The following is a 144,179-nucleotide window of genomic DNA, read 5'->3' as shown; positions in this document are numbered from 1 at the left end:
AGGAGACCATCCGCCACCTCATCAGGAGCATGCCCAGGCGTTGTAGGGAGGTCATACAGGCACGTGGAGGCCACACACACTACTGAGCCTCATTTTGACTTGTTTTAAGGACATTACATCAAAGTTGGATCAGCCTGTAGTGTGGTTTTCCACTTTAATTTTGAGTGTGACTCCAAATCCAGACCTCCATGGGTTGATAAATTGGATTTCCATTGATTATTTTTGTGTGATTTTGTTGTCAGCACATTCAACTATGTAAAGAAAAAAGTATTTAATAAGATTATTTCTTTCATTCAGATCTAGGATGTGTTGTTTAAGTGTTCCCTTTATTTTTTTGAGCAGTATATTTATAAAGCCCTTCTTACATCAGCCGATATCACAAAGTGCTATACAGAAACCCATCCTAAAACCCCAAACAGTAAGCAATGCAGATGTAGAAGCACGGTGGCTAGGAAAAACTCCCTAGAAAGGCAGGAACCTAGGAAGAAACCTAGAGAGGAACCAGGCTCTTTGTTATCGACTAAGGTTCCAGAAAGGTTACTCACAACAACAACAAAAAAACACACCGATCAAAAACATGTTCCACAGAGAATGACCGTGCACTTCTGGAAAGATCTGTTGTCGGGCATTAACAGGGTTTATAACAAGGAATTCACTTTGAAACTTATGATGGGTTCAACCATTCTACATGTAAGAGGATTAATTCTCTTAAAGTACTTTCATCTATCAACTTTGAGAAATTGCTCAATTTCAATGGGTATTACAAACTACATTTACAAACCACAAAGCATCTGCTTAATCTCTTGTGGTATGTCCACAATGTTCCACTGAAGTGAAAAATGACCGTTGAGAGCACTGATAACCTTGGTTTTATGTAGGCTAACTTCACATTGACTTAAAAAAAAGTACATTCCCTCTATATTTACAGAGCACAGAAAGCCCTGCTGCTGAATCCTCCTGTGATTGGTGGATGTGTCTGTGGACAGGGACAGGGAGAGGGAGGGAGCCAGGGTTTGCTCCCTGTGGTGAGCCCTGTGGTGGGCCCTGTGGTGTGCTCTGTGGTGTGCCCTGTGCATGGTGTTCTCTCTGTGCTGTCTGCTGCCTCGGAGGACCCTGAAGGAATCACCCTCATCAATCTGGCCACACATTCCACAATGACTGACAATGGGACTCCACTCTTTCCATGGCAGATGGCTTGCCTTGGGCTGTCCACGCCAAGCTCCCATTGTTAACCCCTGGGTTTAAAGCTGCTGGCCGGGGCCTTCACTCCTCCCACTTCTGCGCCAAAGAAGGGACATTTAAATGTAGAAGAGGAAATATAGGAGTTTGGTTTTTCTCGAACAACCGGTTGCGTGTTTAGGGATATGACTTACTTTTTTAGATGAGAAATACTTTTTCAAGTGAAGTAAAAGATTGACACAACACAGGGAGTGTTGCTTTGTGTGGTTGGATTTACATTATGGCTGCATTCCCACATGGATAGTGCTAAACCTTTATTCCCACAGGAGTCTCTGACACAGTAGGAGCCAGGCTAGGCCCCAGCACCAACATGGCTTCAGGCTGTACGTAGCACCGTAGCAAAACATGTGATCCTGACTACACAATGTGTCTGTCCCCAGACTACAACAGCTCAATATAATGCTACCTGTTAAAATAAGGATAACAATCTATTGATTTTAAGATTCTATACTAGGTTTATAGCTTTAATAGATGGAAAAACAGGACAGTATGGTGTGTACTACATTTAGTGAATGAAATGTATACTAAAAAATCTATTCCCCCCTCAAACTAGGGTTGTGATGTTGGGATCATGCGGCATCCTTGCATTTCACTGAATGGAAGAAGCTCATGCTAAGCCTTTTCTCCAACAACCTCACTTACACTCACAACCTGAAAATGGAGGGAAGAGACAGCTACTCTTTGCTTTGTGACATGGGCGTCCTCGGACGTGCTCACCAAAGGCATCAGAGATGAACCAGCGTTGAGCAACTCTATTCAGCAATTAGCATAAAGCTGCCCCTCTTAAAGGACGCAGAAGTCCCCCTTCTAAACTTTTGTCAGAGGGTTCACTGTGTTTAACACATCTGTTGTGTCCCATGTCTGTGCAGCCCATGGACAGGTCTGTCTAAAGCGCACCCTTTATTCTGCTGTGAAAAGAGCTATACGGCCCCTGATAGATTGCCTTCATTTCAATGAAAATGACAGCCCCCAGTGAAAGAGAATAATGGAGAACCACCACTTCAGCCCCCCCCCAGCTTAAGGCCCTAAAGCTCCCTTTAAAACGCTCCTCTTAAACAGTCTGATACGGAGCATAATCACGTAGAGAAAAGAAACCATGTCTGACCAAGTCTTATGTTCTCCCTTTAAAAGCTGTTCCCCTTTTTTTTTTGGCGTTAACATGTCAGCAACCTCAAAGACAACCGTTGGCGTAGGACATGGGCATCTACACCTAAACTATGCAATAAACAGCGAGAACATTAAAAGAGAAAAACATGTCAATGATAAGTGTAAACAAAGCATGAAGATATACATTTAGAGCCAGAGTTGGTCGTTCGGAGGCTGGGGTTTATTTGTAAAACACAAAAACACAACAAGCGATGAGGTTTGACAGGATGATGCTATGTTTATTTCATTTAACTGACCACATGATGAAAAGGGATGTCACGCAACTGAGGTTCTGGGACATTGTTTTCATAAGTGCCAGTTGGAATCAGTTGCTTCGAGTTGTCCCAGCAGGAAAGTGACCAACCAAAACAAAAATGAAACAGTCCAGCACTGTAAACTTTTCTTGAAGTTTTCCCAAACACTTCTGATCATGTGGACTACTGTCGTCCATGGTTACACTCAAACATATGAACAAATATTGTTATTTATATTTCACTACACATCAGATAGAAATAGCTCTGGTCATAATCCCAGCTACAACTTTCAGATTTATTTTCATACGACGAAGAAGACACTTAGTTTGACAGTTCATTTGACCGTATCTTCATGATGAAATCCCCATTGAGACAAAAGGACTCTCATCATCCATGTTAGATCGGTTCGCAAGATGTTTACCGGAGAATGGCAGAGACGTGAGCATTAATGGTGAGGACAGTACCAGGATGGGAACACAATGGACAAAACATTTTTGTTGTTGTGTGTGTGTGTGTGTGATGTGGGTTAGTGCTATTAATAAACCAACTGAAGTTATGGGTCAAACATGACACAAGGCTTTAGCAGAACAGTTGAAAGTTAATATTTATATTCAATTGATTTTAAGGTATGGCTCCCACGTTCTGTAAGCATGTCTTTGCCAGTCTGGATTAAAGACTAATTCAGAAGAGTGTTTTACTGTGAGCGTTTCTTGTCTTCTTTTGTTGTAGGGTAACCTGAGCGTTCTACTCTTGCTAGAGTAGACCTACTGTTATCAGAGAGGAAACCCAGGCCGGAATCCTGTCCTGTCTCTCCCCACATCCATTTGTCACAGTTAGCCCTTGTTGTGACATTCACTTGAGCCCGTTACATCAGTTCTAGTAGAATCCATCTTGTCCCAACAACAACACACTGAATAAAGGACCTTCTTTATTAAGATAAGACACCAGTCAGTAATTTGCTGATATCTTTACTTTATTACAGTAAGCTTCGGAGAGCATCGTGTATGCATCATAGACAAGTATAACTTTTGTTCTTCTGAGTGACCATTTTTTCCAGAAAAAAAGGCTGTCATTCATAATGTTTCCTATGCAAACATTAGAAAAGAAGGATATGAGTAATTCGACATAACAAATAAAAACGTTAAAACAGAGAGCTCTTTTGATTTTCTCATGTTGTGAAGTTCTGTCCCAATAGTGTACTGGTGTATTGGGGACAAATATAGCCCCTCTGTGTTGTCTGTCTGCTGGAAGGAGCCCCTCTAAATCAAAATGGACAGTTCTGCACCAAGACAATGGGTGCCATTGTTTCCTGCTGAAAGGAGAGCATGTGCTTTGCTAATGCCGCACTTGCAGCAGCCAACCTCCGGGACAACTTCTACATTCAGTCTTTGATTAAGGAGCACAGTTAGCCATGGATGACTTCCTCCAAGGTGCCCGGAGGTTGTGGGAAAGGCCCAGTGAGTGAGTGTGGCCTCGACTGGGGCTGGCACTGGTCACAGTGAATGGCTCTGTGGAGGTTAACGGTATAGGGGGGTGTCCAACAGAACCAATGGGTTCAGTGTGGGGAGATCACATGATCGCAGTCTCGGTCACAACTTGTCTTGGGGACAAAAGTGATGGTGTGTGTGGGTTACTGTGTTTGCGTGTGTGTTTACTAATGAGTCCTTAGTGGGGGAGCTTTAGCGATCAAGCCCTCCCCACCACATCATCAGGTCATATGAGCACAGATGCTCCATGATCTCTTGCTCTCTCCTTGGTCCCCAGACAAGAGCTGCCTTGAAAAAATATGCATTGAGGGGAAAATGACAGTGTTTGGTGGGATATTTTACTTTGACAAACTTAAGCTGATATAGTTAAATGTTCTGTCAAAAAGGAAGAACCAAAACGTGAGGAGATGACACTTGAAGATACAGAGGTATGCATGCAGTAGGCTGATATCCCAGTGAAGGCAAATCCTGCTCCCCATGATCCATGCTAAGGGGGTGTTAGCTAAACACAAGCTAACCCAGGCTTTACAGCCTAGCCCATACCCAGACTTCTGGGCTGGCCTGGGCCGGGGTGTTTATGTTCAGTCTGATCTCAGGCACATCTGTGTTGGGCCGTGTGGCTGGCAGGCAGGGCTGTGACTGTGATTAGCATGGCATCCATATGGAGCAGTCTGAGGGGTGAGAGGGTCGCTGCCTTGTGAAGGAGATTATTACACAAGCATAGGCAGGGAGGAGCACCTGCTGCTCTTCTACTCTAAGGACTAGTCTACCAGAGACACAGACTCTCCTACAAACACCCGGCATCTCCATAAACTAACAGTATCTAATCTGGTTTTGGGACTGTTGTCACCCCATGCAATGCTGCAAGTCTGGCTCACATACTATTTCATCACAATATATTGCATTTAATTACCGCGAGGAATTCTTAGTTGACATTTGTGCAATATCATAGTATAACAAACTGATATATTATAACATATTATAACATTGTTGGGATGGTAGTCTGCGGCTGTTAGTGTTTATTCTAGAGAAATTATTCGACTCATTTTTCTCATTTGACTGACCTGCTCCATGGGATCTTTGCCTATAGGTAATTTGATCCGTTCTGTCCAGTCATATACTGGACCATATAGTTGCAACAGGATCTTAACCTAACCTGGTCCCCATTGATGCTCCCTGAGGGAAATCAAAATGCTTGTAACTTGCAATAATCCTGGAGTTTCCCACGGTTACTATGAGGGCTAAGCAGAAGTCTGATTCCCCACAGGGGTCAGATATGCAGTATGCTTTCCTAATACCACGTAGGTAATAAGTTGTAACCATAGCCAAATGTAAAAGCGCAAAATACAAAACAATACAACAATTCATAATCTATTTACTACTTTCAATTAATAAAAGGAATTTTGCATATAATATTAATCATATACATTCATTTCATATTTTTCTTTATGTTATTTATATCAGGTAAACTTAGATAAGCCCCTGTTGCATTCAGTAAAGGCTGACAGTTAAACAACATTTTACATTTCAGTCATTTAGAAGACGCTCTCGTCCAGAGCGACTTACAGTTAGATCATTTATCTTAATATAACTAGGTGGGACAATCACACATCACAGTCATAGTAAGTTGATTTTTCTTCAATAAAGTAGTCATCAGCAAAGTCAGTAAACATAGACATGCCCCTGTTGTATTCATTAAAGGCTGACAGTTAAACAAGGCCTAGGATAATCCACTTATTACGAGAGGATCAGCTCTGTTAGACCCTCCACAAGGGGTAGGCTGCTGCCTTGTGTGATGGCGACATGGAGGTGCTATTGTTTTCCCTCAATGGAGCTGTGCCAGGAATGAACCTCCCTCAGCAGCAAATAGAGCAGAAGATTCCCTCAGCTGACTAGGATGAACAGTCTGGGGAGCAGAAGGCTGTGCGTGTGTGTCTGTCTCTCTGTGTTTGTGTGTTTTTTGGGGTTTTACTATCCTTGTGGGGACCAGAAATCCTCACTAGGATAGTAAAACATGGTCCCCACGAGGACAAAGGCTATTTTAGGCTTAGGGGTTAGGTTTAGGTTTTGGGTTACAATTAGGGGTTATTGTTAGAATTAGGATTAGGGGTTAGGTTAGGATTAGGTTTAGGGTTAGGGATAAAGGAAAATATAATTTTGAATGGAAATAAATTGTAGGTCCCCACAAGGATAGTAAAACATATGCGTGTGTATGTGTTTGTGTGTATGTGTTTGTGTGTGTGGGGGGGACACCTCATTATCATTCTGCTCTGCTGATATTCCAGACTGAGAGACAGACTGGCATTTCTGCCGAGCAGGTTGTATCCTCAGCATGTAGCATGTGGCCATGCCTGCTCTACCCCAGTCATACAGATGGCCAAGCATGACTGCAGTAAGCCTTGTTTACGTGTGGTCCTTGGTAGTTGAATTATTAATGGAGAATGGCTAATCAGTATTGAGCCATATGCATGTCTTGCATTAAATTATGCATCACAAGATGGCAGTGGAATAAAAAGAGTTTAGCATAACAACAACCACAAATATTTATGTGATTATGTTGGACTCAATTTGCTAATGGAGGAGCCAAGAAGTGGTTTGTGTCATTTATCACAAAAGGAGAAATGGGAGTAACTTGACATAAATGATATGTGGGTTCCAACAGGAAATGCAGTCTTAGTATCCCATGTCAGTTCAATTACCAGTTAGTCCTTAGTAATTAGCTAGTCCTCTTTGTGTCATCTCTCACTGGTTTTCACAAGGCAGTAAAGTCATTTAACAACCTTACAATCACATCTGCTTTACATTGTTGGCTGGTAATTCCCCTGGCCTCCCATGGTGCTATCCATTAAACCCTGCTCTCTGCTCAGCGTCACTGCTTTTATTTACCCTGGCTAAAGGCTAGGACATGATAGAGGGATGCTACTCTCCAGATTGGGCACCCGAGTGGCGCAGCAGTCTAAGGCACTGCATCTCAGTGCTAGAGGCGTCACTACAGACCCTGGTTCTGATTCCAGGCTGTATCACATCCGGCCGTGATTGGGAGTCCCATAGGGCGGCGCACAATATGCCCGGCGTTGTCTGGGTTAGGGTTTGGCCGGAGTAGGCCGTCATTGTAAATAAGAATTTGTTGTTATTAACTGACTTGCATAGTAAAATAAAATAAAAATACCTTACAAGACACAAGCCAGAAGGTTATCAATCAGGAACTGCTTGATAAACAACATCAGTGAAATAATATGAATCTTGACATTTTAGTCATTTAGCAGATGCTCTTATCCATAGCGACTTACCATTTAGTGCATTCATCTTAAGATAGCTAGGTGAGACAACCACATATCACAGTCAAGTACATTTGTCCTCGATAAAGTAGTTATCAGCAAAGACAGTGCTAGTAGGAAAAGACAAGTGCGAGTGTTGTTTTTTGTATGAAATTAACAATACTTTTTTTAAGCCTGAGTATAATGAAAAAATTAAGTAGACTCCCAAAATGATGAGTGTGTAACTGACACCGTGGAGAAGTTTTAAAAGTAGCTGTGAAGCTCTAAATAGAGTATAGATGTAGTATAATATCACTACTGATTGTGGTGATTGACCCAGAGAGCCTGGCCCATCCGTCATTGTTCTCTGTGGCGTATTATGAAGGACACAATGATAGAGCTCTGGTAGGGCGAAGGCCCTCGGCATCACACACATGTTACAGACAGGGCCTCTGTTGATGTAGACAGTGTCTCCCCTCAGCCTGTTGGGAGCCCCCGGGCCCCTGAGGGTAGGGAAGTTAGGGGTTCACACAGAGTTTGTCATTTCCAAACAGATCATGTATCAGTCCCTTCTGAAGTGTGAGACTCAAGGGAAGATTATTTTTACCTGTGGTCAGAAGGAGATTGGTAGGAAGACAAGTTACACGATTCAACGAAGAGAAACTGTTGATGAGGGAAGTCAAGGGAGGGGGGGGGGGGGGGGGGGGCGCGATAGCCCAACAACCGACACCACCTCCGATAAGCTGTTAATACTAATCCAACATGTAATTGTTCCCATTTCATTTAACATTTACATGTTAGTCATTTAGCAGACACTCATATCCAGAGTGACTTACAGTTAGTACATTCATCTTAAGGTAGATGTAGTCATAGTAAGCAAATGTTTCCTCAATAAAGCAGCTAATAACAAAGTCAGTGAGTGCAAGAAAGGCAAGGGTGGTAGTATTTTTATCGATTTTTTTCAAGGGGGGTGCTATGGAATGAAATCTAATTTAAATCTAATCTAAATCTAATTTCCATTTGAGATGAAGTAATTCACACAATATACATATCACCCACACCTAACCTCAGCAGTTTCCCGTCTGAATCTCTCCCAGGCCAGCTCAGCATTCAGTCCTGTGAGATTCTCACACATTGGCATGCCTTGTCATTTATACTGTATCAGTTCCCAGAGCTCCATTCTTCCACCATAATACACAGGCAGACCGGGTCCCCAGCCTGCATCTCTTCAGATTGCACACCATACAAAACACAAAGCCCTCCCAGGAACATGGGTGACATTTGAAAACAATCAAAACAAATTCAAAACTTGACACTCAATGTCCCCTCCAGCATCCATAATTAGAACTGTTCAACTAAAGACAGTTGAAGTTCTCACTATTTTCCTATGTCCCTCCCCCTCCCCCAGAGCCCTATAGTCTTATGAAGGGTAGACTAGATCTCTCCCAGTGTAACCTGTCAATCAGCAGTGGTTTTCAGGACAACATGGGGTTAGACAAAGGGGAAGTTATTGGAAGCGTTAGTTAGGTTGAAAGAGTGGAAGTAGCGCAGGGACGGGGAGGAGAACAGTGGGAGTCTGAACAGCTATGCAAATGGCCTGCGCACCTCTATAGTTGTGGAAGAGAAGAGGAGGGTTGAGGAGAGAAGCGGAGAGGAGAGGCACAACGCTCACTCTATATAATACACCGGGGACAGGAAGCTAGACTTGCTCTGCGGCTGCTGTGATATTAGCACCAGCTGGGGCTTCTGGGTGGACACAGCTCCTGATTTCACCCCTTGAAAAGATGTGGATTCTGACTTCAGAGCATCGATACAGTGCTTTTCATCTTGCTGACGTTTTTTACACAAGTATTAGTAGACCACCACTAGGACAATCACCAGAGACAACCTAGGATGGTCATAATGTAGTGGGAAGCTGTTGCATGGTTCTGTAACAGCTACCCACTTCAAGAGAATAGCACACAAGTATAATTCACTCTAAGATTATTCCTTATAGAAGCGACACAGTACGTGTATTCAGTATGGGGTTTCAGGTTTTTAAGTTCAATGTCCTCATTCTGAATTTTGAGGTTAAAGCTGTTATTGTAGAGAACCAGGCTGTACATCTTCTTGAAGGGATGGGGGATCTGAACAGTGATGGTGGCGCTTGTTTTAAAGACTTGCTTCAGCTTCATACTGGGCCAATCAAGGAGTCTGGACTCTGGTGGGAAGGTGGTGGTCTCAGGAGGCACAGGTATGTCACATAGTAGTCCGTACACACAGTGGAGAGCATATGGAGAGGTGGACGCGGCAGTGGAGCCATTGTCCTGGTGGCATTTGTGGAAGGCCACCGCCAAGCCCGTAAGCTCTGCAAACAGAGATAGCTGGAGCTTGGCAGCATCATCGCTGTCGGGCTTGGTGGTGGCCTCGGTGGTTAGATGCTGTTGCTCTCCTTCTCCTTTGTTTTGGAACTTTGACGAAGCCAATTTCTGAAATCCATTGTGACAGATTAGCTGGTTCGAGCTAGCTAAATAGGCTAAGGGTAATAACAGTAATGCTTTTTACAGCCTGCTAGCTAAGAGTGAAGCAGCTTCAATGGTAAACTTGACCCCGCCCTTAAAAATCTAAATCAAATATTACAGGCGGAGGTGTATCACGTTACTCACATAGCCTACCACAAAGATGAGAGAGGAGAAGCGTTTTCCCACTCTTTTTATGGATAGGTGATACACACACCACAGCGCACCCTGTCCATTATATAGAGACATAACTAAAAGTGAGGTTGCTAAAGTTTGAACTGAAGGGGCTAAGCCCCCTTTAGCCCCCTCGTTGAGCTGGACCGGTCATAATAGATTGTAGCTCAAACCGTTAGACTTTTATCTGTGCACGTGCCTGGCCTACTGGTATGACCTAAGATGGCTGCCGATATTGGAGATTTGACTGCCAGTGCCATATCCGACTTTTAGCTCTAACTTTCAACTCAGTTTCAATTGCTTCATCTGAGTTTCATCTGAGTGATGACATTCTCAACTTGGTATAGAGCAATTGATAAAATGTTGTATTTATAAGGGTAAATATGTGTTTGTATTTTTCAGTTATAGTGGCAAACTATGGGTACTATAATTGACAAAGAAAGTGCCCAATTATTTTTTTTTAACTAGACAAGTCAGTTAAGAAAAAAATTCTTATTTTCAATGACGGCCTAGGAACAGTGGGTTAACTGCCTTGTTCAGGGGCAGAACAACAGATTTGTACCTTGTCAGCTCAGGGATTTGAACTTGCCACCTTTTGGTTACTAGTCCAATGCTCTAACCACTAAGCTACCCTGCCACCCCATATAGGGTACAACTTGAAGTATTTTAATCGAGGTATCTCTTGAGAAATACACTCTATCCTCTAGGGCAGGAGAATTAAAATCTGACCCTATGAAGTCCAGACTACTGATGGTTTTCTGTTCTACCTGATAATTGTGTCCCAGTTATAAATCAGTCCCTGATTAGAGGGAGAGAATGAAAAAAAGCAGTGGAACTGGCTTCGGAGTCCATATTTAAATTTGAGGGCTTAAATTTGAGGGGTTTAGTGGGACCACTACTACATAGACATCTCCTTTAGAAGGGGTGCCAGAGGACTGTTGGTGCCTGAGGGATATTGAATGCAATGACAGTGGGCTACGACAATGTAACAAAAATCTAGCTATCAGAGTCAGATTTACTCTATAGCTAGATTTCGTTCTCACCATAAATCTATCTCTGTGACATATTTGGTGCCTTTCTCTCAAAATAGTCCTCCTGAATTGTCCGACAATGTTACCATAGAAAAATGGCTGCCCAGGTCCCCAGGGGCCAAATCTGGGGTGGCTCTTTCTTTTTTCAGGTTACATACATCTACCTCTGTGACAAATTTGCTGTGTTTATCACAAATTGCACGAATGACTGAAATTGTTCAGCTTATTTTTCATTCCTCCATATTTACAGAGAAATCATAGGAAATTGTGTGGGGTTTGTTGGTAACTACTTGCTTGACAAAGTCCTAACATTTTAGAAGGATCAAATAAAAGGCTTTTAAAATTATGACGTTTTTAAGTTGGCACTTTTATGGTTAAAGAGATAGTTCACCCAAATGACAAAATTACACGCTGGTTTCCTTACCCTGTAAGCAGTGTATGGACAAGGTTTGACATCAAAATGACATATTGGTTTCCTTACCCTGTAAGCAGTCTATGGACAAGGTTTGACAGCAATGCAACTTTTTACACATACTTTACAGCGCGGATCAGAGTACCAAATGCTCCAGGATCCAGATCATACAGGGTATATGTGAAAGCGCCCTGGGCCTCCAGAGTGGCACAGTGGTCTAAGGCACTGCATTGCAGTGCTAGATGTGCCACTAGAGATCCTTGTTCGAGTCCAGGCTTTGCCTCAACCGGGAGACCCATGGGGCGGCGCACAATCGTCCGGGTTAGGGGAGGGTTTGGCCGGCAGGGATGTTCTTGTCCCATCGTGCACTAGCGACTCCTGTGGTGGGGTGGGCACAGTGCATGCTGACATGGTCGCCAGGTGTACGGTGTTTCCTCTGACACATTGGTGCAACTGGCTTCTGGGTTAAGCGTGCATTGTCTCAAGAAGCAGTGTGGCTTGGGGGGGGTTGTGTAGCTCTCTCCCGTACGGGAGTTGGGAGTTGAAGCGATGGGACAAGACTGTAACTACCAATTGGAGAGTAAAAAAATTAAATACATATATTTTTAAAAAGCACCCTAAGTGGGTCACCGTGTCCGTCCATGAAGTTCAGTACTGAATGTCATGATGTTTTGATAAACCACTGTTTCTTACAACAAAGTCTTTCCAGTGGCATGGAGAGTGGTCGAAAAGCTTCCAAATAGAGCTCCCCGACAGTGAGAATGATTATAAAGTAGTCTAATGTTAGATCATCAATGTAAATAGTTTTGATAATCTATTTAATGTTTGAAGACATAAAGCACCCAAGGATTACAACATACCTTACTTGATGGCTGTAATAGATCAGACTGGGAAAACCATCCACCCAAAAAAGATAAATATACATATTTTTTCAACTATAAAATCTAAACACACCTTTCAACTGCTATACAGTAGCTGGCTCTGGTTTTCACATAGGCATGCAGCATTGGGCCATTTGAATGAGAATAGGCCTGATGAGAGCACTGGGCAGTAACGCTTGAGTACTTAATGGAATCCAGTCATCACAGTGACATGTTGCATTATCCTCTGGATCTCCCATTGTGAAGACCCAGCAAGGTAGCTAGTGGCCGGCTGGGGACAAAACGACACTGTACAGGTTGAAGAAAAGCAATTCATTCCAACAGAGACCACTTGTCTTCAGGCCCTAGCTGCCACAGCCAGCACCCACACAGTACAAATGAATAATTTCCAACTTTCTCATCACGTATAGTTCCATGAACATAAAATATAAATTACATTTGTCAACAGGTATTAGAAGTTCTGACGATTACAGAACAATTAAAACTATGGATGCTGTAATAAATCTCTTTATTCTCACTTTTCTCCCTCTTTCTAACTCTTTCCAAATATCACAATAATTGTAGCATTACTGCTATTTGTAGCAGTAATGCAGCAGTAACTTCGGGAAGAAAGGCTGTTTGGGGTGTAGTCAACAAAATGTTTTCACTCTGCCCAACATGGGTACCATAGCAATATGTTAGTGTTGCAAGCCGAATAGAAGAGTTTCACCCAGGCCTTTTTGGCAGAACAAGATGGAGTCAGTTGAACATGCCTGGACATGTCAGAGTGTAACCTGACCTGGAGCTGTAGTAGATTGGACATCTAATCCACTGTCATAGTACTGTAATCAATTAGATTAGCTGGAAATAAAGCACAAGCCGCACACAACAACTGCAACTGGCAACCACACAAGGCACCCACTGCCAACGCTGAAGAAAATGACTTCCAAAAATCTAGAAATATTCTGTCATGTCCAAAGAATTTAATGTATAAGTCAAACTTGTTTTAAAACAAAAATAATTCACCTCTGCCTAATAGTCTGCATGCAAGTTTAAGTGTTGAACATTGAGAAAGTGGAAGATACACAATATATACAAAAGTATGTGGACACACATTCAAATTAGTGGATTCGGCTATTTCAGCCACACCGGTTGCTGACAAGGATATAAGATCAAGCACACCACCATGCAATCTCCATAGACAAACATTGGCAGTAGAATGGCCTCACTGAAGAGCTCAGAGACTTTCAACGTGGCACCGTCATTGGATGCCACCTTTCAAACCAGTCAGTTAGAGCCGCCCCGGGCAACTGTAAGTGCTGTTATTGGGGGGAAAGGGGGATACCTAGTCAGTTGTTCAACTGAATGCATTCAACTGAAACCCAACCCTTTTGAATCCGAGAGGTGCGGGGGGCTGCCATAATCAACATCCACGTCTTCGGCACCTGGGGAACAGTGGGTTAACTGCCTTGCTCAGGGGCAGAAAGACAGATTTTTACCTTGTCAGCTCTGAGATTCGATCCAGCAACCTGCCCGAATGCATAGTGCCAACAGTAATGGTCTGGGGCTGTTTTTCATGGTTCGGGCTCGGCCCCTTACTTCCAGTGAAGGGAAATCTTAACTCTACAGCATACAATGACATTCTAGACAATTCTGTGCTTTCAACTTTGTGGCAAAAGTTTGGGGAAGGCCCTTTACTGTTTCAGCATGACAATGCCCCAGTGCACAAAGCAAGGTCCATGCAGAAATGGTTTGTTGAGATCAGTGTGAAAGAACTTGACTGGCCTGCACAGAGTCCTGACCTCAACCGCATTGAACACCTTTGGGATGAATTGGAATGCCGACAGCGAGCCAGGCCTAATCGCCCAACATCAATGCCCGACCTCACTAATGCTCTTGTGGCTGAATGGAAGCAAGTCCCCACAGCAATGTTCCAGCATCTTGTGGAAAGCTTTCCCAGAAGAGTGGAGACTGTTATAGCAGCAAAGGGGGGACCAACTCCATATTAATGTCCATGATTTTTGAATGACATGATCAACGAGCAAGTTTACACATACTTTTAGTCATGTAGTGTATCTTAGACTTATAACTGCAAAAAAGTAAATATGCTATCTTTTAGAATAGTAGTTATACACTGAGTATACAAAACATTAGGAACATCTTCTCTTTCCATGACATAGACTGACCAGGTGAATCCAGGTGAAAGCTATGATCTCTTATTGATGTTAAATCCACTTCAATCAGTGTAGATAAAAGGGGAGAAGACAGGTTAAAGAAAGATTTTTATGCCTTGAAACAATTGAGACATGGATTATGTATGTGTGCCATTCAGAGGGTGTATGGGCAAGACAAAAGATTTGAGTGCCTTTGAACGGGGTATGGTAGTAGATGCCAGGCACACCGATTTGAGTGTGTCAGATCTGCAACGCTGCTTGGTCTTTCATGCTTAACAGTTTCCCAGGTGTCTCAAGAATGGTCCACCACCCAAAGGACATCCAGCCAACTTGACACAACTGTGGGAAGCATTGAGTCAACATGTCCCAGCATCCCTGTGGAACACTTTTGACACCTTGTAGAGTCCATGCCCCAACGAACTGAAGCTGTTCTGAGGGCAAAAGGGCAACTCAATATTAATGATTAGTACATTCAATCTAGTATGCCTATAAAATATGTGACAGTGAACGTTTATATCTCTCTCTCAGAGAAGGCATGTGGGCCTGGGCCAGAGAACCAGTCAATGACAAACGGGCAGCAGGAGAAGCCCCTGCCTCTGCTTATTCTCCCAGCATGGACACACTAGCAGTGATAGGATTACAGGTCACACTAGAAGTGAGAGCCAGGGGACTGGTCGGCCCCTCAGAAAAGGGTTTCAATTTCCTTACCCCCATGAAACATTAGAGGATGCTCTCCGCAGGATCATAAGAGGCAGAATGTCTCGCTGCTTGACAGACAAATAAATAGAGCCTGTTTTTCTATATCGGTCCACAATACACAGATAGAGTTTCCGTTAAGTTGAATGGAACCGCTCCAAAGAGACATACACGGGTTGATTTCTCTGTAAAGTAGGCCATAAGTCAGGTCTGGGTCTGGGACACTCCCTCAGTGGGATATTAGTGTTTTCCTGCTCACCCAGCAGAGAACAGAAATACACTCTATCAGCAGGGTGTATGAGCAGGTCTGTGTCAAGAAACAATGAATCAAAGGCAGGAAAAGATGGCTTTTATCACTGTGGCTACTTGCAAAATATGTCCACGAATCCATTTTTCAAAGAGAGAAGATGACAAGAAGACAGAGGAGTGGTTTGAGAAGGTCTTCCTGTCAGACTCAGAGCTGTGTTCATTTCCGCTTATTGGTACCATATTCAGGAACAATATGCCTCAAGGCTTACAGGAGGCTCAACATTTTCCAGCGCTCACAGAGAAGCCAGAGGTACAGAGAGCTCATAAAATACTTAAATACAGCACACAGTTCATTCAACAAAAGGCAAGGATGCATTCAATTGTGGTCAACTAGAACACTGGTATAGTTATATTCACACAAGACATATTCCCCTTTCAGTTGTTTTCGAAGTGTGCAATCTCTTTGACTAATAAGTTGAAGTCTATGGCCAAGTCTAAGCATGTGATTGATAGATGATCTCCTCAGAGAAACATTATCATTACCGTATGTTTCCGTTACTGTACAGAGCTTTCGGAAAGTATTCAGACCCCATTTTGTTATGTTACAGCTTTAATCCAAAATAGATTAAATAAAATCCTCAGCAATCTACACACAATACCCCATAAAGACAAAGCAAAAACAGGTTGTTAGAATGTTTTGCAAATTTAAAAACAGAAATACATTATTTATGTAAGTAGTCAGACCCTTTGCTATGAGACTCGAAATTGAGCTCAGGTGCATCCTGTTTCCATTGATCATCCTTGAGATGTTTCTACAACTTTATTGGAGTCCACCAATCATTGATTGTCCGTAGAGCTCTGAGACAGGATTGTCGAGGCACAGATCTGGAGAAGGGTACCTAAAAATGTATGCAGCATTGAAGGTCCCCAAGAACACAGTGGCCTCCATCATTCTTTAATGTAAGAACTTTGGAACCACCAAGACTCTTCCTAGACCTGGCCGCCCGGCCAAACTGAGCAATCGGGGGAGAAGGACCTTGGTCAGGGAGGTGACCAAGAACCGGATGGTCACTCTGACAGAGCTCTAGAGTTCCTCTGTGGAGATGGGAGAACTTTCCAGAAGGACAACCATCTCTGCACCACTCCACCAATCAGGCTTTTATGTTAGAGTGGCCAGACAGAAGCTACTCCTCAGTAAAAGGCACATGACAGCCCGCTTGGAGTTTGCCAAAAGGCTCCTAAAGACTCTCAGACCATGAAAAAGAAGATTTGATGGTCTTATGAAACCAAGATTGAACTCTTTAGCCTGAATGCTAAGCATCACCTCTGGAGGAACCCTGGCACCATCCCTACAGTGAAGCATGGTGGTTGCAGCATCATGCTGTGGGGATGTTTTTCAGCGGCAGGGACTGGGAGACTAGTCAGGATCGAGAGAAAGATGAACAGAGCAAAGTACAGAGAGATCCTTGATGAAAACCTGCTCCAGAGCGCTCAGGACCTCAGACTGGGGCGAAGAATCACCTTCCAACAGGACAACGACCCTAAGCACACAGCCAAGACAAGGCAGGAGTGGCTTCGGGACAAGTCTCTGTAATCAATTTTAGAATAAGGCTGTAACGTAACAACATGTGTACAAATCAAGGGGTCTGAATACTTCCCGAAGGCACTGTATGTGTCTGTTCATAGTCAAGAGCAGCACATTTTGTCAAATGCTGAAGGGGATGTGAAGCGAAGATGTAAATTAAATAAATAGAAAACATATGAGTCCAGGATTTGCCCAGAGCGATATGCAACATCTTTACCATGTACAGATGCTTCCTATGGACGCACAGAGCAAGGTGAACCTGTATGTAGTCAGTTTCAACAGTGAGTGTGCAATCTTTCAGCGCTGAGTGCATGTGTTTTGTAAGTTTCCGTGGTGAGAACAAGGCCTTAACAATAAGTGGTCTGACAGAGACATTTTTGTGGCTAGACACAAACATAAAAAACAAGAGTAATATTTCTCAAACTGACCTCAGAACTGACAGGAATGCTTTACCTCCCCTTTGTGCATCCATCCTACAGTAAATGAGGAATATAAATAGCACCCTTCTAATCATAACCACCCCACTCAGGCCCCCCAGGCCCTCTCTATTCAGATCCCCAGAGATGTTCAGAGAAAGATCAAGCGCTGTTGTGTTTATTGGTGGGTCTGTGGGCACTCTCTGGTGGAAGTGGGATACTCTTTACAAAGGGGATTTCATTTCATTGTAATTCAGCGGTAACATCGTTAGAAGGGCTCGGGGATGGGATGGGGTGCTGTTTAATGTGGTGGGTAGTTTAAGGGGAAAAGAAGGTTTTATGTTTCTGTTGTTGCTGTCAGTGGAGGGAAGATAGGAGCAAAAAGGGGGATGGCTGGCATAAAGCTGGTATAGAAGAAGGACTTTCACTTAGTACATTTCACCCGCCATTTTAACAACTGTCATTGTCCCAGGAGTCCAAGGAGCTGTCTGACCAAAAGCCTTTTTAGAGGTGGGACGAATCTCCTGCAGAACCAGGAGAAAGAGCCTGTTGATCCAAGAAGAATGAGGGCCAGGGAGACAACCCCCTATCCCTGGTTTCTTATACTTGTTTTTTAGCTGCCTTTTTGTGAGCTGTTTTAAAAGATGCACAAAAGGACTTGTCCGTAGGAACAAATCGAAGTGAAAGGATTACTTCTCAGCGACGTTTTGTGATTTTTGTTTGATAAAAAGCCTACCTTTCAGTTTGTTTAAAAGGGTCATTTAAGGAGAAAGGCTTATTGGTTCTTCTCCTCCATCTCACAGTGTGTTCTCTAACTGGTTATTCTCCTCCATCTCACAGTGTGTTCTCTAACTGGTTATTCTCCTCCATTTTACAGTGTGTTCTCTAACTGGTTCTTCTCCTCCATCTCACAGTGTGTTCTCTAACTGGTTCTTCTCCTCCATTTTACAGTGTGTTCTCTAACTGGTTCTTCTCCTCCATCTCACAGTGTGTTCTCTAACTGGTTCTTCTTCTCCATCTCACAGTGTGTTCTCTAACTGGTTCTTCTCCTCCATCTCACAGTGTGTTCTCTAACTGGTTCTTCTCCTCCATCTCACAGTGTGTTCTCTAACTGGTTCTTCTCCTCCATCTCACAGTGTGTTCTCTAACTGGTTCTTCTCCTCCATCTCACAGTGTGTTCTCTAACTGGTTCTTCTTCTCCATCTCACAGTGTGTTCTCTTTTGGCTCAACCAGTCCTTGTGATGTCAGGTAAAAAAAGAGGACTAGAAGTATAAAGGTTGTATCCATACCAATTTACTCTGGTTTACTTAGCTCAACAACAGAAGTGGTGGGGTAGGGCTTTAGCTAGATGACTTTGCAAATAAGGATAGTCACCGTTAGACTATTCTCCATATGACTTTAAAGCTAACCCCTCTAACCAAAAGATGATTTCACATGATTCACATGCTTCTTCACATCAAACTATTTTTTTTTTTTTTTTGAGAAACATGAGATTATAATTCTCATCCAATAGTTTGATTGGTCCATTTGCCATTCTCTGGTCTGAGACTGAGACTGGTGGGAATGAGTGTAGATATTCAGACCTGTCACTGCCAGCTGCAGGGCAGTCGGTCTGCTGGAACTCATGTCACGTCCAGGGGTCAGCCACCCCACTGGCTGAGAGACAGAATTTAAATAACAGGGGCTGAGGAATTGCCAACTGTTTAAAGCCCTTACAAGGTCAATGCAGAATAATTGCATTTGCTTGGCTGGTGAACAAGCTGTCCACACTTGGCAGAATTTGAATAAATTCACAATGAATTTCAATGAGGAGTCCAACTTTTTATATCTGAGGGACATTTGTAAGACGTGAAACGTAGCCAAATGTTACAGAATCCACCGGCTCTAAATGGAAGTTTCCAATGGCAGGCCTAATCAATCATTGTAAACTCAGAAGCCTGCTCTGTAACCAAACAAACCAAAAATCACAAGGATGTATGTATAAGTATAAGTAGCCTAAATATAATCAAGATTTATTAAATTAGGCATCATCTCTTGTAGATTGTGAGGCTCTGATGACAATCACAAACAGGCCAACTAAAACCAGATAGGCTTCTTAATTATTCAAACCTATTTGAAAAATGCTACTTTTCACCACCACCAGCTGCAGACAAGGTGCTAACTGAAAACATTAACAATGTCCACCTGCTGCTTTCTTAGAATAAATCTTTCCCTCTTATCTGTAACTGCCATGGGACTTCCCTGATAAGGAAAACCATAGGATTTGATCCCCTCCTTAATCTCCTCCTGCTAATATTATTTCTTTATTCAAACTTATACGTCACATGCTCACACAGCAACATATTTTTATGTTATATTTACCAAATGACTATAAAGGCCTACCTATAGTAGATTCAAGAACAAGCAAAGTGCCTATAGAAAATAGTTGTAGGTTATTAAGGCAGAATGTGAAAACTTTGGCGGGCAAGGAATTCAAAAGTAACAATGGGCTTAAAAAATGTATTTCACACACACACACACACACACACACACACACACACACACACACACACACACACACACACACGCCCTCCAATCGTGGGCGTGTCTACGATGTAGATCCCGCCTGGGGGGAGAGTCTTTCCTCAGCGTCCCCACAATAGATCGCAATGGCACATTACAGACCGCCCATGAGGCGTGGCTAGCTTGGCGGGTAGGTTATAAAGTTGGGCTAGAACAAAATTGCGTTGTATTACAATAATGCAGACGCACGGGAAGGTTGTTTGATTTCTTTGTTCATTCTGGAGAGAATTACTGTATGGACTTTCAATATACGTGATTCTCAGTATACAACTACATGTTGTAGTTTTCAAATATATCAGCATGTCGAAAAGTTATGGTAAGAAAACGGTTATCTCTATAACCAGTGCAGGATTCACCTGCCTTCTGTTGCTCTTGGTGGTCGCGCAGCATCAAAGAGTTCAGGTAGACGAGGTTCCAAACCAGAGAGAGATGGGGACACGCTCACTCCAGAGCATGGACACCTTGGCTACGGACGGAGTGAAGGCTGTTCAGCAACAGGTCAACTCTGAGGCGCAGGCAAAAAAAGGATTCTCTGCGTATTTTTCCAAGTTGACCCGGGGACGGCGAGAGGCGGACAAGCCTGCGGGGTCCGCTCAGTCAGCGACAGATGCCTCCCCCGCAGAGGACATAAGTGCAGATGACATCTTCATCGCTGTCAAGACCACAAAGAAGTTCCATCAGTCTCGACTGAATCTCCTTCTGGATACCTGGATCTCTAGAAACACGCAGCAGGTAAGCCAACAATACTACATTATTATCAGAAGAATATGGTTCATTTTAAATCCTCCATGGACATAGCCTAGAATAAAACAATCACATATTTTCACTAGGTTTCCTTTTAGTAGGCGTAGTCTAGGCAATTTACCATAGCACACAATGCTTTTACAAAAATGGGCAAAAGGCCTAATTTTCTCCCATAAAAGATGCTTTACAACAAGCCACCAAAGAGTTAAGTGTTACTGCTGACCCACTGAAACATCAGTCCCACTCATGTCAGGTGAGAACTGTTTGTTCCTGAACTGTCCATATTACCCTCTTAATTATTCAGTTCCTTAGGCTCTGTCACTTTGTATTCTGCCTTGAGTGATGCCCCCGAGAACATAGGGAGCAGTTTCAGGACTCTGCAACCCCTCCTTTTTCCCCTCTCTCTATTATCCCACTCTTTTGGGTGTCCCTGTGAATGCCCTGGTGCAATGTATGTCTCACAGCAGCAGCTCCAGTGCTGTCCCCTTTCCAGGGCTAACAAAGCGTCTTTCTGAAGGGTGAAGAAAAGCTTTCCCAGCCCCCTTGTCTCAGCCGCTCCATGGGAACGTGGGAGCTGAGTCTGGGTCAAGCAGCCAAGGGATGGGGAAAAACGGGGGCTTCGTTAAGGGGATGCTTGGGACAAAGGGGTGCATCTATAGGGAAGTTTGTGCTGGGAGTAGCACGCTGAGTTTGAAAATGCTGCCCTGAGAACCAAGCTCTTTTAGACTAGTGCACAAAGGCACTCACAGCCGTAGTCGAGAGGATACAGAGGCTAGTCAAAGTGATTTTATCCACTACCCAGAGTTGTCACGCATATTTTTCAGAAGTCAATGAAATTCTCCTCGGGCACAATCACACATTCTTTATCCACCTTCTTGTAAGAACTCTTCTCTCCATCCCAAGCCAAACCCCACTCGGTGTTGGGTGTTTTGAATATGGCAAGGTTAGTCATGGCAACACTGTCTCTCTTTGTATACAGAGGAAGTGGGGTGAGTGGAGTCTGTTGCCATTAAAATGGAACTTTGAACACAAGTTGCATCACATTATCAAATACAGTAGCCCATTCAAAAAAAACTCCCTCCATTTCATAATGGTCTGTGGTGAGTTTACTACAGCCGATACAGGGAAAGTCTATCTGACATCTGTCCTAGTTCTTAAACTTTTATGCTCAGGAAGATGGGCTGTCAATAGAGTTTGGGGAGTAGCAGTTTACATGGCCATTAAGTGTGTTGCGCTTACTGTAGTGGATGATGTAAGTTAACTCTCTCTCTGAGCTGGGTTAACAGCAGGGTTTAATCAGGCAGCTGGTGGGAGCCAGTGCAGGCATAAAGGACAGCCTGGGCCCACAATACAAATGGGAGTTCCTGGAGGAAGGCTGACAGGTGGCCAGAAGTTAGAGAACAAAGGATGGTTCTAATGCCAGTCATAGGAATCAGGTCATTCCCAGCACATATGGACACCTGCACCCAGGTTATATGATAATGCTCACCTGTGGAGCTCAGCTGACTGCATCCAGTTGGTCATGTCTGTAGCTGCTATCTGAAGCTGGTAGAGATATCATGGCATTCTGCCAGCAGGTGAAGCCTGACTAGAACTGTGCACTGGTTCACTGGGCAGATCAGAGCCATGATTAGTATTTCCAGCACAAGATATACACTTTCTGTTTCCTTAAGCCAACGGACTTGCTATCAGATAATGTTTACATGTAAATAGAGAGGGTTGATCCAATCTGTGATTACCATGATATAATTGTGCCTGTGGCTTACTGTGTCTGGCAGAATCATTTATCTGATTTTGTATTATGGTCAGAAGTTTGTTTTTTATTACATGAAATTAAAGTTATTGGGGGGAAAAAATTATTTGGTTCAGAGAATAGTTGTAGTGAAAGGCCCAATAGATTTTATTTTTTTGTGAGTCATAAGTTAGTGAGTAAGCAAAAGTACTGTGACATAACATGATAAATATGATGGTTTTTTTTACAACTTGTTATTATGCATGGGTTGTTCAAATAGTAGGCCCTTGTTTCCGGTGTTTCAGCAGATTTCCCCCCTGGAACAATGCAGCTTCCCTAGTGAGTGAGCCTCAAAACAATGAGAACAAACTGTGCAGCAACAGCATTCTCTGGCTTGTAGTACTCTGGGCTCTGCAGTACATAACTAGCAACAAAACACAGGTTGAAATCTAGCTCTAAACTACACATCAATGGGCATTAGAAAGGTATTGACTCTGGTTGTCTGGACAGGACAGCTGATAGCCTGGCAGTGACATAGTGGTTTGATATGCATTCCATTTTTAATTGAGATTATATTAATTTGCCAGCCCTCCCAAAACGAGCGTCTGTACGTCTGGCAGTTTGGAAGAAGACTTGGCTCCATTGTTGAGTTAATCAAATAGCCCTTCACAGTATGAAGGAATGAGTGTATGGATATCCAGCTGGCCAGAGAGTGGGAAAGTGTCATTCTGTGTCTGTAGGTGGCCTGTTCTCTGTCCTGTACTGTAGTCCACACTCCAGTGACTTTAGTGCTGTGCTAAAGGGAAGGGAGAAAGCGGCATTGGGGTGGGGGGGGGGGTATTGATGGAGGGAGATGAGTGGAGGGGGGTGTAGTCCGTGCCCTTCCTTCCTGGGGATCTTGAGACAGCCAGCCAGGCACCATGCTCTACTCAGACTGGGCCGTGCCAGGCCTTTCTTTAGTGGGGAGGAGTGCAGTCCAGCCCTCATCTCATCTGTGGTTCAGACAGTCATCATAAAAAAAAATACAGTTCATTCTCCTCACAGGACAGGATTTATCAAACTACGGGGGTAAATGAATTAGTATTCTGTTTGAGTGACTACTTTTCTTTAATGTTTCAGTTAAGACAAAAGCCATTTAGCCCTTTGGAGACTTCTCTTTTAGTTAACTGCTGCAGCTGTATGCAAATACCAGCAAACATAGTTAGAATTTACCCAGTGGAGGACTTTAACCAGCATGAAAACACCCGGCATTGTTCTATTGAAGAGGGACAGCGTATGGGGTGGTGAGAGAGGGGGGGAACGGGGGATGGGTAGGGGCTTGAAGTGAGGGTGAATGACCACACACAGATTTCGATTTTACTAATCAGCAGTGAGACCCCCCCCATCAGCCCCATTCGACCCCTTTCTGTCTGTACCCGGGCCGCTCTGGCAGCTGCCTCAGTGATTAGGCTGTCCATTCAGCGGGACTTAAAGCAAACAGCGCCAGCCTCTGATCCCTTTACCAGTGAAACCACCACCCTTCCTTAAACAAACACAGGCCCAGGGCCTTGCAGCATCCATCGCACAACATCTGCTCCCAGTTTGTTGTGCAAACCAATCAGATAAAGCTTTGGCACCGATGGCAGATAGTACTGAAGTATAGAAATGGGAGGGGAGTTATTAGAAAAGTGAATGTCTTATCGCCCTCTGGCATGAACTCAGCCAGCCCCACTGTTAAGATGCAGATCTCAGATGGCTGTTGCTGCTCAACAGTCAGAGGCAGCAATCAATTAGTGGGAATGTGGGGTTGGTTCAGTTGTCATTAGCTGTTGGGAGGTCGCGAGCAGCGAGAAAGGGTGGGAGGGTGTGGGGTTGAGTGGGAGCTGCTACCTGGCGTGTTGGGGCATGCGGCGGAGATAAGGCAGGTGCTGTCTCACAAGAGAGGGGAAAAGTAAACGGGCAACGGCAGACACGCACACAAACAGGCAACGGCAGACACAAACAGGCCATGGGGGCCCTTTCATCAGCCTAGCACCTGCTAAGCCCTACCCACCATAAAACAACTCCTAATCTCTACCTGCTCTTTTAAGTGTGCCACTGAGGCTGCCTTTTGTTGTTAACTAAACACCAGCCTGCAGTATTCTAACCTTTACAGCTTTATTCTTTGGCTGCTAAGACCTTACTGTGTCACACAGGTGGTGCTGAAATTATCATTGGGGATGTCCCTATTGATATCTGTATGATGGCCATCGATTTGTATTTCTAGTCAACATGCTGGAGCTAGGGAGTGGGTACAGATCCAGAATGGAATTGGGTCTTTAGTGTGTTTGGGGGTCAGTGGGTGGTGGGGGTTGGTTGCTTCCCTCTTTGTTCTATGTCTGGGATACTTTTGGGGGCCTGCACAGTTGCTATGGAGAGAGGGGGACATTGCATAAGAGGCCTTTATTAGAGTGGGGCTTGTTTAACTCCATGTGTATAACTCCACATGCATAAGACTGCTGATAGCTGGTCATCACAGTGAATTTGATGTATGGTGAAGAAGGACATCAGACATACTGTAGTTTGGAATCCAGCTGATTCTTGTGCCACCACTTGTTCTGTGAGGGGCTTTGATTTCATGGATGTTCCACTCCCACAACGTGATCTGATGTATTTTTCCTCCTTTTCAGACCTACATCTTCACAGATGGAGAAGATGAGGAGCTGAAGAAGAAAATTGGTGAGTTTTGGATTTTTTTTTAGAAACATTTTAGTTCTCATTTTATATTTATCTTAACCTGAACAGTAGCTGGGATTAGTTCAACATTAAAGGTCCAGATTTGATAGTGAGAAACCAAGCCCCTATTTTAATCCCCATGGAATTTGTTGCTTTGAGCTCCTGGGGCATGTAGTCTTAGTCTCAGATGGTGTTAAACTGTGTGGAAAAGGCTCTAACAGCGCTATAGTTACAATTACTTGCATTAGCTAGCTTGTAAGGTACTAGTTTGTAACTCACTATCTCCTCCCTCATTGTTCCTACAGGGAGTCATGCCATCAACACCAACTGTTCAGCAGCACACAGCCGCCAAGCTCTATCCTGCAAGATGGCTGTGGAGTATGACAAGTTCATTGAGTCTGGGAAAAAGTAAGTGTCTATTTAAAGTGATGAATTTACCCAGGCTGTATGTCATTGTAGATTTGATAGTGACTATTGTTCCAATTGAAATATTAGAACGCTTTAACAATGTTTTCCCCTCTTAGGTGGTTTTGTCACGTGGATGATGATAACTACGTTAACATGAGGACTCTGGTGAAGCTGCTGTCCCACTACCCCCACACCCAGGACATGTACATTGGCAAGCCCAGCCTGGACCGGCCCATCGAGGCCACAGAGAGGCTAGGAGACAAGATGGTAGGTGGACTTAGCCCTCCTGGCTTATAACAACTTTTCAATTGGTTATAAAAAGTTTGACATGCTTCAGAAGGGTTGCATAACAACCTAACATGCTCGTGGTCTCTCTCTCTCTCCCCCCCAGAGACCAGTAAACTTCTGGTTTGCTACTGGGGGAGCCGGCTTCTGTGTGAGCCGAGGCCTGGCTTTGAAGATGAGCCCATGGGCCAGTGGCGGCCATTTTATGAACACGGCAGAGAAGATTCGTCTGCCTGACGACTGCACCATCGGCTACATCATCGAGTCGGTGCTGGGGGTGCCTCTGACCCGCAGCAACTTCTTCCACTCCCATCTGGAGAACCTCCAACAGGTGTCCAGATCTGAACTTCACAAACAGGTGAGATGTGCACGTGTGTCCGTCCGTCGTTTCACTGAGAATAGAGTTTCAGCATTTATCAGAATTTATTGGGTAGGGGTGCTAATTTCTTTCCTGTCTTTGCTTATTCCAGATCACATTGAGTTATGGAATGTTTGAGAACAAGAGGAACATCATCAATATGAAAGGGGCTTTCCCAGTGGAGGAAGACCCATCAAGGTGAGACATTGCCCTCTGCATGACTACTAATACACAAATGGCGATCCTACTCTACTTGAACTATTTTGACTGTAAAGAGGGTATCTTTTTTTCTCTGTTAATCTAACCTCCATGTCTCTTTCTCTCTCTCCTTGTGTTCCAGGTTTAAGTCTGTGCACTGTTTGCTGTACCCAGACACCCCTTGGTGCCCGCTTCAGGTTGCCTACTAGGTGACCGGCTCCTTTGGTATCCTCGTCCCCGCCGTGCCTCGGTATCTGAAAGGCTGGTGGGGACCCGTGTTTGGTATCGGACTGTGATGTCACTGTATTTTTGTTTGTGGCACACGTACTCCGATAGTTTTACTGGGCTGCTGTGCGGCCCGCCTTTGGACATTTCCTTCCTGTGTGGTGTCTTGGCTTCCTCCCCTGGCATAGGGGAAGAGGAGCCAGGCAGGCACTTAGTGGGAAGGAGCTTTCAGCATTATGGCTTTGCAGGCAATCAGTGCTTTGTTTTAAATGTTGCTTGTAAATGTATTTGCAATTCTTATAGAATATACTACTTATATATCCAAGCCTTTTGCCAGCTTTACATGATTAATTTGTTGAATTTCCGTTGAGTTGTTTGCCTTATTGTTCGATTTCTTTTTGTTTCTTCTGGGTTTTGGAAGCCATTCAAGGCGATCCTTTTAGGTTCTATAGAAATAATCAGACGGTCAGAATTTGTGAGATTGTGGAGGAAATGGTTTTCATTTTGGGATTTTTGATTGTAGTTTATTTTTGTTCATTTCAGAAGACTCCGGACAAAAACAATAATATGAAGATATTTTGGCGCTTTTTGTTAATGATTTGTCAGTGTTATTACTAATATGATTTGAGCTGGCAGAAGGCAGTTTTCTGAATGTGCCGTCAGGTTATAAAATTTGAGGTGTATCAGGAATAAGCACTTTTCCCCTTATTTGATAGTTTTAAATGAATGAATTGACATTCTTAGACATGTTTCACAGCTGTGTCAAAACCAACAATGTAATGACATAACCCCCAAAATATCAATATCTCTAGATTTGATTGCATTTAAGAACATTCCTTGCATTTGATAGAATCAGGGAAAATAATATAGCAAAGATATTGATATTTTTTTCTGTTACAATCAACTGTTGATTTGTTTGAAGATGTTCTTGTTTAAAAATTGCACGGCTGGGTTTCAAATGAACTTTTGCTTGCTCTTGTGAAGTAGCTAAATTACCTCCAACTCTTCCACTGAGAGTTTATATTTACCTTATAGATTACCATCAACACATGTAATACTCTCTGATCATTTTTGCACAAAATGGATTGATGGAGAGCCATGCACACTAGTCTAACTTATTCCTCAGTGAGTATGCGGGTTGGTTTTGTATTGAGCTTTGCAAGAGCAACACCAGTGTTTACACACACAGAGGTGTTGTTCCTCTGTAAATGACCCATATTGGGTAGGCTTGTATATGTTGATTATAAAGCAGTACTTGTGTACTGTGCTTTTTTGTTGAAACGCTAAATGTGTATATTGAGGATTAGAATGTAAATGACTTTGATGACCTGGACATGTTTTTTTACTGCTTGTTGTAACTGCGCTAAATGGCTGTTATTTATCCTCCAGTATCTGGATGGTTCTAATGTTTGCTTCTCAGGGATTACAATCAAATCCTGATGTTATTACCATAGGAACCACTGTGGTGCCTGAACATGACACTTTGAAATAAAGTTGGATAACCGCTGAGAAACAATTGTTTTGTATTTTGTCTTCTATTACATACCATTCATAGCATGAGATTACAGATCTACTTCTACAGAAAGGTTAGAATGGAATAATCCTTGTATTTTACAGATAGTGTGTGAACAAAATATCAGCCTATTCAATCACATCCTTATTATTTAGAAGGGATGAAAGTGTCATAACTTGCCATGATTTTTAATGTAACCGTCTGTTAGAAGGCACACCCAGGCATGACCTTTAAAAACTAGCATTGTAAACTGTCATCTCTCACAACCATGCCAAAGAAAAGGGCTGACTAGAAATGGCAATGCCCAAATTCTTATGTACTGTCTAAGGCTCTGTGCTTGTCTCACTAAAGCATTTAGGCAAACAACCTCTGTGAGTCATTGTTGGCCAAGGCCCAGCTTGTAAATTATAATGCTAACGGGACACACATAAAAGCCACAACTCAGACTTTATTTATTAGTCTTCAACACTGGGTATGGGAAAGGACATTGTTCCGATCGAAAAGGATTGCGAGGAAATAAACAGGCCCACAGTTCTCCATGTGTCACAATCCTAATTCCACTGAAGTTGTGATCAGATGTGACATTTGTGTCTGACAGACGGAGCCACTGCTTTTCTTCAGACATTAGAATTCTATGCAAAAGACGGAGGAAATCATTCATCATACAGTGTGACACCGAGCCTTGGGAAAACAGTTTGGCAATGATGAATTGTGGGTAACGCATTGTACCCCTCTTACTGTACATACAGTACCCTGCCTGATCTGAAAGATGGACCCAACAACATCCATCACTCAACCAATGCAGTCTCATAACATTGTGCAGAAAAGCTTCTCAGAATTTCTTTTCCCTCAAGGTTTTGAAATGACTGACCAAGGTAATGTTTCTGTAACTGAGTCAGACCAGAGTTCAGAGCCAAAGCTGTAGGAGATCACATTACTCTTCACTTACGGATTTGTTATTCATATAAAACCTTTGTTTTTCTAAGTGAAAGATCAAACCGCTCTCGGTGCCGAAGACAACGTTATGACACATCGGCGACTTAACCACTTAATTGTACAAGAGTTTATATACTTTAGCCATTTTGATGCTGTTCACATGGGTCCAGTGCCAGTAAAGAACCCCTTCCTTCCTCTACAGTTTTACCCAACCAATAGCCACTGGTTATATGGATACGGTTACTAGAGTGATGGTTTTAACATGCTTGTGTCATATAATACATTTCACCCTTATTTCAAACCTCCATAAAGATGGGGGGGGGGGGGGCAGTTATCATTTCATGTGTCACTGGAGAGGAGAGAACAGAGAGAGAGAGCCTGATGACAGATGTCTGTTTGAAACAGCTTCAGACACATTAAGGGCCTGTAACTTTTCCCACTACATATCACCAAGCCAAGCTATAATTATGGCTTTGTGGTCTGGATGTTTTCTCTGGTAATTTGTCTCACATGCTCAGCTTCACTGACGAGTCCTTCATCCCTTCACGTGAAACGTTTTCTAAATGGACAAATGACTGTAAATGTAAAGTGGGTGAGTCAAAAAATTAAAATATGCTTTGAGAGATAGGACTTCCATTCAGTGGGACTGTAGCCTGAGTATATGAGACAGACAACCATAGACGTGTAGTTACAGACACAACAGAAGGTGACAGATGACAAACAGAAAGACATGTAACTGGTGAGAGGGTTATCAGAGAGCAACAACAGGATGCTACAGACCTGTAACCTCATCTCTTCTGGCGACTAGACATAATGTTGAAATCGAACCGGGGGTATTGTTGTGCCACATCCTGTTATCACTGATAAAGATTTTAGGAACCAAACCAGTCCACTATCCAAATTCCGTTTTTAAATGATGAACTGTCCTCATAGTTGTTGTTTCTCCACACACTGATGCCAGTCGACACTCAATCTCCAGTCTTCCTTGTGTTAGCTTCTCCAGAACCGTGTCAGTCAAACTGTCTGCTCTCACCCTAGCCGTACTTGTGGCTTTAACCCTGGGCGTCAGTCATCATGAATAGCTGATGTATCTAGTCTCTGTCTGTCTGCTCTGCCACCCTTTAAATGATAGTTAGTTCTGAGAATTCCCATGTGGCAGTTGACATGAATTCATAAGTACTTTAAACACACATGGACTTAAGGTTTTCTATTTGTTTTGACTGGTTCCCCTCCACTTCAGACGCTACAGACTGTCTGAGTTCCGCCTTTTCCCAGACAGTCCATTTAATGGGTGCTTCCTGTCTAAAAAAGCTCACAACCTACTTGAGAACGTGTAGGCCAATAATAGAGCGAGTAGGATTCCAAACATTACAACTATATGTAAATCATGAAATCCCCAACCAAAAATGTACAATGTAAAGGCCAGAACAACTGGTGCCTTGATAATGAAATGTGAAAGCGAACCTGTTAAACACTCTTGAGGTAAGTTGCATGTTGACTCACTCTGACACATTTGGTGGACACATTCAACAGTTAATCCAACAATCATTTTATCTACAGAGAAGTGTCAGAGATGGCTATAGATGGTGATGACCTGTATCCTGCTGATAAGAAACTTTAACACCTCGGAGATTCTATAGCCTCATAGGTGTTACATCTCGCACCTCCCTGCTTGCTGTTGGTTCAGATGTGTCAAAGTACACACAAAAAGTATGTTTTATTAGGAAGGTCTGCCTTGATTTTATTCATACCCACTGGGCACACACTGGTTGAATCAACGCTGTTTCCACATCATTTCAATTCCATTTTTTTAATATATTTTTTTTATTTAACCTTTATTTCACTAGGCAAGACAGTTAAGAACAAATTCTTATTTACAATGACGGCCTACACTGGCCAAACCCGGACGACGCTGGGCCAATGGTGGGGCAGTGGTGGTGTGGAGTAGGAAACTCATGCAGTGATGTTCATGGTGAGTCCTGGCACAAGGCTAAAATCTGGCGAGGTATGGAAGGCATCCAACATTGGAACAACTGCCAGGAGACAAACATTCCACAGTGCGCCGGGGATTGCGGAGACGCTGGTGACTGGAACGCTGTCACCATGGCTTTCCCCTGCAGATCACCCACCCAGCCAGTCTCCAATTAACAGCCCACGGTGTCTGTAGGATTAGGAGCGGCTGGAGTGGCAGGAAGGTTCTGTATAGCCCCACTGGGAGGGAGCACTCACAGCAACTGGCTGAGGGCTTAATCCGCTTTCTCAACATATACTCAAGAGCTGGGAAGGCTGTCTTTACCATAATCCAGGTATCACATATCTCTAGAAGTGAGGGCTCGCTTGAACTTCAGAGTGGCTATTATTTGTGAAGACAGTGTCCTTGAACAGACTATAGTGAAGATCCAGCCTTAGAGGAGGGCTGCAGGCTCCTCCCAGACCGATCCATCCATATACCATAGCCTCTTGAAAGGTCCATTGGGTAAGGTAATACATCAGCGACCTTCTACAGTGTCCCACAGCAGGCGAAACAGTTCCTGTGTGTTCAGCCAATAGCTTGATCTCACCCATCCATTCCACACTGACTCAGAATGGCTGTGCCTGTAACTCATGATTATTGAATTATTTGATCTGAGTGCTGGGCAATTAATTCCTGTTGGCACAAGCTGTAATTGAATTATCCATCAACAGTCTTATAGTGACAATGATAATGTACTCAAACACTTTCCATTACATTGTCCTAATTGAACCATTTGAATTATCTGAAAACATCCACTTATTTCATCAAAGACATGAAAGGCTGTCCCGCCCATTCCTCACTCATATACCATTGCTGCCCTAGGCCCAAAGTACTTTCCTACACTTAAAGAAACATACTGACTATACAAAACATTAGGAACTGCTCTTTCCATGACAAAGACTGACCAGGTGAATCCAGGTGAAGGCTACGATCCCTTATTGATGTCACTTGTTAAATCCACTTCAATCAGTGTAGATGAATGGGAGGATGTAATAAATGTATCACTAGTCACTTTAAACAATGCCACTTTATATAATGTTTACATACCCTACATTACTCATCTCATATGTATATACTGTACTATATACCATCTACTGCATCTTGCCTATGCCGTTCGGCCATCGCTCATCCATATATTTATAGGTACACATTCTTATTCATTCCTTTACACCTGTGTGTATAAGGTAGTTGTTGTGAAATTGTTAGATTACTTGTTAGATATTACGGCATGGTCGGAACTAGAAAGCACAAGCATTTCGCTACACTCGCATTAACATCTGCTAACCATGTGTATGTGACCAATAAAATTTGATTTGATAGGTTAAAGAAGGATTGCACCATTCAGAGGGTGAACGGGCAAGACAAAAGATTTAAGTGCCTTAGAACGGGGTATGGTAGTAGGTGCCAGGCGCATCAGTTTGTGTCAAGAACTGCAACGCTGCTGGGTTTTTACCACACTCAACAGTTTCTTACGTGTATCATGAATGGCCCACCGCCCCAAAGGACATCCAGCAAACTTGACACAACTGTGGGAAGCATTGGAGTCTACATGGGCCAGCATCCCTGTGGAACACTTGACACCTTGTAGAGTCCATTCACCGACGAATTGAGGCTGTTCTGAGGGCAAAGGGAGAGGGGTACAACTCAAGGTGTTCCTAATGTCTGGTATATTCAGTGTACAAGGGAGCTCCACTGAGAAGGAGGAACGCTAACTCCATTATACTTGGGGAACAAGGATTATCTCGTGAAGTCAGTACCGTATGCCCTGGGGTTTAATACTCTTCCCACTCCAGTGTTCCAGTGACAACATTGGCACCTGCAGGGCTGTTGAGTGACGCTTGGGCCCACACCCTCTGCGTTAACATCGTAACAGTACCACCAGAGGAGGTCAGTATTTCAATCTTGATGCAGATATGCAAATATCCCCGTCAGCTCTTACACCCCAGGTTGTGTCGCGTAAAGACATGCTGGATGTTGGGGAGATGAAGACTGATCATCTTTACCAGTTGAACACTAGGTTGGCACGCCTATAGTAATTTGACCCCCATTACAACACATTCTGAAATGTACACAAGGAAGAAGGCCTCATCTTACGGTAGAACACCAAAGAGATCTTCACCAGAGATATGCAGGAAAGGTTGATTTGATAGTGGATGCAACAAAATAGAACATTCGTCCCAACAGAGGAAGACCAGTTCTTTGTAGCGATATACATGTCAGGCTGCCTTCTAACACAATAGCTCGTTCTGTAAATGCCATTTCCAGCCATTGTTGCTTCTACAGGAGGAATGTGGCCACATTCACGGCTAGTGTGGCAAACTAATGTGAAAATGTACCTTGTTAAACCTGCTAAACCGGAGGTGGTGGAAAAATATTGGTTCAAGACATTAGTTTTGTCCAGCAGCCAAGACGCCCCTCAAAGCCCAGGAACGAAAAGGGATACGGTTTAGATCAATGTAAAAAGTAGGACAGTGAGGAGGGGATTTGCTTGAGAAGATAACTACCCTGCACCAATACCAATGCGTGCTTTTAAAAATGACTGGCTTTCCACACAGCCATGAAATAAAAGGTTAGGGAGGGGGCAACAGGGTAGCTCTAGCGATCCCTCATTCCCCCTCCTGCTGTGTGGGAGATGTGTGTAAAAGAGCTTCTGGGATGTGAGTAACACAGACACACCCCCCAGGATACAGCTGCCTCTCTCTTTTGAGTCCAGCCACAAAGGAGGGACAAGCAACCCGCCCTGTCTCCTTGACTCCCGGGCCCTCCCATGACTCCAACTACAATGTGCCTGGTAGGACGTCCCTCCAGTCAAAGATGCCTGGGACCTACATTCACTGCTCTTTGCCTGGCTCAGTCCCACAGGACACTACCGTACAGTGTGTTAAAAAAGGGTGAATCAGAATACACTGAGACATCCTCTAGAATTAGACTTTTCTAAATCTAGCTAAAATAGATGACAACTTAGAGAGGCATCTACACTAATAGGCTTCTTCCGTCTGGTCTGTCATGCAGCTGCTCTGAGTCCTGGAGAGATAGCTGGGGTTAGAATCCTCCAGAGGAGAGTTAGCTGTGCTAGTGTAGGAGCATCTGGCTACGCGCCCAGGCCCGACTCAGGAAGTATCTGCTGGGGGTCAGAGGGCTCTGGCACCATCTCGCCCCGCTCCGCTATTCAGCCCTCCACCTCAATGCATTAGCAATGCATTCCTCCAATCCAACAATGGGGAGTAATTCAATTTCCTCAAGAGTAAGACTGTGAAATTTCATTAGCGCGCTCCTTCTCGCTGAATATATTTCCGGTGCATTTGCGAAGAACTTGGCTGCCTCTTCAGGAGAAACAAGACTATTTAAACACCGTTCTGCTTTGTTTCTTTACTTCTCAGTCAAACTTCTTCTCAAACTGAAACGTTTGAGAAGCAGGGAAGGAAGGGGATAGATGTGATTGCTATATGTTCAGACAAAGAATATTGAATTAGAAAAAGTAACAAAAAAATTGGATATCGTAAGCATCATTAACCATTTACATGTAAGACCAAAATAATATACTGCTCAAAAAAATAAAGGGAACACTTAAACAACACATCCTAGATCTGAATGAAAGAAATAATCTTATTAAATACTTTTTTCTTTACATAGTTGAATGTGCTGACAACAAAATCACACAAAAATAATCAATGGAAATCCAATTTATCAACCCATGGAGGTCTGGATTTGGAGTCACACTCAAAATTAAAGTGGAAAACCACACTACAGGCTGATCCAACTTTGATGTAATGTCCTTAAAACAAGTCAAAATGAGGCTCAGTAGTGTGTGTGGCCTCCACGTGCCTGTATGACCTCTCTACAACGCCTGGGCATGCTCCTGATGAGGTGGCGGATGGTCTCCTGAGGGATCTCCTCCCAGACCTGGACTAAAGCATCCGCCAACTCCTGGACGGTCTGTGGTGCAACGTGGCGTTGGTGGATGGAGCGAGACATGATGTCCCAGATGTGCTCAATTGGATTCAGGTCTGGGGAACGGGCGGGCCAGTCCATAGCATCAATGCCTTCCTCTTGCAGGAACTGCTGACACACTCCAGCCACATGAGGTCTAGCATTGTCTTGCATTAGGAGGAACCCAGGGCCAACCGCACCAGCATATGGTCTCACAAGGGGTCTGAGGATCTCATCTCGGTACCTAATGGCAGTCAGGCTACCTCTGGCGAGCACATGGAGGGCTGTGCGGCCCCCCAAAGAAATGCCACCCCACACTATGACTGACCCACCGCCAAACCGGTCATGCTGGAGGATGTTGCAGGCAGCAGAACGTTCTCCACGGCGTCTCCAGACTCTGTCACGTCTGTCATGCGCTCAGTGTAAACCTGCTTTCATCTGTGAAGAGCATAGGGCGCCAGTGGCGAATTTGCCAATCTTGGTGTTCTCTGGAAAATGCCAAACGTCCTGCACGGTCCCTCATGGAGTCTGTTTCTGACCGTTTGAGCAGACACATGCACATTTGTGGCCTGCTGGAGGTCATTTTGCAGGGCTCTGGCAGTGCTTCTCCTGCTCCTCCTTGCACAAAGGCGGAGGTAGCGGTCCTGCTGCTGGGTTGTTGCCCTCCTACGGCCTCCTCCACGTCTCCTGATGTACTGGCCTGTCTCCTGGTAGCGCCTCCATGCTCTGGACACTACGCTGACAGACACAGCAAACCTTGCCACAGCTCGCACTGATGTGCCATCCTGGATGAGCTGCACTACCTGAGCCACTTGTGTGGGTTGTAGACTCCGTCTCATGCTACCACTAGAGTGAAAACACCGCCAGCATTCAAAAGTGACCAAAACATCAGCCAGGAAGCATAGGAACTGAGAAGTGGTCTGTGGTCCCCACCTGCAGAACCACTCCTTTATTGGGGGTGTCTTGCTAATTGCCTATAATTTCCACCTGTTGTCTATTCCATTTGCACAACAGCATGTGAAATTTATTGTCAATCAGTGTTGCTTCCTTAGTGGACAGTTTGATTTCACAGAAGTGTGATTGACTTGGAGTTACATTGTGTTGTTTAAGTGTTCCCTTTATTTTTTTGAGCAGTGTATAATCTGATAGGCATTGTTGTCTCCATGCATCCTTAACGTATACCCTAAAGAGTTATCAAAAAGTTCACATCTGGTGTGAGATACTAAATGTACCTTCCAAACTGATGACAGTGCAGTGAGTGGCCTGAAGGAATGGATAGCTGCTGAGTTCTTCTACTTCTCCAGCTGTTCACTTACCATCATCCTATGATCCAGGAAGAAGTGTTGACCAGTTTTCTTTGTTCATACTATGTTGGAAGAACACGTGACAAAAACCGATTTGATTTAAAAGGATTTGTTGGACATTTCTGTCATGTTTGTTAAATGAATGTATCGTAAAGGCTGAGTTCCTAACATTACATTTGTAATAAAATGGGATGAACAAAATACTAGGATTAAAGTTCTTTGGCTCATGATCTTTCAGGATCGAGGGACCATTCACTCCTCCATCCACGTTCCCATCCCTCCAACCCCCCTTAGACTAGACAGGACGCCAGTCTTGGAGACAGCAGCTGCCTGACGTTCTGCCCTAGAGGAAGGACACAATGCTGGACATCTGTCCTGTTTGTGACACTGGCCTCTCGCCTGCCGTCGGCCCAGTGAGGTTACACAGACAACACAGCCTTTCTCCTCCAGTCGACAGGACATCCAGGCCTATAGCCTTTCAATCCGCACACTACAGAGAACAATAGCACATCCCAGAAATACATTTGAGCTATATTAGTGCCTGTAACAAAGCCTGCTGTGTTGAATATCAAAATACTTGTATCAACAAACAACCATCACCTCAGTACTATAGCGCAGATATATTTACTGAGACACTGTGCAGTTCTGCTGCTACCTAGTGCTACTAGTCACAATGTCAGCCAAGTGGAGCAAGAAATCGGTTATCTTTGTTCACCATTGATAGCTGCACATAGGCTATATTATTTTACAGTGGAAGCCTAAGTTAAAATCAAACTCTCATATAAATCATGCATTTCTGTCCATTTGAAAACAGTTATGATCAACATTGTCTATTCTTCACTACAGGTAAGGTTGGTTTCATCTCAAAACAATGAGTTCAAGCTCAATAAAACCACAGGTTTAACATGTACAATATTTTAGTAATTGCTTTAAAATAATATGAAAACAATGAGTAAATCTACAGGGAAATGTTATCAACACAAAGCAATGAAAGACAAAAACTATGTCGTATTCACGTAAAAGCAACAAAAATGTTCTGCTTGCTACACATCGTAATATATGCAATGAACACTAAAAAGAATCAAATGGTAAATTACTTTTTTTTAATGAAGCAAAAAAGATTATCACAATGACAAGGGAAATGTCAACTTCACCAGCTCATTTAGCAAACATGTTTTAAAGGGATACTTCAGGATTTTGGTAATTAAGCCGTTTATCTACTTCCCCAGAGTCAGATGCACTGGTGGATTCCATTTTTTGTCTCTGCGTGCAGTTTGAAGGAAGTTTCTAACTAGCGTTAGCGCATTTGCTAGTAGATACCATACACTTCCACTCATTCAGCTATCGCTAGTTAGCATTGGCTCGCAGATCTACCTCTAACTCATACTGGATGCAGAAACGGTGGTCTATTAGTTAATCTTACTCTGGAGAAGTAGAGAAAGGGCTTAATAGCCAAAATCCCGAAGCATCCCTTTAAAGTCTGTACATTGGTCTAGCATTACAATATTAACAAAGAGAATATGACTACGCTAAAAAAAGTAAAAATCCATCATTACTATAATAAATGGTCTTTCACACAGAGAATAAAAGAACAAGACATTTTCAGTTCAAAATGTAGGGCTCATTTTCCTCGTTTGGTTGCTCAGGCAACCACAGTGCTGTGAACTGTACAAACAGGCCCAAGTGAGACATTTAAAAAGATCATAGTAAAGGTAAGGTGTTGCGTTTGGTTATTGGCACAGTCTGAAGAAAGAACCACATCTCTCATATTGATTACAACGCAGAACGAAGAGGCGCCAAGAGAAGCGTCGGTAGCAACAACGTACAACAATATTTCACTCTACGTTTGAAGGGGCACCATGCTTTAGGAGTCCACAGGAAAGTAGGATGCTCTTGCTGAAAAGGTAAATGGTACAAGTGAACCCGTGTCACCACAGCATTTCTTCAATTTACCCATTGTTAAACAACTACCGCAATTTCATTTTTTTTCTCTCCAAAATCATTCTTTATGCTAAAACACATCTTTGTGACAATGAAATGCTGGTACATTAGGACGTCCATTTTGCAGTTGTCTTGGCTGTTGTAACATGCATAATTGTATACTAGAGTACATGTATTCTACACCTCTTTAGAAGAAATACATAGTAATGAATGTACACAGCCTCCAGACATTGGATGTGATGTTACAGTCTGTGACTATGTCCATAGGGTTCAGCAGAGGAGAACGTCACGAGGCGGTCAGAGATCTGTTGGGAGGACAGGAGACTGGCAAGCAAAAACACCGACCACTGTACGCAGAGGAACACCAACACTAGCACAAGATACCTGGCTAATAGAAGAGCACTGCAAATGATATTTTAAATGAGAGTCTTATAATGGTGGAGGAAAACTCCTCTTTTGTTTCGTCTCTCAGCAATCAGGAACCAGTCCTCATGTCCGTCTGTTGAAACAAAGCTTGCGCTTCTGTTAGTTTCGAAATGTTTCCTTTCCTGGTCTGAATATTCTTCCGGTTTGGGAACAAAACCTTACCATAGAAGTGTGAACATTTTGTTAAGCATATTCTCAATTGATCAAACTCTTCAATGTAATTGGAATTACAGTTCTGATAACAGCAGTCTGTGGTATTGATGAGAGGACAGCGGGTCCGACCGTTCACAGCTCCTCTTCTTTCGTGAGCTTCGACCGTCTTTTCAGTTCACATCATCCATGAGCAGACGCGGGAATCGCAAATAAACTTGTTTTTCCACAGCAAAACTCTCCAGTTCAAAACCCATGTAGCTTCAGTCATTTTTCAGGAATAGTGGCATACTGTACCACGCCAATGAAAAACCTCCCTCTGGAGGGGGACAACAGCCACAAACATGCAGGTCAGGACTAATGTAAGAGTTAAGAGGTCCCAGTCATAGACCTACTACTGTAAGACATTAGGAAATAAGATAACTGGTCCCACTCGCAGTCTGAGACAAATGCAATAACAAGCTAATGTCTACGTAGATAAGAAATCAGTCGTCTCTCAGCTTGTTAGACGGTAGTAATGATATATCAACGTGATCTCGTCAGACACATGGATTGAGAGACCGGATAATACAACTGAGGTCAATGCCCTTTCCTCGATCAGGCGTTCTACTGGTCGTGTTGCAAGTCCTCCAGATAACAGGATTACATGAGGAACTGAGATGTTTCACTATTATGAAGAACACTCACACGGAATGCTTGAGAAACACTGGTCTTTGTCTTTCAGACATATCATTGCCATAGTATTGTTGAGGTACTTCCAGCCATTGAGGAACCGTGCCTGGATCCCAACTTGCTATGACAGAGGCCTAGTTCTGTAAAAGGGTGTGAGAGTAGTTTCTAGGCAGTAGTTTCTAGGCCTTTCCACAGCTCTCTGTGTAAGGCATTGCTCAACATCTCCTACAGCAATGAGAGAGAGAGAGTACAGTACATAGCAACATATTGAACAAAATCGCTATCAATAGTAATCAGTGCTAGCCTAGATCGTCCCATAACTGTCTCAGTCCTCACCAAAGCAATGGCAGTTCAGTTTCATTATCTAGTCAGGTGTTCTCTCCTTCACAGCACCATAACTAGTGGTTTTTGCTGTGGTTAACATGGAGACCATTTGATGGTGGATGTCTCCTTCATACAATGTCAAATACAGGAAGACCCCAAAAGTGGCAGTCAAATAAAACCAAAAGATGTTGTTTGAGCAACATATCCTCACGTAAGACATTATCACTCCGTTCAGGATGATATTTGGTGGAATGTTCAGACAGAGGAGAGGAAAAGGAGCAGAGATCGTTCATGAAGAGCTGGAGGCCAGTTGCCTCATTAGTATGTATTGTCCCTGGGCCACGAGGATGGCCCAGCACTGAGGCGAGGCGGTGGTAGGGGGTAGCAGGGGAACAAGGGCCACCACTCAGTCAGTCCACGAGCAGCCCATGAAGCAGATGACAGAGATCACACGATGCTGGAAATACCCTCCCACTGGTCCTCACCCTGCACTGGCTAGCTGCTCCGCTCTGCAGCCCAGCCCGGCCATGTGGAAACATCACGAAAGGGCCTACGGAAAACATTGTAATGACGACAGAACTATTTACACGATGCGTCTGCCTTTCTTAGCTCTGCCATCAAGCACACTTCAAAAGACATATTTGGCTCAGATGTTTGAAGTTGTTGCTGGGGGAGAGGGCTAGTAGGAGCGAAGAGGAAAGGAGATTGGGACTGTAGCCTGGATGAGGATGGAGATGACGTCACAGAGATGTTGAGGGGCATTGGAGAAGAGGTTCCAGAGGCTAGGTGGTTCCACACTGGTGTGTCTGTTGGTGGGTCACGCCCCCGGTGTTGTCTAGAGCTGTGCCGCTGGGTGATGTGGTGGGCGGTGTGGAGTGTGCTGTCGTGAGTGGTGTGCCGATTCGTGTTCTTGGTGCTGTGATGGGTGCTGTGGAGGAACGGGGGTGGAGGTACTGGGACCCGGTCCGCTGTTGGCCAGGTACTTGGCCCTCATGCTGGAGGTGTACTGTTGAGAGAAAGAGACAAGTAGGCGTAACAAAACAGCATGGGATGACCCGTGTATTCACAGATAAAACATTTTCATCGAAAAGAGAACTATAAAAAAATGGAAAAGTCATGAAAGGGCCTCCGGAAAACATTGTAATGAAGACAGAAGTCTTTATATGATGCCTCTGCCTTAGTGGTGTATATTTGATATTTTCTATGTTTGAAAGTGCAGGTCTTTGCCCTGACATCAAAAACACATCACTAATGTAACAAGCTGAGAACAACAGGTCACCTTAACAAATCAATAGAGAGGGTTTGGCTGTGAGGGCTGGAGAATGAACAAGCTCCACACATCACAGATGACAACACCAACAGAGAAAACATTCAGGGTCCCATTCTGACGATGGGGAAAAAATGCAGCACTAGTGTGGAAAAAGAAGATGAACCGGACCATTCCTTTTTAATTGAGTAACTGCGCAGAGTCCATGCGGAATACAGCACTGGGGTTTTGCATTGTGGGAATGTCACCCTGGGAGTCATTTGGACAGCCTATTGTGGACACCTAGGATCAACAATATGTTCAGAATATCTCAGATTCCCCTACACTCAGATTTGGCTGTGAACGGTCTGTGTGTGAGATCAGAAATCTACCTACAGTATCTACCACTAGTATCTACCTACAGTGTCTACATACAGTATCTACCTACCTACAGTATCTACCTACCTATAGAATCTACCTACCTATAGAATCTACCTACCTATAGAATCTACCTACCTATAGAATCTACCTACCTATAGTATCTACCTACCTATAGTATCTACCTACCTACAGTATCTACCTACCTACAGTATCTACCTACCTACAGTATCTACCTACCTACAGTATCTACCTATAGTATCTACAGTATCTGCCTATAGTACCTACCTACAGTACCTACCTACAGTATCTACAGTATCTACCACTAGTATCGACCTACAGTATCTATCACTAGTATCTACCTACAGTATCTACCTACAGTATCTACCACTAGCATCTACCTACAGTATCTACCACTAGCATCTACCTACAGTATCTACCACTAGCATCTACCTACAGTATCTACCACTAGCATCTACCTACAGTATCTATAGTATCTACATATAGTAACTGACTATAGTATCTACCTACAGTGTCTACAGTATCTACCTATAGTATCTACCTACAGTATCTACCTACAGTATCTACCTACAGTATCTACCACTAGTATCTACCTACAGTATCTACCACTAGTATCTACCACTAGTATCTACCTACAGTATCTACCTATAGTACCTACCACTAGTATCTACCTACAGTATCTACCTACAGTATCTACCTACCTACAGTGTCTACCTACAGTGTCTACCTACAGTGTCTACCTACAGTATCTGCCTACCTACAGTATCCGCCTACCTACAGTATCCGCCTACCTACAGTATCCGCCTACCTACAGTATCCGCCTACCTACAGTGTCTGCCTACCTACAGTGTCTGCCTACCTACAGTGTCTGCCTACCTACAGTGTCTGCCTACCTACAGTGTCTGCCTACCTACAGTGTCTGTCTACCTACAGTGTCTGTCTACCTACAGTGTCTGTCTACCTACAGTATCTACCTACTACAGTGTCTACCTACAGTGTCTACCTACAGTGTCTACCTACAGTGTCTACCTACAGTGTCTACCTACCTACAGTATCCACCAACAGTATCTACCTACCTACAGTGTCTACCTACCTACAGTATCCACCTACAGTATCCACCTACAGTATCCACCTACACTATCTACATATAGTATCTACATACAGTATTTACCTACCTACAGTATCTACCTACCTACAGTATCTACCTACCTACCGTATCTACCTACCATATCTACCTACCATATCTACCTACCATATCTACCTACAGTATCTATAGTATCTACATATAGTAACTGCCTATAGTATCTACCTACAGTGTCTACAGTATCTACCTATAGTATCTACCTATAGTATCTACAATTAGTATCTACCTACAGTATCTACCAGTAGTATCTACCTACAGTATCTACATTTAGTATCTACCACTAGTATCTACCTACAGTATCTACCTACAGTATCTACCACTAGTATCTACCACTAGTATCTACCTACAGTACCTACTACCACTAGTATCTACCACTAGTATCTACCTACAGTATCTATCTACAGTACCTACCTACAGTATCTACCACTAGTATCCACCTACAGTATCCACCACTAGTATCCACCACTAGTATCTACCTACAGTATCTACATACAGTACCTACCACTAGTATCTACCACTAGTATCTACCGACAGTATCCACCTACAGTATCCACCATACAGTACCTACATACAGTACCTACATACAGTACCTACATACAGTACCTACATACAGTACCTACATATAGTATCTATAGCATCTACCACTAGTATCTACCTACACTATCTACATATAGTATCTACCTACACTATCTACCTAGACCATCTACCTACAGTATCTACCTACAGTATCTACAGTGTCTACCTACAGTACCTACCAACAGTATCTACCTACCATATCTACCGATCGTAACTTTCTACCGTATCTATCCATCGTATTTACCGTATCTACCTACAGTATCTACCTATCGTAACTATCTCCCGTATCTACCTACAGTATCTACCTATCGTAACTATCTACCGTATTTACCGTATCTATCCATCGTATCTACCTACCGTATCTATCCATCGTATCTACCTACCGTATCTATCCATCGTATCTACCTACCGTATCTATCCATCGTATCTACCTACCGTATCTATCCATCGTATCTACCTACCGTATCTATCCATCGTATCTACCTACAGTGTCTACCTACAGTATCTACCTACCTACAGTATCTACCTACACTATCTACCATTAGTATCTACCATTAGTATCTACCTACAGTATCTACATATAGTACCTACCACTAGTATCTACCTAGAGTGTCTACCTACAGTGTCTACCTACAGTGTCTACCTACCTACAGTATCTACCTACACTATCTACCTACACTATTTACCTACAGTATTTACCTACCTACAGTATCTACCTACCATATCTACCTACCATATCTACCTACCATATCTACCTACCATATCTATAGTATCTACATATAGTAACTGCCTATAGTATCTACCTACAGTGTCTACAGTATCTACCTATAGTATCTACCACTAGTATCTACCTACAGTATCTACATATAGTACATACCACTAGTATCTACCTACAGTATCTACCTACAGTATCTACCAACAGTACCTACCAATAGTATCTACCACTAGTATCTACCTACAGTACCTACCTACAGTATCTACCACTAGTATCTACCTACAGTATCTACCACTAGTATCTACCTACAGTATCTACATACAGTACCTACCACTAGTATCTACCACTAGTATCGACCTACAGTATCTACCACTAGTATCTACCTACAGTATCTACATATAGTATCTATAGCATCTACCACTAGTATCTACCACTAGTATCTACCTACACTATCTACATATAGTATCTACCTACACTATCTACCTACAGTATCTACCTACAGTATCTACCTACAGTATCTACCACTAGTATCTACCTACAGTATCTACATACAGTACCTACCACTAGTATCTACCACTAGTATCGACCTACAGTATCTACATACAGTATCTACCACTAGTATCTACCTACAGTATCTACATATAGTATCTATAGCATCTACCACTAGTATCTACCACTAGTATCTACCTACACTATCTACCTACAGTATCTACCTACAGTATCTACCTACAGTATCTACCTACAGTATCTACAGTGTCTACCTACAGTACCTCCTACAGTACCTACCAACCAGTATCTACCTACCATATCTACCTACCGTATCTACCGATCGTAACTATCTACCGTATCTATCCATCTTATTTACAGTATCTACCGTATCTACCGTAACTATCTACCGTATCTACCTACAGTATCTACCTACAGTACCTACCACTAGTATCTACCACTAGTATCTACCTACAGTACCTACCTACAGTATCTACCACTAGTATCTACCTACAGTATCTACCACTAGTATCTACCTACAGTATCTACCACTAGTATCTACCACTAGTATCTACATACAGTACCTACCACTAGTATCTACCACTAGTATCGACCTACAGTATCTACATACAGTATCTACCACTAGTATCTACCTACAGTATCTACATATAGTATCTATAGCATCTACCACTAGTATCTACCACTAGTATCTACCTACACTATCTACATATAGTATCTACCTACACTATCTACCTACACTATCTACCTACAGTATCTACCTACAGTATCTAGTGTCTACCTACAGTATCTACAGTACCTACCAACAGTATCTACCTACCATATCTACCTACCATATCTACCGATCGTAACTATCTACCGTATCTATCCATCTTATTTACAGTATCTACCGTATCTACCTTAACTATCTACCGTATCTACCGTAACTATCTACCGTATCTACCTACAGTATCTACCTATCGTAACTATCTACCGTATCTATCCATCGTATTTACCGTATCTACCTATCGTAACTATCTACCGTAACTATCCCGATCCCCGTGTCTACCTACCGTATCTATCCATCGTGTCTACCTACCGTATCTATCCATCGTGTCTACCTACCGTATCTATCCATCGTAACTACCTACCGTATCTACCTACCGTATCTATCCATCGTATCTACCTACCGTATCTATCCATCGTATTTACAGTATCTACCGTAACTATCTACCGTATCTACCGTATCTACCTACAGTATCTACCTATCGTAACTATCTACCGTATCTATCCATCGTATTTACCGTATCTACCTATAGTATCTACCTATCGTAACTATCTACCGTAACTATCTACCGTATCTACCTACCGTATCTATCCATCGTGTCTACCTACCGTATCTATCCATCGTATCTACCTACCGTATCTATCCATCGTATCTACCTACCGTATCTATCCACCGTATCTACCTACCGTAACTATCCACCGTAACTGTCCATCGTGTCCGTCTACCATCGTATCTGTCCATCGTGTCCGTCTACCATCGTATCTGTCCATCGTGTCCGTCTACCATCGTATCTGTCCATCGTGTCCGTCTACCATCGTATCTGTCCATCGTGTCCGTCTACCATCGTATCTGTCCATCGTGTCCGTCTACCATCGTATCTGTCCATCGTGTCCGTCTACCATCGTATCTGTCCATCGTGTCCGTCTACCATCGTATCTGTCCATCGTGTCCGTCTACCATCGTATCTGTCCATCGTGTCCGTCTACCATCGTATCTGTCCATCGTGTCCGTCTACCGTATCTGTCCATCGTGTCCGTCTACCGTATCTATCCATCGTGTCCGTCTACCGTATCTGTCCATCGTGTCTGTCCATCGTATCCACCATATCCTATCCATCGTGTCTACCGTATAATATCTAATCTATCTAATCTACCGTATCTATCCATCGTGTCTACCGTATCTATCCATCGTGTCTACCGTATCTATCCATCGTGTCTACCGTATCTATCCATCGTGTCTACCGTATCTATCCATCGTGTCTACCGTATCTATCCATCGTGTCTACCGTATCTATCCATCGTGTCTACCGTATCTACCCGGCACCGTCCCCGTGTCTACCGTATCTACCCATCGTGCACCGTCCCCCGTCCGCCAGCGTATCTACCCATCGTATCCGTCCAGCGTATCTACCCATCGTATCCGTCCAGCGTATCTATCTATCGATCTACAGTTGAAGTCGGAAGTTTACATACGCCTTTGCCAAATACGTTTAAACTCAGTTTTTCACAATTCCTGACATTTAATCCTGGTAAAATTCCCTTTCTTAGGTCAGTTAGGAGTGACACTTTATTTTAAGAATGTGAAATGTCAGAATAATAGTAGATAATTATTTATTTCAGCTTTTATTTCTTTCATCACATTCCCAGGGGGTCAGAAGTTTACATACACTCAATTAGTATTTGGTAGCATCCTTTAACATGGGTCAAACGTTTCAGGGAGCCTTACACAAGCTTCCCACAATAAGTTGGGTGAATTTTGGCCCATACCTCCTGACAGAGCTGGTGTAACTGAGTCAGGTTTGTAGGCCTCCTTGCTCGCACACGCTTTTTCAGTTCTTCCCACACATTTTCTATAGGATTGAGGTCAGGGCTTTGTGACGGCCACTCCAATACCTTGACTTTGTTGTTACTTAAGCCATTTTGCCACAACCTTGGAAGTATGCTTGGTGTCATTGTCCATTTGGAAGACCCATTTGCAACCACGCTTTAACTTCCTGACCGATGTCTTGAGATGTTGCTTCAATATAGCCACATAACTTTCCTTCCTCAATATGCCATCTTTTTTGTGAAGTGCACCAGTCCCTCCTGCAGCAAAGCACCCACCAAACATGCTGCCGCCACTCCCGTGCTTCACGGTTGCGATGGTGTTCTTTGGCTTGCAAACCTTCCCCTTTTCCTCCAAACATAACAATGTTCATTATGGCCAAACAGTTCTATTTTTTTCATCAGACCAGAGGACATTTCTCCAAAAAGTACAATCTCTGTTCCCATGTGCAGTTGCAAACCATAGTCTGTTTTTTTATGGCGGTTTTTGAGCAGTGGCTTCTTCCTTGCTGAGCGGCCATTCAGGTTGTCAATATAGGACTCGTTATTCTGTGGATATAGATACTTTTGTACCCGTTTCCTCCAGCATCTTTACAAGGTCCTTTGCTGTTGTTCTGGGATTGATTTGCACTTTTCGCACCAAAGTACGTTCATCTCTAGGAGATAGAACGCGTCTCCTTCCTGAGCGGTATGACAGCTGTGTGGTCCCATGGTGATTATACTTGCATACTATTGTTTATACAGATGAACGTGGTACCTTCAGGTGTTTGGAAATTGCTCCCAAGGATGAACCAGACTTGTGGAGGTCTACAATTTGTTTTCTGAAGACTTGTCTGATTTCTTTTGATTTTCCTATGATGTCAAGGAAAGAGGCACTGAGTTTGAAGGTAGGCCTTGAAATACATCCACAGGTACACCTCCAATTGACTCAAATGACGTCAATTAGCCTATCAGAAGCTTCTAAAGCCATGGCATCATTTTCTGGAATTTTCCAAGCTGTTTAAAGGCACAGTCAACTTAGTGTATGTAAACTTCTGACCCACTGGAATTGTGATACAGTGAATTATAAGTGAAATAATCTGTCTGTAAACAATTGTTGGAAAAATGACTTGTGTCATGCACAAAGTAGATGTCCTAACCGACTTGCCAAAACTATAGTTTGTTAACAAGACATTTGTGGAGTGGTTAAAAAACGAGTTTTAATGACTCCAACCTAAGTGTATGTAAACTTCCGATTTCAACTGTACCTAGCTACCGTATCTATCTACCTAGCTACCGTATCTACCTATCATATCTACTGTATCCATCCATCGTATCCTATCTATCTACCATGTCTACCCATCCATCGTACCTACCTACCCATCCATCGTACCTACCTACCTACCTACCTACCTACCTACCTACCTACCTACCTACCTACCTACCTACAGTATCTATCTATCGTATCTACTGTATCCAGCAATCGTATCCTACCTACCATACCTACCGTATACATCTATCGATCCAGTGTATATATAGTATGTTTCTACATGGGAAAGTAAGGGCTTATCATACTGTACTTAGAGATAATAAACCATACTGGAATTGGGTTGGGATGTCACATCTGTGTACATTACAATGTATTTATTGCAAAGGAAGGAGCAGACACAAAACCAGGTGCACTTGCAGTACATACTCTGTGAAAGGATGTGACAGGTTTACAGAACTAACAGGACTTATTCCACTTGCCTATAGCACCTATATAATATACATGCCATTCAGCTGTTATCCAAAGGGACTTGCAGTCATGCGTGTACCTATGATCATCAGCGTTGCCAGCATCATGCTCGGCCAACTGGATATAACCAGACGTTATATCCTGCACACGGTTGTACTGAAAAGTGGACTTTCCAGATCATCATGACTTTCAATGGGAGTCTCTTCGACTTAGAGGTAAAGTGAGGTGGAGATCATCCCACTCCACACTCAGGAGCCATTCTACCCTTTATAGTGTACATCTATGAGCTCTGAAGGCCAGGAGAGAGACTGAGACATAGGTGGAACAACCTGACAATAGCAGAAAGATGTTCTGGCTCACAGAATAACTCAAGACTTCCAAAATGAACCAGTACAAGTCCTGGACCAGGGGAATCTCCTGGCAACAAACTGGATAAAGTTGTTCTCTTCTACAGTAATTAACTCGTTCCTTTTTCAAAACCGTCAATCCCTAAAGAAGTCCACTCAGATGTCATTCACAGTGTCCACTCCTTTCCAGACCCTGCCTGGTTCAGGTGGAAAGGGGAATGCAACAGTCTGAAGGGCTCGGCAGACTGCAACGCAGTTACGTGGATGTCGTTTTTTGTCGGACGTAGGCTTAAATGTTCATGAAAGAAAGGCCATGGTGGGGCCTGAAGGCAGGACAAGAACGTGACGTGTACCACCTAAAACAGCTGCAGAGCTGGGGGATAGGAAGGCATGCTGCCCAAGGGCACAGTCAGGGGACACGCGTTAGGTGAGGTGTTACACTAGCAAGACAGAGGAGGGCAGTGGGGTGGCAGGTAACTCTGGATAGGGTGTGGGTGGTTGGGGTTGGGGGGAGTAGACTTGGTTTGGGGGGAACACAGGCCAGTAAGTGAAGGTGGGTGGGGGGGGGGGGCATTGTCTGTACCTGTTAGCATAGCAGAGGAGGTTACCAAAACGATCTCTCACTCGCCGAGGGCTTTAACTGCCAGCTGTTGCGGCTGTAACTGTCCATGCCGGCAGTCAAATACAACTGTGTGTGGGTTTGCAGGAAAGAAAACAACAGCGACAAGACAGTATAGAGAAGATGCACAGCGCAGAGCCTAGGCCCAAGCAGACACACTGACAGCAAGGAGGGGCTCAGCCTCCAGGACAGGAGAGCAACCGGCCAGGGAGGACCAGGGACCACTGACAGAGGGATCCAGGTTGACTTACAACACACAACCTATGGAGACTGGTGGCTAGGATCGTCATGTTGACTCTAGCTCTTACTGTGAGCCAAACTCACTTGAATATGTCAAAATAAGAGGCAAAAACAAAACACCGACTACACAGACATCATTTCCAAAACCAGGCCCCGTTGGCAGACTGTTTACTTTAAAACAAGATCTCATCGGAAAGATCTTTCATCATCATCATTATCGTGTCCTACACAACGGCTGCCAAATGACCCAGTCAGTGGAGGGGTTCTGTCCATCAGTGTTTAACGTAGACATTGGGACACTTACCGAGGGAGGAGGGGACTCTCTCTCTATCAGTGGGGTGTTCTCACACCGCGGGTTCTGGAAGGCATTGGCATTCTGGGTCCTGTGTAACAGAACACACACACACTCCACGGTTAATCACAGGCGGGGATGGAACTACACCTGCAGAACCTGCGCGCGCACACACGCACGCACGCACAGAAACAGGTGCACAAACACGTACATGACTTACCGACCCTCAAAATATACTTTCCATGGCACAGAAGCACGTACACCCACATATACAAACAGTTCATGATACCATTTAAACCCCTACAGGCACCACAGACACAGAACCCCACAGAACATCCATGGCTGTACTGTACTGTACAATCCACCAAAACCCCTCCCCCAGCCTCCATCCTAAGAGGTCCATTCATAAGGCTGTTGGGTTTCAAAGGGCCACAGCTGGAGAGCAACAGCTGCATCGCTCGTGGCCGCCAGAATGTGATCCTCTAGGGAGAGCTGAGCACAGCTCCTCTCTTTCTCAGCGGTGCCCTAAACGTGGAGGCTGTGCTAGTACAGCCCTGGGTCACATGGTATCTCACATTCCTCAATCCTCACCACCACAGCCTGCTTTGAACCTTTCAACACTGAGAAAGTGGAGGGGAAGTGCACCCACTGTTCCCCAGCGATTGTCTTTGAGACGAGTGTTCCATGGGATTGGTGTTACTGTACTCACATGTACTCCGTGACGGGGGCGTTGCTAACGGTGTGTGCTGCAGCAGGGATGCTGGTCTCGCTGCCGTAGCTGCTGCCACAGCTGTACAGGCTGGGCATGTGGACGCGGTACAGGTTGTCGTGGTTCTGCAGTCTGCTTCCGTGGGACACGGACTCCTCCTCGCTGTCCGCCTCGTTCCTATAGAGACAGAGAGAGAGAGAGCGAGACACTGCTGAGTCACACATCCACCAGGACACATACTACCAGGGTTGGAGTCAATTCCGTTTCAATTCAGGAAGAAAACAGAAATTCCAATCTGACTTCCACATTTTCTCATAGAAAATCATTGAGGAAAAGGCAACAGAAAACATGTCATACCCTAAGGATGCAGCGCCCCCTGCTTGGACCAATTGAGATATTACATGTGACTAACACATTTCAGTTAATTACTATAGCTCCTGCCTTGGGAAAATCTGCGTAATTTTGTAAATGCTGGATCTCTATGGAAAGATGCATCATTCACCCAAGTTTTGTCAAACTCGGGCTATTGCGTGTGACGAACGCACAAACGGACAAGGACACATCCACTGTCCCGTTCTCAATTTCATTGTGGGGGACAAAAATTAGAATGACAGTTTATTTCCAAATTGAAATGGAATTGACTACAACCCTGCAGAGCGACAAACGGCCACAAGGTGGAGCCCTCTCCCACTGATGGGGAGAGCAGCAGCGGCACAAAAACAGGCACATTCACAGTCACGTTTTGCATTCATCCACGGCCACGTTTCTAGTCAATTTCTTCACTGCCCAAGGGGAGACGAAAGATGTCTTCTCTTTGAAAAAGGGAACGCAGCAAATCCCCGCTGAGCTTAAGGAATAAAACCACGCTCCACTAAGATAAACGTATTCTGTTTCCACACAAATATTACAGATTGATCTGCTACAATACGGATTGGTTTACTTTGTCATTTCTGTTCAAACGTGAGCTGTGTTTGTGACTAGCGCAAGGGCACCACTGAAAGCCCACATTGTCACATTTTCAAAAAACAAAGACATTTCCCCCTGTAGCACAACGGTCAAGGTACAGTGAGGGGGAAAAGTATTTGATCCCCTGCTGATTTTGTACGTTTGCCCACTGACAAAGAAATGATCAGTCTACAATTTTAATGGTAGGTTTATTTGAACAGTGAGAGACAGAATAACAACAAAAAAATCCTGAAAAACGCATGTCAAAAATGTTATAAATTGATTTGCATTTTAATGAGGGAAATAAGTATTTGATCCCCTCTCAATCAGAAAGATTTCTGGCTCCCAGGTGTATTTTATACAGGTAACGAGCTGAGATTAGGAGCACACTCTTAAAGGGAGTGCTCCTAATCTCAGCTTGTTACCTGTATAAAAGACACCTGTCCACAGAAGCAATCAATCAATCAGATTCCAAACTCTCCACCATGGCCAAGACCAAAGAGCTCTCCAAGGATGTCAGGGACAAGATTGTAGACCTACACAAGGCTGGAATGGGCTACAAGACCATCGCCAAGCAGCTTGGTGAGAAGGTGATGACAGTTGGTGCGATTATTTGCAAATAGAAGAAACACAAAAGAACTGTCAATCTCCCTCGGCCTGGGGCTTCCATGCAAGATCTCACCTTGTGGAGTTGCAATGATCATGAGAACGATGAGGAATCAGGCCAGAACTACACGGGAGGCTCTTGTCAATGATCTCAAGGCAGCTGGGACCATAGTCATCAAGAAAACAACTGGTAACACACTACGCCGTGAAGGACTGAAATCCTGCAGCGCCCGCAAGGTCCCCCTGCTCAAGAAAGCACATATACATGCCCGTCTGAAGTTTGCCAATGAACATCTGAATAATTCAGAGGACAACTGGGTGAAAGTGTTGTGGTCAGATGAGACCAAAATGGAGCTCTTTGGCATCAACTCAACTCGCCGTGTTTGGAGGAGGAGGAATGCTGCCTATGACCCCAAGAACACCATCCCCACCCTCAAACATGGAGGTGGAAACATTATGCTTTGGGGGTGTTTTTCTGCTAAGGGGCCAGGACAACTTCACCGCATCAAAGGGACGATGGACGGGGCCATGTACCGTCAAATCTTGGGTGAGAACCTCCTTCCCTCAGCCAGGGCATTGAAAATGGGTCGTGGATGGGTATTCCAGCATGAGAATGACCCAAAACACACGGCCAAGGCAACAAAGGAGTGGCTCAAGAAGAAGCACATTAAGGTCCTGGAGTGGCCTAGCCAGTCTCCAGACCTTAATCCCATAGACAATCTGTGGAGGGAGCTGAAGGTTCGAGTTGCCAAACGTCAGCCTCGAAACCTTAATGACTTGGAGAAGATCTACAAAGAGGAGTGGGACATTTACATTTAAGTCATTTAGCAGACGCTCTTATCCAGAGCGACTTACAAATTGGTGGATTCACCTTATGGTATCCAGTGGAACAACCACTTTACAATAGTGCATCTAAATCTTTTAAGGGGGGGAGGGTAGGGGGGGGTTAGAAGGATTACTTTATCCTATCCTAGGTATTCCTTAAAGAGGTTGGGTTTCAGGTGTCTCTGGAAGGTGGTGATTGACTCCGCTGTCCTGGCGTCGTGAGGGAGCTTGTTCCACCGTTGGGGTGCCAGAGCAGCGAACAGTTTTGACTGGGCTGAGCGGGAACTGTGCTTCCTCAGAGGTAGGGAGGCGAGCAGGCCAGAGGTGGATGAACGCAGTGCCCTTGTTTGGGTGTAGGGCCTATAATCTCAGGAGGGACAAAATCCCTCCTGAGATGTGTGCAAACCTGGTGGCCAACTACAAGAAACGTCTGACCTCTGTGATTGCCAACAAGGGTTTTGCCACCAAGTACTAAGTCATGTTTTGCAGAGGGGTCAAATACTTATTTCCCTCGTTAAAATGCAAATCATTTTATAACATTTTTGACATGCGTTTTTCTGGATTTTTGTGTTGTTATTCTGTCTCTCACTGTTCAAATAAACCTACCATTAAAATTATAGACTGATCATTTCTTTGTCAGTGGGCAAACGTACAAAATCAGCAGGGGATCAAATACTTTCCCCCCCTCACTGTATAAAACATGGACAACAAAAGAAGACAGAAATAGCCCTTGTGGTGCTGCAGTGAATAGCGCTGATGATGATGATGACATGGTGGAGCTTGTCTCCCTCTAGTGTTCAACACACCACCCACAGGGTTCTCCTCCACACAGCTAATTAATGACATCATCCCATTCAGGGCAGCAGCACGCTTTCACCCATACAGAACATTACAAAGACAGTATGTAGTGGGGAGGGGGTATAACTAATTTCCAACATTACCGTGTTCATATATAAAACATATCAATGGAATGGCTTATGGCATTAAAAGCAGTAAAGCTTAATGGCGGGTTATTAAGAACTACATGCGTCATTAAAACAATGAGTTATTACTCAAACAACTGTATGTCATTTAGAAGATGCATTCCTATAAAAAACCCTTTGCTGTATAACAGGAACAGCGAGCTGGGATCAAACTGCAGAACAGAACATATTCACCAGTATCCTCAGAACTCTGCTAATTACAGAGTGGAGTTAAACTGGAGACGTGACCTGGGACAGCTAACTCTCGTCTCTTACAAGGCATTATGATTAATCCTCCCCATCTGCTGCTGATCGGGTCGCCCAGCGGAGGGAAATCAGATGGATTTCATAAAGTACAACGTCAACCTCCAAAATTACACCCCTCCATGCAAAGGTTGCAATAGACTTAGGCAAAGCTTTGCACGATTAGGGAGAGGGGGATAACAGGAAGTGATATATTTGGGGAAGCAGCTGGGCCCTCCTGGCCAGGTCCCATGGAACTCGCTGCCAGTGTTCCACACACTAGCAACGGAAGACTTTAAGCAGCTAACAGTCTGGGGTTTAGAAACTCTTCAGGAAAAAACTATTAAATTCTATAATAGTATTGTCTCTGTCTGTTTACAGGCATATCATTATCATTTGAGTCATTTCCGTGTAATGTAAAAATGGGACTTAAGAGGCTACAGTCCGTGGTTCAGGCAAAAGCTCTATGAACTAATGTATGAGTTAGATTGGAAGCAATTCTAAATGGTTTCTCAAACCCTGAAATACTTCAAAACATCGCTTATTTTCCGAACCATTTTCCTCATAGACATGGAACACTAACATAGAAACAGAAATAGCATTGAGGTCCAATTGGACGGACTGTATGTGGTACTGGAGGATAGTGGTGTGTACGGTGGATGGGTTCTGACCTCTTGTTGTTCCAGGTGTGAGGTAGGCTGCAGACGATGGAGCTGAACATGAGAGCCGTGACGAAGGAGAAGAGCACCAGGTAGATCAGGCCCTCCAGTCCATCATAACACAAGCCTGTTATAGCCTGGACATAGTCCTGGAACACAACACAACAACACAGTTAATAACACAAGCCTGTTATAGCCTGGACATAGTCCTGGAACACAACACAGCAACACAGTTAATAACACAAGCCTGTTATAGCCTGGACATAGTCCTGGAACACAACACAGCAACACAGTTAATAACACAAGCCTGTTATAGCCTGGACATAGTCCTGGAACACAGCAACACAGTTAATAACACAAGCCTGTTATAGCCTGGACATAGTCCTGGAACACAACACAGCAACACAGTTAATAACACAAGCCTGTTATAGCCTGGACATAGTCCTGGAACACAACACAGCAACACAGTTAATAACACAAGCCTGTTATAGCCTGGACATAGTCCTGGAACACAGCAACACAGTTAATAACACAAGCCTGTTATAGCCTGGACATAGTCCTGGAACACAACACAGCAACACAGTTAATAACACAAGCCTGTTATAGCCTGGACATAGTCCTGGAACACAACACAGCAACACAGTTAATAACACAAGCCTGTTATAGCCTAGACATAGTCCTGGAACACAACACAACCCTGTTATAGCCTGGACCTAGTCCTGGAACACAACACAACCCTGTTATAGCCTGAACCTAGTCCTGGAACACAACACAGCAACAGACAAGACATTTATAATGGTACCTGACATTATTTATGATCACAGTACGCAATTCCTGACATTTAATCATAGTAAAAATTCCCTGTCTTAGGTCAGTTAGGATCATCACTTTATTTTAAGAATGTGAAATGTCAGAATATTAGTAGAGAATGATATATTTCAGCTTTTATTTCTTTCATCACATTCCCAATGGGTCAGAAATGTACATACCCTCAATTAGTATTTGGTAGCATTGCCTTTAAATTGTTTAACTTGGGTCAAACGTTTCAGGTAGCCTTCCACAAGCTTCCCACAAAAAGTTGGGTGAATTTTGGCCCATTCCTCCTGGCAGAGCTGGTGTAACTGAGTCAGGTTTGTAGGCCTCCTTGCTTGCACACGCCTTTTCAGTTCTCCCCATAAATTTTCTTTAGGGTTGAGGTCAGGGCTTTGTGATGGCCACTCCAATACCTTGACTTTGTTGTCCTTAAGCCATTTTGCCACAACTTTGGAAGTATGCTTGGGGTCATTGTTCATTTGGAAGACCCATTTGCGACCAAGCTTTAACATCCTGACTGATGTCTTGAGATGTTGCTTCAATATATCCACATTATTTTCCTTCCTCACGACGCCATGTCAGGAATTGTGAAAAAATGAGTTGAAATGTATTTGGCGTATGTAAACGCGTATGGCGTATGCCTTCCCTGTGGCTCAGTTGGTAGAGCATGGTGTTTGCAACGCCAGCATGGTGTGTGCAACGCCAGGGTTGTGGGTTCGATTCCCACGGTGGGCCAGTACAGAAAGAAAAATAAAAAATTGTATGAAATGTATGCTCTGGATAAGAGCGTCTGCTAAATGACTAAAATGTAAAAATGTAAACTTCCGACTTCAACTGTACATACATACATACATACATACATACATCGTACAGTAGGCCTGTATGACAGGACAGTGATGCAATTGTGCATGAGCAAATGTGAAGTTTTACAATACCAGTAACATGGTCACAGATCTGTCTGCACATAGTACAGTCCGCTGTCTAGTAGGGCCAATACGATATGTATTGCGATTCTCACAATTCTAACATGTACTGCGATTCGATACTGTGACTTTATTGCGAGTCGATCATTCAAAAATATTGCTGCTGCAGAGGGACAAGACAGTGCCATGAGAAAATGAGTTTGGAACAGTCACGGAAATACAAGTGCTGAAAACAAAATGGCCTCCCTATTTATAAAGAAGATGGAGAACAAGCTATGAAGGACAAATACTGGAGTTGTGGTGCAGGTACAGCCAACTAGCGCAAAAATAATATTGCGATATTGTCAAAACTATGAGATATACCTTCAAAAATAATAACCCGTTATGTAACGGGCATGGAACTTTCCTCCCATCACTACCGTCTGGTCTATCTATGACAACTAGTGCACAGGCTAGAGGTTCACATCACTTCATAGAAACACAACTAACCTACCAAACAGAGGCTACATTTTGCCTGTCTGCTACACAGGATTACTGTACACAGCGCCCTTATCTGACACACATGCTACACAAGCTGGGGGAGGGAGGTTGTCCATGACTATTTAATGATACATCGCGTGGAGGAGTGAAAGCAGGCCAAGACGGTGCTTTTCCAGCGCCTTGCTTCAGAGCCAAGCAAATTACAGTCATTATCGAGAGGAAGTAGCTCGACAACATGTGCAATACCCAGGAGCGCTATTCAACATGACAAAAGCAGAGGAAGTTGGGAATAATATTGTCCAGCTTTTAAAGAAAACATTTCATGACGGCCGCTTCTGCTTCCTGCATTTGCACTGAGAGACGTCTTGGTTGTTCCCTCTAGGTGCAGCACGCTTACATGTGACGTAGTGGCAGGCGCGTTACACCATCCTCCTGGGTCACGCTCAGCACAATGTTCAGAAAGAAATATACAACGCAGAACAAACATCCCTCTCTGTAGAAGAACAAGCCACGTCAGCTCTGTTCACGTCATGACATTTCTATCTGCTACTGAAAGTGGCTCTGGTTTAGGCCGAATGGAAGCTCCTGGGCTACTGCTTGACTGTGAGTGGTGGGGATGAGAGTGAGAGTGACAGTAGGAACAGTGAGACCCAGGCAGGGCACCGGCCACATAGGGGTTAACAGGGGAGGACGTGAAGAGCTGTCAGGGAGGGCTGCTACTACAGATCAAAGAGATATGCAGCCCAGCCCAGGGCGGCGGATGCACTGCAGGCAGAGAGGGGCAGGTCTGAATACAGGGTTGAACCAAGAGCAGTGGAGCAGAGTTGAGCTCAGCGGAGCGGAGCACAGACGCACGTGCACAGGAGTGTGAACCGTGAACGTGGTCCTCTCCATCACACAGGCTGAGGGAAAGCCAATTGCAGGTCACGCAACGACTCACTGGACCGTTTAGACACAGCTTGCGCACACATCTGCAAACATCATCGGACTGGACATGCACCGAATGTACCGTACATGCTAACAACCACATCCCCAGAGAGGGATATGTACACATGTAGACCGTGACCACGCAACACAGAGGCCATACGGCATCCCCTGTGGAGTACGGATGTTAGCCATGGTCCCCCTGGTGTCCCAGGCAGGAAGGCAGCTCACCATGTGAAGGCTTCGGCAGTCCACCAGGGCAGTGAGCTGATGCAGGCCGATCTCTGTGGTGTTCAGCACCCCCTGGATCTGTTCTAGATTCCCCTGCAAGACACACACAAACACACATACACTTTAAAACAGGGCCAGGTCGACATTTAACACAGCAAATTAGGCCAGACCACTGTCTCAGTGTGCGTGTGAGTGTATGAGAGAGATACTGGCAGTACTTAATTGTGGTGTCCTACTTAAACTAGTAAAGAAGGTTGGTATGACGTCATCAAAAGTAGCGAAACTTTGGGAAAACTCCCAAACCAGAACAGAGTCAGCAACCCTGACGCCTCGCGCAGACAGACTCCAGGGTTTTAATGGTGCGCACCCCATTCCATTGAAATGAAGGTACTTCCTCCGAAAGCTCAAACTTAGGCTCTACCGCCGTCTGTCTGCACCAGGTGTAATAACAAACCACGTCCTGATTCTCCGATGGACTGTAACGGCCCGGCAGAGAACAGCGTCTGTCCAGAGGTCTATTTTAAATGACTAAATGGGACACGAGGGCTGATGAGTGTTGATAGAGTTCTACATCTCTGGTAGCCCAACAGTACATGAAATGTTTCCATGAACTCAGCGTTTTGTCTCTTCACCGTGCCACTGAAGTAGGCCTGCCTCTCTCGATTTTCCAACACCGTCCCAAATGTCAGGCCTCATTTGTTGCTCTGTGCACACAGTGGAAAGATCAGCGCTGGACAATACAACACTGGGCTGTACAGAGGACGCCAGTGAAAGTAACATGAGCATAAGGCAAAGGTGAAGTGCCAGCAGACTTTTGTGGCCAGGTGCACTCGTCTCCTCCCTCTCTCTGCCTCTTGGTCCATTGGTTCCATTCAGTGGACTGTTCAACCCTTTAGAATTGCTACAATAGTACAGCCGGTGTATCCAGACCAGGGGGAAAGGCAGGGTGTGTTTGTGTGGCGTGACTGAGCCAGCAGGTATACAGTAGTATCAGTACACTGGCAGGTGGCGTTCGCAGCAGGATGTAAAGTGATGGATCTCAGGAGTCAGGACGTTCACCTTGGTTTGGGGGTACTCTCTGGTGGCCGAGCGGAGCAGCTCAGACACGTCGTCCTGCATCTCCACTAAGGCTTTGTGGCTCCCGGACAACTTCTACAACACAAGAGGGAAACACAACCGCCTGTATCAGACATGGCATGGCTACTTGTTCAATGTCTTTGTGAGAAACTCCTGACCCTAACACAGGAAGAAAAAAAAAAGTCATAGTCCTTTCTGATGGTCAAATATATCCCTTTACACTCAACCCAATGTCGACACATTGACACCCTGGTACCGGTGAGATATATTACACTCACTATGTATCAACTCTTTTTTTCTTAACAGATATAGCGGTGATAGCTAGCCTGGGCTTGTGCTGCACTGAGAAGAGGAAAGAAATACTAATCCATTAAAAGCAAGTCACGGATAGGGTCTTACGGTAGGGTCTTCAAATCACGTTCATATTTCACCCTGGCAATGGCCTGAGTGGCTGTTTCGCAGTTCTACATTTAAACCTCCAGGAAAAGCTGACATTTGGCCTAAAAGATGAAAGGCACAGGGAGTGCACAGGGAGTGCCTTTCAGCAAGACTGCTCTTCTCTAGTTGGACTGGTACAGTGAGTGTACGTCATAATATGCTTTTTGTGGCCCCCCAAAAATGACTCATTTACTTTAAAAGGCACAAAAAGATCCCTCGACAGTCTGTTTCTTACACAATCTCTCTGCATTACTCCATAGCTGCCTCCCTGAAGACAGCCTTGACCAGTATTCTTTGAACAAAAAGCTTTTCTGGGAAATATGTTTTAAGATCTCCGTTTTGCGACACTTTAACGAGCCAATAAAAAGCAACAAAGTCTAAGTGGAAAGACGATATTTTCCCTCAGAAGTAGCGGTTGTTGACTAGTCTTACTCCTCTTATTAAGACTGTACTTTCAGCCAGAACAGGCACTAATGACGTCATTTCCACCAACTTCGCCCGCTGGGTCCGAGGCGTTGGTGTGAAATGTTCATCTGAGACGGCAGTCCACAGATGAATCTATAAAGGCCGCGTGTGATCATCATCTCCCTTCCTTTCGCCCAATGGGATCGCCTCATTTACACGCAGAGGTCATTCGGAGGTCATAGATGAGAGAGAAGATATGTGCATACATTATACAGTATGTACGTGGTGAGGCGCATTAGCTAGATGAGAGTCATCTCACTGTTTAGCCTCATTAGATCAGATAAATTATAACCGGCATCAAAGTCACAGGCTAGCCTGAATCACGCATATACTGTATACTGAAAAAGATATGAATACTAAACACGTTATAAAACCAACATCCCTGGTGTCTGTGAGGCCTATATCAAAGCGCTTTGCTAAAATATGATGGTCTGTTTGAAGTAGCCTACCTGTTGGAAAGGGTTGGTTTGGCCCACACTGCATGTCATGTAGTACTGCAAAATGTCTGTGGAAAAACACACACAACAGGACTGGATCAGATGATGTGAGCAGTACCACAGACAACCTCAGTCTAGATAGTTCTAGTAGTACAGTGACTAGAAGGTGAATTGCATGAACACATTCTCACAGAGGCCATCATGTTTTCTCTCCAACCATTTCTACTGTGAAAGCAGGTCCTTTAGAAGCTGCAGTATGTGGGAGCTCTCATTCACCACCATGTTGACTTACTGGATGGTATTTCTATTCCCTGACCTTGACATCCCATAGCCTTTATATGCCACTGCCTGAAGCAGTGCCCAGTCTACTGAATGTCAGCTGGTGAACCCCATAACCTACAGCGATGTGGTATCGTCTCAGGTCAGCTTCCCCAGAGACAGAGAGACGGACAGAGATTGGGTTATTTTTTGGGGTTGCTTTTCTGAAGGAGGGTAAATAATGTTCTTTGGGAGGGCCTGCAGAGTAATCAATGGCTGCCGATTAGCTGGGGGCTCGTGAGGAGAGGAGACTGGGGGGGCTCGTGAGGAGACTGGGGGGGCTCGTGAGGAGACTGGGGGGCTCGTGAGGAGAGGAGACTGGGGGGGGCTCGTGAGGAGACTGGGGGGGGCTCGAGAGGAGACTGGGGGGGGCTCGAGAGGAGACTGGGGGGGGCTCGAGAGGAGACTGGGGGGGGCTCGAGAGGAGACTGGGGGGGGCTCGTGAGGAGAGGAGACTGGGGGGGGGCTCGTGAGGAGAGGAGACTGGGGGGGGGCTCGTGAGGAGAGGAGACTGGGGGGGGGCTCGTGAGGAGAGGAGACTGGGGGGGGCTCGTGAGGAGAGGAGACTGGGGGGGGGCTCGTGAGGAGAGGAGACTGGGGGGGGCTCGTGAGGAGAGGAGACTGGGGGCTCGTGAGGAGAGGAGACTGGGGGCTCGTGAGGAGAGGAGACTGGGGGCTCGTGAGGAGAGGAGACTGGGGGCTCGTGAGGAGAGGAGACTGGGGGCTCGTGAGGAGAGGAGATTGGGGTTGCGTGTCTAACGTCACCCTACCCTACACCCTGGTCAATAGTAGTAGAGCACTATATAGGGAATCGGGTGCCATTTAGGACAGAACCTGGGTCGATGGGGACGGTTCAGAGCTCCGTAAACAATGCTAATTGGTTAGCTAGCAGCACGGTCAGGCACACTGTGCCAGTAGGATTAACAGTATCCTGCTTTAGGGAACTCAATCTGGGACGGTTTGAGAAGGAGACATGTATTCTCACCCACACACTCATGCAATTGAATAAATAATGATATTTGGGAGTGCGTGACTCAAACATAGCACAGCATGGCAGAGGTTTGAATCAGAGTGGCTCTCCTTCTGGTCCCCAGTACTAATCACAGAGAATATCACCACCAACATAACACATGGCATCCTATTTCTGATGTCACACTGGTCTGTGACGTCCACTGATTACCACACAGTCAAATGGGTTCCGGATACCCACCCACCCACCCACCCACACCCACACACAGGTAGAGAGAAGAGCAAGTCTGCCCTGGTTACGGATAGGCCAGTTCACATCTGCCGTAGCTACTCTAAACTGAGCTCCCTTCCTGTGAGTCTCATAAACAGTGTAATTATGGCACTGACAAGGGAAATGAACTGCTCATTCAATGATATCCTTGGATGGCCATATACAACAGGCTGAATAGGAGACCTCTCCTTTACGGCTTGTAATAGTGTTTAAAGCAGCCAGTCAGAGATGACAGACTCATAACTTATCTTTGTGGGAGCTGCAATAACTGGGTTGAGGATTTTACTACCATAATGGCAGAGTGATGTAAAAGAGAAACAACAGCTGAAACATTAAGCAGAAAGCGGGAGAATAGAACAGCCTTTCTGGTGGGGTTTGGACAGGGCAGTAAAGATACATGTTACAGCCAGCGAGGGACAACAGATAAGATGAACAATGGAACCTGAGCTGTTGCAGAGTGAAGTATAGCCTGTTAGAGTTTGTTTACCAGGGCAAAAATAAAACAGGAAATGGCATGCAGTAATAAAACCAACGGCTCGTCCAGGACGGCCACTTTCTTCGCCTGACGTCGAGTGACAGGTTTGAAATAAGGACAGAACGGAATAAAAGGGAACGAAAAAGGGCGACCTTTTCAAAGGCTGCCGTTTGCAGATTGAGAACAACCTTAGGGGTGGAAGGCAAGGTCATTCTTAGGGGGGTCACAAACATGTACCGGACACCCTGTTGAAGAGAGAGACTCTCTCAGTCATATCACCAACGGCGTGCCAATTTAAAATCAAGTCTTACGACGCCACATAAACGTTCAGCTCCCTTCTGAGTCTCAACCACCTTACATTCTTCTGAAATCATTTCCATTTCTGCGTATAAACACACAGGCATGTTAACACGCAGGGGAAACAGGAAGCAGTAACACCCCTGATTGCCCGAGTCCAGCCCCAAGGCAGCGGGTGAAGCTACTGTACTGAACAGAGATGATGCGCATAGGTCTTAACAACAGTTCCACTAGCCAGGATCTACAGTTAATGTTGGCTTTCCTTACTGGAACTCCTCGTCTAGTGTTCCTATTGAGAGTAGGCAGAGAGGGCTTCACAATGACAGGGTAGAGAGCTCTATTCTCTCCAGCAATGACTTGACTATGGAGTGGTGATTTAGAAAGAGGATGACACTAACTGGGTACTACTGTTGGGGGGAAAACGTGGTTAATCAATACAGTTACATATCGGGGGTATTTTTGACCATGTATCGTTTTGACAATATCGCAATATTATTTTTGCGCTAGTTGGCTGTACCTGCAAAACGCAAGTATTTTTACTTCATAGCTTCTTATATGAAATATGGAGCCAATTTGTATTCAGCACTTATTTCCACGACTGATCAAAACTTGTTTTCTCATGGCTCCCTTGTGTGAATTGCAAGGCACCTAAGTATGGTGATTATATCGTCCCTGGCAATTCTCAGCCCTACTGGTGACTGTGTTAAATTACGCAGTACTTTTCCACAGATACCGTCGACTGCAGTAGAAACACACACACACACACACACACACCCCCCCCCCCTCTCTCTGCCTGCCTGCCGGCCTTCCTCCCTCACCATAACATGTCTCTCCTCATCCCCCTCCTCCACTGGTCTTATCTCATTCACACACACACACACACACACACACACACACACACACACACACACCCCCCCCCCCTTCACACACCCCTGGCTCCATCTCTCTCTCCTCATCATGGGACCAGATTGGCCAATTACGCCACGGGCTGTTTTAGACACTTAAAATGCAGCGCGGCCCGTCACCCCTGGCTTGTCTGCCCGGCCACAGATGCTCCGGGGGTAATTTATTGAGTCCTATTACAGGTTTGAGGAGGTAGCTCATGCACCCCAGCCCAAGTCCATAAATCTGAAAGCAATACATTTCACTGCTGGCCAGAGAATAGAAACAGGTTTCTCTCTCTCCCCAGGGTAGGATGGGAGATTGATTAAGCATCACAGTGATTGGGCTTGTCTGGCACATATTAAAGCTCTTTAGGCATTTGTGTCGTTGCTCTGTCATTGTCTGCATCATATCCCAGCGTGTATGCTACTGAAGGGAATGAATCCAATCATTTGTCAGAGCTATCAAAAACATTCAGACGAGAGTATCCCACGACAAAAGAAACACATATTTTTATCACAGACAGACAGTGTTCGAGCCAGACTTGTCATTGGTGTTATGCATTTCCCCCTACAACGATTTTCTGTTTTCTACAACTGTTGTAGTGTTCTGTCAAGTTGGAGAGAGAGAACGCAATTCAGCCAGCAGACGGTCCTCCTCCAAAACAAACAGGATATGAAAGCTTGTGACTGTGAGAAATTTAACAAAAACCTGCCTCTCAGCGTTCTTGCACAAGCAACTTAAAAAGTAGAGTTAGAAGTGAATCTCACAGAGAGCAGTGTCTGTATTTCACTTTATGATTGATCTCACAATAAAACGTGAGGAATCTAAGCCACTGGCGATTCTCTTAACGAATCTATACCTTTATTGAGCACGCCATACTGTTCGGTCATTTGGGTGACGAACATGTCAGGAGCAACGCAGAAGTCACTGGAGGTCTGCAGAGAGGGAGTAAAACACATTCCCACGGTGGGGAAAAACCAAACAGTCAGAAAGCACAACAGGACCTTTCCCAACAACACAGTAGTTAGAATAATGAGAATGCATAGCCTGTAGGATAATCAGTCTCACTGGAGGATTCCATCAGGAGATAAGAAAGATCGCATTCACCATCGTGTCCCAGAAGGAAGACGAGGCAGGGGTGGGGGGGGGGGGTCATCTCTGATTCATATGCAGGGGAGGGAATTATCCATTTGAAATGGTGTGGGAGGGGGATTTGCATAAAGACAGATCCCACTGGGTCCTAAATATTTGATAAAGGCATGCCGCGCACAATGAACGGCACACTGTACCAGCTATAAATTGTAGTAGCTAGTCTGCCTCGCAATTGTCCCTAGATAAACTTGGCAAGTGTTAACAAACCTAACTTCATGAATCATACTGATAGTACCTTATGCCAAACATTCTATTTTGTTCAGTGTCAGCTGGCCCACTGCAGTGACTCAGGTAAAAGGTTGTACAGGTTCTAACTCCCACACTACTGGGACTGAGCTCTGGGTTCCAAGCCTCAACATAGAGATATAGAGCCATGTTCCCATGGAGACACTCACAGCAGACACAGCCAACTCCAGACCCAGGGAGGCCCAGCTGATGACCAGAGCCAGGATGCCCAGAAGACACACTCTGGGGAAGGAGAGAGAGAGAGAGAGGGAGGGAGGACAGAGGTTAGAACAGGACTGCCGCCCAGAAGACATACCAGCCCGCACAGAGACGCACGATATTGAACTTCACTCAACTTTACTACAGATTCACCCTGTTGGTTTACACTATCAACGTTTCCCTCTACTGTGGGAATTGTGATCGAATCAACATAATATTGGTGCCTTTCAATGCAACATACCGGGAAAAAAAGTGAGATTCTGTTATAGGCAGAGCGCATCGGAGGAGGATTCTATTGCATTGACAGGCACGAGCGACCGCGAGTTGATGCACTTGTTTTGAGATCAAAGTGAAGAACCGCATGTATCCGCGTGCACATTTTAGGGCTGACCCCATTTAGTAGATTTTTTTGGTTGACCGAGATTTCTTTCGTTTTTATTTACCATCATTGTCTACAAGACATCTGTCTGATTGGCACCTGTCTGAGTGGACTAATCCATTGTGGAAGCCATGGGGATGGCACAGTCCATCACTAAGACGTGCTACTGAAATTGTATATGGTTATATTACCTAAGAACAATGGTGCAACACTAATAAAATAATATTACTTTATAACAAATGCGCTTGCTCCCGCGTTGGATAGTGGTCGCTGTCCGTGGTTCTGAAATATCAGTACGCTGTTGAATTGGTGCTTTTCCTAAATCATGTGCATAATAGCAAAGTTAGCTAGCATATGTGGGAGGCAGCAGCAGAGATTGGAGACAAGAAAACAGCTCCTGCCTTAATTGTCTAAGAAAAGTGAGGAGAGAGGAAACTTAATTAGGTCTATAATCAATAGTCCTAAATGTTAAATGGGATTGGCTTTATAAATCATCCATATACATCTACATAAATAAGACAGATCATGCTTCTGTTGCCTGTGAGTGTTTGAGTGTTTGCTTAATAACCTACTGATTCCGTGAGCACCAAGCCTCACGCAACCACAACAAGTCGGATAAACAATTTCACAGATTCGGCTGTTTTTAATCTTTGCTATGCTGTAATAAAGTCTTTACACATGTTTTCCCGTTAGAACAGCCTCTCTGGTATTACTTATCATTTATTTAGTGTTTACACGGTTCCAAATTATTTATAATAATAACAACCCTCCTTTTTCTTGATCTCCTTGTTATTATTACTATTATGATCATAATTATAATAAGTAATGTCATTGTCATTAGTAGGCTTAGTATAGCAGTCTTGTATAACCACCATGGAGCTGTAGGCCTAAGAGCACCTCCTGTTTAGTCTTAATACCGTAGCCTATATTTCAATAGTTAAATAGGCTACAGTACTGTATCAATCAATCATTCAGCTGTTCATGTCATCGCACAGCATACGAGTCATTAATTATTTGAAATGCAATCAAGCATTTTAGTTAAAAAATAAAATAAAGCACTCAGTGCTTGCTCCTTACCTTCTTTTTCTTGATCTCTAGTATTTTCCACAACTAGTCAAATTTATTCCACACATCTGACTTCCTCTTTACCTCCTGAGCAACCAGTAAACATTCCTGTTTCAAGTTTATTTGTCACGTCCTCTGCATCCCTTTTGCTGTCACGTGTTACGGTGTTCAGAGTTTGTTTTAACTAATTCATTGATGTAATTATGATAAGCTATAGATCAGGCCCTATTGGTCACGTGCATGCGATGCATACATGTGTCACGTTAAGAGCAAGGGTCAAGGGAATAGGGAATGTTTTTCCTAAACAAATGAGGGATTTAGGTAACAGAACTTTTCAGTCAGAAATGGTTGTAATTATGTTGCATCTTCAACAACATGGACAGATGGATAAACTCTGTTGATGTTATGTGGTGGTCGCTGCAGCAGGGAGAAGAGAGACAACGGGTGCTAGTCACACAGTCATTCGCTGTCATTTAAAAAAATAAATAATTAGAAACACAACAGCAACAAGTCTGAGCCCGTCTGGCACAATCAAATCAATTGCGGTCGGACTCCCTCTAGTCATTTGTGTCTTAATTATTTAATCAAACAGTGTGCTTTAAGCATCAGACAAGCTCAGTGCATATCGTTGATTTGATTAAAACACATAGGATGTGTCTATGTATGAAAAATACACGTTTAAAAATTCTGACCAATAGATTGGTCGAAAGAACAGACGACTCTTGGGACAAAGTTTATATATATATATATTTTTAAATTTTTTTTCGGGGATAGCTCTAGCACATTTGTTCATAGGCCTATTCTTTGCTAGTTAGTGCGTTATTAGCCAAATTATACTGTAGCACATTTCTGGTAAGCAATGGAGGAGTGATTGCTTCCTACAAGATCACAAAACTATTGATGGGAAAAAATTAAAAATAGATGGTTACATATTCGGATATCATTTTTATGATATTTCGTATCGTCTTGACAATATCGCAATATTATTTTTGCGCTAGTTGGCTGTACCTGCACCACAACGCCACTATTTGTCCTTCATAGCTTGTTCTCCATCTTCTTTCTAAATAGGGAGCCCATTTTGTTTTATGCACTTTTATTTCCATGACTGTTCCAAACTCATTTTCTCATGGCTCTGTCTTGTGAGCAATATGTTCAGAACGCAATAAAATGACAGTATCGAATCACTAATACATATAGAATCGTGAGAATCGCAATAGATATATTGGCACCTAACCATGAAAACATTGTATTGTGAGGTCCTTGGCAATTCCAAGCCTTCACAAAATGTGCACATTTCTAGCACTCTTTGAAAAGCGAGTCAGGTAAATATCTTTTTTTTTATGGCTTCAAGGGGCAATGTTGTATTTTAAGACAGGCTTGAATAAACTAAGTAGACAATATGCAGAGGGTAGCATACATTTTTGTCTGATCCTGTGAAATAATAATAATAATAATGTTATGGGAATAATAATGTATTTTATTTTGTAAAGTGGCCTTTTGCATCAAACACAATACAACAACAGTTCCAGTCACCTCCTTGTCTGAAGGACAAGTAGCTAAAACAGGTTAATGTCAAGCCCTGCATGTTTTCAAAAGTCTCATGGAATGTAGGCCTGTATCATGGAAGACTTATTTCATAGTTATTCCATGCTAAAATGTTATGGGATGCATTTTCTCCATAGTTTTTTTATGGTAAGCCGACATTATGATCAAATAGCCACAGTAGGCCACAAGCAGCCCACAAGTAGGCCACAAGCAGCCCACAAGTAGGCCACAAGCAGCCCACAAGTAGGCCACAAGCAGGCCACAAGTAGCCCACAAGTAGGCCACAAGTAGGCCACAAGTAGCCCACTTGGCCACTGTTAAAACTAACCAAAATACTGGGTACAGCCTCAGTTCACACAGTAAAAACGCACTGGAAGTTGCACAGAATTTTCATAACATTCAAGTTTGCTCCAAGGAGACAGAAATGTTCTCAATGCCGCAAAAAAATTGAGGGAACATTGCCTGGGACTGGGAGTTGCTTAGCCTTAACCCCAAACGATGGCTATTACACATTTTGACTGATCTAAATAAAATGCTGGAGGGTTTAATGATGAGCTATAAAAAAGGAAACCTTGATTTCAACCCTAAACACCCACAGGGACTTGGGATAATGTTTCCCTCAAGGAGAGTTAGGGTTAATTATGTTAGAGGAAGTACCCCTTCATTGGTCTCTGGGCAGGGCTTGAGGATGACCTGGGTCTGATTCACTGAGGATGGGTGAGATGAAAGGACGTAGGAGGGATAGGAGAGGAGGACCTGGGGGAACCATGAAGCCCAATGCTCTGGAACTGACTCACATGACAATGAGCCACCCAAACTGACCCCGCTGTATCCACAGACACAGATCATTAAATGAAATAGAAGGGGAGGGACAGAAGAGGACAGGCAGTGCTGAGCTTGTGTCCTTGATGCCTTTTAAAAAGGATCTTACATACTTTCCTACAGAGTTGTCAAGAGTTGAGACGGAGGAATTTTCTGAGAGATTAGTTTTAATGCACATGCCAAATGGACTGTGACTGGCTGACACTTTATGAAGCGTGAACTCGTCTCACATAATCGCAATGACAAGGTTATTCAGCGTACAGTCAAAAGTAATTTGCAACGGGCGTACAAAGTGATACATGAGATAAAACTTCTGACACGTTGGAGGCTTTCATTTTGTTTAAATAATTCAATAGCATGACAATTGCTATAAATATATGGCCTAGCAGAATATGGTCCCCCTCCCCACAGTTCTTTTCGGTTCACTCCCTCACATGGTGAGACTCACCCAATAAGTGTTCCCTTGGAGTTGCGAATGAGGCCAAACAGCACCAGCAGGCAGATGAGGATGTTGAAAAGCAGCAGGCCTAAGTAGCCCAGCCACCTGAGGTGGAAAACAACAATAACAACAGTCACGGAACCAACACCTAACCACAAACACAACAGAACTATAGACCGACTGACTGAAGAAACCCCAACACCTGCTGATAAACGCAGCACAGTACAGCAAGAAAAAATGACAAGTTATCTATGACCACTGTACAAATTACATCGGTACGGCTAAAGAAATGAAAAGGATACAAAAACATGGGGATTGCTTCAAACATACATAAAACAAAAAAACAAAAAGATGATGTGATTTGAGGTCCGCTTCCCCTGAGAGATGCTGAGGGAGAAAGTGTTTGAGATGTCGAGAGGAAGTAGCAGGGAGGGTCGGCTGCTGAATCAGACTTCACTGGAAAAGGCCTTTCCACTGTTGACTGCAGTCGTCTCCGTTTGAACTACTTTCACATTCATACAGATCCAACTGAACATCACTGACTGGCCGGCTGGACGGTCTCACCAGGAGAGAGATGAACTACCCAACTGTGAAATGTGCTGAGGATATATAAACTAATCTTACACTGCAGGGTCGTTAACACCAGTTACAGGAGGGAGGACGGTGTTGTGGGTTTCAGCCAGGGTCTCCTCCCACTAAACGGTTCATTTTGAAGGGTTTTCCCAGAAAAATCAGAGGGCTGATCTGGTTCATATTAGGCTTTTCTGAGTATCAACTGAGGTGATTCTCTCTCTCTAAACGGCCTAGCGGTAGAATTATGCAGCACGACACCAGCATAAACATAAATCTACGAGGAATGACGTACTGTTCGCGTAAACTGCTAATCCTATAGTGCAGGATTCCTCTCTGAGTGGAAGCTGTGTAGTTCTGTTCACACTCCATTAAACCCATGTTGTTGTGAGCTCCTGTATGTAAATGAGGCAGCAGCAAAAGTAGCTAATGATAAAAACTCCCTCATCCCCAACTTGAAATACAAGCAATGTAACATACAACAAGACAGGAAAACAAACTCCAACTACATTCACCTACAAAAGCCAAACGATGTCCTAAAACAAACAAGCCTCAGTTCTGGTGATGGTTTTGGTGAACAATAGAAATTGTATGTCCCGAGATGTCATGTATTGAGTCTCCCGAGTCTGTCCATCTCTCACCTGTACCAGTCGTAGAGCTCGATGTTGGCGGCCAGCTCCTCCAGGGAGATGTCTCTGTTTCCCCAGAAGGGGATCTCCACCATCTGCCTCACCAGCTCATCCAGCTGGCCCTGCACCTTCTGGATGATAGACAGATAGTCTGTGTGCTTGGCGTACTGGCCCTCCAGCTGCCCCAGACTGCCATCCACCGTCTGCTTCAGGGAGCCCGTGCTGTCTGACACCTAGGTAGTGGGCACAGGGAGGGACACCCAAGGTCACAAACAACCCCACTCCTTATGGGGATAGACAAAATCAATAGTGTTTATTATATTGTATCTATGTGGGGTTAGCAGGGGAATCGTTGCTCCTTACAGTGATCAACAGTATGATAACTGTGAATGGTGGGCCCAGCCCATGTTATGGCTGTGACAGTAGAGCTGTTGCTGCGGTGTCATTGTTTCAATGGGAGTTCTGAGTATTACCAGTTTCTGCACTCCTGCCACCGTGCGGTTGGCGTGGCGCAGGGAGTACGTCAGCCTGTTCACGCCGTCACAGGTCTCGCCGTTCCCATAGAAACCAACAGCAATGCCGGCGCTGAAGGGAGACAAAGGGGAGGAGAGGAAGCGGTTAGGAGGAGGAAGAGGGGTCGGCATAGCACGGCAGACAGACAGACCAAGGGGGTAGGCATGTGAACCCTGCATCAACCCCTGCCAGGGATAGATGCCACTGAACAGGCAGCATTGAGCTCCAGCAGAAAGCCTCTCTATACAGAGTCCATAGCAACCAAGAGGAACGGGTCAGCAATGCCCAGAGCCCCACCATAGAGCTGACAAAGGCTGCACTGACACAGGAGATCAACCCTTGCCCATTCATGGAGGCCGGAGATTATAGGGGGAGCCGTCCTGGCAATCACAAAGACCTGCCTGCCAGCTAGCACTAGACCAGTGGTTCCCAACCAGGAGTACCAGGAGCCCTGGGGGTACTTGGCCTATCCACAGGGGGTAATTAAGACGACTTGTGAGACCATAGGTCTACTGATAAAATGCACATGGAGGGGGCACTTCAGGGGTACTCTGGGCAGAGCAAAATTCAGATGGTGGTACAGTAGCCAAAAAAGGTTGGGAACCACTGCACTAGACAGGCATGGGAACCAATGAGCTAACCTATAAACAAGTGGCAATATGCAACGCTGAATTTCTGATACAAGTACCATCCAATTACTTACATAAACACTCCAAATATTAGCTACCTATTAAAAACTACTACTAGTAGGTCTTTAGAAGTCTGTGTTGTCCTTTAGATTAGAATGCAATAGAATTTTGTTCAACAGTGAAACCCAGGAAACTCAGTAGGAACTGAAGACCTGGTGAGAGTGGGACTGTTGCTCAATACATGTGGGGGGGGTAATCAATTGAATCAACAACGAGAATGATATCAGGGGGTAGCCTTGTCTAAGGAGGAGTTGTCACTACTTTTATCCGCTTTCCCCTTTGGGAAACAAATACCTCACCACCAGGTGTCACTATATATAGCTCTCTCTCTCAATTCAATTTGCTTTATCGGCATGAAATAAAAATGTACATATTGCCAAAGCTTACTTTTTGGAGATTTACAATATTAACATAATTAAAATAATCAATATTCTCTAATTCCCTCCCATGAATTCCCTCCCTCCCTGAACAGTTCAATAGGCGTCACAATCACTGCCTCCCTGCTGACTGAGAGACTGCCGAGCCAGACAGCCAGCCATCCAGCCCAAACAATAGCCTATTGACCATATGGCCACTCTCAGCTGAACACATGCAAACTGGAGGAGCATTCCATGTGTACAGCAGCTTGTTGAAGGACAGTCCATTTACAATTCACACGCGTGACATCAGATGGAGGACAGGCTCCATACAGAGTGTCCTTCAGCGCTATAAACTAAAGCAAATAGGCCGATATCATGATGACATCGTTATAAGGCAGTTGGAGGGACTGTACAAGCAAGATGGAAGGTCTGAGGGCAGTGTATCAAAATAGACGTTCTGGTCAAACAGACTGGATTTTAACATTGTATCGCAGGATTTCAAAGCTTCACTGCCATTATAAACAGTATGTTTAAAGCAGTTACGTTAAGTTGATGTTCTCAGACAGATGTAATCTTCCTAAGGCTATGGTTACATGGTTTTCTGCAGCCGTAGCAGAGTTCCCATCATTCCTGCAAGGCAGTAAATCTGCCAGGATGATCTGTATAGGGTGTGGGTCTGGGGTAAAGGCCCAAAAAAATGCGCCCCCTCCGGCATTGATAAACATCTAGCTTGTTCAGCACCGATGGAGCCAAGACCAGGCCATTGCAGTAGCAGTAACCAAAACCTCAAACATTTCAAAAAGAGAAGTTAGAGTGTCATGCATTTAAGGTTGCAGCAATAACTAGGCTACATCAACAGACACTAGGCTTCCTCAACATAATGTCTCAGTTGAAGTAGAGAATCTTCAAGGACAGATGAGGAGAATATCTCTAAACACAGAGTCAAACTGAATTCTACGATTCAGCCACAGCAACAAGGATATCACATTAAAAAAACGCACCATCAATGACTTATGACATTGCCATGGCAACCACTTTTGAGCAAAGTTAAAGCTGTACAATACGACAATAACCTCAGGGACGGGAGAAAGAAGCAGAGTCAATCATTATAGACATAAGACAAGGTAAACTACTTCAGAACAAACCTGGAGAAAGACATTCAATCACCCCCTGCATAAACTCTATAGACAAGGTATTGAAAGCGTTCCACAGGGATGCTGGCCCACGTTGACTCAAATGCTTCCCACAGTTATGTCAAGTTGGCTGGATGTCCTTTGGGCGGTGGACCATTCTTGATACACACGGGAAACTGTTGAGCGTGAAACACCCAGCACCGTTGCAGTTCTTTACACAAACAGATGCGCCTGGCACCTACTACCATACCCCCTTCAAAAGGCACTTATATCATTCACCTTCAATGGCAGACATACACAATCCACGTCTCAAAATGTCTCAAGGCTTAAAAATCCTTCTTTAACTGGTCTTCTCCCCTTCGTCTACACTGACTGAAGCAGATTTAACAAGTGACATCAATAAGGGATCATAGCTTTCACCTGGATAGTCTAAGTCATGGAAAGTGCAGGTGTTCTTAATGTTTGGTATAATCAGTGTATATTGTGAAGACTAAGCTGATCTAGCCCTCCTACGCTGTCTAGACATTGTGTGAAAAAAAACAACAGACTTCAACGAACCACCCTACCAATAAGATACATAATATCAAAATGTTCAATCACCCCCCATAAAACCAAGCAGTGAATTTGAAGCTCAGATCTTTCCATTTTTAAAAGCAGGTCTGTATAGGCTTAACTCTTCATGCCTGTGACATAACATCCCCAGTCCCTCTCCCCAGTCCTCTTTACACAAGAGCATCTGACGTCAGAGGGGATTAAATCAAATGGCATGTTGACAAGGGAAACACCTCCTGTTAAAATGGGAGCCAGTGCACTGCTCTTCACCCTGCATCCAATGAGTGGATGGGATTGGCCATTTCCTGAACTGCTGCTAGCTAGGGTAATCTCTTCCTCTCATACTCTGAAGGATGGAAAGGTGAGCCGGAGCTATGGGTTTGTGTTCAGGGCAAACAAAGCACATCTCCCTCTGGGGACTGGTAAACTGTGGTGGAAACTTAGAACAGGAAAAACAGCCAGAGATGAAATACACAGCAACCCCACTAGGTTGTTGGTTTAGTGTTCTCTTCGACCGCCCTGACAGTTTGAGTTTGTAATGGTTCTTCGAGACACAACAGGTTTGTGTCGTTCATATTACACCCCCGTGCCGTTTCACAGAAATGTACAGAGCGTTGTTGTTTCTCTTACTGTGCCATCAGTGATTCAGGACTGCCAAAGCAGCCAGACATGACTTTTTAAGTGCTTTATGTTAAGGTGTTCAAAAAGACAAAAAACGCCAGAAATGACATATCGGAGATCCATCTCCCCGTCATCGACCAGCACAGTGCGTTTACAGCAGGCTGAAGACAAACCAGAGAGATGTTATCGCACACTCAATGTCAAGCCTAAAAACGGATTTACATGAAAGGCAGTTCTGCTTCCTAGGCTATCGCCTGGGATTTCCATCATCTTTAATTAGGCAAGCAGCAACAACTCCGTAGATCTCGACAACTTCAAGTTACGCAGCCAAAATGTAACAGAGTGACAGAGGATGGGCATGTGACTGTGAGGACTCCCTCAAATCATGAGCTTTGTGAAAGACTTCAGTAAAAGGATTCTCTCAAGTTTCATGACAGTTGGACCATAAACTTACACTGCCTGTCATTCACGTGGCATTAAACTGAATTGATATACCGCATGCGGCATTTTTACTCACTGCTCTAATCCCACTTTGCCCGCACACACACACACACACACACACGACGACACACAGGGAGAGAGTAATTGTCATGCAGCCCACATGCTCATCAAGTCTCCATGCTTTTGTGAGCCGCTCTGCAGTGATTTCAGCTGAATCCAACAAGATGGCTCTGAACTGATCCAACTCAGGGGGAGTGAAAACAGGATTCAGCGAAGGCCAGTGTTAAAATGGATGTGACAAAAACAGAAAGATTCCACAACTGAGTCAGCAAAGAAGCTCATGCTTGGATTTCACAAGCTCTCCCATATAAATTAACTCTTTATTGGGGATATGGAAGTTTTTAAATGTGTCTCTCTCTGGGCGTCCTCCATTTGTAAGACATTTCTCAGTTTTCTGCATGCGTGGGAGTTCTTCGCTCTGCTCTCATGTTGTTCTTCCCTTTCTCACGACTCCTCTGAGACTGCATTCTTATACAAGTATCTGGCCTAACAGTCAAACCCCAGAGGATTACTTAAATAGTATTATTTTATATATATATATTTTTTGGAATTAATTTTTTTATTTATTTAACCTTTATTTAACTAGGCAAGTCAGTTAAGAACAAATTCTTACTTACAATGATGGCCTCTCATCTATACATGAGAGAATAGGCTTGGTTTCCAGGCAGATTTATAGTGGAATTTTTTTTAAGGCTGTGTTTTCACACCTCCACAATGCTGAACATAAACGGCACAAAGCAGATGGTTGGATTCTTAAAAGGAGTCCTTGAACACAGCGCAATACAGAAAACTGACTTATTGCATTTATTTGGGTGGATCCATGAAGAGCCAAGGCCTCCTTTTCCATGTGGTCAACAGGCGAACAGGAAAACACTGACTAAGATCACGAGGAGAAGATATCGGCCCTTTTTAATGTGTCTGTCCTTCCTTCCTCTGTCACTTGCCATGAGGCCATTTTGCTCTGCGTTTGTGGCTGCTTTTCTATTTCCGCTTTGATCATCTATGTACGAGCTACAGACAGTGACTGTCCACAGTTTGCTGTCTGTGTGTCCATCTGTCCGTCCCTAGATGAGCAGAATGACTTCCATTTCAGCGCCTTGAGACTCCTGGCTGGGCCTCTGCGTAGACAATGATGCCATGATCTGAGAAGTACTAAACAAATAGAGGAAACAGACTAAAGTGTTTACTTGTTTGGGTGGCCTGGGGGCTGAACCCACAACACAAATGTTTTCTAAAATTACAGCTGAAGGAGCTGTTTCCTCATCCTCCCAAATCTTTCTTGGCAGATTATTAAACACACAACACAAAGTGCATGACAGTTAAGATTCACTTTGGCTCCACAGCAGGTCTCTGTTACAAAACCACCCACTATTTTGGTTACTGTTTCTATCATTAATGGCAGACTGGATTTGTTTTCTCCCCTTCCAAAAAGGCTTCCATGTACACAGACTAGGGATGGGCATTTCAAATACATATAATTTTTTTTAATCGACTATCCAGATAGTCGAAATACATCTGTTTTTTTGTGAAACTTTTGTAAAACTCTGCTTGCTGCTGTAGCAGGGGTCAGTGTGTGTGGGACCACGCTCCCTTTCCTTGTCTACAAGTACAACTCCTCCTAGCCCACAGTGGAACTCTGGGTCTAAGCTTAAAACGTATACCCACCTTGAGAGTTAACTCCCGACCCGCTGTTGGCTTTTCATTTAAAGGGGTGGTGGTGGCATCAAACTATTTGATTGAACACTTTCTTTGGCACTGCTCCGCCATGCACACGACAACCTTTGCATCAGAACCATCTACCGATTACGGATACAGTCCAACGCGGGACACGTGCTGCTATAACAGGTACAGTCATTGGCAGAGTACTAATCTCTCACGCTTCTCCTATGTAATGCCCTACAACGGAACATTAACTGTATACGTGACGGCGAGCTTCGTAGGGCTTCAGATTAAACAACAGCCTGTTACCTTCTCATTAAGGTAACTTCCTTCCGTCATTTCTATTCCTTTATGCATGGATTAGAAATATCCCCACTTCACCTGCTAGGCTACATACAGTATGGAGCCTCTGACTGTAGTGCCGCTTTGATTGGCTCACAATAAATCAAACTTTATTTGTCACATGCGCCGAATACAACAAGTGTAGACTTTACCGTGAAATGCTTACTTACAAGCCCTTAACCAACAGTGCAGTTCATGAAGAAAAGATTTACCAAGTAGACTAAAATAAAAAGTAATAAAATAAGAATAACGAGGCTATGTACAGGGGGGCACAGGTACCGAGTCAGTGTGCAGGGGTACAGGCTAGTTGAGGTAATCTGTACATGTAGGTGGGGGCGAAGTGACTATCCATAGATAACAAACAGCGAGTAGCAGCAGTGTCCGGGGGGGGGGGGGGGGGCAATGTAAATTGTCTGGGGGCGATATGATTAATTGTTCAGCAGTCTAATTGCTAATTCCAAGCGCTCTAGTACGCTTGCCGTGCAGTAGCAGAGAAAACAGTCTAACTTGACTGGAGTACCTGAACATTTTATGGGCTTTCCTTTGACACCACCTATTATATAGGTCCTGGATGGCAGGAAGCTTGGCCCCACTGATGTACTGGGCCGTTCGCACTACTCTCTGTAGCGCCTTACGGTCAGATGATAAGCAGTTGCTATACCAGGTGGTGATGCAACCGGTCAGGAAGCTCTCGATGGTGCAGCTGTAGAACATTTTGAGGATCTGGGGACCCATGCCAAATCTTTTCAGTCTCCTGAGAGGGTAAAGGTTTTGTCGTGCCCTCTTCACGACTGTCTTGGTATGTTTGGACCATGATAGTTTGTTGGTGATGTGGAAACTCTCGACCCGTCGATATTAATGGGGGCCACCACACTGCCAGTTCTCTGACCTCCCTATAGGCCGTCTCATCGTTGTCGGTGATCAGGCCTACTACTACTGTTGTTTCGTCAGCAAACTTAATGAAGATTTTGGAGTTGTGTTTGGCCACGCAAGAACAAATTCTTATTTTCAATGACGGCCTAGGAACAGTGGTTTAACTGCCTTGTTCAGGGGCAGAACGACAAATGTTTACCATGTCAGCTCGGGATTCGATCTTGCAACCTTTCGTTTACTAGTCCAACGCTCTAACCACTAGGCTACCTGCCGTCCTTAGCTTAGTGATGAGCTTCGTGGGTACTATGGTGTTGAACGCTGAGCTGAAGTCAATGAACAGCATTCTCACATAGGTGTTCCTTTTGTCCAGGTGAGAAAGGGCAGTGTGGAGTGCGATTGAGATTGCGTCATCTGTGGATCTGTTGGGGTGGTATGCAAATTGGAGTGGGTCTAGGGTTTCCGAGATGATGGTGTTGATGTGAGCCATGACCAGCCTTTCAACGCACTTCATGGCTACCGAAAGTGAGTGCCACAGGGCAGTAATCATTTAGGCAGGTTACCTTTGCTTTCTTGGGCACAGGGACTACGGTGGTCTGCTTGAAATATTTAGGTATTACAGACTCGGTCAGGGAGACGTTGAAAATGTCAGTGACACTTGACAGTTGGTCCGGGCATGCTTTGAGTACACATCCTGGTAATCCGTCTGGCCCAGCGGCTTTGTGAACGTTGACCTGTTTAAAGGTTTTGTTCACATCGGCTACCGATTTACACGCGTGAAATGTGTGAATGTCTCATCATGGATCATTTTAGTTCATTCAGACAAAGCCTTTTCAATGTTAAAATAGGCCTATACATTTTTGCAGCAAAAAATGTACACTCACAAATAATCGAAAACTAACGTTCGATCGATTAAATTGGGCCCATCCCTAGCGCAGACCACATGAATTATACAATAGCATTAAGCACAGAGAGTAGTCTTGGTCAATTCATGATACCTCCGCTGCTTATTATGGGTTGTGGTCCTTCCCAATGGGGTGAGACCCTCTCAGCCTTTGAAAGGAGGGCAGGGCGAAGTGAGTTTTCGATGAATCTCTTCTCCCTACAAGCATAGACGGGAGTCGATAAGACTCCCACAGCCGGGAAGAAATATTTTCAGCTGCCTGGGCTTGCAGAGACTTGCATCATGTGGATGGATTTGTTCTCACAGGAGGGCCAGGGCCAGAGAGGCGGGCAGAGAGACTCCAGAAGCTCCCTGTTAAGGCAGCAGCAGGTGCAGACGGTCATTACTCACTGGGGGTTCAGGGAGGACAGATATCCATCATTCAGATTCAGCCAGAGATGCAATTACAGTTCAGGGAGAGGTACCATCCTCCATCTGGGTCACAGCGCCTTGAAACAGAAGGCTGGGAAGTGCCTATCCCACAGACGGATGGAGGGAGACTGAGGTGAGAAGACGAAAAACCCTTCATCAGTCATAAATACTGGGCTGTGCGCCCCAGACCTCAGACACTACAGAGTGGCCATTCTGGCCAATAGCTTTGTCTTAAGAGATCACTCACAAAGGGGCTGCATAATCGAAAAGGAAGGTTTCTCTAGGAATTCTAGGTCCATTATTTTGACAGACAGCACTGTTCATTCACTTATCCGTCACTGCCACTCAGAACATGTCCCTTTGTGAGACCCAGGGATTCCAAAGCTTGTCTGTGTGACTGCGGGTGGACTCGCCTGTCGTTCTCCCAGACAGCCGTGTAAATCATTGGTTGGGAGGGACTCTGGAAGGAAGGACTCAGAAACAGACAACAGTTTGGTCTGGTTTCCCACTGTACTAGACACAGAGCTACTCTTTGATAGTGAAAGGGCATATTGTCCTTAGCATTTACCCCAATGTGATACTTTGCCATCCCATTGAAGTATACTGTACAAAAATATAAAACGCAACATGTCAAAGATTTTACCGAGTTACAGTTCATAGAAGGAAATCAGTCAATTGAAATAAATAAATAATCTATAGATTTCACATGACTGGGCAGGGGCGCAGCCATGGGAGCCATGCTCAGCCAATCAAAATGAGTTTTCCCCCACTAAATGGCTTTATTACAGACAAATACTCCTCAGCAAGGTACTGACAAATTCTATAAAATATTTGTTGGAGGTGGCTAATGGTAGAGAAATTAACATTAAATGATCTGGCAACAGCTCCGTTGGACATTCCTGCAGTCAGCATGCCAATTGTGTGCTCCCTCAAAACTTGAGACATCTGTGTGACAACACGGCACATTTTAGAGTGGCCTTTTATTGTCCCCAGCACAAGGTGCACCTGTGTAATGATCATGCTGTTTAATCAGCTTCTTGATATGACAAAGGAGAAATGCTCACTACCAGGGATGTACACAAATTTGTGCACAATATTTGAGAGAAATAAGCTTTTTGTGCGTATGGAAAATGTCTGGGATCTTGTATTTCAGCTCATGAAACATGGGACCAACACTTCACATGGGAACAACACCAGTATAGTAGGCCATCTAGTGTGATTAGCTTTGCAAGATTTACACTTTTGCAGAATCCTTGGGGTAGCCTAATTCCTGGAAATACACCACCATTTTATTGTCATTCAAAGGGTTCTAACTCCAAACCACCAGAGTCCTTGAGTATCCCTCTGCCTGCTCTGAGCCAGTCCTCTGTGTCTTCTTCTGTGTCCCGAGTTGGCTTCTGAGAGAATGTTGCCATGGAAACTAGCGGGGGCTCATTTGTCACATGATTTCAGTTTGAATGTGGGAAATCCTTTGTTTCCCTAACTTTTTCATGACTTTCCAGTACATTGCTTGAGGACTACCTGCAGAGACGAGGCCTCACAAGCTCACGGCTATCATGTCTATCCCAGAGCATAGGGACGTTGGCATGGTGTTTGGTAAGGAAGCAACGTTTCAGACAGAGACGCTGAAAACTGGCATGTTTCTATGGCAATTTTGACTGCAGTGCAGCGCAGGAACTTGCATATACCAATGATGCAAACTAAAGCCTAAATATGGATGGCCATTAAAACAAGTTGTGGTTCAGTCTAGAGCTGTTCAACAGCTGACTTCCCTAGTTAAATAAAGGTTCAATAAAATAAATAAAAATAACAGCTGAGACCCATCACATGACCACAACATTTTTTTCCTGTGTAACTCTTCACTGTTCATAATCATACGGATTACATGGCACAACAATGCCTCTCCAACTTCCTCGTTCCACTTATTCAGTGGCATCAACTTACTCTCTAAATAGAGTCAATATGTCCTCGTCTTCATAATAGCGTCTCTCAGTCAGACAACGACCACTTCATCAGCTTTAAACAAATCAATACCACTCCCACTATAATTCATCCACATATTATGTTAATCCAGGAAGTCACAAGAAACTCATTGAGAATCCCAGAAAGACCTGGCTTTTCCTTAATTAGGCCTAGTTAGACTAAACGTGTGATTTTTATTGCAGCGTTGTGTATATATATATATATATATATATATATATATATATATATATATATATATATATATATAGTATAATAGTTAGATAACCTAGACTAAGAAAGGAAAGCTAATAGCCTGGAGATAAAAAAGTAGCAGTGACTGAGGGTTATTTCATTTGAGGCAGACTGCAGAAAGTACCTAGAGGGATTTGTGCTTTCAAGCCTTTTAACCCTGTGCACCTCTCATTCTCTGTTTGAGCAGATTTTACAGCTGCTAGATTGTTTTAAAAAAAAACTGCGAACATCAGATGAGGAAGGGGTTAACACCAGGCACCCAAGTACCCTCCAACTGAGAGCTCCAATGGAGTAAGGAGAATACCCCCATCTCACAACAGTAGTTAAACTAAACCAGCAGCAGTAGCTTTCAGATGCTCCACTCTACACAAATTTAAACACTACATCCCTTCCACTGCAGAGAAGTTGTTTGCCTACACAAAAACAGAATTATTTCTCAAAGGGATGAAGTTTACGGGTCAAAGTTTAGAAGAATTGTGTGGGTCCTGTCTGTCATCCCCAGACTACAACATGCAACCCATGGTTTGTGAAGTCCAATGTCAAATGAAGATCTGCTCTTGTATCCTCAGTTCAGAAGGGGAGAGGTGTAAACAACAATAAAAGCGGCATCAGACAGTGTGTTTGTGTCAAATACCTCCTGTGTCCATTATGAGTTAGGAGACAGGTCACAGCTCTGCTCTCCTCAGAGCAAACTATCCATAAATTCTAGGGGTCTAACGGTTCCCCAAACCCACGGTTCGGTACGTATTGGGGTTTTGGAGTCACGTTTCAGTTTGGTTTCGGTACAGCGGGAAAATGAAATCCTATTCACAATGTTCCTGGCATTGTATGTTGTGACAGAATTGTTATGTTGGGCCTCTCAAGTTTCCACTCTGATATGTGAGAGGTGGGATTTTGCCTGTTGTGAAGTCGTAAATACCAGCTGGATGCATTCATGTGATTTGAATTCGTTTAGAAACGCCAATTGGTTAACGGCTAACAACCTATGTCAACCATAAACTAAATCTACCATGCCTGTAAACAAATTACAAAGTAAAAAAATAAAATAATCGATAGATTTTTATAAATAATGTTTTGCTGTTGCATTTAAGGTCATTTCCTTAGTAGGTGATATTAGAGGTCCCCATGTGGGAGAAGTGGGTGCTCAGGATGATAGGATAGTTTCCCCACTATTAATTACCAGCTGGAGGGCCGTTCAAGTGGATTTCTCCCAGTATATATAAAATATACCCTTCCCTCTTGGTTATGAACGCACCATGATAGCTGCTCGAGCACTTTTACGAGGGGCTGAAACCCCCCGTTCTCAACCACCGTGAATGGACGCATGTCCGCGGCTATAAACCGAAGACTGTTTTTAATTTTTTACTGTCTACCAATCGCTCTTGGAATTTCTTTGGCCAGGTCAGAATCAGCTGCCAAAGAATGTTTGAACGCAGAGGGGAGACGATGATGTTGTTATTTCTCAGCGTTTCTGTCTTGCTCCGGTATTCTGGTGTGTCAACATGAGGTGTTGGCAGCTGCATAGGCTATTCTCCTTGAGCGGAACGACACACTGTTAAGCATTTATCCACAACTCTCTGTCCCGGAATCTACTGGGAAAACAAAATGTTCCCAAACTGGAGATTTAAACGATGAATGAAGATCCTCCAATTCTGGTTAACCAACCCCACCACTCACCATCATACAAAAATAATTAACGTATACGCCTCACAAAAGGACAGTTTGATATGATTAAAACGTGCGCAAGGGCTCTAGCTGTTTTAACGGAATAGCCTGAAATGTACTCAAGAGACATAGGTCTAGTGTTTTTATTTTGGACAGTAAATATCTTTTATGTATTCATTCGGGTTCACAGTATGGACCGAACCGGGGTCCCTGTACCGAATGGTTCAGTACGAATACATGTACCGTTAAACCCTTAATAAATTCCCTCCAGCAGACTATGCGTGTGGTCTTAAAACCAGTCACGTATGACACTGTGGGTGGTGCTCACTCATCTCAGAGCAAGACTACTGGCAATGTGTTAGATAAAGGCATCAAGGAGGAGATTAAAAAAGCACAAACTGCTCCATCATGCATGAAATACGCTTATGTTTGTGTACTACAGGGCCAATCGAGGAGGTTAAGGGGTGATGGTGAACATGGCTAATCCGAGGAGGTTAAGGGGTGATGGCGAACATTGCTAATCCTTGCATTGTTGTCTGCAGTCCCATGCGTTACATGTTGAAATTAGAGATGGCCCACCACATTACAGCTAGGCCTGTATTTTGGTTAGTAAACCAATGGTCTGTTGAGTGATCAGAGCCTTATGTCTTTCCACGCCGGGACTCACCTGCAGACGAGCGTGGCGATGATGACACACCAGGCGGTGCAGCAGCAGTCGGCGTTGGGCTGCTCCTCGCTCTTCTTCCGCCGGCAGCACAGCCAGAAGGAGTAGAAGAGCAGGAAGAGGAGGTCCAGGGCCAGGCAGGCTAGAGCCACGCCTCCCAGCAGCAGGATGGACTGAGGGGGGGAACAAGAGGACGATGAGACGTCATCTCACACACATAATGACTAATAGCAACGGAAAGCTTTGCGGTTATTACACACATACAGCCGCTGTTGTATCTATGAAAGATTTCAGAGAGACTATGTAGAATGTAGAGATACAGGAGACAAGCATCCAGGATCCATTTTGTGGTCCCTGAACTAATTTAAACAAATATAAAAAAAAATTACTGCATAGCTGTTGCCCGTTGGAATGATATTGGGGGAAAGGGGATACCTAGTCAGTTTCACAACAATGCATTCAACCGAAATGTGTCTTCCGCATTTAACCCAACCCCTCTAAATCAGAGAGGTGCGGGGGACGTCCACATCATCAGAGCCCGGGGAGCATTTGTTGTTGGGGGTTAACTGCCTTGCTCAAGGTTCCAACCAGCAACCTTTTGGTTACTGGCACAACTCTCTAACCTCTAGGCTACCTTGCGCATCCAGTCTGCATGGAATGAGAAGCTACTAAAGCAGATATACACTCTGACCACCCAGAGGAATCACATGGTAATGAGATGGTCTCTCTGATTATTAGCTATGCCCTTTGGCTCGTTATAGCTCATTTACACCAGATCACAGTTAATTAACGCTTATCGTCATAACTTTGAGAATAACGTAGAAGGCAGAGGAGAAAAACCTCAAGCCTCATTAAAACTCCCCATCACGAAAAGCACATCACCACCACAAGACACATACTCTGACAAAGCCTACTGAAACACAGAAACCATATAATCCTAGTCCCGAACATCATCACACATGAATAATGTGTGTTTCCCTGGCCTCATTTTGATGTTTCACTTAAAGCCAGTTCTTATAATATAGGGGAAGGCCACAATGATTTCAAATCAAGCCCAAATTTCATACAGGATATATCCATTATGATGATTCATAAAAACAGAAGTTACTGTAAAGCATATTATGCTCCCAATCTGTCTGCTGTACAGTAACTTCAGTCTTATGATTCATCGTAATGGATATATCCTGTATGAAATTTGGGCTTGATATCAAATAACTTGATTTTTGTGGACCCAGTGAACTCCTGTTTCCATGTGAGCACTTCAAAATGACTGAAATCTTTTGACGCTCACAAGCTGCCATCTTTCCCTTGCAATGTGTGCAAAGTATGTCTCACCTACTCTGTGTGGGCATACAGTACGGGGTGCTGGAGAGAGCATTGTGTTGGCTCAGGCCAGACCAGAGAGCTTGTGACTTTATAGGAAGTGGGGTAAAGAGAGTCAGGGTTCGTGTGAGGAGGCAAAGTACTTCTCCACCAGAGGGACAAGAGAAATGTCTGGAGTGGAGTGACACAGTCAAAGTCTTGAGTGACCAGGGCCCTGGGGGTGACTGAGTGGAAGGCCACTGTCGTTTGGGCTTAGCACCGCTCACTTGCTCTTTACTGCTGTCAGATGTACATTTGCAGTGATTTGCCCATTGCAATACTGTATATGATTAAAATGCCCAGATAGCAGTGGTAATTATTTGGCTTCACTACCTCATGGATATCAAGTTAAGAACAAATGTGCATAGGAAATGGTCTTTTAGATTGTTCTTCTCCACCTTTTCCTGTTGTTGTAACGCCTTAAAATGAGAATTTACCCAGTATTACCGCACGTTCCCTCAACAACAGCCGTTCTGAGCTCCTTTGAAATAAGAATTTCCAAAATGCAAGACAGCCCCAGCTCCTTTGGGCAAATGCTAAATAAGGATCTAATTTTAGGCGCTGCCGGGCTCCAGTCTTCTGGTCATGCGTGCGGACAGTGGAAAGCGAACATAAAAACAAAAGCATTTCCCCTAAAATGGAACAGTAGATAAAGGGAAATGAAGGCTCTCGAAGTAAATCCATTAAGACTTCTTGACTTTAATGCGTTTTTAGATGCATTTCCTTATCTAGCCCATCTCAGGCAAAAAGGCATTCATTCTTGCACAGGAAAAACAAAATAGACTTTATACTGCCAACTGTATGTCAAGTAAAGATTGTTTAGAAAACAAATAATTCACAGTCCTTAAATGAAAAAGGATATTCACAGAAGCTGGTAACTATCCGTTTTTATAAACTGGGTGGTTTGAGCCCTGAATGCGGATTGGCTGACAGCTGATTGGCAGGCACTCCGTGTTGTGTCGAGCATAAGAACAGCCATTAGCCGTGGTATATTGTCCATATACCACATCCCCCTGTGCCTTGCTGCTTAAATGAACAAATTCTTTTTGATGGTGTTAAATGAGTGTCGGGTTACTGTTTATTATCTATCCGGCTGCCTAGTCACTTTACCCATACGTATATGTACATATCTACCTCAATTACATCGTACCCCTGCACATTCACCCAGTGTATACAGCCAAGTTTTTTCTAGAATGTCTCTTTTTACTTTCTCTGCGTTGTTGGCAAGGACCTGTATGTAAGCATTTCACTGTTGTTTACGAAGCATGTGACAAATAAAGTTAGATTTGATAATTGTAACCAACCGAGCAGAGCTAGTTATGAGATTTATAAAGCAGGAATCAACCATCAAGAGATGATTTGGAGTGTGCTATAGTGGCAAAGCCTCATCTCAGAACAGGGAAAAGAGAACAAGGGTCTATGTGGAAAGTGCCAGTTGGTTTAAAAGAAAGGCAAAAGCGAACGGGAAACGGAAAGCTGCAACTGAGCAGGAATGCAGCTAAAACAAGCCAATCTGGGAGCACGGCCAGTATCAATTAAGATATGACTGTTCCCCTGTTTTAGCCTAATGTCGAAAGGATAGCAAGAGCTTGTCTTCTCTATTGGCAGTGTAGCCTTCTCATCTTAGAGTGTAAAATCATAATCAGCAAGACAATTTATGTAGGAGTAGGACACTTTATTCACCCACAGGTAATGTGGATCAAAATTATACGAAAGTGGGTTCAATACTGACGTAAAGTCCTGGCTGGGCTGCGAGGTAGATGTCATATGGTCTGGGATCAGATCTTACGATATAGAGCTTTGATGTGAAAAGGCACCCATCTGCTGAACCTTGGAAATCTGAGGGTGAACGTGCGTGTGTTTCAGAGAGCGAGAGAGAGATTTATTTTCCCTTTTGTACTTTAACCATTTGTCCATCGTTACAACACTGTATATATACACATAGTATGACATTTGTAATATCTTTATTCCTTTGGAACTTCTGTGAGAAATGTTTACTGTTAAACAATTACAATTATTTCACTTTTGTATATTATCTACTTCACTTGCTTTGGCAATGTTAACATATGTTTCCCATGCCAATGAAGCCCCTTGAATTGAATTTTTTATTTTACCTTTATTTAACTAGGCAAGTCAGTTAAGAACAAATTCTTATTTCCAATGACGGCCTAGGAACAGTGGGTTAACTTCCTTGTTCAGGGGCAGAACGACAGATTCGTACCTTGTCAGCTCGGGGATTCGATCTTGCAACCTTTTGGTTACTAGTCCAACGCTCTAACCACTAGGCTAGAAAGAAAGAATGAAAAAGAGAGAGAAAGAGGTGAAGAAGAGAGCGCGAGCAGGTGAAAATGCGAGCTGTTTGAGTAATGAAAAGGTGTGTCAGAGTGAACTGGTGAACTAACAAACTGAATAGCTTAAGGGAACCAGCTTAGGCTAAATATGATCAAACAGAACCAGCATAACACCTATTATCAAATGCATCTCACGGCCTGATGACATGTTAAGTATTGTGCTAGAGAAACGGGTCTATTGCTGAATAGTGTAGGTCCAGCACCAGTCCCATACTTCAGCCTGCAGCACACAGGGAGAGGGCAGGCACTTCATATGTAGTTCACACAGTCCTCTCGCTCACATTTGGATTCCTGTGGGGGAATACAGGCTAGGAGGTCATTGTAATTACACAGATTTCGATCCAGACAGTTTTTCTTCCCCCAGTAGTCGGATATATTAAACAGGAAAATAACGGCACTCTGGTTCTCTAAACAGATGCATTTTTCAGTAAGATCAGCCTAATGGGCTGCCCCTGGGCTCTTGGTGAATAGAGGCCTCTCCATTGAAGCGCTTTATTGAGACGGTTTCCCCACCCTGGAGAAACAATATCTGAACTCAATTACAGTATCTCACTGAGCTCCATCTCCTGGGAAGCCATCTGTGTTACCTAGTGATATTATACCACTACTTCATGGATACACTGTGCAAGCATTTTAAAATACTACATATGCTGAAATGCAAGTACGGAAAATTGATACAGTGAGTGGCTAAATAAATGGAAAATAGGAAATGTCACTGTCTGACTAAGTGAAGTTCAAAGGGGCTGGAGAGGAGCCGTACCATCCTGTGAACAGGATGTTGGCATTGTTTCAACCCCTTCTCATCTTCCCAGCTTCTGATCCAAGATGATGGGAATTCAATGCTGACTAATACCGACCTTCTTCAATTTAAAAAGTCCTTCTCTACCTTTTAGTCATGATTTCTTTCATTTTCACTCCCCATTGTCAAGAAAAGGAAATCGTCCTTGTTTTATGGTGCGATTCAAATTTCAGGAACGGGAGTTCCGTTTTTCACATACCGGTTGTCAAAAGAGCAAATCGTGGTCCATATGTGGTCCATTAAAGGGCACTTAAGTATGGCTTTGAATTAGACACATTGCCATGAAAGAATAGCAGACCCAAATCACAAGACAAGAAGGGAAGAGAGGAAGTAACACATGCTGACTCAACTGTCTACTTTGTCCTTTACAATCAGGTTTCACTTCCAGGTCAAATTCCCCACATTCAAAATGAACTGCTTGATGAACATATGCAGACGGATGCCGTGACAAACAGCCTGTTTCCTGTAACAGCTAGGAGTCTTGTGTCACACCAGGCGAACAAGCTGACATAGCACACAGGCGAACAAACAGATTAGCACTAGAGGTCAACCGATAATGATTTTTCAACGCCGATACCGTTGCCGATTATTGGAGGGCTAAAAAAACCCGATGCCGATTAATCGTACGATTTATTTCTTTGTAATAATGACAATTACAACAATACTGAATGAACACTTATTTTAACTTAATATAATACATCAATAAAATCAATTTAGCCTCAAATAAATAATGTTGGAAAACAAAGTGTTGGAGAAGAAAGTAAAAGTGCAATATGTGCCATGTAAAAAAGCTAACGTTTAAGTTCCTTGCTCAGAACATGAGAACATATGAAAGCTGGTGGTTCCTTTAAACATGAGTCTTCAATATTCCCAGGTAAGAAGTTTTAGGTTGTAGTTATTATAGGACTCTCTCTCTCTATACAATTTGTATTTCATATACCTTTGACTATTGGATGTTCTTATAGGCACTTTAGCATTGCCAGTGTAACAGTATAGCTTCCGTCCCTCTCCTCGCTCCTACCTGGTCTCGAACCAGGAACACATCGACAACAGCCACCCTCGATGCAGCGTTACCCATGTAGAGGTAGGGGAACAACTACTCCAAGTCTCAGAGCGAGTGACGTTTGAAACGCTATTAGCGCGCACCCCGCTAACTAGCTAGCCATTTCACATCGGTTACACCAGCCTCATCTTGGGAGTTGACAGGCTTGACGTCATAAACAGCGCAATGCTTTGCGAAGGACTGCTGGCAAATGCACGAAAGTGCTGTTTGAATGAACGCTTACGAGCCTGCTGGTGCCTACCACCGCTCAGTCAGACTGCTCTATCAAATCATAGACTTAATTATAACATAATAACACACAGAAATACGAGCCTTAGGTCATTAAAATCCAGAAACTATCATCTCGAAAACAAAACGTTTTTCCTGTCAGTGAAATACGGAACCGTTCCGTATTTTATCTAACGGGTGGCATCCCAAAGTCTAAATATTCCTGTTACATTGCACAACCTTCAATGTTATGTCATAATTACGTAAAATTCTGCCAAATTAGTTCGCAACGAGCCAGGCGGCCCAAACTGTTGCATATACCCTGACTCTGCGTGCAATGAATGCAAAATGACACAATTTCACCTGGTTAATATTGCCTGCTAACCTGGATTTCTTTTAGCTAAATATGCAGGTTTAAAAATATATACTTCTGTGTATTGATTTTAAGAAAGGCATTGATGTTTATGGTTAGGTACAGTCGTGCAACGATTGTGCTTTTTTCGCAAATGTGCTTTTGTTAAATCATCCCCGTTTGGCGAAGTCGGCTGTCTTTGTTAGGAAGAAATAGTCTTAAAAGTTTACAACGAGCCAGGCGGCCCAAACTGCTGCGTACACCCTGACTCTGTTTGCAAGAGAATTGACACATTTCCCTAGTTAAAAGAAATTCATGTTAGCAGGCAATATTAACTAAATATGCAGGTTTAAAAATATATACTTGTGTATTGATTTTAAGAAAGGCATTGATGTTTATGGTTGGAGCAACGTGTACCTAAGAGATTATATGCAACGCAGGACAGGCTAGATAAACTAGTAATATCATCAACCATGTGTAGTTAACTAGTGATTATGATTGATTGATTGTTTTTAAGTTTAATGCTCGCTAGCAACTTACCTTGGCTTCTTACTGCATTCGCTTAACAGGCAGGCTCCTCGTGGAGTGCAATGTAAAGCAGGTGGTTAGAGCGTTGGACTAGTTAACCGTAAGGTTGCAAGATTGTCAGCTCGGGGATTCAAGGTAAAAATCTGTCGTTCTGCCCCTGAACAAGGCAGTTAAACCCACCGTTCCTAGGCCGTCTTTGAAAATAAGAATGTGTTCTTAACTGACTTGCCTAGTTAACCTCTTATGGCTAGGGGGCAGTATTTTCACGGCTGGATAAAAAACGTACCCGATTTAATCTGGTTACTAATCCTACCCAGTAACTAGAATATGCATATACTTATTATATATGGATAGAAAACATGGTGTCTGTGAGTATAACAGAACTCAAATGGCAGGTCAAAACCTGAGAGATTCCTTTACAGGAAGTGGCCTGTCTGACCATTTCTGGAACTTCTTTGCCATCTCTATCTTTTACAAAGGATCTCTGCTCTAACGTGACACTTCCTACGTCTTCCATGGGCGCTCAGAGCCCGGGAAAAACCTGAATGTCGTCATCCCAGCCCCAGGCTGAAACACATTATCGCCTTTCTCAAGTGGCCGATCAAGGGACTGTGGGCTTAGGCGCGTGACCTGGCCGCCCCCGTCTTTGTGATTTTTTCCTCTGTTTGCCGAAAAGGAGATTCCCGGTCGGAATATTATCGCTTTTCTACGAGAAAAATGGCATAAAAATTGATTTTAAACAGCGGTTGACATGCTTCGAAGTACGGTAATGGAATATTTAGAATTTTTTTGTCACGAATTGCGCCATGCGCGCGACCCTTCTTTACCATTCGGATAGTGTCTGGGACGCACGAACAAAATGTCGCTATTCGGATATAACGATGGATTATTTTGGACCAACCCAACATTTGTTATTGAAGTGGCAGTCCTGGGAGTGCATTCTGACGAAGACAACAAAAGGTAATCAAACTTTTATAATAGTAAATCTGATATTGGTGAGTGCTAAACTTGCCGGGTGTCTAAATAGCTAGCCCGTGATGGCTGGGCTATGTACTTAGAATATTGCAAAATGTGCTTTCACCAAAAAGCTATTTTAAAATCGGACATATCGAGTGCATAGAGGAGTTCTGTATCTATAATTCTTAAAATAATTGTTATGCTTTTTGTGAACGTTTATCGTGAGTAATTTAGTAAATTGTTAGCAAATTCCTCTGGAAGTTTGCGGGGGGTATGCTAGTTCTGAACGTCACATGCTAATGTAAAAAGCTGTTTTTTTGATATAAATATGAACTTGATTGAACAAAACATGCATGTATTGTATAACAATGTCCTAGGTGTGTCATCTGATGAAGATCATCAAAGGTTAGTGCTGCATTTAGCTGTCTTCTGGGTTTTTGTGACATTATATGCTAGCTTGAAAAATGGGTGTCTGATTATTTCTGGCTTGGTACTCTGCTGACATAATCTAATGTTTTGCTTTCGTTGTAAAGCCTTTTTGAAATCGGACAGTGTGGTTACATAAAGGAGAGTCTTGTCTTTAAAATGCTGTGAAATAGTCATGTGTTTGAAAAATTGAAGTTTTTGTATTTTTGAGGAATTTGTCATTCGCGCCGCGCCTATCATTGGATATTGGAGCAGGTGTTCCGCTAGCGGAACGTCTAGATGTAAGAGGTTAAATAAAGGTCTACAATAAAAATAATAATAAAAAATATATACATTTTTTATTAAATAAATAAATAAATAAATAAATATATATAAATAAATAAATAAATAAATATATATATATATTTTAAAACCGGCCAAATCGGCATCCAAAAATACCGATTTCCAATTGTTATGAAAACTTGAAATCAGCCATTCCGATTAATCGGTCGACCTCTAATTAGCACACTGTTGCCCTTTTCCACTTCCTGCGCATCAAGGCACATCATTAGATGACACTATGTAAAGACAAAGTAAATGGATAAATACAGTTTCATTTTTGGCTAATGTGCAAACACTCTACCACACCAGGTACATAAAAATCGTTTCTCTCGTACATCTATATCTCAATGTGCTATTGGCAGTGTGGATGTCAACATACTTGCCCTAACCAAAGTAGCCTACATTAAAACATTTATTTATGGCCAAGAATGGTCTAAATCTAAAGGATATATATTTTCCTACTCCTCAGGCTAGCCTGGGCTCTCTCCTGGTTCTCTGACCCAGGTAGGAGGCTAAAACCATGCTGGCCCTGTCTACTCTCCTCACCCCAGTCTGCCCACACCCAAACAAACCCAGCTCCAGTCCCACTCCCATCCATCACGATGGCAATAGACTGCCTCTCTTCTTCCACCTCGCAAACCTTGGCTCTGGTCCACAACTTGCAAAAGCTGCCTCTTGACAACCCCCCTCCATGCTGGCCTTCTGACGAGAAGGAATTTGTCAGACAGCCAACTTCACTCGTTTCTCACTATTGCCAAAATGTTTCTAACTCCTTTATAAAACACCAATGAAGAAAGTGGATGACTGTCTGTCATCATTAAGACATCATTGGATATCAGAATGAAAGGTGTGATTACTGTATGTATGCCTCAGGACAAATGTTGCATCTCCTTTGTGGGCCAAATCAGAGGTTAAAGGGGAGAACTGGCGTACTTGGCAACATAGGCCTACACGAAATTTGTGGACACTTGAAGCGGGGGTAAAACAAATCCTGGCTTTTGTCGTATCCTGTCGACAAACTGGCAATTATCTCTCATTTTGAAATCCACTTCAACACTAAATTCTTAGCACTTGCCGTTATTAAAAAGAGAAAACGGGAAAAAGTTCACTGATCAGCGCATCAAGGACACCGTGGATTTTACTTCAGGGAGGGTTGAGTGAAACTCAACTAAATGAGCTGAGAATCCATTAATTCTGACTCTGAACAAGTGCCATGCTGCAGAGTGCAGGAGGGGTTCTCCGCTCCCCAATCTTCAGCTGTGCAGCTTACTTGCACTGGGCTGCTGCACTCACTCATCTTCTACGACACACTGGCTTAACCTCTAAATCTATGGTAGTGGAACTTGGTGATGGGCAATAGCCAGGGCAGTTTGTTCCAGCAAATGACCTTTGAATTTAAATGGATTTACAATATCACTTTTGATTCAAAACAAAACTTTCCATATGTGATTGCCCATGGAAAAAGTGGTCAGAAAGTGACTTTTTGGACCTGAAGGCCAACACATCCAGGAGATCGAGGTACTCAAAGTTCTGCATAGCCCACCATATCATGAGATCCATGTCTTTATCACTGGAATATAAATACTTGAGTTTGATATTGTTTAAAAGCTTACAAAACAGGTTTGTCAAACTTTTATAAATTCTAGATTTGTTATTGAATAAAACGTATTAACCTTTTAATGTAATTTAAAAATGTAACTAAAAGTGGGTAAACTCAGATTTTTCAAATATTCGTATACGTTTTAGCTTGGACCCTACTTTAGATTCTCTGAGGTTTTAGTGTTGAGCCGGCCATCGGTAGAGACACAACATGCTGTTGAATACAGGGTGGGTGTCATTTCAATCGTAGAAATAGAATTCATAGAATGGACCTATCCCTTCAGACCCCTACAACACCTTTGACATTTTAAGTGAATTGTAATTTTAACTTTAATTAGTGCCACAAAGATGGCCATCGGTCCACCCACTGTGCCATGTCAACTAAAATGATCATGCCTATTGTAGTATCTATTTCTCTATGATTTCCTATGGAGGAGATATATATATATATATCCATTCAAGTAAACATTCTCTGATGTGTGGACCTCCAATAAGCTATGTGGTAACATTTGAAAGTCGAAAATGATAAATGTACTAATAGGAATATAATTTACAACTAAAACATCACACCCACCCTGTATTCAACAAAAATCTGAGATATTGTAGATAATTGACATAATTGTACAAAAAAGAAGAAAAAAAGGATGAAAAATACAGTTTAACAGCACTGTAAAACGTATAAATTATATCTCAACCGTTGATCTTTTCCAGTGATGAAGACATGTCTCATGGTATGGTGGGATATGCAAAATAAGTCAACTTTGGCATTCAGGTCCAAAACGTCACTTTCTGAGCACTTCTACAACGGGCAAATATGTATGGAAGGTTGCGATCAAATCAAGAAGGGGCGCTGTCAAAAAGTGATTGAATTCAAATGGATTTACCCGTTACAGTAGTATGCCTCGTTGCCATTAACTTGCTGCTTGAACCAGACAGAGCTCTGCGGCTGCAGAAATTAGGTAGGATACTGATGGTCATATAGTGTATGTTTAAATCGTGTTTACAGTAGTCAGGAATGGCATATGTAGGTATAGATAAGAGTTGGGTTGGAGAGTAGAAGATGGGTAGAATATTTTTAGGTGGCATCAAGAAAGACTGGAGAGAGGGATGCTGGAGGGGTTAAGCCCTTAGTCACCAGGGACGGCAAGAATGTCAGTATCAATAATCTGTCCGACTGTCTAATTATTCCCTGACATACTTGGCCCAAGACAAAAGCTGTCCCATAACCCTGAAAAGACCTTTGAAGACTGAAAGCACATTATAGCCTAGTGAAGAGTGTGCTGGACAGCATAAAGCCTGCCCTGCTAACACTGTCTAACATCCAGTGGTGTAAAGCACATAAGTAAAAATACTTTAAAGCACTACTTGAGTCGTTTTTGGGGATATCTGTACTTTACAACAGTGAACAAAAATGTAAACGCAACATGTAAGGCTAATTTTGCAAAAATGTTGTGCACATCCCTGTTAGCGAGCATTTCTCCTTTGCCAAAATTATCCATCCACTTGACAGGTGTGGCATAACAAGAAGCTGATTTAACAGCATGATCATTACACAGGTGCACCTTGTGCGGATGACACTACTACTTTTTCCTTACCCCATTCTGACACCCAGGTGGCAACACGTGTCTCTTCATGCTTGACAGATATCTCAACTTGGATGTCCGCTCACCACCTCAAGCTCAACCTTGACAAGACGGAGCTGCTGTTCCTCCCGGGGAAGGCCTGCCTGCTTCAAGACCTCTCCATTACTGTTGACAACTCCACAGTGTCCCCCTCCCGGAGCGCAAATAACCTTGGTGTGACCCTGGACAACACCCTGTTGTTCTCTGCAAACATCAAACCAGTGACTTGCTCCTGCATGCTCTACAGCACCCATAGAGTACGACCTCATCTTATACAGAACGCTGCAGCCCGCCTGGTGGTCAACCTTGCCAAGTTCTCCCATGTCACCCCGCTCCTCTGCACACTCCACTGGCTTCTAGTCAAAGATCGCATCCACTACAAGACCATGATACTTGCTTAGGGAGCAGCAAGGGGAACTGCCCCTACCTTCCCTCAGGCTATGCTCAAACCCTTACACCCCAACCCGAGCACTCCGTCCTGCCACCTCCGGTCCCGTGGCCCTCCCACCCTTACCGGGAGGAAGCTCACGCTCAGCCCAGTACAAGCTACCCCACCAGAAATGTAGTTTCTGAGCTTCATTCTGGAGTTTCAATGTGTCTAGAAAAATGAACAGAGGCTCCAAAAACACCCTTTTATAAACAGCAAAGCTCCCAGTATCATGATGCAGGTCTTTAGATGTTGAACATAAAGTTGTCATGCCAAACGTTATAGACAATGTTATAATCCATTTTGTTTTACACGAGCGCTAAATTTCGCATATTGGCTTGCATGCATGTACTTCCTTGTTCCTCTCGCCATTGCGGGCGTGCTACCGGAACAGGTGCTAGGCAGCTAGCTAGCTAGGTTTTCAGTTAGTCACTCACAAGATCAGCCAGGCGACGACAAGGGGACTGAAGTAGTTTTTGTTAGGTTATTTGCTGAATATTGTTGAAAATGGTTCACAGATATGCAATCATAACATGCGACAACGCAATGAGAAAATATACTGTATATGTAGCTATCAGATCACTGCTTATCAAAACAGTTACCAATAATGCTTTCGCTTATAAACTCAGCAAAAAAAGAAACGTCCCTTTTTAAGGATCCTGTCATTCAAAGATAATTCGTAAAAATCCAAATAACCACAGATCTTCATTGTAAAGGGTTTTAACACTGTTTCCTATGCTTGTTCAATGAACCATAAACAATTAATGAACATGCACCTGTGGAACGGTCGTTAAGACAATAACAGCTTACAGACGGTAGGCAATTAAGGTCACAGTTCTAAAAACTTAGGACACTAAAAGAGACCTTTCAACTGACTCTGAAAAATACCAAAAGAAAGATGCCCAGGGTCCCTGCTCATCTGCGTGAACGTGCCTTAGGCATGCTGCAAGGAGGCATGAGGACTGCAGATGTGGCCAGGGCAATAAATTGCAATGTCCGTACTGTGAGACGCTGAAGACAGTGCTACAGGGAGACAGGATGGACAGCTAATCGTCCTCGCAGTGGCAGACCACGTGTAACACCTGCACAGGATCGGTACATCCGAACATCACACCTGCGGGACAGGTACAGGATGGCAACAACAACTGCCCGAGTTACACCAGGAACGCACAATCCCTCCATCAGTGCTCAGACTGTCTGCAATAGGCTGAGAGAGGCTGGACTGAGGGTTTGTAGGCCTGTTGTAAGGCAGGTCCTCACCAGACATCACCGGCAACATCGCCACCTATGGGCACAAACCCACCATTGCTGGACCAGACAGGACTTGCCAAAATTTCTCTTCACTGACGAGTCGCGGTTTTGTCTCACCAGGGCTGATGGTCAGATTCGCGTTTATCGTCGAAGGAATGAGCATTAAATCGAGGCCTGTACTCTGGAGCGGGATCGATTTGGAGGTGGAGGGTCCGTCATGGTCTAGGGCAGTGTGTCACAGCATCATCGGACTGAGCTTGTTGTCATTGCAGGCAATCTCAACGCTGTGCGTTACAGGGAAGAGATCCTCCTCCCTCATGTGGTACCCTTCCTGCAGGCTCATCCTGACATGACCCTCCAGCATGACAATGCCACCAGCCATACTGCTTGTTCTGTGCGTGATTTCCTGCAAGACAGGAATGTCAGTGTTCTGCCATGGCCAGCGAAGAGCCCGGATCTCAATCCCATTGAGCACGTCTGGGACCTGTTGGATCAGAGGGTGAGAGCTAGGGCTATACCCACCAGAAATGTCCGGGAACTTGCAGGTGCCTTGGTGGAAGAGTAGGGTAACATCTCACAACAAGAACTGGCAAATCTGGTGCAGTCCATGAGGTGGCGATGCACTGCAGTACTTAATGCAGCTGGTGGCCACACCAGATACTGACTATTACTTTTGATTTGGACCCCCCCCCCCCCCTCTCCCTCTGTTCAGGGACACATTATTCAATTTCTGTTAGTCACATGTCTGTGGAACTTGTTCAGTTTATATCTCAGTTGTTGAGTCTTATGTTCATACAAATATTTACACATGTTAAGTTTGCTGAAAATAAACGCAGTTGACAGTGAGAGGACGTTTCTTTTTTTGCTGAGTTATGTATAAAAGACTGATTTGGCATTGTTGTCTTGTTGCCTATGGGGGGGGGGGGTTATGTCACAGGAAACCTCAAGTTTATCGACCACTGCTCCATGTCATCCAGAACCAACCCATTAAGTTGCACCACAAGTCAGTGGATTACATTGTACTCTCACAAGCTTTTCGGATTTTAACATGTGTTCGAATTTGCACCTACATCAGTGTTTCCCCAACTCTGGTTCACGAGTAACCCCCACATCACACATCTTTGTTGTAGCCCTGGACAAAAACACATGACAGGCAACCACTGCTGCAGGTAAAATGTGATGGTTTTACAATGGACAGGTCATGGATTCTATAAACGGAGAGGTCATGGATTCTATACAGGGCCATGGTCACTGGAGACATTGTCTAGGTTTAGGGAGAAGCTAATCACATTGTCATTGTTTTCATGTCTTTGTAGACTTGATGAAAGTTACACAATGTCACTCTTTCCAGTAATGCTTGTTACTGTCATTGTGCATACTTTATAATCTTATTTTCAGGAAAGGTAGACACCAGGCAGACTTAGTGTGTAAATCTTATGCGAAAGTGAGAAAATTGCTAATTGGGGTTTCATTTCTCCTCAGGCACACCCAGGTACATTATGGTTCTCCCACCAAAAAAACCAAACCCTGGGTTGCTCAGAACATTTACGAGCCATCAAAACAGACCTTCCGGGTGGACCTGGTAGAGCTGTGCTGAAAAGACGGGAGGACAAGACAGTGGTGTACAAGGTCCCGCTCTCCAATGTGCAACTTCCAATACAGCCACCCAAGAACATAGCTAGTGTTCCAAGACCAGACAAGGCCCAGATTGTAACTGATTCTGTAACTGATTCTGACTCCTGCCCCTTACCACAGTCGCTCCAAAAGGACAAAATGAACATTCCCACTCTGGAGCCTACTCAGCCACCACACAAATTGTAATCAAAAAAGGGGCGGTAACAATTGTTTGTACACTTGATGACATTGATATGCATCTTGAAACTTTGTTATTGTCATTTCATTATTATTCAGGCTATTACTTATAAATATTAAATCAACAAATTAAGAAATGCCAGTTTTTGCATTGACACAACATTAACAAGTCAAAATAAAGATCTATGCCTACCTTGTCTGTTGGCTTTTCTGCATATAACATTTTCTAATACAGATCCTATTTAGACGCACAAAACCATTCAAACCAAGTCCGATGGTTTTTTCCCCCACCTTTCCCGAAATAGTTACATAACGTCACAAACCCTGCTTCTGCTGTCATTCGATGCCAGTGGTATACGTTCTTCAACGAGAGGACGCTGTAATGAGAGACATAATGTAGCCTAAGCTTCTGAAAAGAGGCCTTTTACAAGATTCAATCAACACAGGAGCGTTTGACTCTTATTAAAGAGATGGAGTCCAGACAAGCCACATTAGGAAACTTTCTGAATGGACATATGGCCTATAGAGAGAATCAGCATACTCACGCACGCACACCCCCATGAAAGCACCCGTCAATCAAAGCCACTGGCGTATGTCAGACACAAGAGCAAATATTTCTCCTTTCCTTAAAACGTATTAAAAAAACCTAGGCCTACCTTAGGCTTTCCAGAAAGTAGATTATAAGATAATGAATTGACAATTAGCGTATGAACGGGGACATCTATGCTATAGTATGAGGGTTAAATTGACCATCATTAAAATAGAAACAAATACATGCAACATGTCCATAGCCTATTTATCAACGATGCTGATTCGAGGGGGAGAGTGTTGGAAATTGGTTTCAAATACTGTGAGGAACTACTATAAATTTGAAAGGATGTAAAAAAAAAAATGAAAAAATAAAAATAAAACAAGCAGGACTTCGTTGACTTACTGTGTGAGGTTAAGAAAAACTGCGAAGCCCAGCTGGGCACTTTCCTACATTATTTGCGAGAAGCAAGCCAAGTACTTCTTCGCGTGCTCCGTCAACATTATCAGGACAGAGAAACCAGACATGCTCATTGCTCATATGGAGCTTGTCAATTATGTTATGAAATAAACCAAAAGTTGTTTCTCACAAGTGTAGGAGGTTTTGAACTCTGCAAACAAAATTAATGAATCCATGCATTAACATAAATGAATGGTAAATTGCCTGTTTTACAAACGGTAGGCTACACGGACATTCATAAAAGTGAATTGCAGGCCGACACCGTATAGCCTAGGCTACCTTGTGGGGATAGGAGGGTGGCATTTTTTGTTGTCGTTCAGACTAGGGCAGCCAGGACCAGGCCTGACCACCGTTGATTAGTCTATAAATTAAAGAAAATATCCCGCATCAAACTATACCATGCCAAGTTGGAGGATTAATGCATTCTTTGTCCATTTGACACAACATTAGGCACATGTTGTAGGGACCAGATGTTGGAGCAGCCTTGAGGGCAGTCAGTAGCAGGATCAAGTGCAAAATAGTGTCCAGTTTTGTAACAGTGAAAGGTAATTCCCGGTGAATGACGAAACGCAATGAAAATGTACATAACCTACAAAAAGATATTTACAAAATGAACAGACTCAAAATACAGTTTTGAATATGATTCAAAAACCTAAGCCTCAAAATCAGGCCTACCCTGCCAAACCAACTATAGCAGGTTGGGGTATACCAGACTATGGACAGCCTCCCCACACAGCTCACATAGCAGAGCTACAACATAACTGAAGCTCACAGATGAAATAGGTACCTTTATACTATGAACCTTACATTATTTAATATGCCATATTTGGGTTAAATGGTAACAGACATCTTCATTATACCTACATCAACATATTCTGTCTAAATAATATGCGAGAATACTTTCCATTAATGAATAGACAATTCATAACAATAGTTCTGCAGGTCAACAGGAGGCAAAACATTACTTATGGAGCTGCGCTTCCATTATGCAGAGAAAACCGACAAGACATGGAGTTCCGAGACAAGCATAACTTCAAAACACGGGACACATTACAATATGGAAATAAACAAACTTCTTTCTCGCCAGTGTAGCAAGTGTTCATGGGCACCTGAACGTCGCATCCACTGGGAGGATTGCAAAATGGTTAATTACGGCATTTAAATATGAAACTGAAACGAGTCACGATGCAACTTGACCAAACATTTCCTCGACACATAATTAGCCTTGCGCACGGTAAATAGCATGACATTGGCAAAAGCGGAAGCAACAGTATATACATTTAGAAGAAATGAATTACTAGATATACGTGGAAACATGAACGCCCTAAACAATTTATAAGGGGAAATAAATGCTCGTTCGTGACGAGAGCTACTACGTCAGCTTCGTCACAACACCTGGCCTCAGAGCCAGAACAACCTTGTTGACTGCTGTCAAATAATGAATGAGTCAGACACCGTTTTTTTAAAGATTGATTTATATAAATTACTAGCAAGCAATGAAAACATGAATTGTATAAAAGAAAGTCCACACATCAAACATGATTTTTTTACTAATGCCATAGCCTACAGCGCTCTACACTCCCGCACCTCTAGCAATTAGCTGCTCCAGCACATAAGGACATTTTGACAGAGATGTATACTGAACACAAACATAAATGCAACAACTTCTAAGATTTTACTGAATTACAGTACATATAAAGAAAATCAGTCAATTGAAATAAATGAATTAGGCACTAATCTATGGATTTCACATGACTGGGAATACAGAGCTCTGTTGGTCACAGACACCTTAAAAAAAGGTAGGGGCGTGGATCAGAAAACCGTTCAGTATCTGGTGTGACCACCATTTGCCTCATGCAGCACGACACATCTCCTTTCGCATAGAGTTGATCAGGCTGTTGATTGTGGCCTGTAGAACGCTGTCCCACTCCTCCATTGAAGTTTCTGGATATTGGCGGGAACTGGAACACGATGTCGTACACGTCGATCCAGAGCATTGCAATGGGTGACATGTCTGGTGAGTATGCAGGCCATAGAAGAACTGGGGACATTTTTAGCTTTCAGGAATTGTGTACAAATCCTTTCGACATGGGGCCGTGCATTATCATGCTGAAACATGAGGTGATGGCGGGAAGATAAATGGCACGACAATGGGCCTCAGGATCCCGTCAAGGTGCACCTGTGTAATGATCATGCTGTTTAATCAGCTTCTTGATATGCCACACCTGTCAGGTAGATGGATGATCTTGGCAAAGTCGAAATGCTCACTAACAGGGATGTAAACAAATTTGTGGGCAGAATTTGAGAGAAATAAGCTTTTTGTGCATATGAAAAATGTAACAGGTGCCCCTTGTGCTGGGGAAAATAAAAGGCCACTCTAAAATGTGCAGTTTTGTCACACAACACAATGCCACACGTGTCAAGCATTGAGGGAGGATGCAATTGGCAGGCTGACTGCAGTAATGTCCACCAGAGCTGTTGACATAGAATTGAATGTTTATTTCTCTACCATAAGCTACCTTCAACATCGTTTTAGAGAATTTGACCGCACGTCCAACTGGCCTCACAACCGCAGACCACGTGTAACCACGCCAGCCCAGGACCTCCACATCCAGCTTCTTCACCTGCGGGATCATCTGAGACCAGCCACCCAGACAGCTGATGAAACTGATGAGTGTATGTCTTTAATAAAGTCCCTTTGTGGGGAAAAACTCATTCTGATTGGCTGGGCCTGGCACCCTAGTGGGTGGGCATATGCCCTTCCAGGCCCACACATGGCTGTGCCGCTGCCCAGTCATGTGAAATCCATAGATTAGGGCCTAATTAACTTATTTCGATTGACAATCAGACAACCCTTATATGAACTGTAACTCACTAAAAAAATTGAAATTGTTGCGTTTATATTGTTGTTCAGTATAGATTTTCCAAAGCTGGTATAAGCAAGTCCAACTCCACGCAGCAAAGACACTTGTCTTCGGTGGGCATCGCTTGGCATTGCCCACGGGTATACCACCAGTTTCCAGAGGTCCTGAGTCGCATCTCAGCTGCTTGTTGAATATCTGCCTGAGCCCCTGCCTGCTCCGTCTCGCCCTCTCCTTTCTCTGTCATCCTCCATCTGTTGAAGATCGTCTGTGTATGCCGGTTCAAATAAATAACGCTCGCCTGCAAATTCTAACATTTCCTCCTCGTATTTTCTAGTCAGACATGTTGGTTGCATAGTAAAAAACAACAAATAATTAGCTTGCTTGGTAGATTAGCGACCGGCAGCTAGCTAGCAGCTCTGCGTTTACAGTGGACACGTTGTTGTGGACTGGCTAGTGTGTTTATGAAACACGCCCCCCCCACCAACTTATACGAGCGTAGTAGTCACTGAGGTATAGGCAGAAGCGAGAGGAACAAGGAAGTAAACGCATGCACACTAGAAATTATTGCTAATAATTATCGTAAAAAAATATATAATAAACTTGTGGATAAAGTTCGGTATGACAAAATGTCATGTGTACAACATCTAAAGACTTGCATCAGGATACTGAGAGCTTTGCCATTTGTAAAAGGACATATTTGGAGCATCAGTTCATGTTTTCTGGATGCCTTGTAACTCCAGAATAAGGCTCAGGAAGTCAATTGGTGGTGGGATAAGTTTCTCAAAATCAAGTGAAATTGCAAATAAAACTGTCTGGAACCTAAAAATACAGATGAGGGTCCTAAATAGTGAAATTCCCCTTTAAGATGAATGCACTAACTTTAAGTCACTCTGGATAAGAGTGTCTGCTAAGTGACTGAAACGTAAAATCGGGCAGCCAGACGACCTTGGGGTATGTATGACCTTTGACAACCTCAGGTCAAAGGTCATACATCAAGGTCTTAATGACCCATTGGTGCCGGGCTCTGTCTCCAGAGGAACAGAGTTACAGTATGAAAAGAATGCAGAAAATAATGCAAATAATGCCTAACAGACTAATCATCAGCTAACACATGGCACATTACAGACATAACTGAGTCTCATTCACACTGACTTGGCCCACAGCTTGCTTTGGTTAGGACAGAGTTACTGCAAGAAATTTGAGAAATAACTTTGTAGGTCGGGGATAGTACATTAAATTCCTTCAGCATGACTTCATCTGGGGTTATCTTGAGATGTGTAGGCTGGATGAAGTGTTTGGTCAGCAGGCCCACGGCCCAGTATTACGTCTGATGACTGACAGGTTATCTTGGTCCTAGAAGCTGTGAATGAGCAGCTCTGGCAATCTCCCTTTCCCTTCTCCCTGAGCACTCAACTGACAGTCACACTCAGTGCCACAAAATACAGCCCTCTTTTTAGAGTCTGTTGAGACAACTGTCGTCGTGATACCCACAGCAGCTGACAGGGAAGGGGAAGCCATCTGTTAATCTCTTCCTCCTCCATACACTTTGGAAGCAGACAAGCTCATTTTGGAAATCCCCATCTCCTGTGATTAGCTAACTTAAAATGTCCATAGTTTGTTTGCTCTTGCACAGGCCAAAGCCATAACGGCCACACAGTAAACGGGCATTATGCTCCCCCTCACACACACTTAATTAGGAGAACCGGAAAACAGTCCTAGATGAATAGCTATGATTATGCTGCAATTTATGACATATGGAATCCCTGTTATGACTCGATTTAAAGACCACTGTCTTTAATCCATCTCCACCCATCCCTGGAATCCATACATGTCATGTCTTGTCAGAAGGTAACAGTGGCTGTTTCTGCAATGGGAACTCAACATGACAACAGTTTGAGAAATATAGCCTGCAAGAGTAGTTATCAGTCACCCCCCAGTCTCAGTAGGGACTAAGTCTAGGCCTATATACTGTACCACACCTAGGGAACCACGGTTAATAAGGAGTCTTGAGTACTCTTGCAAAGGCTCTTCGCCAAACCAGTTGAATAGGCATTGTCAGTACACAGGGGTATAACATTGCCTTGGTCTGTGCTGATGCCTGCCCCATCATCCCAGCATATTATCATACATCAAACAGCAACCCACTGGCAACTCCTTTGTTTACAAACGTATAATGTTTGACAGACATTTATTGTTTCTGATTCACAAGGCACAGTTCAAGTAAGCGTGTGTCATAAAGTTACCTGTTGATATGACGAGTCCTCCGGGCGAAAATCGCTGCTTGTCTGTTCTAACTGAAGGTTGAAATGAGGGAGTCGGTGTAGCAGGTTGACCCACCACGGCGGTGAGTAGTTGACAACCGCTGCCATGGTATGAGGGCTGTGGACGCTTTAGGGAAACGGTGACCTGTGTGGTCAGTCAAAAATGAAATAATGGCCTGAGCCCGCGTCATAAAGTTCTTGTTAGCAAGCGGTCCAGCGAAACCAGAGAGATCCCTGTGTCCGGATGCAGCACGTCAGACCTAATGCACTGTAGTCCAACGTTAAACTGTACCTGAGATATCGGTTGTCACTTCTGTCCTACGGTACTAACAAACGAGCAGCTAACTATATCCACTGTCCTATAACACTCCCATGTTCACTTCTGTCATGTGTAATACTAAACTGTGTCGAAAGAAGCTGAAGGAGGACTAATGGGCTACCCAGTCAACTAACGTTAACTGCACGAACAACCCCACGCAGATGACAGTCCATCCACCTTGTTGTAGTTGCCTGTCTGTCTGGTTAACTACTGTACAGATGACGTAACGTTATTTGGCTAACTGGATAGCTTCCCAACTCGACATGCAAGTAACCTCAGCTAGCTAACCGGCTAACTATTGTTGTTGAGCATTTCTACAGAACGCATCCATTCCATGAAAATACTTTTGCAAGAAAAAATGCGTAGCTAAAACATTTGATTGATTCTCAATAATTCCTTCTGGATTATAATTTGACTGTCCTTTCCTCGTTATCAGCCATAGCCAGTTGATTGTTACTTGTGTTCCAATTTATCAAGTTAGCAGCTTGCTAACTAGCTTAGCGGATATATCCGTGCTCCGTCCGTGGTTGCTCCAGTTCCATTTGCGCCCTTTGTCTTTTCTTCAATTTTCCTTAATGCTTTGATGACTACCAAGTCTTTAACTGTTTTACTAAGTTGTTTAAAGTCAACTATTCCTGTTCAATCACTAAAGATGAACAACAATCCGGTAAACTGTTCAGGGGACTACGACGCTGCAACCTCCACACCATCCGAGGCAGATTGCAGTCCCGCTCGCACCCACAACAACCCCACTCCTCACGCAGCGCCGCTGTCTCCTGTAAATGATTTGTGTGTAGTGGCCTCTGGTGGCGAGATGGTGGAGCTGCACACACCCAGGCATATTTTCAGTAAGAGCGAGTTGTCCAGTCGACCTGCTGAGTAAAGGGATAAATGAACAAACTATTGGGCTCTATCCAGGAAATCATTATGACACACACACACTGTCCAATAACAATATTTTTGAAATGATCAATTTAGAGTCCTGCTAGTTACTTGACTGTTTTTTTTCTCTCTTTCGGGATCTATTGGAGGAGAGAAATCCACAAATCACCCTTCAAACTTTTAGACCGCCTGAACCCAACGACCAACAAGTAAAAATTGCTTACAATGTAATCATATACACATTTGTATATCAATATCCAATAAATAGATTTGGTGCACTGGTCCTCAAAGAGATGTTCTTTGATTTATTTGGCTAGAGTTTTTTTCAAATCAAGTTATGGTTAGGCAGAGGTGGAAAAGTACTCGATTGTCATACTTGGGTAAAAGTAAAGCTACCTTAATATAAAATTACTCAAGTAAAAGTGAAAGTAACCCAGTAAAATACTACTTGAGTAAAAGTACAAAGTAAAAGTAAATGCTATAGATCAAATTCCTTATATTTAGCAAACCAGATGACATAATTTCCTTTTTTATTACTTTTTTTAGACAGCCAGTGGGAAAGTAATTATATTCGAGGACAGAGGCATATTTGAGATTTTTCAAGCCTTTGTGGGGGAGGATCCACTTGTTCACCTATGCTCCTATGTTCTGGATTCCCAATATCCAGTTTGCAGAAATGCAGGTCTTGTCTAGTGCCTACAATAATGTTTGGACATATACAGTACTGCTGCATAAGGTCTGAAATCTGGCAAAAATCCAAAGTTCACTACAACTTTAAGAAATAGTTAATTCTTCGGGGTTTTTTCTTCAGGAAATCACATGGAGGTGCTGTCGTGCTCACATGACAATCTGAACTATGGCAGGCGAGCTCAATGAAGGTAATTTGCTAAATACATGTTATGTTCCACATCTTTATGTTGGATTTCAGAATGTGTTTTCGACTTTTTGTAAACGTTCTACGTGGCGACAGGCGAAATAATGTTTTTTGGGGGGTTATGTTTGTGATTGAATTCAGAGAACGCGGTGTGAAGTGTCAGAGCCTAATAGTGTCGCCTACGATTCGTGATGTAACTACAAAACCTGTCAACTTTAAGATAAACAGTAATATAGTAGGTTTACTGCGAATTGTAAAATACAGGCTACTCATCTGAGCATTAGATTACACGTTTAGCACGGGTGTTTAGTTTATTAGGATCCCTATTAGCTACTGCACATGCAGCAGCTACTCTTCCTGGGGTTCACATAAAACTTGCAAATACATAAAAATACAGAACAGTAATAGTAATAGATCCCGTGTGGCTCAGTTGGTAGAACATGGTGTTTGCAACGCCAGGGTTGTGGGTTCGTTTCCCACGGGGGACCAGTACGGAGAAAAAAATGTATGCATTCACTACTGTAAATCGCTCTGGATAAGTGCGTCTGCTAAATGACAAATGTAAATGTAGACAAGAACATAAAATAGGTGTAATTAAGGGTGATTTGACAAATAACTGTAGTTTTTTTTATACGGTAGGGTAGGCTGCTGTACTGTTGCATTGGTCTGCTCATTGTCATGTTCTCACCTGTTATGGATGTTACCTGTCCCATAGAATTATAATCTAGATTATATTTCTATGACCTGTCCAAATCACGTATTCAACGTTCCATAGCATATGACTATCCTCGTTGTCTTCTGTTTAGCTATTATATTCCACTACTTGCCTCCTGTCATTTGCCTAAGAGACTTTAGGCACTCTTCATATGAACATTCTATCGTTAAGATTTGATCCTGATTCGATAACCCTCACAGCTATCATCCAATCACAATATTTATGCAAATTAGACTGATAGAAAAACATGAATTTAATTCATAAATTTCATTACAAACATTCAAACATTGGGTATTCTGATGTATTGCATTTCTTTTTTTACCAGCCTCTTGGCAAATGACAGGAGTAGAAAGTTAGTTGGTACCCAGACTACCATAGGAAAATTGTCGCTAGTTTATTTTTTATTTTCTTTCATTATGAAAATGACTTATGATTAAGTTTACTTTGTAAACATGTTTGCCAATACAAAGATACATTATTTTATGCACCGTTTCGCCCATACATGTAACTGCCAGGATAATGGAAATGAGAGATACAAAGTATATTGAAAGCAGGTGGTTCCTGAGTTAATTAGACAATTAACATCCTATCATGCTTAGGGTAATGTATGAAAATGCTGGGCAGGCCATTATTTTTTCTGCCGTGGCTATGCTATGGAGTACAATGCCCCCATCCCACAGGGCACGAGTGGCCACTGAATGGTTTGATGAGCATGAAAACGATGTAAACCATATGCCTTGGTTGAACAGTTTAACACTTATGGGAGATTCTGGAGTGGTGCCTGAGACAGTGTTTTCCACCACCATCAACAAAATATCAAATGGAATTTCTTGCAAACGAATGGTGTTGCATCCCTCCAATAGAGTTCCAAACGCTTGTAGAATCTAAGCCAAGGTGCAGTAAAGCTGCTCTGGATCGTGGTGCCCCAGCACCCTATTAAGACACTTTATGTTGGCATTTCCTTTATTTTGTAAGTTAGCTGTATGTACAGTGCCTTCGGAAAGTGTTCACACCCTTTGACTTTTTCCACAATTTGTTGTGTTACAAGGTGGGATTAAAATGCATTTAATTGTCTTTTTTTTTGTCAACGATCTACACAAAATAGTCTGTCAAAGTGGAAGAAAAATTCTAACATTTGGTAAAGCATTTATAAAAAAATAAAACAGTAATGTATCTTGATTACAAGTATTCAACCCCCTGACAATCCAATACATGTTAGAATAACTTTTGGCAGCGATTACAGCTGTGAGTCTTTCTGGGTAAGTCTCTAAGAGCTTTGCACACCTGGATTGTACAATATTTTCACATTATTCTTGAAAAAACTCTTCAAGCTCTGTAAAGTTGGTTGTTGATCATTGCTTAGACAGCTGTTTTCTTGGCATAGGCTTTCAAGCCAAAACTGTAACTAAGCCACTCCGAAACATTCACCAGCTATGTTTCCATTAACTTGTCCAGTGATTAATTTTTTTGGTCGACATTTAGAGTGCATTTCCATTGAACTATCTCGTTTCAATAAAAACACCTGGACGTAATGACATCACACAAAAAACGACAGTGTCGAATAAAAATGTAGTGGATGAACTGTTTCCATTACCGATTTAGGCAAATTTTGCATTTAATAAATTGGCGGCACCCTGAATGCCCTTCCACCTATCTGTTGCATGTCTCAGGTAGCCCACAAAAGCCAACATGTATAGAATGCAATAATTTACTCATATTTGCCATAATCTAATAAGTCTCTCTGCAGTCCGTGCCATGGTAAAACTTGCACACCTGTAGATCTGAAAGAATTGGATTGTGAAACTTGCCAGCCAACCAGAAAAGCAAGGCGAGACAATTCATGCATTCTTGAAAGTCAGGACAATCCTTGTTCTGCAAAGAAACATAATATTTTTTTTTGTGGAAAAATGTATTTTGCAAGCAATAGGCAGTTAGAATTAAACCTGGAGTGGAGATTTGTAATTACGCAGTGACATCACACCTTCAAAATGATTAGGAAATCATCATTTATTCTAAAAACACAGTTTCAATCATCATTTGTCAAAATAAAGAAAGTTAGACAAAATAAAAATCCACCCCTGTCGAACAATTTTTTGGGGGGCGATCTTGAGAAAGTTTCTCATATCTGCCGTTTCCATGACACTTGTCGCAAGGATTCTTTTTGTTGCAACATTGCTTTTGTCGAATAAACCTGGGTCAATGGAAACTGGCCTACTGTCTTCTTGGTAAGCAACTCCAGTGTATATTTGGCCTTGTGTTTTAGGTTATTGTCCTGCTGAAAGGTGAATTTGTCTCCATATGTCTGTTGGAAAGCAGACTGAACCAGGTTTTCCTCTAGGATTTTGCCTATGCTTACTGTAGCTATATTGTGTTTCCTATTATCCTAAGAAACTCCCTAGTCCTTGCTGATGACAAGCATACCCATAACATGATGCAGCCACCATCATGCTTGATGATATGAAGAGTTGTACTCAGTGATCTGTTGTGTTGGATTTGTCCCAAACATTGTTTTGTATTCAGGACAAAAAGTTTGTTTCTTTGACACATTTTTTGCAGTTCTACTTTAGTGCCTTATTGCAAACAGGATCCATGTTTTTCTTTCTTTTAACTCTCATTTAGGTTAGTATTGTGGAGTAACAACATTGTTGTTGATCCATCCTCAGTTTTGTCCTATCACAGCCATTAAACTCTTTAACTGTTTAAAAATCACAATTGGCCTCATGGTGAAATCCCTGAGCTGTTTCCTTCCCCCCTGGCAACTGAGTTAGGAAGGATGCCTGTATCTTTGTAGTGACTGGGTGTATTGACACACCATCCAAAGTGTAATTCATAACTTCACCATGCTCAAAGGGATATTCAATTTCTGCTTTTTTTTTACCCATCTACCAATAGGTGCCCTTCTTTGAGAAACATTGGAAAACCTCCCTGGTCTTTGTGGTGGAATCTGAGTTTGAAATTAAGTGCTCGACTGAGGGACCTTACAGAGTGTGTGGGGTACAGAGATGAGGTAGTCATTCAAAACTCATGTTAAACACTATTATTGCACACAGAGTGAGTCCATGCAACTTATTATGTGACTTGTTACGCAAATCTTTACTACTGAACCTATTTAGGCTTGCAATAACAGGGGTTGAATACTTATTCACTCAAGACATTTCAGCTTTTCATTTTTAATTAGTAAACATTTCTAAAAACATAATTCCAATTTGACGTGTGTGTGTGTGTGTGTGTGTGTGTGTGTGTGTGTGTGTGTGTGTGTGTGTGTGTGTGTGTGGACAAGTGACACAATCTCAATTTAATACATGTTAAATTAAGGCTGTAACATCAAAATGCACTGTAGATCCAAGTTGGCTAGACTTTAAATATAAAGATTAGCTGGCTACTCACTAGCAGGTGGGCTTGTGCTTGAGATTGTTTATGAGATCTGTGTTAAAGATGCACTATGCAGAAATCGCTCAACCATTTCCTGGTTACTAAAATGTGAATAGTTTTCCTAATTTCAGTTTGTGACAAAACAAGCAAATATAGTGTAGAGCATCATTGTACCACCTAAACCACTGTGAAATATATTTTCCATAAGAAAAATATTGTATTTTCAGCTGTTTGAAGCTGATATACAAAACCGAAAGTAAAAAAACGCAAAAACGAAACTTAAGTACAGGAAGCATAGAAATAGCACATATCAAACAGACCTACCACTTCTTAGACTTGCTTTCAATGAGAATGACAGATTTATAACACACATTTCTATGTGAATATGCTGGGTCGCCCAAAACATTACAATTTACACCTTTTAATTTTCTATAATGCCTGTTACCAGAAGTTGGTCATTATTAGTGGATGTGCATGCTTCTGGTAAAATATTATATTACAACAAAAAGGCCATTTTCGTAGACTGATTTGAAAGCCAGGTCAGTGATTTTTGCAAAAATGCAGGTTAATCTATTTTGATAAAATAATTATATTATTAGTGGCTCTTATGCTGAAGGCTTATTTTTTTAGCCTAGGTATAATTTTACAAGCCCTGAATTCAGCCCTACCTGTACATTAGAGACTGCTCCCCTGTGTACATAGTCATTGCACACTGGCCACTTTAATTATATTTACATACTGTTTTACCCACTTCATATACGATATTCTAGTCAAGGCTCATTCTATATAACTACTGCTGTACACACCTTTTTTATTCATATACTGTCCATATTTTCACAACCATTATATGCATATACACTGAGTATACCAAACATTAGGAACACCTTCCTAATATTGAGTTGAACCCCCCCCTCCAATTTTGCCCTCAGAACAGCCTCAATTTGTCGGGGAATGGACGCTATAAGGTGTCAAGGGATGCTGGCCCATCTTGACTCCAATGCTTCACACAGTTGTGTCAAGTTGGCTGGATGTCCTTTGGGTGGTGGACCATTCTTGATACACACGGAAACGATTGAGCGTGAAAAACACAGCAGCGTTGCAGTTCTTGACACAAACCGGTGTGCCTGACACCTACTACCATACCCTGTTCAAAGGCACTCAATTATTTTGTCTTGCCCATTCACCCTCTGAATGGCACACATACACAATCCATGTCTCAAGGCTTAGAAATCCTTCTTTAACTTGTCTCCTCCCCTTCATCTACACTGATTTTAAGTGGATTTAACAAGTGACATCAATAAGGGATTATAGCATTCACATGGATTCACCTGGTCAGTCTGTCATGGATAGAGCAGGTGTTCTTAATGTTTTGTACACTGTGTAAAATATCTATATGTATCCGGACTCTGACATTGCTCATTCTGTTATTTCTTTTGGAGTTTGTGTGTTTCTGTATTGTTAGGTATTACTGCACTGTTGGAGCTAGAAACCTGCGATAACATTTGCAAAATATGTGTACTCGACCAATACATTTGATTTGTTCAGGTTAAGTGGAAAAAGATTTTGCCATGATGTTTAACCACAAATCATGCAATTTAATAGAAATGTCTTCATCCACATAAATCCCTGCCTAATGGTTTGTGCACCTCCTCTCTCAGGATCAGTGCCTCCATACTACAGGGAGGTGTATGAGGCCATCCGGAGTAAGATAGATGAACGAGTGCAGGTGGAGGTTTTCCAGAGGTTGCTCAGCAGAACAGATCTTCCCAGTGCTGTGCAGGGCCAGGTGAACACAACTTTTTCTTTACTTGTTGTCACATCTATGATCTAGAATGCCCGCCAAATGTGGAAAGGAAGTTCTGGCTGTTTGTGGGGTTTTTTTTTAGGCTCAAGTTTTTGTTGTTATGAAACAGAAGCACAGACTGGTTTGTTATGTATTAGACCTATGGCTTTTCTATCCTCTTCCCTTCTTGGAACTCCAAGAAAAGTGAACAAGAAATTCTGCAGAATAGGAAGTAGACACTTTAACAGAAAAGACTTGAAAAACATCTAGCGCTCTATGATACAAACTATTCAACTGTATTCAAAGACCCTCTCAAGCCTATATTTGTTTTACCACTAAGTACTAAGGGGGTAATTACAATACTAGTTCCAACACCAGTTATTAGAAAGGGAGGTTTCTGCTAAGTATCTCCTTGCTGCCATTTAATTAGTGGTATTTGCTTCAGTAAAGCTTACTGAAAGGTGATGGTATTTGAGGGGATGGCATTTAAAAGTTGTGTTATTCAAGAGCACATGGGACATGAAAAATACAACGTGTTACACATTATCCATGGAAACGCTTCATAGATGTATTTCAGCTGAGACCTCACGGTTCAGTTTGATGTTTCTTACTGTTTTATATCATTGCTAAAGTGTTTTCTGCATTTTCTTGTCAACCACTGCTGAATTTAGACCTTGGATTGAGCAATGACCTGTTAAGAGAGTCCTGTAATGTCCTTGTCTTTTTCAGATTGCTGAGCATGTTGACTACACTGATGGATTCTTAAGCAAGTTGTCCCTATATAAAGCACTGGCGTTGATCGCGCTTGCTCAGCAAGGAAAGCAACCAAGCCCAAAACTCTTAGAAAACTGCATACAAGGTAAGCCTTTTAACTAGTTGTTTTCAAGTGAGGACACAGCAGTAAATGTGTAGCTTAATCAGTGGCTTGACTGTGAAGTATCTAAGGTCAAAAACCTTTGTGACCCCTATGAACAGCTTGTGTGAGAAAGTTCACTTCGCTATATATTGTATGAAGTTGAATATGCACGTGACGAGCTAAAGTACACATTGCATTTGCACACAAAACCAGCAAGTGTGCTGTGCTAAAAAGCTGGTCCTGGTTTTATCATAGTGTGTTGTATTTGTTGGCCTGTTTCCTCTAACCTCTGGGCATTGCGTCCGAGAATACACCAGCTCCATTCCCATGTCTCTGTAAAAGACAAACAACCTTTCCCTGCCATTTTTTTCCTCTGGAACAGCTCTGTGAAAATCATAATGAAAGTCACAGGAAGAACTCTTCCCTCTCTCTTAAATACACTTGTATTTCTTGATTATATGAATCAGTTTACTTTCACATTCTGTGGCTAGGTTTTTGTGAAGAAAAGCATGAGTGTTACAGTGTACAATACCATTAAGTTGGAGAGGAGTCGTCGTCTTTGGTTTTTCAGAGGTAGCCATTACTCCGAACACAGCCCTGAGTTAGAGCTCTGTTCCAAAGCTCATATGATTATTTAGGGCCCTCTGTGTTATTTCAAGTGCTGCCAATATGGCAGCTGACTGCTTTCTGTGAAACTGATGTCACGTTTTCTCTGCTGAGCTATGGTAGAGCTTGTTTCCTAGTTGTTGTAGGAGGACGATTAACTCTGCTCATATCTCTGTGGAATGTCAAGGAGGGTGAAATTCAGGATCACATGAATCACACCATCATAATTGTTTGAAAGACTTAAGAGACATTTGAGTTTAGGGAGAGTCATGCGGGCTTTCTAATGGTGTCAAGTCTAGTTTCCTCAATATTACAGAAGGTGTACCGCAGGGGTTGGTATTGGGACCTGTGCTCTTTACTATTTATATACAGTGCCGTGAAAAAGTATTTGCCCCCTTACACTCAGTAACTGGTTGTGCCACCTTTAGCTGCAATGACTCCAACCCTATTGTTTATCAGTCTCACGTCACTGTGGAGGAATTTTGGACCACTCTTTCATGCAGAACTGTTGTAACTCCGTGACATTTGTGGGTTTTCAAGCATGAACTGCTTGTTTCAAGTCCTGCCACAACATCTCAATTGGGATGAGGTCTGGACTTTGACTAGGCCATTCCAAAACTTCAAATGTATTGCTTTTTAGCCATTTTCATGTAGACTTGATTGTGTGTTTTGGATCATTGTCTTGATGCATTAGCCAGCTGCGCTTCTGCTTCAGCTCACAGACGGATGGCCTAACATTCTCCTGTAGAATTATCTGATACAGAGCAGAATTCATGGTTCCTTCTATTAAGACAAGTCATCCAGGTCCTGAGGCAAACCATCACACTACTACCACCATGCTTGACCGTTGGTATGAGGTAATTACTGTGGAATGCAGTGTTTGGTTTTCGTAAGGCATAATCGGACCCATGTCGTCCAAAAAGTTATACTTTTGAATCAATCATAGAACATTCTTCCAAGAGTCTGCATTCCACAGTAAGAACCTCATGACAACGGTCAAGCATGGTGGTGGTAGTGTGATGGTTTGGGGATGCTTTGCTGCCTCAGGCGATGTGAGATACTGATCAACAACTACAGGAAGCATTTGGTTGCAGTCATTGCAGCTAAAGGTGGCACAACCAGTTATTGAGTGTAAGGGTGAATGACTTTTTCACACAGGGGAATTGGGTGTTGCACAACTGTGTGAATTAAATAAATAAAATAAGTACAACTTTTTTTGTTATATGTAAACTCATGTTCCCTTTATCTAATATTAGGTTTTGGTTGAAGATCTGATAACATTCAGTATCAAAAATATGCAAAAAATAGAGAGAATCTGAAAGGGGGAAATACTTTTACCAGACTGCAGCAAGCCACTACTCTTAAACCGTTGGATGCCGTCGACCGTAGCGCGCTTCACTGACAGTTTTAATACTCATCACTGCATCATGTATCAGAAGGTTGGCTGGACCTCACTACAATCCTGTAGATCACTGTATTACTCATTTCTTGTTTACAAAGCTCTGCTCCACAAGATTCCAACATACCTCACTTCCCTGTTGAAATATTTCAATATGAGATACCAATCCCATTAGGAGGTTTTCATAACTCTTGAGGTACCGGTTGTCTCCACAAAGTTTGGTAAATTTGCCTTTAGTTTTAACACACCACAGTTATGGAATACCTTACCAAACAATTTCCACCTGGATTCCCTGGTGCCGATAGGGCAGTTTAAAACTCTGTTGGTTAATGAGTTCACGGAAGTGTGCAATTGTTTCAATTGACTATTCTAACTTGTTGTAATGTATTTATAGCTGAATTGTAGTTTCTTTTTATATTTATTGTATTGATGCCGTTTTTGTCCTCAGGGCACCATTGCAAATGAGACACTGGTCTCAATTGGGCTGCCTTGATTAAATAAAAGTAGCCAAAAAAATGTGAATGGGACAATTCAAGTGTCTGAAGGATCAGAGGGCCACTAAGGGAGGTGAAATGTCAAATGTACACTGGAACATCCTTGCTTTTCCCACACAACATGGATGTGTGTAGGAAAATGTTTTGTATTCAAACCTGCACTACAGGAAATCATAAATGATGTCTATTAGTTCAATAGAGCTGGATGTGTACACTGTCTGTGAACATAGATGTGCTGATTGCCTTCTAGATAAATGAGTAGATGAGAGCATTGGTTACTGATGTTTGACTTGGTGTTTGTTTGACAGAGTTCCCTAAGCCCCAACTTGGTGAGTTCAAGGACCTCCAGACTCTGAGGATGCAGCCAACTCAGGAGAGCCCCCTCAAGGTGTCCCAGACTCTGGGCAAGCTGCTTGCCAGGGATACAGTCCAGGTGGAGCTAATTCCTGAAAAGAAGGGTCTGTTCCTCAAACACGTGGAGTACCAGATCACCAGCCAGGTGAAAGCTGCATTTAATTACATATGAGTGTAACATAAATGGGCTTTGTTAGAAGAACAGTCAAGGAAATTATTAATAGAAAAGGTCAAGCATATATTTTACCATGTATTTACCTTTTTTTACTTCAAATAGGTCACATTTGTGCATTACAAGCAACAGTTATTAATAGGAATTTTGATCATAACTCCAAAAATTCTGTAATTCCCTCTGCCTCTATTCCGGGCTTCTCAATTATTTCTGCATTTTTGGCTTGGTGAAACGAATGGCTTTAATGCTTGTTGGTAAGGGTCCATCTAAAAATGAATGTATACATTGCATCTTTTACACTGGATGCCTAAGCTGAACAGAGCTGGTGTTGTTTCTGTGCAGTGAGCATTCACAATCAGTATGAACTAAAGCCAACGCATGACAAACGCATCCATTGTCAATCTATTTGTTGAATTCACAACCCAAAGCATTATGTTATTTTGCACATCTCGGTTATTCACAGATTTAATATTTGTTTTAACTTTTTCAGCATTTTAAGATATCTGTTTACCGGCGGTACAGTGATTTCGATGTCTTCCACGAGCTCTTGCTGCAGAGGTTTGCCTACAGAATGGTGCCTGCATTGCCGCCTAAGAGAATGCTGAAAGGAGGTATATACACTGAGTGCACAATTGTTATGCAAATTGTATTCCTCAGGATTAATTTTACTGTTGAACAAACACAATGCTCTCAGTCAATCCAAAATGTTATTGAACCTAAAACCTGAATGTTTAACAAAGGAAAAGTGAGTTTTGTCTTTCTCAGGGAAATATATAAGTGTGCACAATTATTAGGCAACTATTAGTGTGCAGAATTATTAGGCAACTAAATTACTAAAATCATTTCTCTCAACTCACTTGTTGATTCTCAATTTTTAGAGTAAGTGTAACAGATAAGTAACACAAAATGACAATTATAACATTTTTGGCCTTTCAAAAATATTCAGTGACCAATATAGCCACCCTTATTTTCAAGAACTGCCATGAGCCTTCCATCCATGGAGTCTGTCAGTTTCTTGATCTGTTCACGATCAACTTTCGCTGAAGCAGCAAACACAGCCTCCCAAATGCTGTTCAAAGAGGTGTATTGTCTTCCCTCACTGTTAATCTCACGTTTGAGAAGGGTCCACAAGTTCTCAATAGGATTTAAGTCAGGTGAGGAAGGGGGCCAGGTCGTTATTCAGACATCTTTGAGGCCCTTGCTGGCTAGCCAAGCAGTGGAGTACTTGGATGCATGTGATGGAGCATTGTCCTGCATAAAGATCATGGCCTTCTAGAATGCTGACTTCTTCCTGTACCACTGTTTGACGAAAGAATCTTCCAGAAACTAACAGTAGGTTTGGGAGTTGAGTTTCAGTCCATCTTCAACCCGAAAAGGTCCAACTACCTCATCCTCAATGATAGCAGCCCATACCAGAACCCCTCCTTCACCTTGCTGGCACCTGACTCAAAGTGGTGCCCTGTGTCCATTACTGATCCAGCCACGGGCCCATCCATTTGGTCCATCAAGAGACACTTTCATTTCATCTGTCCATTAAACCTTTGAAAACTCTGTCTTCAGGTATTTCTTTGCCCAATCTTGACGCTTTAACTTGTGAATCTTATTCAGTGGTGGTCATGTTTCAGTCTTCTTGACCTTGGCCATGTCTCTGAGCACTTGACACCTTGTACTTTTGAACACTCCAGGTAGGTTGCAGTTCTGGAATACGGTGGCACTGGAGGATAATGGGTTCCTGGTAGTTTGACGTTTAAGTCTTCTCAAGTCTTTTGCAGTTAATTTGCGCCTTTTCTTCCCCATGCATTTTTTGCGCCCCAGTTGACTATTCGCTAACAAAACATTTGATTGTCCGGTGGTCACACCTCAATAGTTTAGCTATTTAAAGAGTGTCGCATCCATCTGAAAGGCATTTTACATTTTTGGCTTTTCAGTGTCAGTTAAATCTCTTTTTTGGCCCATTTTACCTGAGGTAATGAGGCTGCCTAATAATTATGCGCACCTTGATATAAGGTGTTATTCACTTTCGCCACACCCTCCCTCATTACACAAATACATATCACCTGAAAAGGATTAAATCCAATAAGCATTCAAGTTTATATGGTTTGAAGTTCGAAAATGTGAGTAGAAATAATAAGATCAGAATACTCACTTGCCTAATAATTGTGCATGCAGTGTAGAGGATGTCAGTCAGATCATTTGATTATTAGGAGGAGAGTGATGCTTTGATCTGTAAATAAGTGTTCCACTCTGCATCAGAGCTGGGGTCCCGCTGATCCAGAAGAACTCCAATTCTATTAATCCAACTTCACCCGTGTTCCCACAGCAGGCATGAACTCTGTCTTTATATTACCATTATTAGATACCAATGTTATTACTTTATTCAGGGTTGGGCAGATAACTTGAAAAATGTAATCCATTACGGATTACAGTTACATGATAAATAATATTTTGGATTACTCCAAATAAGTATCTGATTACATTTGGATTACTTTTGCATTACTTTCACTTCTAGCACCCAGACATATTTGAAAACGCTTAAAAATGTTGATTTAATATAGTATTTTTTTAATTTAGTAACGTTATTATTTCCAAATGAGGTCAGAGCCTAAAGATCCTATAATTCATGTTATATTCTATGTGTAAGAGCATAGTCACAGGGCTCCATACTAACATTTTCACTTGTTGGCACCAGCCCATGATCTGGTTGCACCACAATTGCTGTGGGGTCATGCAATAGAAAATAATGGTAGCCTTATCATCTTATAAAGTAATTCATCGTTTTTTATTCAGAGGTGTACTAGACTACTAACACGGTATGATTCAAGAAATACATGGTTTATTCTAACATCATGTTCAAGTACAACTGCATGATTCCAGCTGTTTTGAATTGCAACCTAAACCGGTGATTGTCATGGATTTGGGGTTTGGCAACTAGGCAATTCTTTTTATTTTCTAATGAAAATAGGCTTACAGATTTTAAAATATTTTTTGTTCAATAGATATTCATTTGTCTACATCTTTTTGGGCACAAATTTATATTTTGAGGCTAGTTTTATTTGGGGCTAATTCACCACATGAGGAAGTGGTTAGCTAGATCGCTAACTCAAAATATAGCCTATTACTGATAGTTAGCCGTGAAATGTATATCTAACAGTACATTTAATGTATATGCCTATGCACCTACCTTTAATGCCAGACATGAGTGCCCTTTGTTGAATATTAAATACAATTCAGACCAGAACGCTTAGACCCTTTTCTCTTAAACAGTAACCACATTGGTTGCATTCAGTAGTGTTTTTCCCATGATTAGGCCTACATTTTGAAATATTGTGCAATCAGAAAGCATTTCACGAAGGAAAGAGAGATTGAAACTGCACTGCTTCAAAGCAGCAAGCAGGAACTCTGTAGTCCAGATGATTTAAGAAGCCATCCACCCTTGATGGGCGATCAGCAGAATAATAGAATCTCTGAGAGCATGTGAGAAGTGCTGATGGTGCGCTAAATGACAGCAATGATGACAAAGTTTTATCAAGATGAAGTATAGATAGATGAAGTAATTAGCTGTTTTTAAGAATGTAAGTAATCCAATTACACTTTTGAAAAAGTAATCCAGGTTGATTAATTACTTCAAGAGCCAACCCTGACTGTATTACATAAAACGGTATGATCTCTTCTGTTTTACAGAAGCAGAACAACTGAATATGCTGGCTCTTTAACTGACCTCTGTCTGTCTACAGTCCTGACCTCCATGTCTGAGAGGGACTTTATAGAGGGAAGGCGGCGTGCTCTGGGCCGGTTCATCAACCTAGTGGCACGACACCCCTTCTTCTCCGAGGACGAACTGGTCAAGACCTTTCTCACCTTCAACGGCTCAGTACGTCTCTGCTACTGAAAAGATCACTTTGCTTCATCTCTGCTAGTTGTCTGTGCCAAGATCACATTGTTCTTTGGCTTGCCATGGATAATGACCGTACTGCTCACACAACTTTACTCTCTCTCTCTTACTCTCAGGACGTTCAAGTGAAAATGCGTGATGCTTGCAAGAAAATGGGAGATGAATTCATGACTAATACAATGGCAACTCTGGCAAAGGTTTGTATTGTTTCTATTATGAGTAATTACTTACAGATTTTTTTTCTTTCTTTTTCAAATTACTATTTGAAATCCTACTGAGATGCAGCAGTGTGAGTCTTGGTACATCTGTGCTGTAGGAATATCTCCCAGCTGATATCCAGGCCCAGTTTTCATCAAGCAGGGAACTGATCAGGAATATCCACAACAGCTTTCACAAGCTGCGGGACCGGGCAGAGAAGATGGCCGAGCGCTCCAAGGAAAACGCCACTGATTTGCTAATGTTTGGAAGGGAGCTCAGGTACAGAACTCAGCATTTACAGGGCTTAAAGCTCTCTTTCTCTATCGCCCCTCTCTACACAAGTGTTTTGGCCCAAGGAAACGTATTATGCTAGCTGCTCCACCCATACAACAGTTTTGGGGAAGAAAATGTTGGCAATTGTAAAGGATTTGTTTTCTTTTCCTTTTCAGGGTTTTCACTTCAAATCGTTTTTGTCAGCCAAGACACCGTACTGGTCCAGCTTCTCTAGTTATGCTTTCTGTTGCAGTACACTGGGCTCCGATGGTTCACCCATTCCTTCTCTGGCCTCATCCCAAAGCACCTGGGGCATTCTCCGTCAGTCTCTGAAAGGCCTTTCCGTGGAGTTTGCTCTGCTAGCCGACAAAGGTGCTCAGCAGGTACAATCCAGCTTCACTGTATACGTACCACCTGCTCTACTGTGCTATTGCCGAACTCTACCTGCATGCAAAACATAATCATTTATTCATTGATATCTTAAGGGGAGGAGAGAAGAGGACGATGTTGTGGAAAAACTGAATTTATTCTTGGATTTGCTGCAATCATACAGAGTGAGTTTGAGAAATGTAAAAAATGCAGTTACTGAAGAACTCTGTATCAAGTTAATGCAATGTTACTAGTGTTATTACAAATGCACTACACAGGTATAACAGCAACTTAATTTAGATTGTTAACAATATATCTTTGACCCGTGTGGCTCAGTTTGTAGAGCATGGTGCTTGCAACGCCAGGGTTGTGGGTTCGATTCCCACAGGGGAATAGTACAAAAAAGTATGCATTCACTACTTACTGTAAGTCGTTCTGGACAAGTTTCTGTTAAATACTATAATGTAAAAATATGGTAGTTATTTAGTTATTTCTTTGTGTGTGTGTGTGTGTGTGTGTGTGTGTGTGTGTGTGTGTGTGTTGTTGTTGTGTCCCATAGGATCTGTGTGAGCGGCATGAGAAGGGAGTATTGCACGAGCACCAGAGAGCGCTGCAGAAGTACGGTATGATGAAGAGGCAGATGATGAGTGCCACAGTGCAGCCCAAAGAGCAGGTGTCAGTGGAGCAACTGGAGTCTCGCATTGTGCAGGTTCTCTTTCTCATTCATTCTATCTCCTTCTCTCTCTCTCTCACTCTCACTCACTCACTCACTCACTCACTCACTCACTCACTCACTCACTCACTCACTCACTCACTCACTCACTCACTCACTCAGTGTGCTTGAAAAACGCTCTTCCTTCCTCATTTACTCAGGGTTGTCACACGTCAAATCAACACTGTTGACATTATTTCATCTTCATTATCCTGACATCACAGGCCAACCCACCCTCCCTCCCTCCCTCCCTCGGAGAGACTGTGTCCTCTCTGACATTGAGAGGAAGGAGGGAGCAGCATTTTCCTATATGCCATCATTGGGGAGTTGATTGATACCCTGGTATAAGGATTGATATCCTTGTATATCCTACCACATTTCTCATACTAAACCATCTTAGGACGATATTGCATTTGACAGTTGGGCATTTCAGCCTTTAGAATGGATCTCATATGTCATGTTTTTCAACACTGACTCCTACAGACAAGGCCATGACAGCATAGTCTTATGATCAATGAGGTTGTTCCTCTTGATAACCATCATATGGTTGTGGTTTGTGAAGTAATGGTTTGTATCCTCCCCCAACAGCAGGAGAACGCCATTCAGACCATGGAGCTGCGGAACTACTTCTCCCTGTTCTGCCTTCACCAGGAGACTCAGCTCATCTTCACATACCTGCCCATCACCTCTCACATCCTGGGAGCCTTCGTCAACTCACAGGTCCAAGGTCACCAAGAGGTGAGACTCACCTGGAAATATACAGTGTCAGGCATGGATTTGTAAGGATTTAGTTGATGTAGTAGAGCACACAGTTCATTAGGTTGATGTGTGTGTGTGTGTGTGTGTGTTGATTCTAATCTTTAATAGATACACAATTATAAGATGATCGTCTTGGAATTTTGGTCAGAGGATGCTTTCACTATAACAGACTACTTTGTTTGTTTGATAACTAGATGGGTGCAGTGTGGAATGATCTCCAGCAGAAGCTTGGGTGTCTCTTCGGTGTCGATGAAATGCAATCCCCTCCTCTTACACCCAAGTAGACACCCATGCCCCCTTCTCTCTCAACAAGCGATGAATGTGCAGCTTTGCAAGCCAAGATATAAAGTCTCAGAAGGGACTGATGGTGAACTGTTTTCATAAAACCTTGAAAAACACTACAAACTGTGCCTTAAGTGTCAATCAGTGGTGAGTAAATGCAGTTTACTCACCTTTTTTTATTTTCTTTGTGGGATAGTTTATCCACCTTTTGCGGAAAAATGCATTGAAGTATAGGGAGCGCTACTTTCTTCTCTGCTACCCGGCGATCAGTTTACCTACTTTGTTTTTTTACCACTACATCACTGATTTCAATGAATGGATGTGGTCTGCAGTTCGAGATATATTATACTGTACGTGCATCCTCACTAGGGATGTCGGAGGTTGGTCAGCCAAAGGAGCTCATTGGGAAGTGGAAGAGTGCTTTGAAGAATGTGTACTGCTGCCTTGCTGTATGAGAAGAGGAAAATATGGATTTCATAATTGATATATAGGGAACATTTTGTTGAAAAGCTGGACCATTTGTGTTATTTTTGTAGCTCATTGCCTTTACCATATGAGGGACTTCTTACCTACACTTCTTGGAGGATCATTCGCCTATGTTGAGGTGTAATGTAGTGTCTTATTGCAGGCAGACAAATGTGAGAATGTATGTGCATGTAAGAATATCCTAATTAAGCTGATTGAAGATGTTGCCACACAGGGAAGATACGTTTCCTTGCCGCAGCCAGGTGGTGGCAACATAACCTTTTGTGTTTAAAATGACTAGCGTAGATGTTTAGAAAGATTCTAATCAGGGCACAGGCTCATTTCTGATAAAGACAGGCAAACCAATATATATTAAAGTAAATGTAGTAGCAGCATGGTATTCAATGGTTTGTTGTGAAGTACAACATAAGTATTAATCATCCTACTGACCACACTTGTGCAACTGGGCTTACTAGCTTGTTGTGTTGATATTCATGCAAAGGACTTCAGATTCCTTGCTTCAATCGAATCTTAGTTGCAATACTGTGAAAAGCTGCTTCAGTTTCTACGCCTGAGCCGAGCAAGCTATCAAGAGGAAGAAGTTTGATCAAGTTAAAATAATGAATGATTTATGGCTGATATAACACGCCACGTGACCAATGGTGAACATACCAAAGAAACATGCTACAATGCCACACAGTCATTAGTGCAATTAAGTAGTAAGGATCCTGTAATATTTTATTTCAGGTAGAAATTAAATGTGCTCTGTGTTAATGCTTTTGACCTGTTTGCAATGTTTCAGTTTCAATTAAGATGCAATCACGGTGGTTCAGTGTTTACTTAATGTAGATTTGAAGAAAACTAGATTGAATATTTTTCTGTGTATGCAATAGTCAAGAATATTCTCTGATTTATCTTTTTCAAGAATATACCCAATGATTTATTGTCCTCTTATTCAACAGTATACATTGATTCCATGTCTAAAGCATAAGATTATGTTGGTAAAGTTTCTCATTATTTGATCTGATGAAAAATGTAAAAAATGTTCACTCACAATTTTGAAGGTTTACGTAACCTGTTCTTGCAAAACTCACCCTCTTCTTGCAGGATGTGCAAATTGCATGTGTTTTACATGTAATTAAAGTACATGAATGAGGCTGTGTAATAAAATGTCTCCCAATTAGAACAGAGTAATATTAGAGAGCTCCGGGGCAATACGTTTTGTTATTCAATGCATTATTTTGTCTTCTCTGTGGAACTGTTAATTGGTTCCTCACAAGTTCTTATTATTGTGTCAACATGAGATATTGTCATAACCTTATTTTTTTTGGAAAGTCTTAAAAAATAAGAGGAACAAATGCTTTATATGATCTTTGAGAAAGAAAATTGGAATTAGGTGAAAGATGTAGATACGGGAACGTTTAACTATTGTACAGTTTTATGTTGAATCTCACTTAATGTTAAATAAAAAGTATCAGATAGCCATCTTCTTCTTATTATTATTGAGCTCCCGAGTGGCGCAGCGGTCTAAGGCACTGCATCTCAGTGCAAGAGGCGTCACTATGGTACCTGATTCGAATCCAGGCTGTGTCACATCTGGCCGTGATTGGGAGTCCCATAGGGCGGCGCATAATTGGCCCAGCGTCGTCCGGGTTTGGCCGGAGTAGGCCATCATTGTAAATAAAAATGTATTAACTGACTTGCTTAGTTAAAGGTTAAATAAATATAAAAATTACCCTGATACTAAATTGAATTAAACAGGATGTTGAACAATTAATTTCATTGTAATTCCAGACTGATGTCATTGTCATTCCACCTGTTTGATTAAGTAACAAAAAAAGCGGTGCATTCTTTACTAAAGAGCACACTGCATTCACACACACTTTAAAAATGTAATATAAACACAATAGTGGAATGGGATACATATGTCAGCAACATTTACACATCCAGTATTTAGTTTTGGCTCAGTGGGAATTATTACTGATTCACTGGCAACAAAGTGTTTGTACATTTACAAAGACCTGGGGATTTCTTGGCACTGAATATGAACAAGGATAGCTGGAATCAGTAGGAATTCTGCAGTATTTCTCCAGGGATGTTTCAGGTAGGCAACAATGTGGGAATGCTCTTTGATACAGTATGAATGAGTCAGAGGCCAGTAGTCTGTCTTAAAGATTTTCTACCTCCTCTAACTTGTGATCGATGATAAAGTCATGACCCTGAAATTTGAAGTAGCCCAAGAACTTCTTTTGAAGCATCAGTGGAAACCACAGAATATCGTCAACCCACATTTGACCCGAAGGGTATCTTGTCTGAGTTGAACCACTGCGGCCTCATCTCTAAGAGAAAATGTATAAGTTGGTGAACTTCAGCAGACATCGGTCTAAAATGTCCATAAAAAGGCATGTAGTATAGGGCAGCAGTTTATTCCAGGAAAACTATGGGGTCTATGATTATAGCCTATTGGGCTATGAGTTTATCCTGGTCACAAAGCTGGCCCTAAATAGAATGCATGAGATTGAGAATGAATACCATCTGACTCTGTTGGCTCCCCGTTGTAGTTGTCAGCTCGGAAAACATGGACATCACGCAGCTCTGTTTCTCCGATGAATTCAAATTTGATATTTCCAATCTTATCAAGTGCATCCACTGTGAGGCCACTTTCCTCCTGCAGTTCTCTGGAAGAAACAAACCATTTGTAAGTAGAAAGAAAGCAGCAGGAAAGTGTGTCCCTTTCAGACCAGAGTAGGAAAAAAATAGATAGTAGGCCTCATAACAGGCAATAATCAGACCATGCCTACTGTAACATCACAATATGACATTTATGGGGGTATGTAGTATCAGATGCTGCCCAGTGCTGGAATCTGTTAACATGATTTTACATGCAAATTGTTAAACCAAACTGAAGGGAAACCTTTCAAGACATCGACCGAGGACTGAAACAAATCTCACTGCCTGGCAGCCTCTTCAATAGTCTCCCCAGGTTGGACTTTGCCACCAAACCCATTCCACTTCCCTGCTCCGAACCCTCTCTTCTTCATGCCCAGCAGCACCAGAGTCAGCAGCTTGTTGGTAAACATTGTACCTGTAATATACATAATCAGTGTGTAATAATCAGTAGACCACAATCCATGGATGACCTCACTCTCTTGGTTGTATCGAAGCTACAGTATCTCTAGAGATGATACATTGCAGATTATTGAGAAGCATTCTGTAAAGTTATTTTCTGCCAAAACACTATTGTAAGAGTTCTGGTATGCAAGACATCACAGCAATACACAGCAGCAAACTTAAACTAGTAGCCTTTTATTGCATTCTTCAAGTAGACTAGAAGTAAAACTCCATGCAAGTAACTTGCTGTCATAGCAACGTTTAGGTTGTCAATCTAGTCCTTAAATGGTTTTCATAGATTAGAGTTATCCAGAATGAATAACGAATTTCTCCAGTCCCACGTTGACAGTGGCAAGGCCTGCCAGGTGATCGTATTCAATGTGTCGTACACTGACCTGTAACATTCGACATTGATAAAAACAGTAAAGGATACATTTGGTCGTTTTAGTTAAAAATCTGTGAAAATGTGTTACCCTCAACTATTGTCGACTGGAAACAGAAGTATAATGCCAAACCATAAAACAAAAAAAAATCCATAGCTGGTGATAGCAGTTGCTGTAGTATTATGGTAACATATTTAATTACGCATCCTCATATAATTTAACACGTTTGAAAATTCAATAATTGCCACGCGTTATAATTTCTGCGCAGATGATGTGCATCATTGACGTTCTCGGACAGATTAATTAGCTGCGTTCAATTTAGCTCGCGCGGCGCGCCGGGTTGGCGGATCACGTATGATTCCAATGTCTCCCTGCAGGACTACCGGGAGCGCTAAATCGCGGAGTCGGCTGTCTTTGACTAAATCGAGCGTGTCTAACAAACTCACGTGATCAGGAAGTGCAACTGCAAAATCGAACGAAATACTGTCTGCCAGCAGCATTAGCACAGATTAGAACATCTTTGCCATTACATTTAGATAAATAATGTGGAACTCAGTGTTCCAAAAATCATATCTACATACCTCTGTACATCTCCTAAAAAAGGCTGCGCATAATCTGAAAGGAAAGAGTACTGCCGATCAGCGTTGGATAGTTCGGCAGCTTAATGACCCCTTTGTGAAGGCTGCCCATGTGCACAACTACCGGTGTAGAAGCGCCTTCAAACTGCTGGAGATTGATGACAAATACAAACTTTTAAAACCTGGATTCAACGTAATAGATTGTGGTGCTGCACCGGGTGCTTGGAGCCAGATAGCTGTTCACAGGGTCAACTCAACTGGGGCTAGTGAGTTCGTCTTGTATTTACCTAACTGGCAGATTAGCACATGACATGCTGTTATAATTAACCGACCAGCCAGGCCAAATATATATTTTCCTGCATCTGACATTGTTCTGACTGCCATGGTTATTTGCATTTATTTATCTAACCTTTATTTTATCAGGGAGTCATACTGAGACCAAGGTCTCCTTTACAGATGAGCCCTGAATTACTTAAACTACAGAACATATGCACAATAGAAGAAAAAAAAAATACAAGCAGAAAGAACATGGTCATAAAAAACAAACCCATTCATCAGTAATAAGGTCCTCAATCAGCCTTCTGAATTGCCCTAGAGGCACCAAAACATCACATTTTAAGAACATTTTGAAGATTGTGCCACAAATAAGGTGCAAGAAAGGTAAATCAGCTTTTTAAAAATTTTATTTAAATCAGCTCCTATGTCTAAAGTTTTGTCAAGATGTTAGGTACAGTGGAACTTTTTGTAAAAGGGCTTTATAAATGAAAACATAGCAATGTGACATCAAAGAGGGACAACCAACTTTCTGGTGGAGAATGCAATGATGAGTACTAAAATTGTCGCCCGTAATAAAGCATAGTGCGCGATGATAAATTGTATCTAATGGCTTTAATGAAGTGGCAGCTGCGTTCACATAGATGATGTTGCCATAGTCTAGGACCAATAGGAACATCAACTGAAGAATCTGCTTTCTACTATTTAGTGAGAGGCAGGACCTATTTCTATAGAAGAAGCCCATTATATTTCTATAGAAGAAGCCCATTATATTTCTATAGAAGAAGTCCATTATATTTCTATAGAAGAAGCCCATTATATTTCTATAGAAGAAGTCCATTATATTTCTATAGAAGAAGCCCATTATAGTTCTATAGAAGAAGCCCATTATATTTCTATAGAAGAAGCCCATTATATTTCTATAGAAGAAGCCCATTATATTTCTATAGAAGAAGCCCATTATATTTCTAAAGAAGAAGTCCATTATATTTCTATAGAAGAAGCCCATTATATTTCTATAGAAGAAGCCCATTATATTTCTATAGAAGAAGCCCATTATATTTCTATAGAAGAAGCTTCTTACTAACTCTTCAACATGCTTTTTAAAGACAGTTTTCATCTATCTCCGTAAGCAGGGACACGATCAGTATGAACACCATCCCAAGGACATATGCTTAAATATTTTTCTGTGTTCTAGAGAACAACATGTACTTAGTTTTACCTGCATTCAGTAGGCTACTAATTTCAGGTCAATAAAGTTGTTCTGCAATACAATGAAGGCAGACTGTAGTTCAGATAGAGCCTGGTCACCCGTGGGGACAATAACATACACAACAGTACCATCGGTGTACAAATGCAGGTAAAATATTTTTTACAGAAGAGTCGATATTGTTAATGTAAAAAGTACAGGACACAGAATCGACCGTTATGGTACACCTTTCGTAATATCCAGCAAACCTGATTTAACACCGTCAGTAGAAACACATTGAGTTCTATCTGTCAAGTAATTTTTAAACCAGTTACATTCAGCCTGGTCTAGACCAGTGGTGGTTCTAGACCATTTCAACTGGGGGGGGGCCAAGCTGGGGCCAGTTGTACTGTTAGAGGGGCCAGTTACATTAGACGTTATTGTTGTCATATCGTTTTCTTCACTGCATTGCAGGCAAAAGACCATGTTCATAATCATCATCGTTGCCACTGTCTAATAACGGATGTAAAAAAAGAACGATAGCAAAAATTAGTTATGTAAAAATCATTTCATACTCCACATTTAGGGGGGCCACAAGGGGGTCCAAAATTGTTGTCATAGGGGCACTGCCCCCCCCCCCCCCCCCCTCCCGTCCCCAGAACCGCTACTGGTCTAGACCAATTGAGGAAAGGCTCTGAATTAGCAGTGAATTATCAACAGTATCAAAAGGTCAATGTAGAGGGCAGCTCAATGTTGCCTTTTATCCATACAGTTAACTACATCATTTATAACTAAGGATGCAGCAGAGATAGTTATATGACCTGGTCTAAAACCCGACTGATGTACATTTAGAATACATTTCAAAGATAAAAAAGATCTTAGCTGAGAATTAATCAAGGATTCTAATATTTTATCTAGGCAAGAAAGTTTTTAGAAATAGGCTGATGATTATTTAGGTCACAAGGGTCAACACCTTGGTGTTGGGCCGCCTTCCAAACCTTGGGGATAGTACCAGATATAATCGTCAGGTTAAACATATGGGTTAATGATTCAGCTATCAGGGGTGCAGAGAGCTGCCGCAAAAATGAATCAAGCATATCAGCCCAATCTTAAGCAAGGCATCTAGCACATCACAGATAGCACATTTTAAAAATTAAAACAAAGATTCACTAGGGGTGCATTCATAAATTCACTCTGGATTGCCAGAGAGAGCTCAGAGTGCGCTCTGGGCGTTCATAAATTCAGAGCGTTGTCCGTTTGTAAATTCAGAGCGTTTCGCTCTTGGAGCATTCAGAGTGCACACTGGATGCTCTGGCTGAGGAGTAGGGTTGATCCGAGCGTTCTGACCTCACAACGGCAGTCAAGCACCCAAGCTCACTGGCTAAAGTTAGCTAGCAGGCTAGCTACTTCCAGGCATAAATGAGAGAACACTTCACTCTGACCATTTTTCTCGCCCTAGCAGAGCTGGTTAGGCTGTTTTCATGTTATTCAGAGTGTTTGTGACTGACTAACTGCTGCTGGCAACAATTTTAAATACAACTTTTTGCTGAGGTTTACTGACACTGGCCATATTCAATGGGTGTTGAGCATTCGAAAATTAATCAGTTATTCTGCACTCTGGCACACTCAGACGAGAGTGGTCTGAAATCGGAGTAGATCCAACTCAGGGTCAGGAATACAGGAGCTGGTGGCTAAATCAGAGTAGAACATGTCATTTTAAAACCCTTGAGGAGAAAATGTTTTCAAATGTCTCTTCTTAATTAATCAAGGATTAGTATTTTGCTGTTTTGTATCTCTAATACATACTATGGGACAATGATCACTGAGATCATAAATACTAAAATATATATTTTCGGTGTTATTAGTAAGAATGAAATTAATCAATGAGGAGTTAACGGGGTTTTCACATTTAGTCGTGTGGGTTTTGAGATCAATTGAGTCAGATTAAAATCAATGTATATGTTCTTAAATTGATTTGAGGCCGGGGATAGCAAATCCAGATTAAAATCCCCTAAAGATTGGGACACCATAAAATTAGATTTGACATATATGGCCATTCCTCCCCCTTTCTGTAATCTGTCACATCTAAATACATTATAATTTACTTCAATGTCTTTATCAGATACAGAACCATTTAACCATGTTTCCGAGAGAACCAGAATGTCAGGACACGAGTCCTGCACCCAAATGTCAATTGTGTCCATTTTTTTAAATCATACTTTGCACATTTAGGTGCGTCAGCCCAAGACCCTTGGGATTTAAAGTCAGAGGGCATATTCAGCTCAGTCACATAAGAGCTAACAGGAATAGGGTCATCTGCAGCTATTTGTTGAGTGAGCTGAGACTTTGCCAAGGTCTCTGGCCAACCCACATAAGAGCAGAGTAGACAGCATTTGACAGACCTCCCTCACGTCGCTGGATGCAGTGGCTAGGGCAGGAACTGGGAGAGCAGTGTTGGCAGAGCTCAGTCCACCAAGGATGAAGCTCCCGCCAAAGGAGGCGGCTGCCAATGCTCCATTCTGGGTGTGCACAGGAGGCCTTGGTGTGGCTCCTGTTGCAGGGCTGGAGCTGCTATGGTGGGCAGGAGTGTCCCAGGCCTGTCCTGGGGATGGGAGTAGGGAGTGTAACCAAAACTAGCCTGGGAGGGAGGTTGTAAGGGGAATTGAAGAGGGTGGTGTGGAGGGCAGTGTGGCCGGTGATGCTCCCAACTCTGCATGGGGCCTCTTTGACTGCGTACGGCTTGGGCATAGCTCAGTGTATCTGTATGCGGTTCCTTGGAGAGAAGTGGTAGAGGGTGGTGTGGGCGGGGGCAGTGTTGCTGGCTGTTCTCCAATCTCTGTGAGGTGCCACCAGATGCAGGTCTAAAGGAGCATCTGATTTGTCTCATGGAGTTGGTGCCTGTTCTGTTGCTCATGTGAGGTGGACCGGCCATCCAGAGCAACATCCTTTAACGTCCTGGCGAAGGTGAGGACTGCCTCTTTGTTTAGGTGTACATTGTAGTAAAGACAGTCCAGGCTGATGGTGGGTTAGGGATAAGTTGGGCCATAGCACACAGTCCCGAGAGAGGCTGGCATTTACCCTCTGAATGGTGGCAGGGTGGAAATCTCTCCTCTGGAGCAGGGTAGATATTACTGTGTTCGTGAAGGGGAAGATGGCGGAGGCCCTTTCTATCACTCTTAGTGATGTGGTCACCCGCTCCTGTTGGACACACAGGTCATTGGTCCCTGTGTGAATGATGATATGGCTGGGGGAGCCAAACTGGGCCACAGTCAATATCTCCAAAGTTCTCTCTGTTGTGGGGCACCATAACTTTGACACGTTTTTAGTTGGGAAAAGTTTATTCTCTCATATAAACTTTCCATTTGAATCCATCATTAATGTCATGTGTGGTTTTTCGTCAGGTCTATGGAGGATGGCAGGAGTGATTGGAGAATTACAGGCTGTGAGTTGGGGATGGAGTGGTCAGTTGGGTCAGTGCATTGGTTGGTTGGGTTGGTTGGTGGGTTCTGATTCAGCCGTTGTCCTGGTTTTTGTCGGACTCTTTGTAGAGTGGATGGTTGTGGCTGAGAAATTCCTGCCTTAGCTCATGTAGCTCCTTCTGCAGGTCGTGCATGTGGCTGGTGTTGACTGTGCTGGGCAGTTCCTCTCTATGTCTACACACTTCCATTCTGAGAGCCTGGTTTTCCTCCTCAACATTATTCATTGCACACTGCAGCTCCCAAACCTCATCCCTATGCTGAAGCACCAGGCTGATCTCCTCCTCTAGAAGATGATGTGGTACTGCTGGTGTCACGCGTGAGAGATTCATGCTCAGGGCTGTGTCTGCTGCAGGCGAGGGAGGAAGAGCGACACTGGGGACTACATACTAGGGCACAGAGGGAGTGGAGGCTGTTGTAGGTAGTGACAGTGGAGAGGTTTTAAGTTTAGAGACAAGAGGTTTTATTTGGTCGAAGTAGTGGACAAACTGATCTGGCCTCCGAACCTTGAACCGTCTCAGTACCGTTATAATAAATATGAATGTTACTTTTGGGGGTAGAATCAATGTACTCATTGTTCTCTTTTCTGACATTTTAAGTTCATTGTTGGTCTTGTGGAGAGCTGTGTGCCAAACATTAGGATCATCTGTAGAACATCAGTGTGCCATCAGTGAAATTAATTGTCAAGGCTTGACAGTGTTATCCAATGTCCTTTTAGCACAATAAGCTGTGAAAATGAGTTATGACAGTAGTTCCACACTTCATGACCTCTTGCATGTTTTGTTACTTCCAGATGGAGAATTTCCCCGTGGCACTGTGGTTGGAATTGACCTTCTGCGTATAGCACCTCTAGATGGAGCTCACTTCCTGTCCAATCATGACATCACCGACCCAGTCACACATGCCAAGCTGCTTGAACTTCTCCCTGGTGCACAGGCTCATGTCATCATGAGTGATATGGCACCCAATGCCAGTGGTTTCAAGGAGATGGACCATGAAAAACTCATCACAATGTCATTGTCATTGATTGACTTGGCTGAGAAGGTGTTGCAGACCGGTGGCTCTCTGATTTGTAAGTATTGGGACGGGGCATTGGCGCACCAGCTTCAGCAGAAGCTTTCAGCTGTGTTCCGTGACGTCAGGACAGTCAAACCAAAAGCCAGCCGAAAGGAGTCGTCAGAGTTGTTTTTCCTTGCCAGGTCGTACAGAAAAAATTAAATGGTCTGACTGTATATTTCCATGCGTGTTGTAAGCTTTGTTCACCTGCAAAGAAAGGCTTTAGGTGCTAAAGCACTTGAGGAGCCCCTCTATTTGTCCTTCCTGAATGTACTTGTTGTAAAAATCTATAGAGTTCTATGATATCTTTACCCAACTCATTAAAATCGATGGAAATTCTACAATGATTTACATTATTCAACATCTACAATTCTTGAAACCTTCCCTAAAATATTTTAGACATACTTTATAAGTACAAGTCACATCCATACCACATCTGTAAATCCAACAAAAAATTGGGATCGAGCATGCATCATTCATTTCTCACTCGAGCTGAAATATTTAGCCTACCAGAAGATGGCGCCCTTGAGGTATCAATAAGCTGTGCATTTGCAGGCCAATAATTTCTCCATAGGGGCTGTTTTCATCTTTACCTACAGACAAGGTGGTATCAACATCTATGGGCCAGAATGTATTGTATGTATCAAGCCCTTATCATCAGAGCCACCGTGTTCCTCAAGTAAATTTCTGTGCACGTCAGAACTATTATTTTTCCTTTGTCAGGCATGTTTGAAGTATTACAAAGTACATTTGGTATTTGTTTGATAATAAATATTCCAGTTTGCCATTTGTAATGCTTATAATCTGTTTTGCCAGCCATGTAGTAACATGTAATCATTCTCTCATTTAGGGCTTATAAAGGGAAAACGGGCTGGATGAAAGAGCCATGGACAGCATGACTAATGAAAAGGCTGATGCCACTGAAGCCGTGCATTATAAATAGTGTTGGTCTTCGCTCTCAGAGAGCGGGGATGTGCTCTTCAATACAGCATCAGGCTGGCATTTGAATGCTCTGCTTGAAATGATGTGATTTTGAATTATTTTTACCAAGTGGACTGCCACTGATTGAGATTCCCCTCATATACAGAGCTAAATACCTTGGGATGAAGGCCCACAGTAGTGTTGATTTGGCACTATTTACTTTGCCTGTTTTTCTCTCTTGTCACTGACTACTTTCTGTAATTATATGGCTCTCAGGGTTTGAAAGTACCCTGCTGATTTTACCAGGAACAAAGAAACAAATGTATCAGAACTGTGCAATAGACTGAGAACACAATTAAATGTGATGGGGACAGGAGAAACAGATACAAATGTCCCTTAAAATAGAGAATATGATGAAAATAACCTCACCGTAAAGATGCACATAGAAGGTTTCATATATCTGATGCCATACGTTGGTGAAGGGGCCCTGTCTCCATGACGCTATTATAAACCTTCATACAATTAGCCAGTGAGCTGTGACTTTCAAGCCATCGATACCTCCCTGTTATCTCCTCAGTTATATAAATGATCAGCAGCTAGATTGTAAAGGGTTCATTGTTGGCGTATTGCGTTCCACATGACTTGTGTTACACAGCACATAGAATGAATAGTAATGTGGGCATCAGAGCCTGCACAAAAATATTAGGTACGTGCGCGACAAATCAACCTCGTTTTAAACATTGTCTACATGGTATCGACCCCTGAACTCTACCTTGAATTAGGTTTTTCAAATGCCTTGACTTTTCACAAATCATTGATGACCAAAGACACAAATAATGTCCAGTTAAATGCCTTAGAACAGACTGAATGAGCAAGGCATTTCTATTCAATACTCCTTCAACCTCACTGCCATAAATGAGACTAGCACCGGCTATACAAGTTCCACCATAGAGTGGTTTGGGGCCAGTCACCTTTACCATAAAGCATTGTGTGTAGGTAGGAGAGGACATAATAGATTACATTGTACATTGTGTGAGCTGATATGCTGTCTAGATTTCTTTCCACCTCCGTGGTAACCTCAAGTTCGATATGTTATTGCTGCTGACACAGAGGTCATTGTGGTACGATTAACCACAACACGTGTGAAGGTTTCACCTGCTCCAACAGGAAAGTGTGCAAGGAACTTCTGAAGTAAACTAGAAATGTTTAGAGGTGAAAGGTAAAGGCCTAGCACAATCGTAAATAAATACATTGTTTTGGCATTCCATGTTCCAATATTGGTGCATTGCCTTGGTAAGAAGATCCAGATCTTTCTCATAGTTTCCGTGTAGTTTAGGCTACCTTGTGTCTAATCGTTTGCCCTTCCATTCTTGTCTTTGAAGAGTCCTCAATTTCCAGCTTCAGGGACATGTTGCGTTTCACCAGTTTTCTGTAATGTAGTGTAAATCCACAATACAGGCAGTTGTGAAGTGCCTGGAGTTTTACCAGAGCGCTGAGGGCTCTGGTAAATCGACCTGGCCGGGGTATCCTGGAATGACATTGACCTCATCCCGTCAGTAGAGGATGCCTGGTTATTCTTAAATAAGCATGCTCCATTCAAAAAATGTAGAACCAGGAATAGATATAGCCCTTGGTTCACTCCAGACCTGTCTGCCCTTGACCAGCACAAAAACATCCTGCGGCGTTCTGCATTAGCATCGAATAGCCCCCGTGATATGCAACTTTTCAGGGAAGTTAGGAACCAATATACATAGGCAGTTAGGAAAGCTAAGGCTAGCTTTTTCAAACAGAAGTTTGCATCCTGTAGTACAAACTAAAAAAAGTTCTGGGACACTGTAAAGTCTATGGAGAATAAGAGCACCTAGCCCAGCTGCCCACTGTACTGAGGCTAGGAAACACTGTCACTACCGATAAATCCACAATAATTGAGAATTTCAATAAGCATTTTTATACGGCTGGCCATGCTTTCCACCTGGCTACCCCTACCCCGGTCAACAGCCCTGCGCTCCCCACAGAAACTCACCCAAACCTCCCCCACTTCTCCTTCACCCAAATCCAGATAGCTGATGTTCTGAAAGAGCAGCAAAATCTGGACCCCTACAAATCAGCCGGGCTAGACAATCTGGACCCTCTCCTTCTAAAATGATCTGCCGAAATTGTTGCAACCCCTATTACTAGCCTGTTCAACCTCTCTTTTGTATCGTCTGAGGTTCCCATAGATTGGAAAGCTGCCGCGGTCATCCCCCTCTTCAAAGGGGGAGACACTCTAGACCCAAACTGCTAAAGACCTATATCTATTCTACCCTGCCTTTCTAAGGTCTTTGAAAGCCAAGTTAACAAACAGATTACCAACCATTTCGAATCTCACCGTACCTTCTCCGCTATGCAATCTGGTTTCAGAGCTGGTCATGGGTGCACCTCAGCCACGCTCAAGGTCCTAAACGATATCATAACCGCCATCGATAATAGACATTACTGTGCAGCCGTATTCATCGACCTGGCTAAGGCTTTTGACTCTGTCAATCACAACATTCTTATTGGCAGACTCAACAACCTTGGTTTCTCAAATTATTGCCTCGCTAGGCTCACCAACTACTTCTCCGATAGAGTTCAGTATGTCAAATCGGAGGGCCTGTTGTCCGGACCTCTGGCAGTCTCTATGGGGGTGCCACAGGGTTCAATTCTCGGGCCAACTCTCTTCTCTGAATACATCAATGATGTCGCTCTTGCTGCTGGTGATTCTTTGATCCATCTCTATGCAGACGACACCATTCTGTATACCTCTGGCCCTTCTTTGGACACTGTGTTAACTAACCTCCAGATGAGCTTCAATGTCATACAACTCTCCTTCCGTGGCCTCCAACTGCTCATAAATGCAAGTAAAACTAAATGCATGCTCTTCAACCGATCGCTGCCTGCACCTGCCCGCCCGTCCAGCATCACCACTCTGGACGGTTCTGACTTAGAATATGTGGACAACTACAAATACCTAGGTGTCTGGTTAGACTGTAAACTCTCCTTCCAGACTCACAGTAAACATCTCAATCCAAAATTAAATCTCGAATCGGCTTCCTATTTCGCAACAAAGTATCCTTTACTCATGCTGCCAAACATACCCTCATAAAACTGACCATCCTACCGATCCTCGACTTCGGCGATGTAATTTACAAAATAGCCTCCAACACTCTACTCAACAAATTGGATGCAATCTATTACAGTGCCATCTGTTTTGTCACCAAAGCCCCATATACTACCCACCACTGTGACCTGTATGCTCTCGTTGGCTGGCCCTCGCTTCATACTCGTCGCCAAACCCACTGGCTCCAGGTCATCTATAAGTCTCTGCTAGGTAAAGCCCCGCCTTATCTCAGCTCACTGGTCACCATAGCAGTACCCACCCGTAGCACGCGCTCCAGCAGGTATATCGCACTGGTCACCCCCAAAGCCAATTTTTCCTTTGGCCACCTCTCCTTCCGGTTCTCTGCTGCCAATGACTGGAACGAACTGCAAAAATCTCTGAAGCTGGAGACTCTTACCTCCCTCACTAGCTTTAAGCACCAACTGTCAGAGCAGCTCACAGATCACTGCACCTGTACATAGCTCATCTGTAAATAGCCCATCCAATCTACCTCATCCCCATACTGTATTTCTTTATTTATCTTGCTCCTCTGCACCTCAGTATCTCTACTTGCACATTCATCTTCTGCACACCCTACCATTCCAGTGTTTAATTGCTATATTGTAATTACTTCGCCACCATAGCATATTTATTGCCTTACCTCCCTTATCCTACCTCATTTGCACATGCTGTATATAGACTTTTCTACCGTATTGTTGATTGTATGTTTGTTTATTCCATGTGTAACTCTTTGTTGTTGTATGTGTCGAACTGCTTTGCTTTATCTTGGCCAGGTCGCAGGTGCAAATGAGAACTTGTTCTCAACTAGCCTACCTGGTTAAATAAAGGATTTTTTTTTTTTTAAATAGACCGCTTTACCTGCTGTTCATAGCGATGGGTTTAGTATACGGCATGAGTTAATTGGGAATGATTTCAAATTCATAAATAAGGCGCGACAGGGTGTGGTATATGGCCAATATACCATGGCTAAGGGCTGTTCTTAAAAGCTGGACAGTTTTATCTCAATCTCTTCATTCAAAGACTCAATCATGGACACTTCCTGACAGTTGTGGCTGCTTTGTGAGATGTATTATTGTCTCTACCTTCTTGCCCTTTGTCCTGTTGTCTGTGCTCAATAATGTTTGTACCATGTTTTGTGCTGCTACCATGTTGTGTTTCCACCATGTTATGTTGTGTTGCTATCATGCTGTGTTGTCATGTGTTGCTGCCTTGCTATGTTGTTGTCTTAGGTCTCTCTTTATGTAGTGTTGTGTTGTCTCTCTTTATCGTGATGTGTGTTTTGTCCTATATTTTTATTTGTAATTTTTAATCCCAATTATGAAATGATGCACTTGACACAGCCCTTAGCCGTGCTATATTGGCCATATACCACAAACACCCGAGGTGACTTATTGCTATTATAAACTGGTTACCAACGTAATTAGAGCAGTAAAAATAAATGTTTTGTCATACCCGTGGTATACGATCTGATATACCACAGCTGTCAGCCAATCAGCATTCAGAGCTCAAACCTCCCAGTTTATAAATGGCCATTTTGCTATCTTTACAAACCCTGATGTAAAGATAGTCCTACTATTCAATACATACACGACACGACTTCTGATGCCAGCTTTTGTGTTCAGCCATCCCCAAGTATAATGTCTACCAGCTGCTTTTCAGAATTGTACAGCCTTTACAAGTTGCAAAAGAATGAGATATAGAAGTATTTTATGGGTCACAACAAAAGATAACCTCTTAAATTCATATTCTTTTCAAATTATTTGAAAAATCAGACATTTTATTTTCAATTGGGGTTGTTCATACTAAATTGGTGAAACAAAACATCTTTCTTGTAGCATAGTGCCTAACAGTGTTTTAACATTTCTACTGAATAAAAGCTCTCAACGGTTTAATTTTATTTAATTAATCAACTGCTCTCAGGCTTAGGCTGAATATACTCTACATGAATAAATGCCCTTCAAATTACCACCGAGTTAATATCCTTGTTGAAATCTGATTAAAACCAGTTTTTTTTAAGTCTGATTATCCCATGAAATGGAATTTTTAAACCTAATTATGACTTTATTTGCATGTATTTATGGCACCAATGAAATAGATAGTTCATGTTAATGTATTCATTAAATCTGCTTATTTGGTTTCCTATAGGCAACATGTCACTTTCTTTAGGCATGATGACTGAGTATACTTTGTTGAACACATTTCTGGCCATGCTGAAATTACGTTAATAAAAAAGAAACCTTCTTTCATCCCAATTGTTTGTTCCGTTGATGGAGAACAATGTGAAAAGCTGGCCCATTTTGTTTTCTGCTCATTACTTGTTGATCATCCACGTCTTTTAGTATTCAGATCACATTTGAATATTATTCCCTGAACACTGTGTGCTGCTGACACATATTTAGATGCAATCCTACAATCCCTTTACACTTGTTACTGCTGTTGCTGAAAGGGCCAGGCATAATGCCTTTTGGGTTAATTTACCTTTGTGGAGACAGCTGGTGGCTTTTATGTAAATAGTAGCCAATTTAGCTAAAAAAAAATATATATTATTTGGAGGCACTATAAATTCCTTCAAATTCAATTATGGAAATGAGATCACCTCTTTAATCATCTGGCTTGTGAACAAACTTCCACTGCTTTAGAGGAACTGTTTGAAGTTAACTTTCTAATGTATTTCCTTTCTTTCAGGCAGCGCTAGGGATTTCCAATAAACTTTCTCATGGATTGTGGTGGAAATGTATTCCCACAGGGATTGTTAATAGATGTAGCTACCTGGCTCCGTCAGCAATGAGTTAATTTGCTTTTATGCTAAAAGCCTGTATCCTGGAGATTAGGAGCCTCTCTTTTAGTGGTTAAATTCAGGAAGTGGCTTGGGCCTGAATGTAAAGTGATGTTGTCTGCAGTCATTTGAGTTCAGAGTTGGATGACACATGAGAAATTGGTGCTTGTCAAGTTAGGATTCGGCCTTTAGAGAAGGACTAAGAAAGTTGCCAACCGAGCATTGCATGCAGATCCTGACACTTGGCTATTATTTGTTAAAGGATTACCTTTGCTTAACAAAATGTGAAACTTGTGATGTGAAAACAGTAAAAAAATAATTTAAAAAAATAAGGACATTTCCAGGAAAAAGTATGTATTTTCTAGTCACCTCATCTTACCTTGACACAGCAGAAAAACACTAACTTTAGAGCATTGATTCACAGTGCTCACATCTGTATGACATCAAAGAAAGCGTAAGATCAAATGTGACTGCATTAGAACAAAACAGTTGACTCAATAATCAGTTCACTGCATCAGGATGCTGCATTCAGTTCTTGGAAGAAGTCTAGCTTGTTGAATAGACTTTTAGGCGATTATCCACTTATCCAATTTTATAAGCAAGCACAAATGATGGTTGACTGGCCAAGCATTCATAACTGCACTGACAGTTAAATGAACTTGAAATTGACATTTTACACATTTAGCAGATGCTCTTATCCAGAAATCTCTTGATGTACGTTTGTCTTTCTTTGTGTTATCAATGACACTTACAGTTCATAGTTTAAGATGGTTCGGCTACACCAATTGGCACGGACACACTGAGAGACTTGTCTGCAAACATCTAGGTGCAGGCCCTCCTGAAGGATGCGAGAGGGTACAATGAAGCATGCAATTGAATATTCATACCCGTTCAGGCATTAGGTTGCCAGTATACAACAGTAGGTGCTTAAGTAACTCTCTCTACACCGTGAAGTCTTGAAATCAGGCAAAAGGCTTCAGACAGGTGTCCAGAATTCACTCTTCAATTAGACATTTCTCTTTCTAGCATAAATGTTCACAATTACACCCGTCCGGGAGTACTCAAGGGTTAGCTCTCCTCATCAGCTAGTCTAAGGCAGATCAATTGAATTCCATCTTGGAGAGAGGGAGGAGATAGAGAGACGGAGGGCAGTTTCTCCTTTAATTCAGGTAGTATCTGAAACCCCATATATGTTCTTACTGTATAAAGTACCTATACGCCACATGGACTTCCATACAGTCCCAATTAGAAGTTTCTCTTTTAATTGCATGACAGTTTGACAGAGCTATTAGGATCCTCTGCCATGGACCAATTATTCCTTTCATTTAATTAACTTGTCAAGGGACAGGTGTGTAACTGGTTCCTGGGGTTGCAGGGCTGGATCGCAGGCTGGTGGACAGTGTAAATGAGAAGTTACTGCCGGAATGGAGCGTGTGGTGAGACAGATGGTGCAAGGGCTAGTTCTGGGGCATCTTGCTTCGTTACTTGTCAGACAGGGGAAATTATTTGGATCCCACTACAAGGAAAACATGGGAGGTGTTGATGATTTATTCACAAAAACGGACCAAGTACATTTATTATCTGCACTTTCTAACTATCTCCTACAAATTAGCCCATGAAATTAGCTCATGTCATTTGAACATGATATAGAACAGACCTCTCAGGGCAAGAACTAAAATATTTGAACAAATTATTTATTCTAACCCTGACTGATTTGTAAGTAAGTGTACAGTTGAAAATATTCCTGTTTAAAATTCACTGATGATTGTTAAGGGAACTTATTTTTCCCCCAAAGAATATTATTGACAAATCACTGAAGCGTACAAATGTTCATCCCCTTCAGACCTTCATGCCAAGTCTTAATTGCTATAAATGCATATCAATCCAAACCATTGAAGACAAATTCATTCACTTTGCATCTCTGGTTATAGCTGGATGCCCTCCTGGATTATTTTTGGAATCCACAGTGTAAACTAGGGAGTCTTTTGGACTACATGTAGTCGTTCATCTCTCTAAAGATGCTGAAGGCACAGTTTGACACAGCACTACAGTAAGTTCCACTATATGGCGCGAATCAGTATAGAGAGGTGTATGTTGTAACAGCCTCCCTTGTGTTTATGGAGGGGTGTTGGTTGCTAAACCGTTCTGACTGGCTGTCTGGAGAACCAGAGGCTCCCACAGTGCTCTGCTGGTCATTCCTGTTGACTCACCTTTGGTGATAGTTCTCAGGCTAGCAGCAGGAGACAAGACTTTTTGGTAAGACATCTAACATTTCTCTCAGAATGGAAAGCAGCAGGAGGTCTACAAATGAAGGGGGGAAACGACTCTTCTTGCTGTTACACAAGAGCTTTGAATTATACATGTGACCTGTTTTAAATGACACGTTGGTCTTGTTTAGCTGTGCTTTTTTTTTTTAAGATTTGCATTTCTGAGGTACAGCACTTCACTTGAATCAGAATTGAATTTAAACATGGCATGACCAATTTTTCTTCAGAATCAGAATGTGTCAGAATGTGCCAACACCATAGGATATGCAGTACCAGTTTGTCATCACAAACTGCATATGGCTCAATATGAAGAAGTAAAAAAACAAGTTGCACATCGCTACTTTATTCACCCGATGTTAAACCAAATGGAGCATTTAATTAAACTTAATCTGTCTTTTGCATTGCTTCTGCCAAGGATATTTTGATACATTCGCAAAGAGGAAAAGGGAGTAACTGCAAATTACTTTGTAATCTTAATGTATATTTCCAGTAAAATAAATAAAACATGCAGAGAAATTCAATTTCAAACCCGTTTTATCCTCGGGAAAATAATCAACTGGTGTTTAATAAGATATTCTGAAAGTGTGTATATACAGAGTGGCATAAACATGATTTGCTCAGGGATGTTTCTTGTTTTGTCTAATTGCCACAGGAACTTATAAAAAAG

At 42.8% G+C, this 144,179-nt stretch overlaps 4 protein-coding genes and 1 pseudogene across 5 annotated transcripts; 3 read left to right on the top strand and 2 right to left on the bottom strand.

Moving 5' to 3' along the window:
* Positions 1 to 20,215: 20,215 nt before the first annotated feature.
* LOC106607332 (beta-1,3-N-acetylglucosaminyltransferase lunatic fringe) lies at positions 20,216 to 27,138 on the top strand. The gene is made up of 7 exons (XM_014204196.2): positions 20,216 to 20,773; positions 25,166 to 25,214; positions 25,517 to 25,619; positions 25,736 to 25,886; positions 26,011 to 26,262; positions 26,375 to 26,460; positions 26,603 to 27,138. Exons 1-7 carry the CDS (start codon positions 20,342 to 20,344, stop codon positions 26,667 to 26,669), a joined length of 1,140 nt encoding a protein of 379 aa, XP_014059671.1. The 5' UTR covers positions 20,216 to 20,341; the 3' UTR covers positions 26,670 to 27,138.
* Positions 27,139 to 37,470: 10,332 nt separating this feature from the next.
* Positions 37,471 to 106,654, bottom strand: LOC106607330 (protein tweety homolog 3). The gene is made up of 14 exons (XM_045720545.2): positions 105,550 to 106,654; positions 84,381 to 84,550; positions 71,754 to 71,865; positions 71,293 to 71,513; positions 70,091 to 70,186; positions 65,783 to 65,855; positions 65,095 to 65,170; positions 61,033 to 61,088; positions 59,663 to 59,755; positions 58,604 to 58,696; positions 55,245 to 55,381; positions 50,993 to 51,169; positions 50,296 to 50,374; positions 37,471 to 40,901 (listed from the first exon to the last, which is right to left on the bottom strand). The coding sequence occupies exons 1-14, from the start codon at positions 105,673 to 105,675 to the stop codon at positions 40,731 to 40,733; spliced, it is 1,680 nt and encodes a 559-aa protein (XP_045576501.1). The 5' UTR covers positions 105,676 to 106,654; the 3' UTR covers positions 37,471 to 40,730.
* Positions 106,655 to 107,430: 776 nt separating this feature from the next.
* On the top strand, positions 107,431 to 125,824 carry LOC106607331 (sorting nexin-8). The gene is made up of 13 exons (XM_014204194.3): positions 107,431 to 107,646; positions 113,388 to 113,515; positions 114,242 to 114,371; positions 117,176 to 117,366; positions 117,884 to 118,004; positions 121,128 to 121,264; positions 121,402 to 121,482; positions 121,602 to 121,762; positions 122,010 to 122,139; positions 122,242 to 122,310; positions 122,685 to 122,834; positions 123,426 to 123,575; positions 123,791 to 125,824. Exons 1-13 carry the CDS (start codon positions 107,625 to 107,627, stop codon positions 123,878 to 123,880), a joined length of 1,560 nt encoding a protein of 519 aa, XP_014059669.1. The 5' UTR covers positions 107,431 to 107,624; the 3' UTR covers positions 123,881 to 125,824.
* Positions 125,825 to 125,965: 141 nt separating this feature from the next.
* LOC106607334 (oxidized purine nucleoside triphosphate hydrolase-like) lies at positions 125,966 to 128,554 on the bottom strand (annotated as a pseudogene). The gene is made up of 4 exons (XR_014392675.1): positions 128,419 to 128,554; positions 127,296 to 127,428; positions 126,876 to 127,021; positions 125,966 to 126,682 (listed from the first exon to the last, which is right to left on the bottom strand). The product of XR_014392675.1 is annotated as an oxidized purine nucleoside triphosphate hydrolase-like (transcript).
* On the top strand, positions 128,281 to 135,198 carry LOC106607333 (rRNA methyltransferase 2, mitochondrial). The gene is made up of 2 exons (XM_014204197.3): positions 128,281 to 128,681; positions 134,147 to 135,198. The coding sequence occupies exons 1-2, from the start codon at positions 128,381 to 128,383 to the stop codon at positions 134,569 to 134,571; spliced, it is 726 nt and encodes a 241-aa protein (XP_014059672.1). The 5' UTR covers positions 128,281 to 128,380; the 3' UTR covers positions 134,572 to 135,198.
* Positions 135,199 to 144,179: the final 8,981 nt, after the last annotated feature.

The sequence above is a fragment of the Salmo salar genome, chromosome 06 (genome assembly GCF_965601325.2).
Source record: "Salmo salar chromosome 06, fSalSal1, whole genome shotgun sequence".
Classification (NCBI taxonomy): Eukaryota; Metazoa; Chordata; class Actinopteri; order Salmoniformes; family Salmonidae; genus Salmo; species Salmo salar.
This window is presented reverse-complemented; position numbering and strand designations above follow the sequence as displayed.

What these genes read in the sequence shown, in the direction of transcription:
- LOC106607332 (XM_014204196.2), top strand. Translation starts at nt 20,342, where the DNA reads ATGTCGAAAAGTTATGGTAAGAAAACGGTTATCTCTATAACCAGTGCA. An exon ending in GGAGCTGAAGAAGAAAATTG is followed by an intron (nt 25,215 to 25,516) that starts GTGAGTTTTGGA and finishes TTGTTCCTACAG; the next exon opens with GGAGTCATGCCATCAACACC. An exon ending in TTCATTGAGTCTGGGAAAAA is followed by an intron (nt 25,620 to 25,735) that starts GTAAGTGTCTAT and finishes TTCCCCTCTTAG; the next exon opens with GTGGTTTTGTCACGTGGATG.
- LOC106607330 (XM_045720545.2), bottom strand. Translation starts at nt 105,675, where the DNA reads ATGGCAGCGGTTGTCAACTACTCACCGCCGTGGTGGGTCAACCTGCTA. An exon ending in AGGACTCGTCATATCAACAG is followed by an intron (nt 84,551 to 105,549) that starts GTAACTTTATGA and finishes TCCCCCCCTCAG; the next exon opens with TCCATCCTGCTGCTGGGAGG. An exon ending in GAGAGTCCCCTCCTCCCTCG is followed by an intron (nt 40,902 to 50,295) that starts GTAAGTGTCCCA and finishes TTCTCTCAACAG; the next exon opens with TACACCTCCAGCATGAGGGC.
- LOC106607331 (XM_014204194.3), top strand. Translation starts at nt 107,625, where the DNA reads ATGGCAGGCGAGCTCAATGAAG. An exon ending in CTTAGAAAACTGCATACAAG is followed by an intron (nt 114,372 to 117,175) that starts GTAAGCCTTTTA and finishes TTTGTTTGACAG; the next exon opens with AGTTCCCTAAGCCCCAACTT. An exon ending in TGGAGTCTCGCATTGTGCAG is followed by an intron (nt 122,835 to 123,425) that starts GTTCTCTTTCTC and finishes CTCCCCCAACAG; the next exon opens with CAGGAGAACGCCATTCAGAC.
- LOC106607333 (XM_014204197.3), top strand. Translation starts at nt 128,381, where the DNA reads ATGTGGAACTCAGTGTTCCAAAAATCATATCTACATACCTCTGTACAT. An exon ending in GGTCAACTCAACTGGGGCTA is followed by an intron (nt 128,682 to 134,146) that starts GTGAGTTCGTCT and finishes TGTTACTTCCAG; the next exon opens with ATGGAGAATTTCCCCGTGGC.